Consider the following 144,179-nt stretch of genomic DNA (forward strand, 5'->3'; position numbering starts at 1 on the left):
TGTTGCACAGGAATTCAAGCAAAATGACAGTGAAATATCAAAATTTCAATTTTTTGGCAGATATTCCATTGTAATCCAATTTTACCTGCAACCCAGCAAGGGTTAACAGCAAACCCAAAATTGGTTACCCCAATTCCGCAGTTTATAGAAGCACCCCACATGTACACGTAAACTAAATTATGGGCGCGCAAGAGGGCTCAGCACAGAAGGAGAGCTAGGCGGTTTTTGGGATAATAGATTACACTGGAAGAAATCCAGTGGGCCATGTCGTATTGGAGACACCCTGAGGTACCCCCAGAGTGGAAACCCCCAAAAGGTTACCGCATTTTGGAAACTACACCCCCTAAGGAATGTTTTAGGGGGTATAGTAACCACTTTGACCCAACAAGCACTCCATTGGAGTTTCATGCACTTGGTTGAGGAAATTGAAAAGTACGTTTTTTACCGAAAAATGTCGCTTTAGGCCCACATTTTTCATTTTGAAAAGGGGGACCAGGAAAAAGTACACCCCACTTTTTATTCCCCATTGTCTCCCGAACACGGCAATACCACAAGTGTTGTCTAAAACCACAGTATTGGCGCACGGCAGGCTTCGTAAGCGAAGCTGTGGCAAAATTCACTGTAAGAAATCTATGGGGCCATGTCACATTTGGAGACACCCTGAGGTCCCGCACAGTGGAAACCCCAAAAAAGTGACCCCATTTTTGAAACTACACCCCCTGAGGAATGCTTTAGGAGGTACAGTAACCACTTTGCACCGGGAACCGGCTCCCGACCCGCGGCGATCGCCCGGCATTAAGGGGTTAATGGTATTTTTCACCTTTTGAATAGATCCTACCTATATTTCCAAAAAATAATGATTAAAGGTCGATTTAGGGGAAATGCCAAAATGTCAATACAATCCATGTAGTATTTGTAACAAAATTTAATCCAAGTTATGTAAATACACACTGAACATGTCATGGGCTTGTCCATACTAATGTGTGTGTGTGTGTGTGTGTGTGTGTGTGTGTATATATATATATATATATATATATATATATATTGTGTGTATGTATAATTATATAACGTTACTCCATAATATCTTCAACATCAGACTCTGAATCTCTGAATCTGACTGTTGTTCTACTGGCTCGTCTTCAATACCCTTGTTCTGGCATGTCTGTAACCTGCACATGTCCGTGCACTTAAGGCCATTGCTGAGGCAAGTACACTGAGGAAGTTCGCATGACCGCACACACTTGCAGGACAGTAGCTGGAAATAGCTTCTGGTGCTGGTGCCCCTCGCATACACTTGACAACAAGCTTTCCGTCATTATCTATCATCCAACCGCAGTCTGTTGGGTTTGCAACAAATGACTGGCTCTGCAGACTTCTCCTCCAGATCGCAGCCTGGTAGTTTGCACGCAGTGCATGCATGAAAAGGCAGTCTTGGCAAGGAGGGAGTTGACTTGACTCTACCACTCCATGTCTGGCACAGAACAGCTGATACCGGAGCCTGTTTACCTCAGTTGTTTGGGTAGTTGACAGGTACATGTGGCAGGTGATTTCCTGTAACGTCTCAAAGAGTTCGGGAGACACTTCCCATGAACGACCAACTTCCTGAAAGGCATCCTGGTATGTCTTGTTCATCTTCAACTGCTTGAGTGTCGTCATCTTCCCACGGCCAGCGAATGCACTGACTGTGTCACAGCCTGTAAATGCATGCATACCAATCAATGAATCACACACGCTGCCTCCCAATGTTCTGCTCAGAGTGGTGATATCCAGGAATCTTGTCCGGTTCTGTGTACCGCATTTCTGGAACAGGTGGGATGGGATTTTGTGGCACATGCCCAGACACAGGACCATGACATCAGTATCCTCTGAAGTGATGATGACAGACTTGTAACCAGATTCTGCTGCATGAAGAGCATGGAGAAAGAGGCGTGTGTCTGCTTCTTCTTGACTTGACTTAAGGTCAGCAGCCTCTTCCCACTGTTCTTTGGTGATCTTAAAGCAGAGCTGCTCACATGTGACATACATCTCCTTCTACTCAAGCTTCTCCCTGTGGTGTTTCGCCTTCCATTCTTCTACCAGAAACTTTATGAGACTTGCCTTGTTGGAGGAATTACTTAGTAGCTTTCTCCACTGCTGGATGTTGTGCCCATGTGGAATGTTCTTGAAATGGATCCCTGTGCCTTCTTATCTGTTGACTCTTTCTGTATCTTTGATGGATGTCTCCTTGTAGACGTCAAAGACAATATCAATGCGCTTGCTCTTAGCACCCTCATGGATAGCGTGACTCATTGCTGTGCCTGCTAGCTGGGCAAATGTTGCATCGTTTCCCTTCAGTTTCTGAACCAGGCTCATCCCATCAATGATGGTTGCAGAGGGCTCAGGGATCACCTCTGCAGGAGGAGCATTCTTCTCCAACTCCCTTGCTAGGGCAGCCTTGTTGGTCTTGCGGATAGACCCATCACCGTTGGCAAGTGCCCATGGCAATGGCCCCAGGGGATGAGTCAAGACATCACTCATTTGTAGCTTTCTGTTCTCAGCTACAAGTATCATCTGGCCAAATAGGTTCCTGTCAGCCTTCAAAATTACCTCCTTGCCAAGGCCTTGTCTGTGTGTCTTCATTCTGATGTTAGAGAACGTTTTAAGATTGTTCTTCGTCATCTTGTCATGAAACAGTGTAGTTGGCGTATCGGTACCCAAACGCTCATCCTTGAATGTGTGATATGCATCCTCTCCTATACTGTATGCCCCTAGAAGGTCTTTGGCTACATCTGGTGGTGCTGCAGTCGCTGTTGATAAACTGATAAGTTCACCATTATGCTCTTTGTTGAAGGGGTTCAACCAACCAGTCTCCAGCAGTTCAACAAAAGATCGGACATCGGCTTCATCTCTTCTAATCCTGGACACCTGTAGGTCTGAATGACTGAAGTCAGTATATTGTTGGCCTACTAGGGCCCTCAGCTGCCTCAAGTACATGCTGCGGTACTCCGATGTCAGGTAGGATCTGGCGACAGCTCCAACTTTGAGGCTGAAGCCTTTTGTGCCCCCTGGTGTCTGGGTGTCTTTGTTGATTGTTTCTTCGATGGTCTGGTCCACAGGAATCCGTCCAAAAGGATTCTTGCTACCGATCTGGACCGAAAAGCCACCTTTCATGAAGTATTCATGGACCTCTGGGTGGTCTATGGGCAGCTGAGACATCGTAGCATAGTAATAGGTTAGGTATCGGGCATAGTTGACCTTGTCATAGGCAAAACACCACGGTATCATCTGTCGGATTGCTCCTAGGTGAAGCATCCAGTTGCCTTCTCTTGAAGCTCGAACCAGGGCCAGCATGGTCTCGACCATGTCCAAGTATGACATTCAGAATGCTGAGAGTTGTTCATTTCTGAAGGTCTCAAGATAAACTTGAAAGAGCTTCAGGGTAAGTGTGCAAGATTCATTATCCAAGAACTTTTCGAAGGATCCCTGCGACACACTGATGCGAAAGTTTGTGATGTTCTTCAGTGTTTCATCCAGATGGTGAAGGTCCCTTGCATGGTTTTCTTCTAGCCATGAAAGGAAGTTTTTCCATGCAAGCCTCATAAGTGCTTCATAGTCCAGCTTGTGTAGTCTCATTGCTCTGTTGTACCTCCGGCCGTCCATCACTCCAGACACTGATCCTTCAGCGATGACACCGGATTCAACACACAGATCTCTAAGGCCTGCATCCTGAAATTTCTTACCTATGATGGAGAGGAGATTACAGATTGTGTGGAAGACACCCATTCTAATTATAATGTTCTTGAACTTCTCCTGTTTCCAGATAACCTCGGCAGCTTTGGCATAGAGTGCTTGAACAAACACGCACACATTTCTGTTAAGCTTCAGGGTCTGCATGATGGCATGTGTTTGCTCCAAGACTTCATTCACAGTGGACATGGCTGTTGCAGGAGTATTGATAGTGGGCAGGTAGCTTACAGTGTCCTGGGCCACTACAATGTCGCTACGGATTTGGATGTTGAACCCAGTCCAACTGCTAATGGTCTGATCCTCATGGTCTGACATTCTAGCCAGAAGCCAGATATGGTTCTTGGTTTTTGAATCCTGGACCTCCTCGGTAGTGTTAACATTCGCAGTCTCAATCCTGGGTGGCCATCCCCGCCGCCCAACATTGTATATTGGTAGCATTAATTCTGTCAGAATTATGCATCTTTTCTTCGACTTGGTTACATCTGGCAGGACTTTTGTCACAGAGCATGCAACATTGGACTGAACAGCGATGCCATTGACTCTATGAGATGTACCTGCTCCACTTAGTGTCTCCTCAAGTCTGTCAATGTTATCCCAGGCCAAGGTTGTGAACACACCAGGGTAGATATTTGCTGGCATTGGGATGTCATCCGTTGAACATTCCAACTTCTGGATACAAAGGGCTGTATCGATCTCCTCAGCCGTTGAATATGACACACAGTGGCCAAGACGATTCAGAGTTCGAACCAGTTCTGTATTGCCGGTCAAAGACTTAATTGCAAAGGACAGCAGTACGTGCTTGGGTGGCTTTGTCTTTCCATTGGTAACAGCAAAAACCAAGTCACTGCCGAAGGATGTGGCAAGACGTTGAGCTCTTTCAGAGGGAGTTTGGCACTCACAATCTCCTGTAAGCAGGGTTTGCAGGAATTGAGTGACTAATGCAGGAATGACATTCTGATCTGTATCGGGAGGCCATGGATGACTCACATCTTGCTTCTTGATCTCATTCCTCAGCTGCATTGCTGCTTTGGTTATGACATCTCCAGAGTTAGCGGCTCTTGCTTCTTGCAGATCTTTTGTCATGCTGTGTGCTTGCCGGGCAAGGTCGTCCATTGATAGGCTATATGGATAGACTAGAAGCTTACCTTTCTCATTGGAGAGAAAGCGGAGTGATTCACCAAACTCTGTTTCAAGTTTTCGGCGAACATGTTTCTTTGTCGATGGTTTCAGTTTGATGATACCACGGGACATCATGCATCTCTGAAGCCTAGATGTGAGGTTTATCATAGGCAGTACTTCTGGGTTTGGGAACAATTCAGTCCTTATATACAAGAAGAGTTCCTCAAGGGCTTCTCTCTCTGCCTCTCCGTAGCGTACTTCCTTGCTTTCTTCCTGATTTTCTGCTGCACCAGACCTACAGGCCACTTGGGAATCATCTTTTGTGAATAGTTTGTAGCACGACTTGTGGTAGTGCCCCTCTAAAGCAACAAGGTCTCTGCTAAGTAAACCAAGGATTCTCTGTGTGCCTTTCCTTATCGCTGCTCTGCGGATCGTCTCATCTGCTCGTAGCTCAACACACTGGACGATTGGCTCCCTTGTTTTTTCTCCTTTGAGATACTTGCTTGACTTCTCGCAGAACATACATACTTTGGCATACACCCTGCTATCACTGGGGGTACCCCTCGGTAGCCTCCTCCTGGGGATTTCGCTTGCTGTTTCGACATTGACACCCTTGGCAAGGATAGAATCCAGTGACTTCTTCATTGTAAAGAGACTACGACATTTACGGTGATATTGTATGTGTGGTATTTCTCGTTCTTCAAGGCCCTTAGCTGCTTCCAGGATGGATTCATGCTGTCTGATCTCTGCAGCCCTAAGCAATGTTTTCCAGGAGTCCAAATCCTGTAGGGACGCCAGATCATCACTGTCATCATTAGAGCAGTGTATGATACAGTCGATCCGTGATTTCTTCCTCGCTGGTACTTCCATCATGCCATTAGATATGTCAGTAAACACCTGCAAACACAAAGAAAAACATTAAAACCCTTGGCACACACACACACACACCTACACACACACACACACACACACATTAGTATGGACAAGCCCATGACATGTTCAGTGTGTATTTACATAACTTGGATTAAATTTTGTTACAAATACTACATGCATTGTATTGACATTTTGGCATTTCCCCTAAATCGACCTTTAATCATTATTTTTTGGAAATATAGGTAGGATCTATTCAAAAGGTGAAAAATACCATTAACCCCTTCGCGCCGGCCGCCATAGCGGTACGGCGAATCGTACCCGGATCATATGCCGGGCGATCGCCGCGGGTCGGGAGCCGGTTCCCGGTGCAAAGTGGTTACTGTACCTCCTAAAACATTCCTTAGGGGGTGTAGTTTCAAAAATGGGGTCACTTTTTTGGGGTTTCCACTGTGCGGGACCTCAGGGTGTCTCCAAATGTGACATGGCCCCATAGATTTCTTACAGTGAATTTTGCCGCAGCTTCGCTTACGAAGCCTGCCGTGCGCCAATACTGTGGTTTTAGACAACACTTGTGGTATTGCCATGTTCGGGAGACAATGGGGAATAAAAAGTGGGGTGTTCTTTTTCCTGGTCCCCCTTTTCAAAATGAAAAATGTGGGCCTAAAGCGACATTTTTCGGTAAAAAAAAGGTACTTTTCAATTTCCTCAACCAAGTGCATGAAACTCCAATGGAGCGCTTGTTGGGTCAAAGTGATTACTATACCCCCTAAAACATTCCTTAGGGGGTGTAGTTTCCAAAATGCGGTAACCTTTTGGGGGTTTCCACTCTGGGGGTACCTCAGGGTGTCTCCAATACGACATGGCCCACTGGATTTCTTCCAGTGTAATCTATTATCCCAAAAACCGCCTAGCTCTCCTTCTGTGCTGAGCCCTCTTGCGCGCCCATAATTTAGTTTACGTGTACATGTGGGGTGTTTCAATAAACTGCGGGATTGGGGTAACCAATTTTGGGTTTGGGTTTGCTGTTAACCCTTGCTGGGTTGTAGGTAAAATTGGATTACAATGGAATATCTGCCAAAAAATTGAAATTTTGATATTTCACTGTCATTTTGCTTGAATTCCTGTGCAACACCTAAGGGGTTAACAAAGTTTTGAAAATCCGTTTTGGACACCTTGAGGGGTGTAGTTTGCAAAATGGGGTAATGTATGGGTGGGTTCTGTTATGCAAGACCCATAAAGTGACGTCCGAACTGACTTGGTCCTTGGAAAAATGGGTTTTGGAAATTTAGTCGTAAACTTTAAAAATTGCGTATAAAACTATGAGCCTTATCACATCCGAAAAATATAAAATTTAATTTCCAAAATGATGCCAATGTGAAGTAGACATGTGGAGAATGTAAACTAATAACTGTTATGGGGGGTATCAGCATTTTTGTAAAAAGTAGAGAATTTCAAATTTCAAAAATAGCGAATTTTTCCCAAATTTTCGTGTATTTTGTAATTTTTTATGCAGAAAGGTAAAATCTATTGACTCACAATTAGCACTACCATGAAGTACAAAATGTCACAAGAAAACAATCTCAGAATGGCGTGGGTAGGTGATAGCGTCCCAAAGTTATTACCGCATGAAGTGACAGGTCAGATTTGCAAAAAATGGCCTAGGCATTTGGGTACAAATAGGCCTGAAGGGGTTAAGCTACTGATGTGCAAGGGCTATCATATCAAAACATAAACTACAGACATGCATCTACCTAAAAACACCAAAGAGAATTAGTCACTCCGGGTGGTACCGATATCGTCAAAATTGGCTCTTGGCTTATGGACTAATCCAACAAATTTGTTTATATTGTGAACTGTCCATATTTACAACTTTCTCTCCTTTGTCTAAAGACTTCACTACTGTATAATTGTTTGATCTTTTTCCAGACTCAGAAGGGTTTGCAATTCAAGGGCTGTTAGATTATTGTTCCCCTTCTCTCCCTTGACATTCCCTAAAGCTCTTGTGACCAATTCCTCAATGATATCGGTATGACTTGATTCAAACATAGGTGGCGCCTTAGTATTTGTGCTTTCAAATCTATGAAGGAATCTATCTAGCTAACTGACAAGTTCTCTTGCAGCACTATCAAGAGCAGCTTCTCTGCACTGTGACACCAAGAAAATGGCGCCAGCAAAACAAGATGTCTGCTTTTTATTTGGCCAGGTACATGTGACTTCAGCAGCCAATCACAGAAGACCTTGTGTCAAGACTTTGTGGATGGTTTCTGCGCAGTAGTTGGCTGCCTGAATCAACACTCATAAAGTTAAGAAAAAAAAAGAGCGTGCTGCTCCACACCCCCTCCCTTCATCAAAATCAAACATGTTGCCCCATCCCCCCACTCATCATAGAGCACCACTATGCTAGCCAAAGTAATACCAATAGCATTAGTGGAAGTACAATAATTTACCGAACTGTGACCGAATTTTGCAGACACTGAGTTAAAAATGCTCGTGAAAACGAACACGAATCTGAATGTGCTATGTTCGTTCTGAATTTGATATTGGTGAATATTTTCTGAACAACTTTGCTCATCTCTACGCAAGATACTTTCATCACCCCTGGCACATTTGTGATATTGACTAATTCTCACCAGTACTGTAGTTCCTGTATAGTCCGCAGTCTGATGATGACTGATAGCAATAGCTCCCAGTATCTCCTTACCACTGTTAAAGGGTACTGCCAGGTAATTTTTGCATGCCATACTAACAGTATCCTAAAAAAGGGCTTTGGCAACCCTTTCAGGATATGTAACTTTTATTGTTCTCTTGACCTGTGTGTTACAGCTGCATAGGAATACATGCTGTCACAGTCAGGTCTGGAGACTAGATGGCCAGGCTGAGGATCGCTATTCATTCTTTGATCTGTCCGTCTGCTCTCCTGACTTGAGCCTGACTACTGCATAAAAATACATTATGTCATGCTCAGCTAAATGTTTTTCTTATATGTAAATGAGCTGTTCAAGACTGTGGGCCAGACACTGATCTCTATGAAAATCTGTCTCCTGAGATTGTTTTTTTTAAAAAAGGGATTTTACCAGTGTGAGACATTTAACTAGCACAGTGCCGAAGAAGTTAATTTCTTCTCCTTACGTACATATTTGGTGTAGCTCTCACAGCTCTGTTTTATTACAACACAATTGCAACAATGGCTGCCTGTGAGAGGAACCTGCAGATGTGCCAGTTATAATTACACACAGCTCTGCAGCAAGATAAGAAAAGCAGAGAGCAACCATTACATATTACACTGATAGTGCCTCATTTTATTTAAAGCAAGCAAAGGAGACATATTCCCATGAATTTCGGTGCTGTGTTCATAGTTCTGAACAGCTCATTTACATATAAGAAAAATGTGGATTTCTCTGGAATAAGACATTGGATTGTAAATATCAAGGTATCGTTTTACTCAGATTCCTATGACCTAGTTGCCTGTATAGATGTCTTACAGTCAGAGGGTTGATCATACTGAAAGAGTCCAATGTCTAACCAATGTCTAAAGTAAACCAATGTCCTTTAGTTCACGTCATACTTTTCTCTCTTACTTGATAAGTAGGGATGAAAGCCCTGAAATGCATTATTCTTTGAGACGTGGTCAAATAAAGTTTTCCTTCTATCTCATCCTGCAGTAATTTTAACTGAATGGGGAATGCACACTGTTGTTGAAGAAAGAGGTAAGGGTGTAATTACAGCTTTGCGATATAGCATTATCTCTCTTCCTAAATGAAGCCTGGGAGTTACTACACTCGAAAAGTACTTTGGCAGTAGTTCTGTGCAGTTTCATATTCTCATTGGAGTTGTGCCCATTGCAGTGCCAGCATTAAAGCGGAGCACCTGACTTTACAATTTTGTTACTTCTACTCTAACTTACCCAAGGAGCGCATCTTCTCTCTGGTTTCTGTTTTCTTTGCAATTTATTTACTGGACCTTTAAGGAAGCTTTGATGAAATCACTGACAATTTATGAAGCTTCTGTGGATGATCACTGAGGGTCATTATAGTGATTGAGCAATAACATTAAAACTGTCAGAAGCATAGTGAACCTGAGATCTATAATGCCAGATCCAGTTTCACTCTGCCCGAGTCTTGTGACTTTCGAGTTATGTGCAGTTTCTAGTACCTAAAGTTTTCCCTGCTGATGTTCACTACTTTGGTAATGAGACTAAGTCAAGAATGGAATTAAAATAAATGGCTAATAGCCCAGATGCTGTAAAAGAAACAATTTTTGTGCAAGTGAAATCTACTCATTTTTACTTGAAATACTTGATTTAATTGAACAACTCTTCAGATTTTCATGTGCTACACTCTCTTAGTGTAGCTTTGCCCTGCTCTCCAGCCCAAACATTCAAAGTTTCCTCATATGCATAATTTTTGTTGCACCATTGGTTATCACAGCTCCCAAGGTTCCTTCAAGAACTTTCAAGTTGCTTGTCTTCTTCATGTTTCAAGCAGTTGTGGTTTTTTCACTTGAGTTTTGTTCCTCTCCCATAAGAGTGCAACTTCTGAAAGATACCTACCTGACTCTTTAAATAGGTATTTGAAGCATTTATATTTTTCAAGACCCAAAGTGTCTGCTCTTTCTGGATCAGAAACCTTATGATCATTTATAACCTACCTTAGAGACTTTTATCTAGCATTATACATTTTCCTGTTTCTGATCATACATGTCTTGAGATTTCCAAATAAAATTTGGGGTTTATTAAAAATATTTAGACTTTTACCTAGAAAAAGAGAATAGAAAGGAATAAGTAAAATTTCTGCTAAAACCACTTTGAATAATATAAAATTGTATAAAAAAACTGCTTGAAACCATCACATGCGCTACTAGGCTGAAGTTGAATTTTGCACATATTAGGCCTCTTTCACACATCAGTTTTTTGCCTTCAGGCGCGATCCGCCTTTTTTTTGTAAAACCGGATCCGGCAAAATGCAATGCCGGATCCAGTTTTTCCCCATTGACTTGCATTAGCGCCGGATCGTGCCGGATGGTATAGCGTTTCATACGTTTTTTGCCGGATCCGGCAACTTGTCTCATTCCGGCGTCTGGAAAAAACGGCTACTGTAACGTTTTTTGTCTCTGGCGAAAAAGCCGGAAGCGCCGGATCCGGCGCTTCCAGCTTTTTGCTACAATGAAAGTCTATGGGTGCCGGAATGCCCCGGATCCAGAAAAAGACGGATCCAGCCACCGGATCCGGTTTTTTTAAGTCTGCGCATGCTCAGATCCAATTGGCCAGCCCCCAGGAACAGAGACGGATCCAGCAAAAAAACGGATCCGTTTCTACAGTTCTCCAAAATTTATGCCGGATCCGTTTTTTCTAAAAAAAGCCGGATCCTGCCTGACGGCAAAAAACTGATGTGTGAAAGTAGCCTAAATCCACTCATTTTCAACATTAATGCCCAATATATTTATTTTCCTTAAGCAATTGTAATGATCTTCTTGATTTAACTTGATAGACACTTATCTTTTTTCATCTGTATTATACTGTATACAAGGTTACTTGGGATAAAAGCTATTTAGATCAATGCATCAACCCTAAGCATTCAGTAAAGGAATAAAAATCACTTTGTACTTTATCTTGCCCTTCTTCAAATTTGGAAACACCATTTAGATTTTAATGAAACTTGAAAAAAAATGTAGCAATCTTAAATTAGAGTTTCATTTAAGTCTAAGTCTAAGAAAGTTGTTGGGGATTGTATTAGTTAAATGACTGAATCTCTGAGCACTAAAACTGGCCAAATAAAGCTGGAAGACTTGTACTATGGCTGCCTGTTATGTATTAGGAAATGGCAGGCTTTTTATCTGAAAACAATAGTCTTAATAGAAATAAAACATGTCCTTTACAAATATGACATTTTCTTTGGAGAGTCACCAGTCATTTGAGGTCTTTGAATCCAATGTTTACAGCAGATATGAGCATGCCAATTATATATGAAGGTTAATGTTCGGGATCATCAAGCATTAGCACAGAAATAAGCAGCAATGTGGTAAGTGCATTAGGAAGCATCAGATTGGAACTCTCTAAAGGGAAACAATTGTATCAATGTTTTCTAGTTAAGGACTGATTCATAATTAATTTATCATGCAAATAGCCTCTTCAAAGAGGATGAGGACTAGAACTCTAGTGCCACCTATTGGAAGTAGTAATCCTAAAAGTCAATGTCGACCCTTTAATGAGCCTTGTTACATGACTAAGGCTGTAGTCACACATAGCGACTCACCAGCAATCCTGACACCGATATCAATGTGTCAGGATCGCTGGTGAATCGCTATGTGATCGCTGGTGAGCTGTCAAACAGACAGCTTCACCAGCGATCAGCACCAGCGACGCCCAGCACCCAGCGTCGCTGTGCACGTTAGTAACCAGCGCGCTGATGTAGGGAGCTGGTAATTAACGTACACATCGGGTATCCAAGGGACGTGCGTCCCTAGATACCCGATTTGTACGCTAGTTACCAGCTCCCTGCATCAGCGCGCTGGTAACTAACGTACACATCGGGTATCTAAGGGACGCACGTCCCTTGGATACCCGATGTGTACATTAGTTACCAGCAGATCGCTGGTCTCCTGCCTGTCACACGCAGCGATGCATGGTGGCCAGCGGGAGACCAGCGACCAAAAAAAAGTCCTGGCCTTTCCTGAAGCGATCAGCGATACTGGCAGGGGGGCCGGTCGCTTATCACTGTCACACACAGCGATCTCGCTGGTGAGAACGCTGTTGTGTCACAAAAATTGTGACTCAGCAGCGATCTCGCTACCGAGATCGCTATGTGTGACGGGGCCTTTAGGATAAAACCCAAACCAGAATCTCAATTTGCAGACACTGTGTTTCAGGGTACTGCCCCTCATCAGTGCAAAGTGTGAGATCTGGTTTATCCTGTCATGTGAAAAGGCTCGTTAAAGGGTCGACATTGTCTTTTAGGATTGTTACTTCCAATAGGTGGCACTAGAGTTCTAGTCCTCTTCCTTTCTGAAGAGACTATTTGCATGTTTGCAAGAGGAGCATTGTGGCTTTCTTGGCATGGGGATATTTTCACTGTTTAGAGCAGATTTTATTAGGGAATATTGCGGACTGCATTCTATTGTTTTACCTCTTTAATTCAAGTAGTTCTTCTTAGTACTCACATTTCCCTTCACATTCCAAGATTATATGTGTGAAATAACTGATGTAAGTAGGCGATTCCATTATGTGACCATGTGGTAGGAAAATTAAGTCTAATGAGATCAGTTATAATATGAATGAATATAATGCCTACACATTGTTGTGCAACTATGTTAGACTAATGTAGCATGATAATAGAGGAATAATTATAATAATTATATCTTGAACAATTAGCTATACAAGGTTACTTGGGATAAAAGCTATTTAGATCAATGCATCAACCCTAAGCATTCAATAAAGGAATAAAAATCACTTTGTACTTTATCTTGCCTTTCTTCAAATCTTAAAACACCGTTTGGATTTTAATGAAACTTGAAAAAAAACATCTTGTAAGATGATACAGGAAAGGAACATTAGAATTATTTTGAACATAAGACATTTGGAGCAGAGAAATGAAATGCAATTTGTATATTTGATAACAATTTAGCCAATTCAGCTAAGAAGAAACATTTAATTTTATAAATAAATATATTTTTTCATCTAAAACTCTAATTTAAGATTGCTTCATTTTTAAATCATGATTAGAAAACCGACCTTAAGCGGAATCTGGCTTCAGAGTTTTCGTATTTGAACCGTCAACATGATATACTATATAATTACAGATGGTGAGTTCTCCTTCAGTGGAAGTTTTCAAACAGAGGCTGGAGAGACATCTGTCTGAGATGGTTTAGTGAATCTTGCATTGATCAGGGGATTGGACATGATGACCCTTGAGGTCCCTTCCAACTCTAACTTTCTATGATTCTATGATATTAGAGTGGGATATTTACGTGCAGCTAACTAAGAGTCATCTGAACATTATTGTAGAGATGAAGAGTCACAGTATCTTAGTAGAGATAGACTCTTTTGAAATTCGAATTCACCAACTTCAGCAAATGTTTCCCAAAAATGTAGTTTACAGAGAATAAATTAGTTCTGAATAGCAATACTGTAATACTGGTTCGCAGTGCCCCAAAAACACATGTATAATGCTCTGTGGCATCCTAGGATTATATTGAAACCCCTTGTAGCTCTTTAATGTAAACACAACATTAATAGACCTTACATTATCTGGCAACCTGTAAATGATGGTAACTAGCAGCCTATATGTCATAGAAAACATTAAAATCCATAAGCTATTTCCATTGAGGGGACATTCACCCCCCTCTTCTCTCACACATAATCTCTCAAGGGGAAAAGAGTTGGCCATCTCCTTGAAATAGAATTTCAGAGTGAACATCAGGAAGTGAGGAAATTAAATATAGCTGAGTACTGACAAAACTAATTAAACTCGCTATACAGTACAGTTAATTAAACAGGAAAGATTTTTCTGAGGTCCAGATAACATAGGGACATGTGTTTACTGTCACAACTCTATTGTTGGGTGTCCCGGTACCAGGGGCTCCTTCCCTGTCCCAAACACTAGGCGTGCCATAGCTCGCCCTGTTCCCCAGGTTACTTTTGATGATGAAGTCGCCAGGGCCACTTACCTTGCCTTAGCTTCTGAATCCGCTCTCAGTCTGTACCCTTCCCCAACCTAGGGAAGAGGGGAGTATTACTGTACCATAATACACCAACCAGACAAGGTAAAAGGAACAGGGGTAATGAAAAATACCAAACATTCAAATATACTCATACATACAACAGAGGAATGCATCGGGTAGTGGAGGATGGTGTATACCAAAGTTGGAGAAGAAAGGGAATTATCACACACCCAAACTTCGCAACAGTCACAGATAAATTCACTAAACATCTTCTCCAATAACAAATACAAACAACCTCCAGCCATGAAGCATAAGCTGCTATGACAATGAGTGCTAGCCAGGACCCAGATTATATTGGAGATGGGAGTGGCTAACAGTGCACAGCTGAGCCTTAAGCAGGAAAGCTTCCAGGAGCTCTCAACTGAGCTGAGTAACCCCTGCACTTCTGAAAAAACATACACCAATTAATATGAAAGTGAAGTGCTTCTTATCAGTGCAAAAGTAGGAAAAATCAGATGCTGGGGTCTTCTGGCTCTACTGTCTCTGTAAACCCGTGACAGTAACACCCCTATCTACGAGGGACCTTCAGAAACTCAGAACCAGGTTTATCAGGGTGTTTCTCATGAAAAGACAGGATCAGCCTGGCCACATAGAAATCAGATGCTGGCACCCACATCTTCTCTTCAAGACCGTATCTCTTCCAGTGTACCAGATACTGAAGTGACCAATGAACTAAGCAAGAATAAGCGATCATAGCTATCAGAAATTCCAAATTTCCATCCACAATGACAGGATATGGCAGTAGCGGTAATAGTCCAGAGGACGCAAAGTATTTCTTGAGTAAAGATCGATAAAACACATTGTGGATCCTAAAAGTGGGCGGCAAAGCAGGGCGGAATGCTACGGGATTGATGATGGCCATAATGTTATAAGAACCAAAGAACCTGGGACTCAGTTTCTAAGACTGAACCTTCAACTTAAAGTTCCTTGAGGACGACCACAGCCAGTCACCAACATACAGGTCCAGACACATGAAACATCTACGATCAGCCACACTCTTATGTTTGGACCCCATCTTCCTCAAATTTGTCAAGAACCCCTTGCCACACAGACATAATTGGTTATGAAAATCTTTTCTCTTCAAGAATTCCAGAAGAATAATTCCTATTAAATGAGCTGAAATGAGGATGAAACCTATATGCCCCAAAAAACGGGGACTTACCAGTAGACTCATGACAACTAGAGATGAGTGGACTCCTGGATGATTGTGTTCAGCTGAACAGTTAAAAAAAAGTTCACTTGAATGGAGAACCCAAACATCCAGAATTTGCATGACAGTGCAGCAAACACTGCTTCTGATCGGGGGGTAAAATTATTATGGTCGGTCAGACAGCCACAGTTCACATGTTGTTAAATGACAGCATGAGCGCACAACTGTGATCGGAGGTAAAAAGTTTACCTCACTTTACTGACATAAGCTGATGGGACTACTTGTCACATCAAACTATGCCTGCTGCCATTAATAACAATGAGAGCAGGTGTTGACTGATGGGAGTATTCATCGGCTGGCGCTTGTGCTCTTTATTAAAAAAAAAACGGCATGGGTTCCCCTTTATGTTTAATAATCAGCCAGGCAAAACTGACAGCTGGGGCTGCAACCCTCAGCTAACTGAGACTCAGCGTTAACACGACTGGTTATCATGAATAGAGGGGTTTCCATGATTTATTTTTATTTTAAATAAATAACTTGTCAGTGACCCCACATTTTTGACAACCAGCTTTGCTAAAGCAGACAGCAGGGGGCTGGTGTTTTCAGGCTGGAAAGGGGCGATTGATATTGGTCCCCAGCCTAAAAATAGCATCCCACAGCTGCCCAGAAAAGGCACATTATATGCACCAATTCTGGTGCTTTGCCTAGCTCTTCCCAATTGCCATGTGACATTTAAATAGACCCCACATTATCACAATGTTAAAGACTGTGTTCATGACTAGAGATGAGCGAATTTATTTAGATTTTGACGCCAAATCTGATTTTGACATATTCGAGCCATATTCGAACAATATTTGTGGTGAATATATGTCTTATGATTGGTTCTGAATATATTTGGCAATTTCTACTCCCATTGACTCTAATGATGTTCAGCTGTGTTCAATGAGTGTTGCAAAAACAATATTTGATTCAGATCGTATTCGGAACCAAATCCAAACAAATTTGCTCATCTCTATTCAGGACTCCACAATAAGATAACTGGATAAAAGTATTTTATTGATGTCCCATAACTTTAATGTACTTACAAGAGGGTTATTTTTTATGTTCCATTAATTTTATTATCTTATTATCTTATTTGCATCTAGTAAAATGTTGGTGATTTAACTTATCTATTGTTTGGTATATTGACCCTTCCTGGGCCGCACTGGGACCAAAAAGCAGCTTTAAAACATAAACTCATCAAGCACAACTCCTCCCCACTTTTGCATCAAGGATTTGTAAGGATTGTATCATGCAGTTAATAAAGCTAAAACCTTTTTTTGCCATTTAATTTAAACCTTTGTTTGAATTTTTTTATCCATTAAAGTTTTTTAAAGGCTGCACTGCTAGAACATGTCAGGCTGGAAATTAATTAAAAGTTAAACTTCTGGTAAATCACTGGCTGTTTGTGGTCATGTGTCATTGATGTAGCATTGTAAACAAGACCAATGGCAGCCAGTGCTAAAGTGGAAACCTTTAATATTTTAAGCCATATACAGCCGATTGACAAATTAAGACCATCAGACTTGCATATTACCCCTAGTTATGGAATGTCAGATGTTAAAAAAAAATAAATAAATAATAGTCACCTATATCGCTCTCTATTTTGGCCTCCCTACTTTTCACCACCTGCCGTCTGGTTCTCTTCTCTTCATCATTGTGCATCACATCCCGAGGCCTATTTTTTTAACCAACCTCTCTAATCGCCCCCTTGATCCAGTCCTCTTATTTCTACTATTGCATGATGCATCATGTTGCCCAGGCCAGAGCTCACTGCTCATCATAAGGTTGCAATGTCAGCGTTGCGACCTGATGACGCGCGGTGGTCTCTGGGACCTGGAGGCAGAAGAAAGTTCAGGCCTTTAGTGAAAAGGCTGGAGAAACTGCATGCGATGGAGGGAAAAGGACAGAATATTGAGTAGTAGGAAGGCTGATTAAAAAAGAATATTCACCTCTCTGGCTGCCCAGCTGCTTGCCATCTTTCATCTTCTTTGTGCCATCACATTCTGTTAGGCATTGGATTCCTGCAGCTGCACCGCAGGAATCTAGAGCCATACTTCCAGCGGTCTCCCATTCCTTTCCGACCGCTCAGGGACCTGCACAGCAATCTCGGCGATTCAGGCGCCCTGCTCTGACCAGCTCTCTGGGTCTGGATGTTGCTGCCACCTCTGGGCCAGCAATGGTAGCGCAACCTGCTTTGCAGGAAACCACTCCAGAGGCTAAGTCCTCTCGCCGCGCTACTGGGCATGCCCACGAGATGATCTCCCAGTGGAGATCGGGGGTCACATGCTCAGGTCCTTGTCCTGATTGGATTGGCCCATCTCAGAGGTCTGGAAGGTCCCGGAAGCGTATGGCAATAAAAGGCCCGCACGGCTGCTCGCCCATGCGCTAGTTTAGGCTATACTTGCTATGTGCGAATGGTGACGGATGTATGATTCTGGTGACTGACTCATTTGAAACCCCTTCCCTCTGATATTACACATGTAGATAGGAAACTAGAGAGATAGTCAGCGCCAGTCAGAGGCAAGCTATAGGCCACAGTGCATACCGCACCTCTGCACTAGCGTCCAATGGGGTCACGCCTCATGGCACTATCGTATAGCGGCAGTAGTTACAGCCATGCTGCAGTTAGCAGCACTTACCAGCATCCTCGGTTGTGACGCCGCACGCACGGTAGGTCAAGACGGACACCGACCTCTGTCTTGGGCCGTGTCCTGTGACCATATACCGTGTGTGCACGCCAGCTGAGACCTGTGAAGCTAACAGGCTCGGCGTTTATGCTTTAGGGCCTCTGTGAGTTTAACAGAGTCCGCTCTGCGCACCCCAGGTGACGTTTAACCCCAGCGCAGTATGCCATCATATAAACGAGTCCGCCATTACTCAGCAGCGGTTGTTACACCTACTGAACGGTGGACCCCAGGCGTCGAACGCACTTCCTATTATTTATATTTAGTGCGTTCCGCCATCCCTAACACATGGGGCATCTTGAGCCTCCTCATTATAGGCCAGGAATTCAGTCCATATCCATGCCATAGCTCACAACATCATAAACTCGCGACATTGACATTTCTTTCTGTCATACAAGTTATGAATTGAACATGATTCAATGATTAAGGACAAACATACTGAACCTACCTAGATCATAACCAGAGGATTAGCTGTAAGGCATAAATAAAGATTTCTAAAAAGCCTCATATCAACTTTAAAAGGGGTATTCACAATGAGTACATTTATTGCCTATCCATGTAATTCCTAGTTGCCTGTCTCCGGGCAGTCACATGATCCTGAAAATGTGTCCAAAAGTATCGATTAACCTGTAGAGTGCATGCATGATCACTGTTTCATTCACTTCAATGGGAATGGATGGTAGATCAGTAAATCTCAGAGAAATGAATTGAGAAGTGGCCACTGTTATGAATGGGTCACCGAGGAGGATAGCAGTCCAGGCTAAGCCACAGAAAACAAGAGAGGTTGGTAACTAAGTGGATTGCAGACCCCGGATCCTGTCCACACAACTAGCAGTAGCCGTGGAGCGTACCTATGATGATCCTAGACGCCTCGGCACAGCCGGAGAGCTAACTAAGCCTAAAGCAAGAAAGGGGAAAAATAAGCTGCCCCGGAGCAGACCCCAAAGGAATAGATAGCCCACAAACATATATTGTCGGTGATACAAGATGAAAACATAAACACAGGCAGAAAAATAGACTGAGCAAACGATGGGGCCCACACTGACTAGACAGGACAGGAAAGGAAAGACACTGTCTGCAATCATGCAAAAAACCCTGCAAAAAGTCCAACACGTCTGACGCACAAAAAACAGTGAAGTCGCACGACTTCGCCCCCACTATATCAGCACTCTGGTATATTCTGAAAGCAAAGCAAAAAGACCAATATAACAGGGGACAAAACAAACTGGCACAAGCAGTAACATATGGGCGGTGATTCAGCACAGCCCCAGCCAGAGCTAGCTGACACGCACAAAGCAGAGATAGACAAAACCAGATCAAATGCAAACAGAATAGCAAATGAACCACGTAGCTGAACCATGCAGGGAAAGAGCAGGAGACATCAGACCTCAGAAGGTATAGGAAGAAAATCACCAGCAGAGATAGAGGGAGTAAGCTGTCTTAAATCCCAATCAGAAACCCTAGATCACCAATCGTCTTCCTCATTATCAGGTGGCAAGCCTCTGTCAATCAGATCAGCTCCACTACCTCCAGTAACCACCAGATGGAGCCCAGAAAGAGATCTCGCAACCCCTCTGTCAATCTGACCAGCTCCACTACCTTCAGTAATCACCAGAGGGAAGCCAAAGAGAGAATTCACAACAGGCCTCATATGCACACTAGTACTCGCACAGGATTTTTGAGCAAACCCATATTTAAGATCTTGGTGTCCCAACAGCACAGAACTCATTTAACATGCATTTTACCATGTTTTTTGTGGGGGGAAAAAAGCATTTAATAATAATTGATTGACATTCAATGTATGCTGCTCAAAAAAATAAAGATGTTAGGAACGGCGGAACGCAATAAATAAAAAAAATAATAAAGTGCGTTCACCGCTCGGGGTCCACCGTGCAGTAGTTGTTACACCGCTGCTAGGTAATGACAGATGAGGAATATGGCAGTATAATGCGCACAGGTTAGACTTTACCCGTAGTTCGCAAAGCGGGCTTTGTTCACACACAGAGGCGCCGCAACATAAACATAAGAAAACGCTGAGCCTGTTAGTGTCACAGACCACAGGGAAATGCACACATGGTATCTGGTCTCAGGAGCAGGACCCAAGGCAGAGGAGTTGCGTCCATCTAGACCTACCATGTGTGTGGCGTCGCTACTGCTGACGCCAAGGAGGGCTGCAACTGCAGCGCGGCGTAGGGCACGGCCGCTAGTCGACAGAGCTAGGAAGCAGGCGCAATATCAGAAGCTAGAGTAGAGGTGCGGTGAGCACAGTGACTGGCGCTGACTGCTGCACTAATTCCCTATCCACATGCGTAATATCAGAGGGATGGGGTTTCAAATGAGTCAGTCACCAGAGTCATACATCCATCACCATTCACACATTAGCTTGAAAAGCCTATACTAGCGCATGGCCGAATGGTCATGCGCGCTTTTTATAGCCGTGCGGGACCTTCCAGATCTCTGAGATGGACCAATGAGATCTGGAGCAGGACCTGGGCACATAACTCCCGATCTCGTGAGCATGCCCAGTAGGAGCACAGAGGAACTTAGTCTCTGGAGCGGTCTGTTGCAAAGTAATCTTCCCTGCAGTAGATCGACAGCAGGAGACCGCAGAATGTGAGGCTCTGGATTTCTGCAGAGCGGACGCAGAACCCAGACACCTAACAAAAGGGAACCCTAGACACTCTTACTGAGGAGACACATGGATGTTAGTGACCTTCCTATCAGTTCTACCTGTTGTTTATTCCATTGGCACAACAGCAGGAGAAATTGAATCACAATCAGTGTTGATTTCACAGAAGTATGATTGACTTGGAGTTACAATTTGTTGTTTAAGTGTTTATTTTTTTGAGCAGTATATATTGTTACTATTTAGAAATTATCAATTTGCAACATTATGTTGTTTTTTTATTATTTTAGATTTGTTTTATACCACAGCAATAGGTGCAGTTTTAAGTCATATCAGAATGAAAAGCTGCAAGGAGGGTTTCAGGCAAGCTAGGCCTTTACAAAACTATTAATGTTTTGTCAGATATTAAGTTGCATGTGTATTTGAAATTATTGTCTTGCTGAAAAGCCTGTCTGCTCTTGATTTGTTTGACATATGGCTTGAATTTCTTGCAAGTAGAAGAGTCCCTTGATAAATAGATATGTTTTGTGTTATGTTTTTTTCATAATAGTGAATGAACATTATTTACTGTCATACAATTATAGAATTATAAAGTTTCCCCAAACTTGAACTAAACTACTACAGTGCTTGCCCATTATTACAGTCAGCATATAAATATAGAAACATTAATTTTACTCATCCTTCATATTTTCTAGATAGATTGTATTTTATGAAGCAATATAACTAGGGGTAGTTTTTCAGTGCATGTGCTTTGGGTGCCAAGTTGGAGGGGCCCCAACAATTCAATGTAGCAATATTAATACAATATTTGCCCAAGGTGAAGGAAAGCTATGACAAGATTTGGTCTGGTTTATGAAATAATTTTTAGACATACGACATTACAGAAAAACAATAATAGCTGCTTACAGGTGAAGCAGAGTTGAGGTTAGAGGATATGAACACCATTATTCAGGGATTTTCATTTGCCTACAGTATGATTGTAATGGACTGCATTGCTATAACTCATCTATAGTCAGTTTTGTTTTCCTATGTGAGGCATCTTTGTATCAATGTAGTTAATTAGTGATGATACAGTTTATCTTGTTTTCCAATGTTTTTATGGTCTTTTCTGACATTTTTAAATTAACTGGTTATATATTAAATTAAATTATGTGCCTCAGATATTATATGTTCATATGATACTGTGGATATTATACATGTAATATAAAAAAGTATCCTTATCATTCAGATTAGTGGCATTATGCTATAATTTGTACAGTGCCTTGAAAAAGTATTCATACCCCATTAACTTTTCTACACATTATCACATTACACCCATAAACTTAAATGCATTTTATTGTGATTGTATGTGATACCCAATACTAAGAAGAAAGTATTTGTGAAGTGTAAAAAAAACAATTAGTGATGGGTAGTGTTGAGTGATACCTTCCGATATCGGGAAATATCGGATCGGATTGGATCGGACCGATATCCCAAAAATATCGGATATCGCCGATTCCGATACCGGAAACCAATGCAAGTCAATGGGACACAAATATCGGAATGAAAATAAACACTTACTTTCCTTGTAGGTTAATTCTACATGAAGGAAAACAACTAAGAATAATGTAGAATGTATTGGGGGAGGTGGAGGAGACATTAAAAGCATAGAGGTTTAGCCCAATCAAATGGAATAGCAGGAATTAATTTTTTTTTAAAGACGTTCGGAGTTACAAAGATATTGACTATGTTAAGCTTTTTTATATTTTGTCAGATATTTATGTTTCACTACTTCCATGCACTTCACCTCCTTTTTTACTTCTCCCACACTTTCTCCTTCATCATCCTCAGCAGCAGCATCTTTTTCATCAACTTCTTCACATTATTCATCTTCTTCTCCTTCACCTTCTTCCTTTTATTCTTTTTTTTACATTCTTCATATTCTTCTTATTCAACTATTATTCTTCTTCATATTCTACTTCTTCATCTTCTTCATATTCTTCTTCTTCATCATATTCTTATTTGTGACAGGCATTCCTGTAGTTGTTATCTATAAAAGTTTGAAGATTACACCTTCCGTTCTGCCTGTCACAAAAGATTTATAACAGGATTTGTCCGCGTTGAGTTTTGCCTGCAGCAGCAGGTATTTTCCAGGGGCACCACGAGGAGGAACGGACTCACCCCCATACACTGCTTAGCCTTCTTCTGCTTATAATTTAGATAATATCTTTTGCTCTGATTTTTAGTCTTATGCTTAATGTTCTTCTGCTTTTTGTTCTGCAGCTTCTTGTTCTTCTGCTTCTTGGTCTTCTGTCTCTTGTTCTTATGTATCTTGGTGGTTGTCTTCTTGTTCTTTGTCCTCTTCATTATCTTCTTCAGGTTCATCTTCTTCTGGGTGGTCTTCAGGGTCGTCGTCTTTGGGGTCGTCATCTTCTTCGGGGTTATCTTCAGGGTCGTCATCTTTAGGGTCGTCGTCAGGGAGATCCAGAGTGATTACCAAAAACCATTTCAAAAAGCTTGAACTTGGAAATGTAGCAGAAGGTACAAGAAAGCTGAGGAACTGCTGAGAACCAGCTGACGGTACTGGAACCTGGATGGGTAGCCGAAGGTACAAGAGCCAATGGAACTACAGAGGACCAGCTGATGGTACTGGAACCCGGTTACTAAGCAGGAGGTACCTGTGCCAGAAAGCATTACCAAGGACCAGCAGATGTTGGTGGAACTCGGATACCGAGAAGGAGGCACCTAAGCCAAAGGCTCTGCCTGGAACCAGCTGACTTTACTGGAACCCAGGGGGAAATATTCAAGATTGACTTCCAAGGAACCAGCTAATGGTACTGGAACTCAGATAGGCAGCAGAAGGTACACATGAAAAAAAGTTGCAATGCCGCGCGCCGGCCAGTGTTACCGAAACCCACAGTCCTATTGGGAGCTTGTCCTATTGGCACTACAGAACCAGCCTCCATTGCCAGATCCTGCAGCCCACATAGGAAGCACCTAAACAGCAGGCACCATAGAGTCGGCTAACCTGACCGCAACACGACAGGACAATGTATTGGAGGCAAAGTGACTTGACACTACCCGGAAACAACTGGTGTGCTGGAACCAGGCTGGACAGGAGGGAGTACCCGTGCAAAAAACACTTCTGAGCAGCAACTGGCGGTGTTGGAGCCCAGGGTAAATACTAGAAACAGAGTGGAGGCAGAAGCGTAATTGGAGCAAGTTTAAAATCTGCAGTAGTGTGAATGTGGACAGAGCAGGCTAAATTGCTGGACACACAGCAGGGGATCAGCTGACGTTACTGAACCCCAATAACACAGGAGCAAGTGTTGACAGTGCAGACGGCACTTCTGAGCAGCAATTGGCGATGTTGGGGCCCAGGGATTACAGGAGAAACAGGTGGTAGAAACATGAACATACCAGGAGACCTGGATACTGTTGCCAACCAATTATTTAATCTGGAAGAGGACTGGCAAATTCCGGCGAGTTCCAGGCCTTGTTCATTTTCAGAAAAGTAAGCCAGTCAACGTTATCGGAGGATGTTCACATGCTACAGTCTGTTAGTACACCACCTGCAGCACTAAAGACGCGTTCCGATAATACACTAGCAGCAGGGCAAGTCAGCACCTCCAATGCATACTGGCTAAGCTCTGGCCATGTATCCAGCTTAGAGACCCAAAACTTGAAGGTGTAAGAGCCGTCTGGGAGAACACTGAGAGGGCAAGACATGTAGTCTGTCACCATCTGACGGAAACGTTGCCTCCTGCTGACTGGAGCCATCTGTGATGGTGTAGATATTTGTGGCGGGGACAAAAAACTTTGCCACATTTGGGCCACACTGGTCTTGCCTTGTGCTGAGGCGCTGCTTCTGCTCCCTCTTTGTGCAGAGCTTCCTCCACTGCCTCGACGTACTGAGCTGCTTTGTAAAGCACTAGCAGCACTGCTCTCGGGTGGAATGGAGAACATGATGGAATGCACCAGTGTGTCTTGTTACTCCCGCATTTTACGCTCCCGGTTCAACGGTGTTATGAGGCTTTGTAAGTTGTCACGGTAGCGAGGATCTATTAGGGTGTACACCCAATAATCAGCCGTGTTGAGAATGTGGGTGATGCGGCGGTCGTTTCTCAGGCATTGCAGCATGAAATCAACCATGTGCTGCAGACTGACAACTGGCCAAGAAACGCTGTCCCCTGCTTGAGGCGTCATCTCTGCCTGCTCTGCATCATCCCACCCTCGCTCTACATACTGACTACTAGAGCATTGTGTACCTCCCTCCTCTGGACAAATGTCTTCCTCCTCCATTGACTCCTCCTTATCCTCCTCACAAAGTGTCCCCTGCCTAGGCCTTTGTGAGGAACCATGTTGCGCAGACTGTCCAGAAGCAGATGGCATTTGTGACTCCTCATCCTCCACCTCTTCCACAACCTCCTCCCTTAGTGCTTGCAGTGTTTTTTCAAGCAGGCAGATAAGGAGGAAAGTCATGCTGACTAGTGCATCATCTGCACTCGCCATCCACGTGAAATCATCGAAGGCACGCAAAACGTGGCATATGTCCTTCATAGAGGCCCACTCAGTGGTGGTGAAGTGTGAACGGCGAGCAGTGCGACTTGTTTGCGCCTGATGCAGTTGGTACTCCATTACTGCTGCCTGCTGCTCACACAACCTCTCCAACATATGTAACGTTGAGTTCCACCAGGTGGGTAGGTCACATATGATGCGATGTTCCGGAAGGCGGAATCGGCGCTGCAGAGCTGCAATGCACGATCTTGCCATACTAGAACACCGCAAGTGAGCGCACTCTATGCGGGCCTTGTGCAGCAGTGCATCAAGATCCGGATAGTCCCTCAAAAAACTCTGCATGACCAAGTTAAGCACATGTGTCAGACATGGCATGTGAGTGAGCTTGCCTAGGCCCAGAACTGCCACCAGAATTCGTCCATTGTCACATACTACCATGCCTGGCTGGAGATTTGCTGGCACAAACCACATGTCGCTCTCCTGCTTGATGGCATTCCAGAGCTCCTGCGCTGTGTGGCTTCGATTGCCCAAAGAAATGAATTTCAATATGGCCTGTTGACGTTTGGCCACGACTGTGCTCATATCAGTCGTAACAGGTAAGCATTCACGGGTCCATGTGGAGGTAGACTGTGACGGCTCCTGCAGCGCTGATTCAGAGGAACTGGAGTATGAGGAGGAGTCAATGTGTGCAGACTGGATTCCTGCAATCCTTGGAGTTGGCAGAACACATACAGCACTACTCTCAAGATCTGTACCCGGCTTCACAACATTTACCCAATGGGCAGTGAGGGAAAGATATCGTCCCTGTCCATGGTTACTGGTCCACGCATCGGTGGTCAGGTGGACCTTGCTACTGATGGCATTTAGTAGCGCATGTTTAATTTTTCCCTCCACATGCTTTTGAAGGGCAGGGACGGCTTGCCTGCTGAAATAAAAGTGTCTGGGCACATTGTATTGTGGGACTGCCAATGCCATGAAGTTACGGAAGGTGTCAGTCTCCACCAGCCTGAATGAGAGCATTTCAAGGGACGGTAGTTTTGCAATGCCAGCATTCAGAGCCTGTGCTCGGGGGTGGTTTGCCGAGTATGGGTGCCTTTTCTCCCATGCCTGTGCTACCGATGGCTGTAGACTGGCCTGGGAGTGTGAGTATGACAGGGAACGTGGTGCTGTGGGTGGAATGACACTGTGTCTCTGTACAACAGTGCCAGAGGTTCTTCCATGGCGATCCTGTGAGGAAGCCGAACCAGCTGTGTGTGAGCTGGAGGAAGAGGCTACAACATGAGCTGAAGAGGTGGTAGGTGGTGCTGTAGGTGGGCCTAGGTCTTCAGTGTGTCTTTGTAACTCCACCACGTGCTTGGTCCGCACATGTTTCCACATATTTGTGGTATTGAGGTTGCTGACACTTTTCCCTCTTTTCACTTTCTGATTATCATAGAATCATAGAATCATAGAATCGTAGAGTTGGAAGGGACCTCCTGGGCCATCTGGTCCAACCCCCTGCTCAAAGCAGGATTCGCTAAATCATCCCAGTCAGATGTCTGTCCAGCCTCTGTTTGAAGACTTCCATTGAAGGAGAACTCACCACTTCTCGTGGCAGCCTGTTCCACTCATTGATCACTCTAACTGTCAAAAAGTTTTTTCTAATATCTAATCTGTGTCTCCTCCCATTCAGTTTCATCCCATTGCTTCTAGTCTTTCCTTGTGCAAATGAGAATAAAGTTAATCCTTCTACAATGTGACAGCCCTTTAGATATTTGTAGACAGCAATTAAGTCTCCTCTCAGTCTTCTCTTTTGCAAACTAAACATTCCCAAATCCTGCAACCTTTCCTCATAAGACAGGGTTTGCAGACCGGTCACCATTCTGGTCGCTCTTTTCTGAACTTGCTCCAGTTTGTTGATGTCTTTTTTAAAATGTGGTGCCCAAAACTGGACACAATATTCCAGATGAGGTCTGACCAAAGAGGAGTAGAGGGAAATAATGACTTCACGTGATCTAGACTGTATGCTTCTGTTAATACATCCTAGAACTGCATTTGCCTTTTTTGCTGCTGCATCACACTGTTGACTCATATTCAGTCTGTGATCTATTAGTATACCCAAGTCTTTTTCACATGTGCTGTCACTTAGCCCTATTCCTCCCATTCTATATATGCTTTTTTCATTTTTATTGCCCAGATGTAGTACTTTGCATTTCTCCCTGTTAAAAACCATTCTGTTAGTTACTGCCCACTTCTCCAGTTTATTTAAATCTTTTTGAATCCTCTCTCTCTCTTCTCTAGTATTAGCTATCCCTCCTAGCTTTGTGTCATCAGCAAATTTAATCAGTTTACCCTCAATTCCTTCATCTAAATCGTTGATAAAGATGTTGAACAATACAGGGCCCAGGACAGAGCCCTGTGGTACCCCACTTGAGACATTCTTCCAACTGGATGTGCAGCCATTTACAACCACTCTTTGGGTCCGATCACTAAGCCAGCTATGAATCCACCTAACAGTTGCCTTGTCCATTCCATACTTAGTCATTTTTTCAATAAGGATTGTATGAGAGACTTTGTCAAATGCTTTGCTGAAGTCAAGATATACTATATCTACAGCATTTCCTTGATCCACCCAATCAGTGATACCGTCATAGAAGGAAATTAAGTTAGTCTGACATGACTTATTAGTTACAAACCCATGCTGACTCTGTTTGATCACTTCATTCTTATCCAGGTATTGACTTACATGTTGTTTAATAATTTGTTCAAAGATCTTTCCTGGTATAGAAGTCAGACTCACCGGCCTATAGTTGCCTGGGTCCACCTTCTTCCCCTTTTTGAAGATAGGAACAACATTTGCTCTTCTCCAGTCTTCTGGCACTTCTCCTGTTCTCCAAGAATTTTCAAAGATTATGGAGAGTGGTTCAGAAATTTCTTCTGCTATCTCCTTCAGTACTCTGGGGTGTAATTCATCTGGACCTGGAGACTTGAATTCATTTAGGTTAGCTAAGTGTTTCCTCACTATCTTTCTGTTTATAGATATCCTGGATTCTTCTATTCCCTTAATAGGACAGTGAATAACAGTTGGTGTTACATTTCCTTTCTGAGAGAAAACAGATGCAAAATAGGAATTTAAAAGTTCAGCCTTCTCAACATCCTGTCTTACCATTTCATCATTTTCATCCTGTAAAAATCCTATAGCATCTTTGACTTTTCTTTTACTTTTGACATATCCCCAAAATCCTTTATTATTGCTTTTGACATCTCTTGCAAGCCTCAATTCATTTTCAGCTTTAGCTAATCTGATTTGTGCCCTGCAGATTCTGCAGACAGCATTATATTCTTCTTTAGATATGCCTCCCTCTTTCCATTTTATAAACATTTTTTTCTTCCTTTTTAGCATGTGCTTAAGTTCTGTGTTCACCCATCCTGGTTTCCTTAAATGCTTCCTATTCTTCCCTCTTTTCGGAATTGTTAACAACTGTGCTATGAGAATTTCATTTTTCAAGATTTCCCATCCTTCCTGGACATTTTTGTCTTTAAGGATATCCAGCCATTGGATCCCTCCTATTATCTTTCTGAATCCCTTAAAATCTGCCTTTCTGAAATCTAACCTTGACGTCTGAGTCTTCACAGGTCTTCCGCCTCTAGTTATCCAAAATTCTAAAATAGCATGGTCGCTACCTCCTAGGGTTCCAGCCACTTTTACCTCCTCAACCATTTCCTCCCTGTTTATAAGGATTAGATCCAAGGTAGCAGTTCCCCTTGTTTTCTCCCCTACCTTTTGGAAGATAAAGTTGTCAGCAAGAGAGGATAAGAATTTCCTTGACCTGTTAGTTTTGCCTGAGAGAGATTCCCAACAAATGTCTGGATAGTTGAAATCTCCCATGACAACTATGTCATATTTTTTGGAGAACTTGGCCATTTGATGCATAAAGAGTTCATCCATATCTTCAGCTTGCACAGGCGGCCTGTAGTAAATGCCTACAATGGTGTCCTTTCCATTGTTCTGTCCTTGTATTCTTACCCAAACAGTTTCCACAGAACTCCCAGTCTCTGAAGCTTCAATCTCTGTGCAGATATATGCGTTTCTAACATACAATGCAACACCCCCTCCTCGTTTATCAAGTCTGTTTCTTGCAAATAAGTTGTATCCTTCTAGTCTTGTATTCCAATCATGTGTATCGTCCCACCAAGTTTCAGTGATTCCAATGACATCATATTTCTTTTCCTGTGTTAGTAGTTCCAATTCTCCTTGTTTGTTGCCCATGCTTTGTGCATTAGTATAGAAACATTTTAGTTTGTGATTGGTTTCTCTTTCTCCAATATTGTTATTAATTAGATTCTTTCGTCTTTGTTCTTCCTTTCCACTTCTATTAGCAGAGTTCTCAATAGCATCTGTCAGGTGTATGGCTTTTTCTGGTCTTTTGCTTCCCTTCCCATGTTGTTCTAGTTTAAAGCTCTCCTTACAAGTGTAGCAAGGCGACTTCCAAATACATGCTTTCCAGTCTTCGTAAGGTGCACCCCATCTCTAGCAAGTAGTCCATCGTATAAGTAGTTCACTCCGTGATCCAGAAATCCAAATCGCTGCTGACGGCACCATCGACGTAGCCAGTTGTTCACCTGCAGAATGTTATTCCACCTCCTTGTTCCATGGCCATCCACTGGGAGGATGGAAGAGAAGACCACCTGCGCTCCCAGTTCTTTCACTTTCTTGCCTAAGTCTTCAAAGTCTCTGCAGATGGTTTCCAGGTCGTTTCTTGCGGTGTCATTTGTCCCCACATGTAGTAGCAGGAATGGGTAGTCATCTGTAGGTCTGAAGAGTCCTGATATCCTGTCAGACACATCTTTAATTTTTGCACCTGGAAGACAGCACATTTCTCTTGAAGTTATATCCGGTCTGCAGATAGCGGCCTCTGTTCCTCTCAACAGGGAATCCCCAATGACCACCACTCTCCGTTTCTTCTTCACAACATTTTTCTTTCTCCATCCAGGAGGACTCTGAAGGCGTACAAGGTTGCTGTTTGTTGGCAAAGTCTTATCCTGATGTATTTCTTCATCATTTTCCTGCGTGAGAGCCTGGTACTGGTTTCTGAGCAGTATGGGTGCTGACTGCCTCCTGATCCTCCTGCTTCTCTGGGTCACATGTCTCCATTCCTCTGTTTCTTCAGGTGCACTTCGAATTTCTTCTCTTTCTGTAACATGAAGAGATAATTCTGCTCTGTCCAAGAACTCTTCACCTTCCTTAATGATCTTCAACGTAGTCAACCTCTCTTCGAGATTTTGCAACTTTTCCTCCAACAGGGACACAAGCTTGCATTTGTGGCATGTGAAGTTTGGCTTTTCCACTGGTAAGTCTGTGAACATGTAGCAAGAAATGCAGCTCACCAAATGGCTCCTGGCCTCTTCCATCTTGAGATTTCTTAAAAACGATGAAAGATGAGCCGAAATTCGCGCGCCGATAGGCGCGCGGTTTTTCCGATTTCCTCTTTTCAGCTGCAACGGCCAAAACCCAGTGATCGTTGAGCTCGCGGAGACTCTTCACTTATCCCAGAAGGCACTGGGAATATGCAAATGATCTCCTCAAGACTCTTCCCCTGGTTTTCCGATTTCCTCTTTTCAGCTGCAACGGCCAAAACCCAGTGATCGTTGAGCTCGCGGAGACTCTTCACTTATCCCAGAAGGCACTGGGAATATGCAAATGATCTCCTCAAGACTCTTCCCCTGGTTTTCCGATTTCCTCTTTTCAGCTGCAACGGCCAAAACCCAGTGATCGTTGAGCTCGCGGAGACTCTTCACTTATCCCAGAAGGCACTGGGAATATGCAAATGATCTCCTCAAGACTCTTCCCCTGGTTTTCCGATTTCCTCTTTTCAGCTGCAACGGCCAAAACCCAGTGATCGTTGAGCTCGCGGAGACTCTTCACTTATCCCAGAAGGCACTGGGAATATGCAAATGATCTCCTCAAGACTCTTCCCCTGGTTTTCCGATTTCCTCTTTTCAGCTGCAACGGCCAAAACCCAGTGATCGTTGAGCTCGCGGAGACTCTTCACTTATCCCAGAAGGCACTGGGAATATGCAAATGATCTCCTCAAGACTCTTCCCCTGGTTTTCCGATTTCCTCTTTTCAGCTGCAACGGCCAAAACCCAGTGATCGTTGAGCTCGCGGAGACTCTTCACTTATCCCAGAAGGCACTGGGAATATGCAAATGATCTCCTCAAGACTCTTCCCCTGGTTTTCCGATTTCCTCTTTTCAGCTGCAACGGCCAAAACCCAGTGATCGTTGAGCTCGCGGAGACTCTTCACTTATCCCAGAAGGCACTGGGAATATGCAAATGATCTCCTCAAGACTCTTCCCCTGGTTTTCCGATTTCCTCTTTTCAGCTGCAACGGCCAAAACCCAGTGATCGTTGAGCTCGCGGAGACTCTTCACTTATCCCAGAAGGCACTGGGAATATGCAAATGATCTCCTCAAGACTCTTCCCCTGGTTTTCCGATTTCCTCTTTTCAGCTGCAACGGCCAAAACCCAGTGATCGTTGAGCTCGCGGAGACTCTTCACTTATCCCAGAAGGCACTGGGAATATGCAAATGATCTCCTCAAGACTCTTCCCCTGGTTTTCCGATTTCCTCTTTTCAGCTGCAACGGCCAAAACCCAGTGATCGTTGAGCTCGCGGAGACTCTTCACTTATCCCAGAAGGCACTGGGAATATGCAAATGATCTCCTCAAGACTCTTCCCCTGGTTTTCCGATTTCCTCTTTTCAGCTGCAACGGCCAAAACCCAGTGATCGTTGAGCTCGCGGAGACTCTTCACTTATCCCAGAAGGCACTGGGAATATGCAAATGATCTCCTCAAGACTCTTCCCCTGGTTTTCCGATTTCCTCTTTTCAGCTGCAACGGCCAAAACCCAGTGATCGTTGAGCTCGCGGAGACTCTTCACTTATCCCAGAAGGCACTGGGAATATGCAAATGATCTCCTCAAGACTCTTCCCCTGGTTTTCCGATTTCCTCTTTTCAGCTGCAACGGCCAAAACCCAGTGATCGTTGAGCTCGCGGAGACTCTTCACTTATCCCAGAAGGCACTGGGAATATGCAAATGATCTCCTCAAGACTCTTCCCCTGGTTTTCCGATTTCCTCTTTTCAGCTGCAACGGCCAAAACCCAGTGATCGTTGAGCTCGCGGAGACTCTTCACTTATCCCAGAAGGCACTGGGAATATGCAAATGATCTCCTCAAGACTCTTCCCCTGGTTTTCCGATTTCCTCTTTTCAGCTGCAACGGCCAAAACCCAGTGATCGTTGAGCTCGCGGAGACTCTTCACTTATCCCAGAAGGCACTGGGAATATGCAAATGATCTCCTCAAGACTCTTCCCCTGGTTTTCCGATTTCCTCTTTTCAGCTGCAACGGCCAAAACCCAGTGATCGTTGAGCTCGCGGAGACTCTTCACTTATCCCAGAAGGCACTGGGAATATGCAAATGATCTCCTCAAGACTCTTCCCCTGGTTTTCCGATTTCCTCTTTTCAGCTGCAACGGCCAGAACCCAGTGATCGTTGAGCTCGCGGAGACTCTTCACTTATCCCAGAAGGCACTGGGAATATGCAAATGATCTCCTCAAGACTCTTCCCCTGGTTTTCCGATTTCCTCTTTTCAGCTGCAACGGCCAAAACCCAGTGATCGTTGAGCTCGCGGAGACTCTTCACTTATCCCAGAAGGCACTGGGAATATGCAAATGATCTCCTCAAGACTCTTCCCCTGGTTTTCCGATTTCCTCTTTTCAGCTGCAACGGCCAAAACCCAGTGATCGTTGAGCTCGCGGAGACTCTTCACTTATCCCAGAAGGCACTGGGAATATGCAAATGATCTCCTCAAGACTCTTCCCCTGGTTTTCCGATTTCCTCTTTTCAGCTGCAACGGCCAAAACCCAGTGATCGTTGAGCTCGCGGAGACTCTTCACTTATCCCAGAAGGCACTGGGAATATGCAAATGATCTCCTCAAGACTCTTCCCCTGGTTTTCCGATTTCCTCTTTTCAGCTGCAACGGCCAAAACCCAGTGATCGTTGAGCTCGCGGAGACTCTTCACTTATCCCAGAAGGCACTGGGAATATGCAAATGATCTCCTCAAGACTCTTCCCCTGGTTTTCCGATTTCCTCTTTTCAGCTGCAACGGCCAGAACCCAGTGATCGTTGAGCTCGCGGAGACTCTTCACTTATCCCAGAAGGCACTGGGAATATGCAAATGATCTCCTCAAGACTCTTCCCCTGGTTTTCCGATTTCCTCTTTTCAGCTGCAACGGCCAAAACCCAGTGATCGTTGAGCTCGCGGAGACTCTTCACTTATCCCAGAAGGCACTGGGAATATGCAAATGATCTCCTCAAGACTCTTCCCCTGGTTTTCCGATTTCCTCTTTTCAGCTGCAACGGCCAAAACCCAGTGATCGTTGAGCTCGCGGAGACTCTTCACTTATCCCAGAAGGCACTGGGAATATGCAAATGATCTCCTCAAGACTCTTCCCCTGGTTTTCCGATTTCCTCTTTTCAGCTGCAACGGCCAGAACCCAGTGATCGTTGAGCTCGCGGAGACTCTTCACTTATCCCAGAAGGCACTGGGAATATGCAAATGATCTCCTCAAGACTCTTCCCCTGGTTTTCCGATTTCCTCTTTTCAGCTGCAACGGCCAAAACCCAGTGATCGTTGAGCTCGCGGAGACTCTTCACTTATCCCAGAAGGCACTGGGAATATGCAAATGATCTCCTCAAGACTCTTCCCCTGGTTTTCCGATTTCCTCTTTTCAGCTGCAACGGCCAAAACCCAGTGATCGTTGAGCTCGCGGAGACTCTTCACTTATCCCAGAAGGCACTGGGAATATGCAAATGATCTCCTCAAGACTCTTCCCCTGGTTTTCCGATTTCCTCTTTTCAGCTGCAACGGCCAGAACCCAGTGATCGTTGAGCTCGCGGAGACTCTTCACTTATCCCAGAAGGCACTGGGAATATGCAAATGATCTCCTCAAGACTCTTCCCCTGGTTTTCCGATTTCCTCTTTTCAGCTGCAACGGCCAAAACCCAGTGATCGTTGAGCTCGCGGAGACTCTTCACTTATCCCAGAAGGCACTGGGAATATGCAAATGATCTCCTCAAGACTCTTCCCCTGGTTTTCCGATTTCCTCTTTTCAGCTGCAACGGCCAAAACCCAGTGATCGTTGAGCTCGCGGAGACTCTTCACTTATCCCAGAAGGCACTGGGAATATGCAAATGATCTCCTCAAGACTCTTCCCCTGGTTTTCCGATTTCCTCTTTTCAGCTGCAACGGCCAGAACCCAGTGATCGTTGAGCTCGCGGAGACTCTTCACTTATCCCAGAAGGCACTGGGAATATGCAAATGATCTCCTCAAGACTCTTCCCCTGGTTTTCCGATTTCCTCTTTTCAGCTGCAACGGCCAAAACCCAGTGATCGTTGAGCTCGCGGAGACTCTTCACTTATCCCAGAAGGCACTGGGAATATGCAAATGATCTCCTCAAGACTCTTCCCCTGGTTTTCCGATTTCCTCTTTTCAGCTGCAACGGCCAAAACCCAGTGATCGTTGAGCTCGCGGAGACTCTTCACTTATCCCAGAAGGCACTGGGAATATGCAAATGATCTCCTCAAGACTCTTCCCCTGGTTTTTCCCCTGGATTACACAGCTTGCATTTGACAAAGCAAATGTCATCTGCAACTGTGTCAAAAAAGGACCAGGCACTGCAAGTCTTGGGAGCGCCCGTTTTGGGTTTTGGTAGAGGCATGCTCCTAATGGGTGCCGAAGTGGAGGCTACAGGCAACCGAGTCTGCCCCTCCCTCTCCCTCCTTTTTTGGCCATTCGAGGAATCTCTTCCTCAGAGCTGCTCCCATCACCTTCCTGTACCTCACGCCATGATGGGTTAAGGACCTCATCATCTACACTACCCTCTTCAACCGACTGCTTCTCCTGGGTAGTCTCGACAGCACAGTATGCACCAGAAAGTGGCACCTGAGTCTCATCATCAGATGCGTACTGAGGTGTGCTGACCATAGGCACTGGCCCACCCGCCTCTTCAGATTCAGAGACAAAGCTGTTGCGCATCACTGCATACTACCTCTTCTTCAAATTCTCGAATGCTGCTTGGCTGGCCCCTCTTTCCAAGCCAACAGATTCAGAGAACAGAAGTAGAGATGGCTCCTGTCCAGGGCTCTCTGACTGCCTGGGCAATGTGGCAGGTGGTGAAGAGACAGATGGGTGCTCCTCAGTGCTCTGGACCTGAGAGGATCTGGAACTAATTGAAGTCGATGCGTTAGCTGCCATCCATCCGACAACGGCTTCAATTTGTTCGTCCTGCAGCAGTGGGGTACGGCGAGCTCCTACAAAGCTGTGCATAAAGGACTGTTCCCTGGTAAAACTGGGGGATGCTGAGTCACTGGTGCCCACAACAGGCACAGAATCCCCACGTCCTCTCCCTGCAGAAACTCCACACCCACGGCCACGTGCCTTACTCCCTGCCTTCTTCATCTTAGTAGACTGATAAAGATAGGTAGAAAAGTACTAAGGGCTTAGTGTGCTTATTCCTGAACAGCTGCTAACAGGTATAAGAAACACTAATTTTATAAAGTGTAGACTAGACTTTAATATGTGGCCTACACAACTGTAAAGTGGAATGTTTGGTGAACTTTATTAACTTTTTTTTTTCACAAAAAGACACTCGATGTGCCCAAAGATGTAAAACTGATAGTATCACAAACTTTTTGTAGCTATTACAATGCAGGAAGGTAACCTACAATGCAAAAGATGAGGCTTCAAAAAATAGGCTAATACTAATCTGGCTGGGGCTGCAGGGCACAAGCCAGCAGAAAGGCTCCTCTATCTACTCCTATATAGTGTTTGCAAATATTCTAGCTGGATACGGAAGGAAGCACACTAATAGGAGAAATCTGGAAAAATGAGCAGCACTAATGTAAAAAAGGACAATGTATGAGGCAGTGACACACACTGAGTGGACTACAACCGGAGGTGGCTGCAGAACACACTACAGCGTGAGCTGCACTCACACACAGAGACCTCGCAGACAGCCGTGAACAGCGCTGCAAGGCTGCGGAAAAGCTCCTCTATCTACTCCTATATAGTGTTTTCAAGCAATCTAGCTGGATACGGATGGAACCACACTAATAGGAGAAATCAGGAAAAATGAGCTGCACTAATGCAAAAAAGAACAATGTATGAGGCAGTGACACACGCTGAGCGGACTACAACCAGAGGTGGCTGCAGAACACGCTACAGCGTGAGCTGCACTCACACACAGAGACCTCGCAGACAGCCGTGAACAGCGCTGCAAGGCAAAAGAAAGCTTCTCACACAGCAGTTGCTAAAGTAGCCTGGGTAAAACACAATAAAGCAAATCGCTAGCTCAAACTGTCCCTCAGAGTCAGAACAGCAGCGTCCTGTCCCTAAGTAAATTCACAGCAGAGTGAACCCAAAATGGCGGCGGCGGCTTTTATAGTGCATCATCACATCATTTCAGCAGCCAATCACAGCCATGCCATTAGTTAACATGCCTAACATTAGGGATGGGCGAATCTACTCGTTAGGATTCGTTACTCTGCGAGTAGTAGGGGACTCGCAGGAGTCGGTACTCTGCGAGTTTCCAAGCGATTACTCGCACAGTAACGAGTCCAATACAAATCAATGGCAATCCTAGTTTTTTCAGAGTTTAATTCAAGCAATCCTAGTTTCTTAGCGATTTTGTGTCCCCCTGCTGACACAAAATCGCTAAGAAACTAGATTGCTTGTATTAAACTCTGAAAAAAAAAAAAAATAGGAGTCTTAGCGATTTTGTGTCCCCCTGCTGACTAGTGTTGAGCTTTCCGATTGGCTGCCGAAATGACGTCATCATGATGCGCTGTCTGTGCGCATCATGATGCGCCGTCAGTTCGGGCCTTCGGGGGGGCTGTGCCGACTGTCCGGGGGTCTGTACCGTACTGCCAGTGGTCTGTGCCGGCCTGCCGGTGGTCTGTGCAGGCTCCGGTGGTCTGTGCCGGCCTGCCGGGGGGCTGTGCCGGCCTGCCGGTGGTCTATGCAGGCTCCGGTGGTCTGTGCCGGCCTGCCGGGGGGCTGTGCCGGCCTGCCGGTGGTCTGTGCCGGCCTGCCAGGGGGCTGTGCCGGCCTGCCGGGGGGCTGTGCAGGCTCCGGGGGGCTGTGCCGGCCTGCCGGTGGGCTGTGCAGGCTCCGGTGGTCTGTGCAGGCATCGTCCGATGGGACTACAAGTCCCATCGGGCGATGCCTGCTACCATGACAGTGATTGACACATTAGCCAATGATGGGACAGTAGTAGTCCCATCATCCGGCTAATGTGTTGAATGTAAAAAAAAAAAAAAATTACATGCTACATACATGCTACATACATACAACATACATACTACATATATACTACATGCAACATACATACTACAAACTACATGCATACTACATACATACTACATACATACTACATATATACTACATATATACTACATGTAACATACATACTACATATATACTACATGCTACATACATGCAACATACATGCTACATACTACATACATACTACATACATACAACATACACTCACTGGCCACTTTATTAGGTACACCTGTCCAACTGTGTGTTAAGACTTAATTTCTAATCAGCCAATCACATGGCGGCAACTCAGTGCATTTAGGCATGTAGACATGGTCAAGACAATCTCCTGCAGTTCAAACCGAGCATCAGTATGGGGAAGAAAGGTGATTTGAGTGCCTTTGAACGTGGCATGATTGTTGGTGCCAGAAGGGCTGGTCTGAGAATTTCAGAAACTGCTGATCTACTGGGATTTTCACGCACAACCATCTCTAGGGTTTACAGAGAATGGTCCGAAAAAGAAAAAAAATCCAGTGAGCGGCAGTTCTGTGGCCGGAAATGCCATGTTGATGCCAGAGGTCAGAGGAGAATGGGCAGACTGGTTCGAGCTGATAGAAAGGCAACAGTGACTCAAATTGCCACCCGTTACAACCAAGGTAGGCAGAAGAGCATCTCTGAACGCACAGTGCGTCGAACTTTGAGGCAGATGGGCTACAGCAGCAGAAGACCACACTGGGTACCACTCCTCTCAGCTAAGAACAGGAAACTGAGGCTACAATTTGCACAAGCTCATCGAAATTGGACAGTAGAAGATTGGAAAAACGTTGCCTGGTCTGATGAGTCTCGATTTCTGCTGCGACATTCGGATGGTAGGGTCAGAATTTGGCGTAAACAACATGAAAGCATGGATCCATCCTGCCTTGTATCAACGGTTCAGGCTGGTGGTGGTGGTGTCATGGTGTGGGGAATTTTTTCTGGGCACTCTTTGGGCCCCTTGGTACCAATTGAGCATCGTTGCAACGCCACAGCCTACCTGAGTATTGTTGCTGACCATGTCCATCCCTTTATGACCACAATGTACCCAACATCTGATGGCTACTTTCAGCAGGATAATGCGCCATGTCATAAAGCTCGAATCATCTCAGATTGGTTTCTTGAACATGACAATGAGTTTACTGTACTCAAATGGCCTCCTCAGTCACCAGATCTCAATCCAATAGAGCATCTTTGGGATGTGGTGGAACGGGAGATTCGCATCAGGGATGTGCAGCCGACAAATCTGCGCCAACTGTGTGATGCCATCATGTCAATATGGTCCAAAATCTCTGAGGAATGCTTCCAGCACCTTGTTGAATCTCTGCCACGAAGAATTGAGGCAGTTCTGAAGGCAAAAGGGGGTCCAACCCCTTACTAGCATGGTGTACCTAATAAAGTGGCCAGTGAGTGTATATACTACATATATACTATATATACTACATGTAACATACATACTACATATATACTACATGCTACATACATGCTACATACATGCTACATACTACATGCATACTACATACATACTACATACATACAACATATATACTACATATATACTATATATACTACATGTAACATACATACTACATATATACTACATGCAACATACATACTACATATATACTACATGCAACATACATACTACATACATGCTACATGCATACTACATACATACACTACATGCATGCAACATGCATACTACATATATACTGCATATATACTACATGCATGCAACATACATATATACTACATACAATACATACATATAGACATACAGTACATATAACATAGAGTACATACTTACCGTCACTTGTCACTTTGATCCCCGAAGCCATTGTCACCTGAGGGTTAAACATCAAAATAAAAAAACACCAATATACTTACCCCGATCCGCAGAAGTCCACGAGGGTCCCACGTCGATCTTGCGTGGAGAACAGCAGCATCAGCTGATGCTACCGTTCTCTACCAGCTCCAGGAATACAATGACGGAAGGTAGGTATCCTTCCGCACTGTATTCCTCCACCACTGTAAAAAAAAGTCCCTAGTCTCACTTTATGCCATTGCTGCATGGGAATTTCCCACGCAGCAATGGCATAAAGTGAGACTAGGGACTTTTTTTTTTTTTTTAAAGTGGTGGAGGAATACAGTGTGGAAGGATACCTACCTTCCGTCATTGTATTCCTGGAGCTGGTAGAGAACGGTAGCATCAGCTGATGCTGCTGTTCTCCACGCAAGATGGACGTGGGACCCTCGTGGACTTCTGCGGATCGGGGTAAGTATATTGGTGTTTTTTTATTTTGATATTTAACCCTCAGGTGACAATGGCTTTGGGGATCAAAGTGACAAGTGACGGTAAGTATGTACTCTATGTTATATGTACTGTATGTCTATATGTATGTATTGTATGTAGTATATATGTATGTTGTATGCATGTAGTATATATGCAGTATATATGTAGTATGCATCTTGCATGCATGTGGTATGTATGTAGCATGTATGTAGTATGTATGTAGTATGTATGTAGCATGTAAGTAGTATGTATGTTACGTGTAGTATATATGTTGCATGCATGTAGTATATATGTAGTATATATGTGGTATATATGTAGCATGTATGTAGTATGTATGTTACATGTAGTATATATGTTGTATGTATGTAGTATGCATGTAGTATGTAGCATGTATGTTGCATGTATGTAGCATGTAGTATATATGTAGTATGTATGTTACATGTAGTATATATAGTATATATGTTGTATGTATGTAGTATGTATGTAGTATGCATATAGTATGTAGTATGTATGTAGTATGTATGTAGTATGTATGTTGCATGTATGTAGTATGTATGTTGCATGTATGTAGCATGTAGTGTGTATGTATGTAGCATGTAGTATATATAGTATATATGTAGTACATATGTTGTATGTATGTAGCATGTATGTAGTATGTATGTAGTATGTTGCATGTATGTAGCATGTAGAGTGTATGTATGTTACATGTAGTATATGTAGTATATATGTTGTATGTAGTATGTATGTAGTATGCATGTAGTATGCAGCATGTATGTAGTATGTATGTTGCATGTATGTAGCATGTAGTATATATGTAGTATGTATGTTACATGTAGTATATATAGTATATATGTAGTATGCATGTTGCATGCATGTAGTATATATGTCGTATGTTGCATGCATGTAGTATGTATGTAGTATGTAGCATGTATGTAGTATGTATGTTGCATGTAGTATATATGTAGTATGTATGTTACATGTAGTATATATGTAGTATGTATGTTGCATGTAGTATATATGTAGTATGCATGTTGTATGTATGTAGCATGTATGTAGCATGTAATTTTTTTTTTTTTTTTTACATTCAACACATTAGCCGGATGATGGGACTACTACTGTCCCATCATTGGCTAATGTGTCAATCACTGTCATGGTAGCAGGCATCGCCCGATGGGACTTGTAATCCCATCGGACGATGTCTGCACAGACCACCGGAGCCTGCACAGACCACCGGAGCCTGCACAGCCCCCCGGCAGGCCGGCACAGCCCCCCGGCAGGCCGGCACAGACCACCGGAGCCTGCACAACCCCCCGGCAGGCCGGCACAGCCCCCCGGCAGGCCGGCACAGACCACCGGAGCCTGCACAGCCCCCCGGCAGGCCGGCACAGCCCCCCGGCAGGCCGGCACAGACCACCGGCAGGCCGGCACAGACCACCGGAGCCTGCACAGCCCCCCGGCAGGCCGGCACAGACCACCGGCAGGCCGGTACAGACCCCCGGCACAGCCCCCTCGAAGGCCCGAACTGACGGCGCATCATGATGCGCACAGACAGCGCATCATGATGACGTCATTTCGGCAGCCAATCGGAAAGCTCAACACTAGTCAGCAGGGGGACACAAAATCGCTAAGACTCCTATTTTTTTTTTTTTCAGAGTTTAATACAAGCAATTCTAGTTTCTTAGCGATTTTGTGTCAGCAGGGGGACACAAAATGGCTAAGAAACTAGAATTGCTTGTAGTAATATCTCTCTCTCTCTCTCTCTCTCCCCAGCACAGGAATCGCTGCAATACTCGCATCCCCATTCATTAACATTGGACTCGCTAGACTCGCAACGAGTAGCGAGTTTCCGACTCGGACTCGTTACAGTCTAGCGATTCCGAGTATTTCAGGATTCGCCCATCCCTACCTAACATGCATAACAGGATGTGCCCACACTTCTTAGGATTCCTCATTGGCAGAATAAAATCAAACTGGCTCATTGCATTATGGGAACTTCCGGTTCCGGTATTCGATATTCTAAAAGTATCGGAACTCAGTATCGGAACTCCGATACCGTGAATATCGGCCAATACCCGATATTGCAGTATTGGAATGCTCAACACTAGTGATGGGCGAACTCGTGGATATTCTAGTCCAGTGGGTTCAGGTGAGCATTTTAAAAAAGATTGGTTCATGTACCAGAATAGTACCCAAACTGAAACCCAATCCCAGACCCCATTCAAATGTCAGATGAATGAATTGCCTGAGCATCATTTGCTTTCCATGTTGTCATCTACGTTACAGTGTGGCAAACACAGGCTGTGATCATTACCGCTGCTCAGAGAGCTGCTGTTCCCACGCTGTCATACAGATGATGGCATGTGAGCCAGCAGTTGTGACAGGCAGTAAAAAGGTTACCGATGGTCATAGGTGTTGACTGATGAGAGAGTACTACTTCAATAAGCACATACCTGCTCTCACTGAAAACAGCAAGAGCAGGCAAGGCTGATTTGAGTATTAATAAATTTATTTAAAAAATGACATGGGGTCTTCTGTATTTTTGATAACCAGTGTAGGCAAAAACGACAGCTGCGAGCTGCAAACTTTAGCTGTCAGCTTTATTATAGCTGGTTATCAAGAATAAAGAGGTCCCACACCGTTTTTAAAATTATTTCTATACATGATTTAAAAAAACAGCCTGGTGTCCCCCAAATTTTTGACAGCCAGCCAAGCTAAAGAAGACTGCTGGGGGTTAGTAGGAAAAATGAAAGCGGAACAGCATCCAATCCAGGTGAAGAAATAGTTTCTTTAATCAGCCATTAATACAAGGTTTCAACCATATTGTGGTCTTTTTCAAGTACCTGAAAAAGACCACGATGTGGTCGAAACGTTGTATTAATGGCTGATTAAAGAAACTATTTCTTCACCTGGATTAGGTGTTGTTCCGCTTTCATTTTTCCTGTAAGTTATGGTCCCTATTGGTCCTGGGACTCTTGGAACGTGCATCCTAGTGAACATTCTGTGTGCTGTTGGCTGAAATTGCTGTCTCTATGCTGGGGGTTAGTATTCTCAGAGTGGTAAGAGACCATGAATATTGCCCCCTCAGCCTAAAAATAGCATCTCGCAGCAGGTCCAGAAAAGGCGCATGTATTAGATGCACCATCTCTGGCACTTTGCCCTTCTCTTCCCACTTGCCCTGGTGTAGTGGAAAGTGGAGTAATATTTGTAAGGTGGATGTCAGCTGTTTTATGGCCGCTGACATTAAGCTCAGGGGTTAGTACTGGAGAAGCGTCACTTACTAAACCCATAGTTAGATTGTCAAAAAAACACAGTCAGAATAAAATCCTTTGTTTGAAATAAAGACACTGACACCTTTATTTGAACTAAAAATAAAAAAAGCAAAGTTTTACTCACCTTTACCCTGAAGCCCATGTCACCTGTAAAATGCAGAAAATAATAAACCACCATATTCCTCACCTGTCTGATGTGAATATAGTCCTCCGATTCCCATGTCTCCTTAAAACAAATTTGTGCCATAAAAATCCAGATGATTTAGAGAGCAGTCACATCAGTGACTACGCTCCACTCCTGCCAGCTCACACTGAGACAAAAGCATAATCATAATCATATCGCTAAGCTGCCGTGAGAAAGTTTCCACTCAGCCCTCGGAGTTATAAGTGAGGAGACCAGGGGTCACCAGCTATGAACTCCTGCGATCTTTCTCAAGGCAGCTCAGGGCCATCCCTATATTTCACTATAATCAAATCAAAACCGCCATACATGCCTGAATTAAACAGTTATCACCAAAATCTCAAGTAGCCGTGGTCAGTTGTCACTATTGTCACTACTGAAAGGGTTGTCTTCATGTGACGACAAACCTTTTAATGATATACCCATATAGGATCCAAAATTTGTGAAATGCGAGATATGGATCTCATTAGTTACAAGTGGCCAGATGAAATAATGTAAAAATGCAGTTATATAGTTAATAAGGCAAATATAAATTATTGTTTTGTGTATGTGATATGATAAGCCAGTGCACGGGATCATAATTACGTCTGAGATCTTTAGATTTTAACTTTTAAGGTAGATATGCTGTAGATTCATAAGTAAACTGAATATAATAAATCAAACTAGTCTTAGTTTAGCCTTCCTCAGAAAAAGTCAGTCCTTTCCATTCCTCAGGCACAATGCAGATATTATAGCATGACTGATGCAAAGATCAAGAGTCTGCAAGTAACATTAGTATATTTATTATGTATTAATTTCAAATCCTCCAGAGTAAAAGGGCACAATGTTCCTGATATTCTGTGTGTATTAAGATATATTATGTCGAGTATATCTGCTACCAGAAAAACGGTACATGTCTTCTTTTTACTTATTGCTTTTATTACATTGACAACTTGCCCAGCACGAAATGAGTTAGGAATACTTAAATCATTTCTGTATATTTTTCAGCTCGTACAGTAATTTGTGCAAGTGTTCAGACTCATTGGAAACCAATAAAGAGCTGTATATTTGTTCTTTTCTCTCCAAGCTGGCACTTCATCAGACAAGGCTTACAAGTCATCTTTCAGATAAGACAAAGAAAGTCATGCATCAACTGAATTCTATTAACACATTGGAAGGTTTGACTGATATCTTTTGCAGCTTCCATTTTCTTCTCAAAATTCAAGTTATGTTTTTTTTAGAGTATCCAATATATTTAAATTGAACATAGATGATAAAGTTAGCAAGTCCATGGTCCTGAAGATCATCATTTCTCAATCCAAGAAGGACAAAGGCAAAGAAGTGGAATTTAACATCACACTCAGGAAATTTAAATTAATATTTCAGTTTCATTGATCAGTGCAGAATTATGTATTTAACAGGCTGTAAAATATATGTATAGAATTGATTAAAAGCAATATGTAATTAAAAGTAGAAAGTATTTTGAAAGAAAAATGGAATGGAACAGAAAAATATTTCAATAGTCTAAAGTACAGCAATTCAATAATGAACAGAATTTTTTCCAAGGTTGAGAAACTTATAAAAAAAAGTTAAAATTTGCAGTTTTATCTGGTTTTAAAAATATTGTATACAGCTGACAATGGTTACATAGCGAGATAGGTTGAAAGAAGACCTAGGTCCATCATGTTCAACCTTCCTTTATCAAATGTACATTTTGATACTAATTTACATTCCTTTAAGGTTCAGCTTTGCAACCATACTGCCCCCGGAAACCAAATACTTTTCCTGACAGTGACATTCTGGTCAAAGAGCGTGATGACATCATGTCTGTACACCCTCTGCCTAAACAGTCCAAGTGCAGAGAGATGGAAGATGGGGATGACGAGGACTCCAGAGTACAGGGATTCCCTAGCGAGGAGACTTATTTAAATTGTTTTAAAGGTTGGGAGCAATTTTTGGGGAGCACGATACTCTGGAGAATGATATCTGGGGCCCACCATACACTGGAGCATTCCAAAGGTGGACATGAGTCACTGGAGCAGCATTTACAGGGCCCATTATACACTGGAGCATTAGAAATGGGGCCCATTATATATGGAGCATTATTTGGGCCCATAAGACACTGGAGCTTCATCCATGGTGAATAACATATACTGTAGCATTATGTGGAGCTCATCATATGCTGTATGGAACATTATATGGGACCAATGATTCTGTATGGTGAAATATATGGGCCTCATTACTTTATATGGTGCACTATGCGGTGGCCATAATACTGTATGGAGTAATATACTGTTCATTTTTGGAGCTATTGGAGAATTTAATGGATATCAGTCATGTGATGTAAGACGTGAAGTATTTTTCATTGTACTATACCACTATTTCTCTGCCGTATCATAGGATCATGAATTGTGGCATGCGTTAAAGGAGCCCAGTGACACTCTTTGGCCCTGGTCCCATGAAAATCTGGAGCCAGCACTCCCCCCCCACAACTTTAGCCAACTAACCCCCAGTTTTCAATCACTGCCTAACTATTATTATAAAGTAAATTAAGGTTGACAAGCTTAAGGAATAAGAATTGATGTTTTTGGCATTAAAATGGGCACTGTAGGTGTGTTTCCTGTCCTCCACTCACTGCCGACTTTTCTTCCCCATTGACTTACATTGGGTTTCGTGTTTCAGTCAGACTTCGACTTTTCACAATAGTCAGCCGATTTCTTTTGACCCGACTTTTGCGAACGTCGGGTTTCGTGAAACCCGACTCGACCCGAAAAAAGGCAAAGTCGCTCATCTCTAATGGTAGACAATGGGAACTGTCCTTTGCATTGCCACTGCTGTAAGGACAGTGCAGGCTATTTTGCCTCCTATGCGCTGCTTATCCACACCAAAAATCTTTGATGTCTTGCTCCATTTCTCTTAAGCTGTCCCCATGCCTCTAGGTCTGTCTGCTGCATTTTTCCGCAGCGTCGGCACTTCGGGTGTATAGTGCATTGCCCCAACTCCTTCGCCTCCTCTTCAGCCTCCAGCTCAAAAAGGTAGCACATCAGTCACAAGCTGGAAGCACTGCAGCACTGCCTAAACAAAGCGGGAATAGGCTGTGCTGAAGCTAATATGGTTCTGAGGAAAACGCCACAATGCTGAAGAGTTGTGGACAGCTATGACACAGCAGGCATATCAGTGGATGAGAACGGTGAACCCACAGTCAGGCATGTTTGTGTGTGACAATGGGTGCAACCTAGTGGCTGCTCTTTGGTGAGGTGAGCTCACACACATGCCATGGCTGGCTCATGCGCTTATCAGAATTGGTCAATGTTTTTTGAAAAGCGACACAGAGCTAGCAGATCTGCTTGTAAAAATACAACGCTCTAAATACCCAGTTTAGAAAGTCAGCTGCAGCTTCACCCGCCCTTGCCGTGATTCAGCAGCGCTTGCTGCTTCTGGCGCACTGACTGGTGTGTGATGCACCCAGGTCTTGGAACTATACACTGCAGATGTAGGAAAGGATTTCTGAGCAAAAGATTGCAGTTGGTAATTAATCTACCATCCAGCATCAACAGGGTTGTCGGTATTCAGTTCGGTCTTCACCCATAACATCTGAGGTGTGGACATGGATGTCTGACATGTGTACCATCCTCCAAAAATTTGAGAAATCCACCAAGAGGGTGAACGTCAATGACAACATACAGTGCCTTGTGAAAGTATTCTGCCCCCTGGCGCTTTTCAACCTTTTACAACATATCATGCTTCAAACATAAAGATACAAAATGTGAATTTTGGTGAAGAATCAACAACAAGTGGAACACAATTGTGAAGTTGAACAAAAATTTATTGGTTATTTTAAATTTTTGTGGAAATTCAAAAACTGAAAAGTAGGGCGAGCAATATTATTCGGCCCCTTTAACTTAATACTTTGTTGCACCACCTTTTGCTGCAATCACAGCTGCAAGTCACTTGGGGTATGTCTCTATCAGTTTTGTACATCAAGAGACTGAAATTCTTGCACATTCTTCCTTCACAAACAGCTCGAGCTCAGTGAGGTTTGATGGAGATCGCTTGTGAACAGCAGTTTTCAGCTCTTTCCATAGATTCTCGATTGGATTCAGGTCTAAACTTTGACTTGGCCATTCTAACACCTGGATATGTTTGTTTATTTGTGAACCATTCCATTGTAGATTTTGCTTTATGTTTGGGATCATTGTCTTGTCGGAAGACAAATCTCCGTCCCAGTCTCAGGTCTTTTGCAGAGTCCAACAAGTTTTCTTCAAGAATGGTCCTGTATTTTAGCTCCATCCATCTTCCCATCAATTTTAACCATCTTCCTTGTACCCTGCTGAAGAAAAGCAGGCCCAAACCATGATGCTGCCACCACCATGTTTGACAGTGGGGATGGTGTGTTCACATATCGTTTGGCATTGTTTCCAAAAAGTTTGATTTTGGTTTCATCTGACCAGAGCACCTTCTTCCACACATTTGGTGTGTCTCCCAGGTGGCTTGTTGCAAACTTTAAACGACATTTTTTATGGATATCTTTGAGAAATGGCTTTCTTCTTGCCACTCTTCCATAAAGACCAGATTTGTGCATTGTACGACTGATTGCTGTCCTATGAACAGAATGTCCCACCTCAGCTGTAGATCTCTGCAGTTCATCCAGAGTGACCATGGGCCTCTTGGCTGCATCTCTGGTCAGTCTTCTCCTTGTTTGAGATGAAAGTTTAGAGGCATGGCCGGATCTTGGTAGATTTGCAGTGGTATGATCCTCCTTCAATTTCCATGTGATTGTTTGCACAGTGCTCCTTGGGATGTTTAAAGTTTTGGAAATCATTCTGTATCTAAATCCGGCTTTAAACTTCTCCACAACAGTATCATGGACCTACCTGTTGTTGTGTTCCTTGGTCTTCATGATTTTCTCTGTGCATCAAACAGAACCCTGAGACTATCACAGAGCAGGTGCATTTATACGGAGACTTGATTACACACAGGTGGATTATAGTTATGATCATTAGTCCTTTAGGACAAAATTGTGATCATTCAGAGATCCACAATGAACTTCTGGAGTGAGTTTGCTGCACTGAAAGTAAAGGGACCGAATAATATTGCACACCCCACTTTTCAGTTTTTGAATTTCCACAAAAATGTAAAATAACCATTAACTTTCGTTCAACTTCACAATTGTGTCCCACTTGTTGTTGATTCTTCACCAAAAATTTATGTTTGGTATCTTTATGTTTGAAGCATGATATGTGCGAAAAGGTTGAAAAGTTCCAGGGGGCCAAATACTTTTGCAAGGCACTGTATGAATTTTTGGAACATTGTACCAATGTGGTCTGGTGGGAAACTCCGGCAGCAACATCTCAGATTTCTTCTGAGAGATAACATTCACATCCACATATTTCCTTAAAAAAGACCTCAATTCATTAACAAACTTATGGGTAGGATCTTTCTGCAATTTGGTATATGTGACAACATCAGACAATTGTGTTCTTGCTTCCGATAAATACATGGATTTGAGTAACAGCACAGTGTTGCCACCCTTATTCGCAGGTCTCACTACAGTATTGTCCAACTCGTGATCTCTTTTAATGCCTGTTTCTCAATGGCTGTCAAATTTGATGGAGCTTTCTGGTATATTTCCGCCTCCATATCCTTGATAACCTGCACCTCTAAGAGGTCTATCAGGTTACCAGGAGATGAGAGTGGCATATAGCTGGAGGGTACGCCTCCCGTGAAAGGAATATCCACTGTTTTGAATTCACTTTCTGGCCTACCTCTGGTTACTAGTGAGGGTAGTGGAGCTGGATATATTGATAGAGGGGTCGCGAGTTCTCTTTTTGGGCTCCCTCTGGTGGTTACGGGAGGTAATGGAGCTGATCTAACAGAGGCCTGCCATCTGATAATGAGGAGGACGATTGGACATCTGGAGTTTTTGACTGGATTTAAGACAGCCAACTCCCTCTATCCCTGCAGGTGATTTTTTTCTGCCTCCTGAGGTCTTAGTTTCCAGCTCAGTCCCTGCATACTCAAGCTAAGTGTTCTTTTGCTATTGTTCGCATTTGATTTGGTTTTGTCTATTTCAGTTTTGTGTGGTCAGCCAGCCCCGGCTGGGGCTGTGCTGAATTTTCATCCTTATGCTACTGTTTGTGCCAGTTTGTTTTTGTCCCTTATTAGATTGGCCTCTCTTTGCTCAGCTTTCAGAATATAGCAGAGTGCTGATATAGTGGGCGAAGTCTAGTGACTTCCGTATTTTTTCTATCAGACGTGTGGGGCATTTTTTTCAGGGTTTTTTGCGTGATTGCAGACAGTGTCTTTCCTTTCCTGTCCTGTCTAGATAGTGTGGGCCCCATTGTTTGCTTAGCCTATTTTCCTACCTGCGTTTGTGTTTTCATCTTGTCTCACCAACAATATATGTTTGGGGGCTATCTATTCCTTTGGGGTCTGCCTCTGGGGTAGTTTAGATTTCCCCTTTCTTGCTTTAGGCTTAGTTAGCTCTTCGATTGTGCCAAGGCGTCTACGATCATCGTAGGCACGCTCCACGGCTACTGCTAGTTGTGTGGATAGGATCAGGGGTCTGCAATCCGCTTAGTTACCAACCTCTCTGGCTTTCTGTGGCTTAGCTTGGGCTTTCTCTCCTCCTCGGTGACCCAATCATAACACAGCGAGCTCCTTTGCAGCCAATAATAACTAAACAGCCACTCGAGTTGTTAGCCCTGGACCACGTGAAGTTGGTCCCAAGCCGTTCAGGCTACGCTTATGCTCTTACCATCATTGACCACTACTCGAGATTCCTGGTAGTCGTGCCTGTCAAGGATCAAACAGCCAGGACAGCAGCCAGAGCATTCCAACAGCACTTTTGTCGACCACACGGATATCCCAAGCGAGTGTTTACAGATCAAGGTCCAGCCTTTGAGGCAGAAGTGTTCCAGGAATTATGTAACTTGTGCAGTTGCAAGAAGATCCGGACAACACCGTATCATCCACTGACCAATGGCATGTGTGAAAAGATGAATCAAGTGGTGATCGATCTACTGAAGACCTTGCCTTTTGAAGAGAGGAATCTGTGGCCAGAGAAGTTTCCAGATCTGGTAGATCTCTACAATCACATTCCTGTGAATTCCACCAACTGCACACCGGCCTACATAATGAGAGCGAGGCCTGGCAAGTTGCCTATTGATGTGGATATGGGAGTCCTGACACCTGAGGTGACATCACCAGATGCTGACTGGGACACAGAGAGGCAGCAGCAATACCGAAGAGTACAAGAGTGCGTAGAAAAGAGTCTAGCTCAGGCGAGACAAAAACAGGAAAGGAGCTACAATCAACATGCACCTGCAGTTCCCTTGTCACCAGGAGAACAAGTTCTAAAGAGGAAAAGGAGGATGCATAAATTGGATGACCAAAGGGAAGCTGAACCCTACACCATCCTACCATCAAACTTTGACAACACCAAAGTGTGCCTTATCAGTAAGGATGGAGGAGAAACATCATCAGCAGTATTGAGAGATCATCTGAAACTGTACCCTGACCAACTAAAGGAAAAGATGGGAGCACAAAACAACCTTCAACCCATAGAGGAAGAAGAGAAAAAGGTCAGCACTGTACTCAGAGAATTTCCTGCAAACTGGTCAAGAGTGGATCAAGCCATCGTAGTTCCTGTCCTAATCTTTCCCCAGCCCACTGCAACTGAAGTAGCAGAGACTCAAGAGAACTCTGAAAATCAGGAAGTTCAGGCAGCGGATGCCACACCAGCAGTGGAGCCAGAGAATCCTCGCCCTGCCAGTGGTGAATCTGTCATGCCCACAATGAGTCTAAGAGTTCGCAGACGGCTACTACCCAGTTTACCAACAGCAGTAACAGGCCCACTAAACCTATATAGGCCATTAGAAATACCCATGCTATGCAGATCTACCAGAGGAACAAAAGGTGAAATCCCAGCTAGGTATAGAAATTAAAGTGTGAATAGAAAATGTAAACTGTGCCTGTAAATATGCAACTTTTCAAGCTTATGTGCCTACAGAGACTGTAAGAACTTTTTTAATATCTTATTTTGTTTTGATGGACAATTGGGCCACAGGACTATGTGTGGCCAAAGCTATACTTGTACATAGTTTACCAACTTGCTCAGGAATTGGACCATGGACATTGACGCATGGACTAATCCTCACAAGGACTATTTTTGAGCTTTGGTTTTTGTAATTTCTCATTTTTGAAATCTTGTAACAGTTACAAATGTTCATTTGTTTATATGTTCGCATGTTTTCTCAGTCCGGGAGTACTGAATTGCACTAGGGGAGAATGTGGCACCCCCGGGAGTACGGTCGCCACAGTGGCATTACCTTCCTCCTAGGGAGTGTGATGTCATGCTTGGAAGCAATGAAGGATCTCTCTATCAGGTAAACCAGCACACAGCACAGTTCCCACTCCAGGTCAGCAGAGGGAGCTCTGAACCAAACTGGGGGGAGGAGCTGCTCTCTGTGGCCGGGAAAGGGAAGTTAGTTCAGTTCGTGTTAAAAGGGAAAAGAGTTCAGACATGGAGAGAGGAGCTGGAGGATTGAGCAGAATTCAGGCTCACTTCTAGCTGTAGCACATGGTCCGGAGTCCGGTATCCGAGGTTGTATGGATGCTGATGGTCCTGCAGCAGAAACCGGAGGAACAAGAGGCTGTAAATGCTCTGTTCCCAACTAAGACTCGGAGGCACAGCAGCAACTTGTGTGAGCCAGAAAAAGAAGGCTACGGCTGTCTGCCATACGAGGAGAGTTCTAAAGAGAGCAAGCAAGGGGAACTTCAGTGTAACTCAGTACTGCAAGTACCTCAGATAAGCGCTAGGAAGGAGACTACACAACCCATCTGCATAGAAAGATTCCTAAGTTGCTTTCAGGCTGATCAGCTCCTGTTCCATCTGTGATCTGGATCCTGGACTGCACTTACAAAGCAAAGTAAAAAGGTAAAGGAAACTGCACCATGTTGTGTCATTGCCTTCTTCCTGCAACCCCTTCAGCACTTCTGCATCTCTGTGCCTAACACTGCACCCTCTTCATCACCATCTATTACTACTGCACTGGGACTACAGCTCTACCTGTGGGGAGCTCTTACATCTTGCTGCCTTATACCTTCTGTCCCAGAGGATCGGCCTGCAGCTTCGGCTTAACCCCTTCAATGCTGAGCACCACAGGTGGTGTCACGAATAATTAACCTATAAACTTTATTCTGCTATGTTTCACCCCTTTTGCATGGATGCCCAGGGCCACGGACCGGGTCATCGCCACCGTGACACATCCCTCTGAGAGACTGGCCCGGTACCAAGTAACCCCACTGCCCTTGTGGGCGATCCATTTTGTTCCCATGAGTTGGAATATGCTGCCTGATAATAAAGAAACAAGGACTTAAAGAGACTGTGTACCCATTTTTCCTACCTCTCTGTGTCACCACGTGAGTGAACTACGACAGTATATACATGCTTTATATTATATATAAAGGCTGCAGCCTTTCTTGCACTCCTTATGTCACTCCCTCAACTTGACATGTTTATGATATGTCAATAAATCAGTGAAACTTTCATCTCGATGAGTGCGACCTTTTCTCTTTGCATGGATTCTCTGTATATAAGTAGTTTCACCAAGGAAAATTAAAGAAAAGCGCCGTAAACTGGCAAAAATTTGAGCACACACAAATGTGAGCTGCACGGAGATACCAATACAATAAATGTGTGGACATTATTTTTTGGCTAAATACTGCTGTATTTAACCAAAAGTGACAGCCAGCCCAAAAAAAAAAAACAGTCATAAACTGGCCAAACTTTGAGCACGCACAGATATGAGCTGACACGGAGATACTACACCAAAAAATGTGTGGTCTTTGTGGCTTTTTTGGTCTAAATGCTGCTTTATTTAACCAACACTGACAGCCAGGCAAAAAAGAGAAAAAAGCCGTAAACTGGCCAAAATTTCAGCACACGCAGATATGAGCTGGCACGGAAATTCCGCAGCAAAAAATGTGTGGCCTGTATGTTTTTTTTGGCTTAAATACTGCTTTATTTAACCAAAACTGACAGCCAGCCAAAAAAGAGAAAATAGCCGTAAACTGGCCAAATTTTGAGCACGCACAGATATGAGCGGGCACGGAGATACCACATCAAAAATGTGTGTCCAGTATTTCAATTACACCTGGAGCTAGCTATATACAGCTAATATATCCCACAGGTAGCAGCAGCAGCACCAGAACACAGGAAGGGAATGAACCCTCTTCATGTATGCAATGCTCCATATACACACATACAGTGCCTGCAGGTCTTGCACTGATGTGCACACAGCGATGTACAATCCCCTGCCTGCCTAACACTGAAACCTATATACTTCGGAATTAGTCCTTAGAAGGACTGTTGATTTAGCTGGATGTCAGTATTTAGGATGGTAGACCCCACACTAACTAATAAATCCCCAAATTCTGACCCTATCAGGGCAGCCGCTCTCCCTACTCTCTCTCAATCCAGAGCTGAATGCGCCGAGCAGGGCGGCGTCCGGTCCCTTGTACCCCTGATGATGCTGTGCGGCCAGCCAATCGCTGCACGACCACAACAAAGATGGCTGCGGCGTTTCATGGCCTGGCAGATAGTCCCTGCAGCGTGATTGGGTCTCTAAAGTCTGCCAAAAATGCTGGGTGGAGACCCGAGTTCCCTCCGAGTAATCCGGGAAATACTCGGTGCTCGCCGAGTACACTGAGCACAGTGATACTTGGGTGAGTACCGAGTAGTGGCGATCACATTCGCTCATCACTAATCACTGTCTTTTTGGTAAAATAGTTCGCAAATTACAAAATTTCACTTTAACACAACCATTTTTCATTGAAGCAATACCAACTTTATTTACTTACAAGAGTCAATTTACAATGCAAAAAAATCTTCCTCAATAAAGCCACTAACTACATACTTCAGCATACTTCACTAAGGAAGGGATCATAATTGCGAGAAACTCGCATGAGTCTCGCATCTCAATAGCCGGCACTGCCGCTGGCACTTGGGACCAGAGTGTGCGGTTGCATGTATTTCTATGCAGCTGCCGGGTATTGAGATGCGAGATTTCTGCAGGTTTCTTGCAAGTGTGACCCCGGCCTAACATAGACTTCTGAGCCAAAGTCCACCACTTGAGAAGAATGTTGGACAGCCTTCCTGCATGATTCACAGCCTAACATATGGACCCGTGTGTCCCTGCATCGGAAAAATGGAGTTTTATCTGATTTGCTTTGCATGTAAAATGCTGTCACTCAAAACCTATATGAATGTGCCTATGTGAAAGACAGAAAATAGCATGAAGTGTGTTGCCTGCTGAACTGTGTACTTAAGTGTGTTGCAAAGTGCCCTGTTTTTATAAACATGTCTGGTATCCTTGTCTTGAAGCCCAATGGACCTGTTAAGGGGAGGAACGAGACCAGCCTTAATGCTCAGTTTATTGTAGCATTCCAGGGTGCCGAATATACAACACTCGACACAGCCACCTCCACAGGCACAGTTAAACTCTGATTGCTCCTATTTAACCATTTAAATGTCAACTCAAGCACTGACAGCAACATTTAAGTTACGTGATCCAATATAGTCATGTCTTTTGGTGCCCATTGCATAATTCGATAGCAGGATGTCAATAGTTTCACTGTGAACGTTGGGGTGCTATGATGCGCATGGGACTTAATAGGAAATCAATCAAGTGATCAAGCAAGTGCAAATTCATGTCCCAGGGGGATCTAAGAAAAATAGTAATAAACATTAAAAAAAAAAAGCATAATGATGATGACGGAAAAAAGATATCACAACTCTTGTAAGCAGTAGGTGGAGAAGAAAACACAAAAGCACAAAATCAAAACTTGAACTCAGCAAGAAAAAGGTTAATTTTTTTTTAGTAAAATGATGCTAAAGAACTAGTACTGCATATCAGAACTTTACAACTGAAAGTGTTTAATGTGCAGGAGAAATGCCTCATACAATAAGCACCTTGACACCTTAGGAAGCAGCATACAGTTCCTGTCACCTCCATGGATAATCAGTGCAAGGCATTGGAACTGTCAGCTGCATGGCTGGATGGCTCTGTGGATTGATAAGGAATACAGAATCTTTCACACTTGGCTGCCATTTCAAATCTTCTTTAAGAAAGGCTTTCAGGGTGACGATGACTTACTGTCCGAAAATCAGAACGATAAAAGCATACATTTGTAGACAAAATTTTCCTTCTTAGTTTGGAAAAACATTACAAAGAAAATTTACTGTAAAACATTATGAGAAAAATAAACATTTGCTGGGCTCACCACGTACCGTATTTGACTGTCCTGCGTTGCTTCACTGCTGACTTGAGGTATACGACAAAATAGAAAAAGGCTGGCACAACCAAATAAAATCATAATCTTCTGTCTTGATTTAATCCATTCAAATGTTTCTCATGTTGTCCAAAAGTTAACATATGACACGTTTCCATCGTTAATTGACGTTATGTTTATGTATGTCTACAAAATGCTTCAAAGCACCAGCTCAAAGTATTGTTGTTTTTGCTTATATAACAAATATGCTTCTTTATGCGTTTTACATGTTAATTAGGCTGTACGACAAGAATTTTTTTTTGTAAAAAAAAAAGCATAGTGGAGCATATTTATAATATGAACAAAGGCAGCAATAGATATTCTGATGCAACAAAGTTCTTTGTAAATATATAAATAACATTTGTTATTTGTAATGGAATTGAGAACTTGTGAGCTGTCCTGAAAGAAGAGGAAATTAGAAAAATAAGATTTTATAAAGAGACGTATTGGATTCTAATTATGAACACCAAACAACCAAATGTAAGAATTGCAGAAATAATAATAATAATAATAATAATAATTTATATTTTAGATGGAACTTGTACAGACAATAAAGACATTACAGAGTAACATATACATTTGGGAAATAAATATTTAATACACTGCCAATTTTGCAAGTTTTCCCACCTGCAAAAATGGAGAGGTTTGTAATTTTTATCATGGTTCTAATTCTACTGTGAGAGACAGAATCTAAAAATAAAAAAATAAAAATCACATTGTAGTATTTTTTTAATAATTACGGTAAATTGCATTTTATTGCATGAAATAAGTATTTGATGACCTACCAACCAGTAAGAATTCTGTTTCACAGAGCTGTTAGTTTTTTTGTAAGGCCGGGGTCACACTAATCGACGCAAAATAAGGTCCGCAGTTTACATTCGTAATACGGATGAATGACCCCTAAATAGTGATCCGTATGTCATCCGTAAGCAAGGTGTGGTCGCGTATTTTGCGCATGTCAGCATCCGTATGTAATCCGTATGGAATCCGTATGCTGAGATTTTCTCGCCGGCTTGCAAAATGGACATATAATGGAGCCCTATGACAGGGTTTCTAACAGAAATGAAGGAATAGATATAGACACATAGAATGTATATATATATATATATATATATATATATATATATATATATATACATACATGTCATTGAGACACATATATATTTATATATTTATATTTCTCAGAGTTCTTCGTAGCAGAATAGCCGCTAATTCTGTTGCCGGCTTCTGTCAAATCATTCCCCAACCCGACATGAAATGACACATGGTTTACATTCAGTAAACCATTTAATTTCATGTTTTTTTTTATATGTCCCTGACTAATAATTAGATGAGGGCTTGTGTGCAAAATTTGGGAGGTGTAGTTGTTATTTTAAGGCGTTAATTAGTTGTACAAAAATGTGTGTGCTTCCGCTGTAATTTGTCAACCAGAGAGGTTAAGCAGGTGAGTGAGAGCAGATTTTAATAGCCATAAAAGGGACCATTGTTTTTGGCCCCCGCTACAAAAATCTGCCCCCAGACACCCCAGAAATGGCGCATCTATAAGATGTGCCAATTCTGGCACTTATCCTCTCTATTCCCATTGCTCTGTAGCGGTGGCGAATGGGTTAATATAACAAAGGGTTAATGTCAACATTCGATTGTAAGGTGACTTTAAGCCGATTAATAATGGAGAGGTGTCAATAAGACACCAATCCATTATTAACCCTATACTAAGAAAGGGTTAAAAACCACACACAGACATTAATTAAAAAGTCATTTAATGAAATAAAAACCCCAAGTTTTTGACAAATTTTTATTAGTCTGGTAATCCCAAAAAACCATGACCTGCAAAAATAAAACATAAAAAATCACCAATATCTTTACCTCTCCGCCGTACAGTCATGTCCCATGCTGCAATCCATCAGAAGGGGTTAAATAGTTTACAATGAGGACCAGTGCTAATGCGACCAGCCCCTCTGTAAACTACTACTAAATGAATTGATTCCGCTCTGCGCAGCCTCAATGGCTGCCTGTAGATGATCTAATTACCGTGGGAAAGTTTCTGAATTTTTTCCCTGGTCATTAGTTTATTCACAGATCAGCCGGGGACTCCCCGCAGCCTCAGTGACGTCAGTGACATGTAAACCATATGTCATTTCATGCCGGGTTGGGGAATGATTTGACAGAAGCCGGCAATTGAATTAGCGGCTATTCTGCTATGAAGAACTCTGTGAAATATAAATAAATATATATACATATATATGTTTGTCACAATGACATGTATGTATATATATATATATATATATATATATATATATGTATTCTATGTGTATATATCTATTCTTTCATTTCTTTATTGAACCTGTCAGTGTGAGTTTACTGTATAGCGCACTGAATTGCCGGCTTTTCTAAAAGACACCGGGTGCGTATTTCTCGCAAGTCACATGTGTGGTCCGTGTGTAATGCATATTTTTAGCGCACTCATAGACTTTCATTAGCGTACTACGGGCGTAGTACTCTGACAATCGCAGCATGCTGCGATTGGCACAGACCGTAGGATACGGACGAGAAATATACGACTGTTGGGAGCTGCCCCATAGAGAATCATTTGTCCGTGTGTAATACGTGCTTTTAACGCCTCATACTCGTCCGTATTCCTCTCTAGTGTGACCCCGGCCTAAGAAGCCTCCTACTCTGCACTCATTACCTGTACTACTTACGCCTGTGTGAATTCATTACCTATATAAAAGACACCTGGCCACACACTCAATAAATCATACTCCAACTTCTCCACCATAGCCAAGAACAAAGAGCTGTCTAAGGCTACTTTCACAGTAGCGTTTGGAGGTGCAGCAGATGCTGGCTGCGAAGCTTCGCCCCTGCCGCGCCTCCTCCGGTAAGCTCTGCCTATGGGCGCATGGGTACGCAGGCTGTGCACAGGTATGCTTTTGCCACCGTATGCGCCCTTTTGACGGTGCGCCGGCCGCAACAAAATGCAACACGTTGCGTTTGGCACAGGTAGGCGCACGGTCAAAAGGGCGCATGCAGCGGCAAAAGCATACCTGCGGACGGCCTGCGTACCCAATGCTAAAGGGTACACAGGCCGCATGCAGCGGCATGTGCCCATAGGTGGAGCTGACTGGAGGAGGCGTGGCAGGGGGAGAAGCTTCACAGCAAGTGTCCGCTGCGCCTCCAAACACTAGTGTACAAGTAGCCTAAGGACTCCAGGGACAAAATTGTTGCCCTGCACAAGGCTGGGATGGGTTGGAAGATGTCAGTCTGCAGCGTGCATCACATACAGTGGGGAAAAAACATAATTAACCCCTTCATGACCCAGCCTATTTTGACCTTAATAACCTGGCCATTTTTTGCAATTCTGACCAGTGTCCCTTTGTGAGATAATAACTCAGGAATGCTTCAACGGATCCTAGCGATTCTGAGAATATTTTTTCATGACATATTGGTCTTCATGTTAGTGGTAAATTTAGGTCGATAATTTTTGCATTTATTTTTGGAAAAAAGCAGAAATTTGGTGAAAATTTAGAAAATTTCACAATTTTTAAATTTTGAATTTTTACTCTGTTAAACCAGAGAGTTATGTGACACAAAATAGTTAATAAATAACATTTCCCACATGTCTACTTTACATCAGCGCAATTTGGGAAACAAATTTTTTTTGTTAGGAAGTTATAAGAGTCAAAAGTTGACCAGCGATTTCTCATTTTTACAACAAAATTTACAAAACCATTTTCTTTAGGGACCACCTCACATTTGAAGTCACTTTGAGGGGTCTAAATGGCAGAAAATACCCAAAAGTGACACCATCCTAAAAACTGCACCCCTCAAGCTACTCAAAACTACATTCAAGAAGATTACTAAGCCTTCAGGTGCTTCACAGGAACTAAAGCAACATGGAAGGCAAAAATGGACATTCAAACTTTTCCAACAAAAATTTTTTTTAGCATCAATTTTTTCATTTTCACATGGGCAACAGGATAAAATGGATCCTAAAATTTGTTGTGCAAATTCTCCTGAGTACAACAATACCTCATATGTGGTCATAAACCACTGTTTGGGCGCACGGCAGGGCTCAGAAGGGAAGGAGCGCCATTTGACTTTTTGAATGGAAAATTAACTCCAATTGTTAGCGAACACCATGTTGCGTTTGGAGAGCCCCTGTGTACCAAAACAGTGAAAATTCCCCACAAGTGACCCCATTTTGGAAACTATACCCCCCAAGGAACTTATCTAGATGTGTGGTGAGCACTTTGAAAACCCAAGTGCTTCACAGAAGTTTATAATGCAGAGCAGTGAAAAAAAATCATTTTTTTCCTCAAAAATGATTTTTAGCCAGCTATTTTTTATTTTCACAAGGCTAATAGGAGAATTTGGACCACAAAAGTTGTTATGCAATTTGTCCTGAGTACACCAATACCCCATATGTGGGGGGGGGAACCACTGTATGGGCGCATGGGAGACCTCGGAAGGGAAGGAGCGCCATTTTGGAAAGCAGTCTTTGATGGAATGTTCTGCGGGCATCATGTTACATTTGCAGAGCCCCTGATGTGCCTGAACAGTAGAAACACCTCAACAGTGACCCCATTTTGGAAACTAGACCCCCCAAGGAGCTTATCTAGATGTGTAGTGAGCACTTTGAAACCCCAAGTGCTTCACAGAAGTTTATTAACGTAGAGCCGTAAAAATAAAAAATCATTTTTTAGCCCACTATTTATTATTTTCCCAAGGGTAACAGGAGAAATTGGACCCCAAAAGTTGTTGTCCAGTTTGTCCTGAGTACGATGAAACTTCATATGTGGGAGGAACAACTGTTTGCGGGCACCGCAGGGCTAAGATGGGAAGGAGCGCCATTTGACTTTTTGAATGGAAAATTAGCTCCAATTGTTAGCGGACATCATGTCGTGTTTGGAGAGCCCCTGTGTGCCTAAACTTTGGAGCTCCCCCACAAATGACCCAATTTTGGAAACTAGACCCCCCCAAGGATCTTATCTAGATGTGTGGTGAGCACTTTCAACCCCTAAGTGCTTCAGAGAATTTTATAACGCAGAGCCGTGAAAATAAAAAATAATTTTTTTTCATCAAAAAATGATTTTTTTAGCCCGCAATTTTTTATTTTCACAAGAGTAACAGGAGAATTTGAACCAAAAGTTGTTGTCCAGTTTGTCCTGAGTATGCTGGCACCCGATATGTGGGGGGAAACCACTGTTCGGGCACACGTCGGGGCTCGAAAGGGAAGTAGTGAAGTTTTGAAATGCCGACTTTGCTAGAATGGTCTGCGGGCGTCATGTTACGTTTGCAGAGACCCTGATGTGCTTAAACAGTAGAATCTGTCCACAAGTGACCCCATTTTGGAAACTAGACCCCCCAAGGAATTTATATAGATGTGTTGTGAGCACTTTAAACACCCAAGTGCTTCACAGAAGTTTGTAATGCAGAGGACAGGACCTGGGAACCTGTTGAACACATTTGTGCTCCTCAGCTCATCACAACTTTTGAGCAAAGCGAGGCCCAAGGGGGGCCCTAGGAGGGGGGTAATGTTAGGCACCGAGGCTCTCCCACAGCACAGCGGGAATCTCAAGCCATGTCCTCTGCGGTCTCCCATTCTTCTGTGGCCGCAGAGGATCCGGCTCAGCAGAGACGTCGGTCCCGGTGTCTTGCCCAGGCTAATGCTATGCACCTGGTTGCTACTCCTGCTCCAGGCTCAGCTATAGCGTCAGACATTAGTCAGCAGCGAGCAGACGCTCCTGGGACTAAGTCCTGCTTTTCTCCCACTGAGCATGCCCATGGGACGACCTATCATTGGACGTTGGAGGTCACATGCTCATGTCCTATTGCAGCTCGGATTGGGCCATCAGGAAGGTCCCGGAAGGCTGTGTATATAAAAGGATCGCACGGCCGTGCGCTAATATAGACTGCATTATCTGACTATGTGGAGTGAGTGTTGTATGCAAATATGTATGTCTCAGGTGAATGACTCATTATGAAACCCCTACCCTTGGTACGCATGTGTTGTGTAGCCTAGCCTGTTAAGCACCCAGGCTGAGGTGCAGGTAGGAGACAGAGTCGGAGACTAGCATCAGCGCCAACTGGTGGCTTTGTCTGTACGCCACGGTGCTCGTGCTCGGCACTCCACGTTAGCAAGCGTCTATTAGTGGCGTCCGCAGGTGCAAAGCCGCATGCTTAGTAGATCTAGAGGGACAATGACCCTGTGTCCTTGGGGCTGAGTTTTGTGACCGTTTACTGAGCGCTCCCTTTGCCGAGCTCTTTGAGCTTAAACAGGCTCTGGCATTTATGTTCTGCAGTAGTGAGGTAACAGAGTTTGCCCTGCACACATCGGGTGATGTTAACCCACGTGTGTTCTTCCTTTATACCGCCACATAGCGTCCGCCATTACCGGGCAGCAGTTTACCATCTCTGCACGGTGGACCCCAGGCTGCAAACGCACCTTATTACCATCCTTTTATTATGTGGTGAGTTCAACCAGCCTTAACACCATGTTGCCCAGCGACAGGCCCAAAACATCACTGCTCTAGAGGAGATCTGCATGGAGGAATGGGCCAACATACCACCAAAAAAATTATCAAAAATTGTTCCAAAAAGGGTATCCAACGGTTAAATCATATATATATGATTTAACCAACATACCACCAACAGTGTGTGCCAACCTTGTGAAGTCTTAAAGAAAACGTTTGACCTCTGTCACTGCCAACAAAGGATATATAACTAGTGTTGAGCATTCCGATACTGCAAATATCGGGTATCGCCCGATATTTGCGTTATCGGAATTCCGATACTGAGTTCCGATACTTTTTGCATATCGAATACCGGAATCGGAAGTTCCCATAATGCTATGAGCCAGTTTGATTTGATTCAGCCAATGAGGAATCCTAAGAAATGTGGGCACATCCTGCTAGGCATGTAGGCATGTTAACTAATGGCATGGCTGTGATTGGCTGCGAACAGACCACCCAGCTGCTCCTCCCCCAGACACACACTGAATAGTGATCTATGGAAAGTGAAACTAGGGAGGGAGGAGGAAACAACATGTTCTCATTTCAATGCCAGAACACCCCCCCCCTGGACGTTTATCTTAGAAGCAAGAGATGATATCTTGGAAACCGTGCAGACTAGCCACAGAAGGTAAATTACTTATTGTCAGCATTCTGCAGCCTAGATATGCACTGAGATTATGTGAAAAGCCCGGACAACATGTTCTGTTATGTATTTCCGCCAAGTTGGATCACCCGCCAGGGCTGGTGGGGTACTCGGTATCGGGCCCGTTGGTTTCAATGGTAGATGTCACAGTAGCTGTGACCCGGTCCATGGCCCTGGGCGTCCATTGTAAAAGGGAAATGTTGAACGTGTGGATGATGATTAAAGTTTATGAGTGAATGATTCGTGACGCCACCTGTGGTGTTCATCAATGAAGATGTTAAGCTGACGCTGCAGACCGATCCTCTGGGACATATGGTGTGGTGCAGCAATGATGTTGTGGCCCTCCACAGGTAGGGCTGTAGTCCCAGGGCAGTGAAGATGGAGAGGTAGTGAAGAGACGTAGATGGTGCAGTGCCAGGCACAGAGATGTATATATATATTTATATATTATATAAATATATAATATTTATATATATAAATATATACTCATATATATTTAGCTCTGGTTGGGATAGCACGCTTGCGGGCTCACGCGTGCAACAGATATTAAGTGCAACGGGATCAAGTGTTTTGCAGTTAGACAATGCATTGAAGCTGATGTTCCTCTCTTCTCTTCTTCACACAGGTATTTCATTCCATCATCCATGTATTTCATTCCATCATCCATGTATGCTGTCTGACAAGTGTGAACTGCATCATATATTGCCAGATATTTTTATGGTATTTCATTCCATCATCCATGTATTTCATTCCATCATCCATGTATGCTGTCTGACAAGTGTGAACTGCATCATATATTGCCAGATATTTTTATTGTATTTCATTCCATCATCCATGTATTTCATTCCATCATCCATGTATGCTGTCTGGCAAGTGTGAACTGCATCATATATTGCCAGATATTTTTATGGTATTTCATTCCATCACTCCTGTGGTGGGTTTTTTTTTTTTTTTTTTTTTTTTTAAAACTATTTGGTTTCTGCTTTGAAGTGTAGAAAGTTTTTTTTCCCTTTCTCTGTTTGATGGCCTTGTCCAGCGTTAGTTATTTACCCTGCATAGTAATGCCTGCTCTGGCCTTGTGCTAATTGGTTAATTACTGATTGTGGCCTTTTGGTGGCTGAAGCTAGCAGACATTTCATTTCATATATATTTAGCTCTGGCTGGGATAGCACGCGTGCAACAGATATTAAGTGCAACAGGATAAAGTGTTTTACAGTTAGACAATGCAGTTGGACAGGGCAGGAGACAGGTAAGGTGCATAAGTTTTTCATGCACGCATGCTTCTTGGTCAGTCGTACTACATTTGCATTGATCATATCAACCTGCTGCTTTTTTGTCTTCACCTCTGCTTTCTAACAACTCGCCTGCCCTTTTACACATTCTGTGCACTCTCTGCATATCCACCCCTCTCTTTTCCCCTCTCCCATGTATAACTCTGAGGCTCTATTGACATTTCTTACCCACACCAAACCATCCAAAACCACCATGCAGCACTCAAAACGTTCATACAAATCATCCCACCACCTGCTTTTTCTGTTTTTTCTCCTTTTAATAGTTGCAGGTGACATCTCCCCCAACCCTGGGCCTCCCTCCACCAGCATACGTTACTCTCCTCCATCTGCATATAGAAACCCTGCTAATCTTATTAACATTCAGTGCATGCCTTCTCCTCTCACTTTCCAATGTGCTCTCTGGAATGCACGGTCTATGTGTAACAAACTGACTTACATTCACGATCTTTTTCTCTCTAATTCCCTTAACCTTCTGGCTATTACAGAAACCTGGATCCAGCATTCAGACACCACCGCTGCTGCCGCTCTCTCGTTTGGTGGGCTAAAATTTTCACATACCCCCAGACCTGAGAACAGACAGGGTGGAGGTGTTGGTTTGCTCCTTTCATCACAATGTGCTTTCCAGGTCATCCCCCCGGTTCCCTCACTTACATTTCCTTCCTTTGAAGTCCACGCCGTCAGACTCTTTAAGCCCTTCCCCTTACGAGTGGCGGTCGTTTATTGCCCTCCAGGCTCCTCCCGCCAGTTTCTAGACCACTTCACCACCTGGCTTACTCACTTTCTATCCTGTGACATCCCCACCCTCATCATGGGAGACTTTAACATCCCCATCAATGATCCGCTCTCCCAGTCTGCCTCTCATCTTCTTTCTCTAACTTCTTCATTCGGCCTCTCACAGTTTACTAATTCTCCTACACATGAGGACGGGAATACTCTGGACCTGGTTTTCTCCCGTCCCGGCTCGCTGCACGACTTTACTAATTCACCCCTCCCGCTCTCGGACCACAACCTTCTTTCCTTCTCTGTCAAGAATTGTCTCCTCACCCGGAACACCCCCACTTACCACACTTATCGGAATACACGTACCATTAATACCCAACAGCTTAGGGACAATCTCCACACATCTTTAGCCCCCATCTCCACCCTCTCCTGTCCAGACATAGCATTGTCACACTTCAATAATACACTGAAGAATGCCCTAGATGAAGCAGCACCTTCTATACGCAGAAAGACCCGACACAGACAACGGCAGCCCTGGCACACAACGCAAACACGCTTTCTTCAGCGCTGCTCGAGGTGTGCAGAGCGGCAGTGGAGAAAATCTCTCTTAGCAGAAGACTTCATCCACTATAAGTTCATGCTCAAAACCTATAACTCTGCCCTTCATCTGGCCAAACAATCCTACTTCACCACCCTCATCACCTCACTATCCAACAACCCAAGACGACTTTTTGAAACCTTAAACTCCCTCCTGAAACCTAAAGTACAGGCCCCCATCACCAACCTCAGCGGTGAGGATCTGGCCACTTATTTCCTAGAAAAAATCAACCACATCCATCAGGATATCTCAGCCCTATCTCCTCAGTGCCTGGATCCCCTTCCCTGCCGCACCTCAAGCTCATTAGACATCTTTGAGCCTGTTTCAGAAGAAGAAGTTTCCAAGCTCCTCGCTTCTGCTCGGCCTACAACCTGCAACAGTGACCCTATTCCTTCACAGCTCCTGCAGTTTCTCTCACCAGTGGTCACCACTCACCTGACTAAAATATTTAACCTCTCTCTTTCTTCAGGTATATTTCCCTCCTCATTTAAACATGCCATCATAACCCCTTTACTTAAAAAGCCATCCCTGGACCAGAACTGCACTGCTAACTACAGACCTGTCTCTAACCTTCCCTTCATCTCTAAACTCCTGGAACGCCTGGTCCACTCCCGTCTAATCCGCTATCTCTCGGATAACTCTCTTCTCGACCCCTTACAATCTGGTTTCCGCTCTTTACACTCTACTGAAACTGCCCTCACTAAAGTCTCTAATGATTTAATAACAGCTAAATCGAAAGGTCATTGCTCCCTGCTGATTCTCCTGGATCTCTCTGCCGCATTTGACACTGTGGATCACCAGCTCCTCCTCACTATGCTCCGCTCTATAGGCCTCAAGGACACAGCCCTCTCCTGGTTCTCCTCCTACCTCTCTGACCGCTCCTTCACTGTATCTTTTTCCGGCTCCTCTTCCTCTTCTCGTCCCCTTACTATCGGGGTCCCGCAGGGCTCAGTCCTAGGCCCCCTCCTCTTCTCTTTATACACTGCCCCTATTGGACAAACAATCAGCAGATTTGGGTTCCAGTATCATCTCTATGCTGATGACACCCAATTATACACTTCTTCCCCTGACATCACCCCTACCCTAATTCAAAATACCAAGGATTGTCTGTCTGCTGTCTCTAGCATCATGTCCTCCCTCTATCTGAAACTAAATCTCTCTAAAACTGAACTTCTTGTGTTTCTCCCCTCTACTAACCTCACTCTACCTAACATCGAAATAACCCTGGAGGGTTCAACCATAACTCCCAAGCAGCATGCCCGCTGTCTTGGGGTCATATTCGACACTGAACTTTCCTTTACTCCGTACATCCGATCACTCAGTCGCTCTTGTCACCTGCATCTTAAAAACATCTCCAGAATCCGACCTTTTCTCACCTTTGAAACTGCTAAGACTCTTACTGTCGCTCTCATTCATTCTCGCCTGGACTACTGCAACTCTCTTCTGATCGGTCTCCCTCTTACCAAACTTTCTCCTCTCCAATCCATCTTGAATGCGGCAGCCAGGGTCATATTTCTGTCCAGCCGCTTCACCGATGCCTCCATCTTGTGCCAGTCATTACACTGGCTACCTATTCGCTACAGGGTCCAGTATAAACTCATCTCTCTCACCCACAAAGCTCTCCACTGTTCTGCACCGCCTTATATCTCCTCTCTCATCTCTGTCTATCGCCCTACACGTGCCCTCCGTTCTACAAATGACCTAAGACTAACATCCCCCGTAATCCGAACCTCGCACCTCCGCCTCCAAGACTTCTCTCGTGCTGCTCCAGCTCTCTGGAATGCACTTCCCCAGGCGATCAGACTGATACCTAGCCCTGACCTATTCAAGCGCGCTTTGAAAACCCATCTCTTCAAACAAGCCTACCACATCAACTACCCAGCAAGCTAACCTTGCCCTGTTCCCTCCTTCCAAATATTACTCTGAATCTGCACCCTACTATTCATCTGTCTCCACACCCTTCATGCACATGATAACTGCACTTGATACTTGTCTATTGCACTTAAACACACGGGCTGATGACCGGATCATGCAGCTTTATATGAAAATCCCTATTATAATTGCCAGACCTGAATTAACAAGCATTTTTCACCTACTGTGTCCCCCCATTTCCTTGTAGATTGTAAGCTTGCGAGCAGGGACCTCACTCCTAATGTCACTGTTTGAATTGTCTTAACTTGTATTGAATTTATTGTCTGTACATGTCCCCGCTTAATTGTAAAGTGCTGCGGAATATGTTGGCGCTATATAAATAAAAATTATTATTATTATTATGTAGCAGTGCTGAGTGTGTTGGCGCAGGAATAACTGGAGGACACCAGGGCATGTAGTTGCAAAGCTTTACTCACAGTCTGTTGTGCGTACAGGTGCCCGCATTCATGCCGTGTCCTCCGGGTCAGGGGCTCAGTCAATCTCCAAGCTAGATGAAGCACTCCGTTCCAACACTCCGCCAACATGTGCCTTTTCTGAACGTCTCCCTCTATTGCTGCACAACCCCTTTAACATAGTCAATATCTTTGTAACTCCGAACGTCTTTAAAAAAATGAATTCCTGCTATTCCATTTGATTGGGCTAAACCTCTATGCCTTTATTGTCCCCTCCACCTCCCCCAATACATTCTACATTATTCTTAGTTGTTTTCCTTCCTAGAATTAACCTACAAGGCAAGAAAGGGTTTATTTTAATTCCGATATTTCTGTCCCGTTGACTTGCATTGGTTTCCGGTATCGGAATCGGCGATATCTGATACTTTTTGGGTATCGGTCCGATCCAATCCGATCCGATATTTCCTGATATCGAAAGGTATCGCTCAACACTACTCACAACCCTAAATGCCTATTCAACACTTTCAATTCACTTCTTCGTCCCCCCAGCACTTCCTCCCTCTCCACTCATCTCAGCTGAAGACTTTGCCTCATTCCTCAAGCTGAAGATGGATAACATAAGAGAATGCTTTGGCCCTCAACCCCCACAACCTCTCTTCCTAACTGCTCAGCCCTCCTCCTCCAAAACCAACTTCTCCACCATCACAGAAGATTGACTCTTTAATCTACTCTCAAGATCACATCTCACCACCTGTGCACTTGCCCCATTCCATCTCACTTCATTCCAAACCTCACCACAGTCTTCATCCCAACCCTAACCAATCTCTTCAACCTATCACTAACAACTGATATTTTCGCTTCATGCTTTAAACATGCCTCAATCACACCCAACCTCAAAAAGCCATCTCTTGACTCATCCTCTGTATCTAGCTTTTGCCCCATATCACTTCTCCCCTATGCCTCAAAACTACTGGAACAACACGTCCATCTTGAACTGTCCTTCCACCACTCTTGCTTCTCCCTCTTTGACTGCTTACAATCTGGCTTCCTTCCTCATCCCTCCACTGAAACTGCCCTAAGTCAAGTCACCAATGACCTACTAATCACTAAAGCCATGCAACACTACTCTGTCCTCTTCCTCCTGGACTTGTCCTCTGCCTTTGACACAGTGGACAACTCCCTATTACTACAGACTCTGTCTTCTCTTGGCATCACAGATTTGGCCCTATCTTGGATCTCATCATACCTAACAGACCGCACATTCAGTGTCTCTCACTTGCACGCCACCTCCTCACCTATCTGTTTCTATCACTTGCATGCTATCTGTCAGAGTCCTGCAAGGTTCAGTCGTAGAGCCCCTGATCTTCTCTATTTACATGTTCGGTCTGGGACCACTCATAGAGTCCCACTGTTTTCAGTATAATCTCTATGCTGACAACATACAGGTCTACATCTCTGAACCAGATATCACCTCCCTACTAACAGAATCGCACAATGTCTGTCTGCTATTTCATCCTTCTTCTCTGCTAGATTTTTAAAACTTAATATGGACAAAACAGATTTTATCATCTTTCCCCCATCTCACTCAACCCCCCAATGGGCCTATTCAATATAGTAAATGGCTGCTAATTCTCCCCAGGCCCACAAGCTTGCTGCCTTAGGGTATTCCTTGACTCTGATCTCTCCTTCAAACTACATATCCAAGCCCTCTCCACATCCTGCCAACTTCAACTCAAAAATATTTCCGGAGTTCATACATTCCTCAACCAAGAATCTGCATAAACCCTAATTCATGCCCTCATCATCGCCTGCCTTGACTACTGCAACCTCCTTCTGTGTGGCCTCCCATCTAACACTCTCACACCCCTCCAATCTATTGTAAACTCTGCTGCGCAACTAATCGACCTATCCTCCCGCTATTCCCCAGCCTCCCCCCTCTGTCAATCCTGGCACTGGCTCCCAATCACCCAAAGAATCCAGCTCAAAACCCTAACTATGACATATAAAACCATCCACAACCTGTGCCTTCCATAAATCTGTGACCTCGTCACCCAGTACTTACATGCATGCAACCTCTGATCCTCACAATATCTCCTTCTCGACTACCCTCTTATCTTCTCTTCACACAATCACATACAATGTTTCTCCCACGCATCCCCCCTACTCTGGAACTCTCTACCACAAGATATCAGACACTCACCTACTGTGGAAACCTTCAAAAGGATCCTGAAGATCTACCTCTTCTGAAAAGCCTACAACCTGCAGTAACCACCGATCCACCAAACTGCTGCATGACCAGCTCTGCCCTCACCTATTGTATCCTAACCCATCCCTTGTAGATTGTGAGTCTCGTGAGCAGGATTTTCTCTCCTCCTGTACTACTGTACTTTTTTTTATTATGTATATCCCTCCTCACATGTAAAGCGCCATGGCATAAATGGTGCTATAATAATAAATAATAATAATAGGCAAGCAGTGTCAGGATTCGTACCGGGGTCTAGTCTGGGTTCCACAGCAAGTTTCGCTGCCTTACTGGCTGTGCCACACAGCCAGGCAGAATATTCAGTTTCTGATCAACTAGTTCTTTTTCGTTCATCATTCTTCCCCGTTCTGGTGATTGGCTGCTTCACTGTTTCCTGTTCATATGTCCCGCCTTCTTCCTATTTAGCACTCCTCAGGGCTTTCACTCCTTGCCGGTGATTCTTTTGTGGTACGGATTCCTGCCTTCTCCACTGCGCTGCCCGGTACAACCTCTGACAGCCTCCCGGTCTCTCTTTCGTCTGAGTACCTCTGGACTCTAGCTTTCCGCTTTGTCTTTGCTGCAAGTTTAGTACTGTTTGGTGTGTTAGTTTTGGGTTTCGTGGATTAACCCTTCAGGTTCGTTCTCTCTTTAGTATCACTCTTGTAGTCCACCTTGCTGCTGCTTGTCTCCCTTAGGTTGTCCAGCATTAATTCCACCCTCGGTTTACCCTCACTGTAGCTCCCTGCACTTACGCCGAGGAAGGGACCGCCGCCCAGTTGTCGCCCACCGGCTAGGGTGGGACCGGCAAGTAGGTAGGGTCAGCGGGGGGGGTGGAGCTCAGTGGCACCTTCTTTCCCCGCCGTGTGGTGGAATCATAACATAATCACCGGCCCCCCAAATGGACGCTATGACCTCCTTAGTCAATCAGATGCAGGGTCTTACTCAGCTGGTGCAAGATCTTGCTGCGCAGATACAGCGTCAGGAGCAAATTCAAGCAGCTGCCGTGGCAGGGACAACTAATTCTGAGCCTAGAGTTTACTTACCCGAGCCATTTTTCGGAGATAGAAGCCAATTTGTTTCTTTTAGAGAAAATTGTAAATTATATTTTCAATTACGACCTCTTTCTTCTGGTCCTCCAGCTCAAAGAGTCCGTATCATAATCTCTCGCTTACGGGAGGGGCCCCAAGAGTGGGCCTTCTCTCTGCCACCAGATTCAAATCTCCGTGTTTCAGTAGACGACTTCTTTCAAGCCTTAGGGAATATTTATGATGAGCCTGACCAAGTAGCCCTGGCCGAGGCAAATCTCACCTCCCTGTTCCAGGGTGATCAGGAGGTAGAGATTTATTGCACCCAGTTTCGTAGATGGAGCTTAGCTACCCGTTGGAATGATCCCGCCCTACGGAATCAATTTCAGCGGGGCCTTTCTCCAGCCCTAAAGGATGAACTAGTACATTACACCCTGCCCCAGTCTCTAGAGGAGCTGATGGCCTTAATGGTCAGAATTGATCACAGGTTAAGGGCGAGGAGATTGGAGCAGGCAGCAGCGCAGGTTTCCGTTTTCTCTAGGGTCATTCCGGCTGTTCCGAGTCTGCCAGCTGCCGAACCCATGGAAGTGGGAGCCATGCAAACTACCACAGAACCTAGTCCTTGCCGTCCACGCCACGCACTTGGAACCTGTTTTTACTGCGGGGATTAGAGTTGAGCGATACCGTCCGATACTTCAAAGTATCGTATCGGATGGTATCGGCCGATCTTTAAAAAAAGTATCGGTATCGCCGATTCCGATACCGGAAGTCCCATTCAAGTCTATGGGACTTCCGGTATCGGAATAAGAAAAACCCTTTCCTGCCCTTGTACAGCCTCTCTGGGGTCTGTACGGGCCTTTCGGGGGGCTGTGCCGGCCTGCCAGGGGGTCTGTGCAGGCTCCGGTGGTCTGTGCCGGCCTGCCGGTGGTCTGTGCAGGCTCCGGGGGGCTGTGCCGGCCTGCCGGTGGTCTGTGCAGGCTCCGGGGGGCTGTGCCGGCCTGCCGGGGGGCTGTGCCGGCCTGCCGGTGGTCTGTGCAGGCATCGTCCGATGGGACTACAAGTCCCATCGGGCGATGCCTGCTACCATGACAGTGATTGACACATTAGCCAATGATGGGACAGTAGTAGTCCCATCATCCGGCTAATGTGTTAAATGTAAAAAAAAAAAAAAAAAAAAATTACATGCTACATACATACAACATGCATACTACATACATGCTACATTCATACTACATACTACATACATGCTACATACATACTACATATATACTACATGCATGCTACATACATACTGCATGCTACATACATACCACATACATACTACATACATACTACATGCTACATACATACCACATACATGCTACATATATACTACATGCATGCTACATACATACTACATGCTACATACATACCACATACATACTACATATATACTACATGCATGCTACATACATACTACATGCTACATACATACCACATATATACTACATACATACTACATATATACTGCATGCTACATACATACTACATGCATGCTACATACATACTACATGCTACATACATACCACATACATACTACATACATACTACATGCTACATACATACTACATGCTACATACATACTACATGCTACATACATACTACATATATACTACATGCATGCTACATACATACTACATATATACTACATGCATGCTACATACATACTACATGCTACATGCATGCTACATACATACTACATACATACTACATGCTACATACATACCACATATATACTACATACATACAATACATTCATACAATACATACATAGACATACAGTACATATAACATAGAGTAACATACTTACCAATACTTGTCACATTGTTCCCCGAAGCCATTGTCGTCTACGGAATAAATATTAACATAACAAACCACAAAAATACTCACCCACGATCCGAAGCAGTCCACGAGTGTGTCCCACGACGATCTTGGGTAGAGAACTGCAGCATCAGATGATGCTGCCGTTCTCTACGGGCTGCAGGAATCCAATGACGGAAGGTAGGTATCCTTCCGCACTGTATTCCTCCGCCACTTAAAAAAAAAAAGTCCCTAGTCTCACTTTATGCCATTGCTGCGTGGGAATTTCCCACACAGCAATGGCATAAAGTGAGACTAGGGACTTTTTTTTTTTAAGTGGCGGAGGAATACAGTGCGGAAGGATACCTACCTTCCGTCATTGGATTCCTGCAGCCCGTAGAGAACGGCAGCATCATCTGATGCTGCAGTTCTCTACCCAAGATCGTCGTGGGACACACTCGTGGACTGCTTCGGATCGTGGGTGAGTATTTTTGTGGTTTGTTATGTTAATATTTATTCCGTAGACGACAATGGCTTCGGGGAACAATGTGACAAGTATTGGTAAGTATGTTACTCTATGTTATATGTACTGTATGTCTATGTATGTATTGTATGAATGTATTGTATGTATGTAGTATATATGTGGTATGTATGTAGCATGTAGTATGTATGTAGTATGTATGTAGCATGCATGTAGCATGTAGTATGTATGTAGCATGCATGTAGTATATATGTAGTATGTATGTAGCATGCATGTAGTATATATGTAGTATGTATGTAGCATGTAGTATGTATGTAGCATGTAGTATGTATGTAGTATGTATGTAGTATATATGTGTTATGTATGTAGCATGTAGTATGTATGTAGCATGCATGTAGTATATATGTAGTATGTATGTAGCATGCAGTATATATGTAGTATGTATGTAGTATATATGTGGTATGTATGTAGCATGTAGTATGTATGTAGCATGCATGTAGTATATATGTAGTATGTATGTGGTATGTATGTAGCATGTAGTATGTATGTAGTATGTATGTAGTATGTATGTAGCATGTATGTAGCATGTATGTAGCATGTATGTAGCATGTATGTAGCATGTATGTAGCATGTAGTATGTATGTAGCATGCATGTAGTATGTATGTAGTATTTTTTTTTTTTTTTTAACATTTAACACATTAGCCGGATGATGGGACTACTACTGTCCCATCATTGGCTAATGTGTCAATCACTGTCATGGTAGCAGGCATCGCCAGATGGGACTTGTAGTCCCATCGGACGATGCTTGCACAGACCCCCGGACATCAGCACAGCCCCCCGGCAGGCCGGCACAGCCCCCCGGCAGGCCGGTACAGACCCCCACAGGGTGCACAGACCACCGGCAGGCCGGCACAGCCCCCCAGCAGGCCGGTACAGACCCCGGGCAGTCCACACAGCCCCCCGGCAGGCCGGCACAGCCCCCCGGCAGGCCGGCAGAGACCCCCGGAAGGCCCGAAATGACGGCGCATCATGATGCGCACACACCGCGCATCATGATGACGTCAGGCCGTCAATCAACTGAACTTCCGATTCCGATGCCGAATTCCGATATTGAAAAAATATCGGAAGTCGGTATCGGAATTCCGATACAGCAAGTATCGGCCGATACCCGATACTTGCGGTATCGGAATGCTCAACACTAGCGGGGATCCTCGGCACTGGATAAAGGATTGCTCGCGGCGCCCTTGCACTCCACAAGAATCTTCTCGGAATACACCACCTAGGCCTGTGGGTGGACAGGTAATTCCTTTAAGTTCTAAGAGACTCTTAGTGCCAATTTCTATCGCTTTCTCCTCCTCTAAGGGAGAAGGAGTGGCCATGATTGATTCAGGGGCTACTGCTAATTTTATGTGTTATGAGTTTGCTGTCTCTTTGGGTATTTCTTTAATTCCACTCGCTCACCCCACTAAATTAGTTGGTATTGATAACACCCCACTAGCTAATGGGGAGATTTGTCTCTGTACTCCATTACTATCATTTCAGGTTGGTGTACTGCATGTGGAACAACTGTCATTTTTGGTTATGCATGACCTCCCAACTAGTGTCATACTGGGGCTTCCATGGCTCCAGCTCCATAATCCCAACATTAACTGGGTTTCTGGTGAATTAGAGAAGTGGGGTGCAGATTGTTCACAGAAATGCCTGTTAACACACGTTTGTGGTATCGTCTCCGTACAAGCTTCTCTTCAGGGTCTTTTGGGCCAATTCGCAGATGTCTTTTCTATGAAGGAGTCTGAGCGGTTGCCACCTCATCGCTCTTATGACTGTACTATCAATTTGGTTCCCAATTGTAAATTTCCTAAGGGACGCTTATACAATTTATCTCCTCCTGAAAGAGAAGCTTTACGTGAGTATGTACAAGAGGCTCTAAGAAAGGGGCATATTCGTCCGTCCACCTCACCCCTGGCCGCAGGTTTCTTTTTTGTCAGTAAAAAGGATGGAGGACTCAGGCCGTGTGTAGATTACCGAGGTCTTAATGAGATAACTGTCCGTAACCAATATCCACTACCGTTGATTCCGGACCTGTTTAACCAGGCTCAGGGGGCTCGATGGTTCTCGAAGTTGGACCTGAGAGGGGCGTATAATCTCATTCGTGTAAAGGCTGGCGACGAGTGGAAAACCGCCTTCAATACCCCCGAGGGCCACTTCGAGTGTCTGGTTATGCCCTTTGGGCTGTGCAATGCTCCGGCGATTTTTCAAAATTTCACCAATGATATTTTCCAACATGCTATTGGCCGCTATGTAATTGTCTATCTGGATGATATTTTGGTGTTCTCTCCTGACTGGGACTCACATTTGAATCATGTAAGGGATGTACTCCGCAATAACCAACTTTTTGCCAAGCAAGAAAAGTGTATTTTCAGGGTCCAAAGTCTATCTTTTTTGAGTCATATTTTGACACCCCAGGCCATCACAATGGAGCCGGAGAAGGTAAAAGCGGTTTTTAATTGGGCTCGTCCTGCATCTTTGAAAGCTCTTCAAAGATTTCTGGGGTTTGCCAACTTTTACCGCAAGTTTATAAAAAACTTCTCTATTGTGGTGAAACCTCTCACAGATCTTACTGTGAAAGGTTCCGACTTGGTAAACTGGAGTAAGGATGCAGTGGACGCCTTCACGTTTCTTAAAGCGAGCTTTGCCACTGCTCCTGTTCTTACCCAGCCCGATCAGGAGAGACCCTTTGTTGTTGAGGTTGACGCCTCGGAAGCGGGGGTGGGGGCAGTTCCTTCACAGGGGACTTCGTCTTTGACTCATTTGAAACCCTGTGCATTCTTCTCAAAGAAGTTTTCCCCAGCGGAAAAAAACTATGATATTGGGAACAGGGAACTGCTCGCTATAAAGTTGGCCTTTGAGGAATGGCGGCATTTCCTGGAGGGGGCCAAAAATCCTGTTACTGTCCTCACCGACCATAAGAATCTTGAATATCTCAAAACGGCCAAACGGCTAAATCCAAGACAGGCAAGGTGGGCGTTGTTCTTTTCACGTTTTAATTTTGTGATTTCTTTCAGACCCGGCTCCAAAAACGCCAGAGCAGACGCGCTATCTAGAATCTTTTTGCCTGAACAACCGTCAAACATCCCACCTGTTCCCATTTTACCTGAGAAAGTGTTTTTGGCTGCTAATACCTCTGATTTGTTTGCTGAAGTTAAACAATTTTAACATTTGTCTCCGTCCGGCTCTCCTGATAATAAATGGTTCGTTCCCTGTCATTTGCGTTTGAGACTGCTGAATGAATACCACAACTCTCCTCTTTCAGGTCACCCTGGTATTTCGGGTAATATGGAGTCAATCTCCAGAAATTTTTAGTGGCCGACTTTACGCCGGGATGCCACTGCCTATGTCAAGGCGTGTGACATTTGTGCCCGGTCTAAGGTTAACCGCTCACGGCCTTTGGGAGAACTATGTCCTCTACCTGTTCCCTCCAAGCCATGGACCCATCTGTCCATGGACTTTGTTACTGATTTACCTCCCTCCCTGGGAATGACTACCTTGTGGGTTGTGGTAGATCGCTTTAGTAAGATGGCACACTTTATTCCTTTACCCAAATTACCATCCGCCAAGCAATTGGTCCCCTTGTTTCTAAATCATGTGGTGCGGCTGCATGGAATTCCTTCTAATATTGTCTCAGATAGGGGTACCCAATTTGTCTCCAAATTCTGGAGAGCTTTCTGTAGTAAAATTGGCGTTTCCCTTGCTTTCTCATCGGCCTTTCACCCGGAGACCAATGGGCAGACAGAACGGGCCAATCAAGCCCTTGAACAATTCTTACGTTGCTATGTGGCTGATAAGCAAGAGACCTGGGCATCTTTTATTGCCTTGGCAGAGTTTGCCATAAATAATAGGGTGAACTCTTCCACAGGGAGGTCTCCCTTCTTCTGCAACATGGGATTTCACCCTAAATCCAGCTCTTTCTCTGAGGACCCCTCGGACAGTCCTGAGGTAGAGATTGTTGCCTCTGATCTGCGGTCGGTTTGGGAGCAGGTCCAAAGCAACATCAAAAAGGCTCATGAATCACAGTGCCGCTTTGCTAATAGGAAGCGGAGGAGAAGTCCTTCCTTTGAAGTTGGGCAGAAAGTGTGGCTTTCTACTAAAAATCTGAAACTGAGAGTCCCCTCTGGTAAACTGGCTCCCCGGTACATTGGGCCCTTTAAAATATCTCAGATAATCAACTCTGTTTCTGTCAAATTGGACCTCCCCCAGGCGATGAGAGTGCATAGGGTATTCCATGTTTCTCTCCTAAAACCTTATGTACCTCCAGTTTGTCCTGCTGACACACCTCCTGCTCCTGTTGTTGTACTTGGTCACCCCGAGTTTGAGGTAAGAAAGATCTTGGACTCCAGGAAAGTTCGTGGGGTCCTGCAGTACCTGGTGGACTGGAAGGGGTATGGCCCTGAGGAGAGGTCGTGGGTGTCTCATTCCGAGGTTCATGCCCCCAGGTTGTGTAGGAGGTTCCATGTCGATTTTCCTGAGAAGCCTTCCCCGGGTGAGGGTCCGGAGGCCCCTCATAAAGGAGGGGGTAATGTCAGGATTCGTACCGGGGTCTAGTCTGGGTTCCACAGCAAGTTTCGCTGCCTTACGGGCTGTGCCACACAGCCAGTCGGAATATTCAGTTTCTGATCAACTAGTTCTTTTTCGTTCATCATTCTTCCCCGTTCTGGTGATTGGCTGCTTCACTGTTTCCTGTTCTTATGTCCCGCCTTCTTCCTATTTAGCACTCCTCAGGGCTTTCACTCCTTGCCGGTGATTCTTTTGTGGTACGGATTCCTGCCTTCTCCACTGCGCTGCCCGGTACAACCTCTGACAGCCTCCCGGTCTCTCTTTCGTCTGAGTACCTCTAGACTCTAGCTTTCCGCTTTGTCTTTGCTGAAAGTTTAGTACTGTTTGGTGTGTTAGTTTTGGGTTTCGTGGATTAACCCTTCAGGTTCGTTCTCTCTTTAGTATCACTCTTGTAGTCCACCTTGCTGCTGCTTGTCTCCCTTAGGTTGTCCAGCATTAATTCCACCCTCGGTTTACCCTCACTGTAGCTCCCTGCACTTACGCCGAGGAAGGGACCGCCGCCCAGTTGTCGCCCACCGGCTAGGGTGGGACCGGCAAGTAGGTAGGGTCAGCGGGGGGGTGGAGCTCAGTGGCACCTTCTTTCCCCGCCGTGTGGTGGAATCATAACAAGCAGCTTGGTGAGAAAGCAACAACAATTATTAGAAAATGGAAGAAACACAAGATGACTGTCAATCTACCTTGGATGATTTGTAAGGAGGAGTGGGCCAAAATCCCTGGTGCACTGTTTTCAATCTTGGTCAAGAACTACAGAAAATGTTTGACCTATATAATTGCAAACAAAGATCTCTGTACCAAATTTTAAGTTCTGTTTTTCTATTGTATCAAATACTTATTTCATGCAATAAAATGCAAATTAATTATGTAAATATCATACAATGTGATTTTCTGGATTTTTTTAGATTCTGTCTCTCATAGTTGAAATGTACCTACAATAAAAATTACACACCTCTCCATTCTTTGTAGGTGGGAAAACATGCAAACTTGGCAGTGTATCAAATACTTATTTTCCTCACTGTAAATCATAATGTCTGGGGTGCATGCGCTTGTGAGGATCAAATTGCAAATTGTTCAAATTCGCTGGGACTTGAGAATTTCAAGAAATTCAACATGAAGTCGATTTGCATCAAAATTATTGCCATTGAAATTGAAATCTGACAGTGAGCTTTTCTGAAGGCTTAGGTCTGTAACACTTATCTTTCTTAGCTTTACTTGAATATTTTACAAATTGATTTAAGACCACATCAAAGTTGAATTCCAAGGAGAATTTCAATTTATTATTCTCCTTTTTGTTCACATTTGAAAAGGTAAAATTGTCTACCAGAGATAGCACTGAGCACACTAGAGGCAGACTTATTAATATAATATTGCCAGAAGACTGGCTGATCTGCATTGCAAAATGGCATTAATCATGAACCTCATTTTGGTAAAGTCTTCATGCCACATATCCATACTGATTACTCTGTTTTAGATATTGGGAAATAAAGAAACTTGTCTTTCAAGTCACAAAATAAATTAAAAAAAAATGTCTATAGGAGTAATAATCAGGGATTATTTAGCTCTTTAGTGTACTTGGACTACTTTTTCGTGTATAATATGCTGCACTGTACTTACATGCTGTATTACTTTTTAGTATGTGCTATCAATATCTGCTATAATGTCTTCACAAGACTGAAATGCAAAAAGTATGTGAATTTTTCAGTATTTTATCTGATGTTACTAAATTCCTGCTGCTTACATTTTCTTCCTAAGGACAAGTAAAAGTTCAAAGCTGTTACTGATATCTTCTGCTGTTTGGGCTGCCTTGCAAGGTAGTAACATGCATTTAAAGGGTAGTTTTTTGTTTTGAAATGCCAACGAGGAAATACAGTCCTTTATAGAGATAGTTCTATAATGTTGATGAAGGTTGTGTGACTCAAGGACAAGCTGATTTTTACAGGCCATCAGAGACTTGCTCAGGCAATCAAAGCTCTATATCTCCCACTATTTTGTGAACATGAAATAGCACTCAGTTACTTCCAGCTGAATGGCAATGAGAATTGTAAAGCCAAAGATTTCTAATATTCTCCCAGGTGAAGGGAAACCATCTGGTGACCATAGTCGCTCCTTGGGAGGGTAAGGTAATCCTGTTTTCTTTATAGATATAATAAAAAATATCTATAATGATGCACAACTAGTAAAGGTCATTATTCAATTTACTGCACTTATTCAAGGATTTATCTTTAGATTTTAAAGGGAACCTATCATGTTTAAAATAGTATCTGATCTTCAGGCATGATGTTGCAAAGCAGGAGGAACTGATCAGATTGATATACATTTTTTGTGGGAAAAGTTTCAGTATCATTTATTGAAGTCCTTATTGCTTGTATGTATTCCAGTATGAATGTATTCCAATGGGTGGGATATTTGACAGTCTTCACTACATAACTGTGCATGCAGATATATCTGTCAGTCTTTAAGTAGAACCATTCACTAGACTGAAATGTGTAATAAGAAGCTGTGATAACTCTGCAGAACCCTTGCAGGATGTGACATTAAAAAGTAGAGACTGCAATCTGCTGGGCAGCCAAAATCAAGTGGAAACAGATTGTGCTAGAAGATTTGAAGGGGGAGTAGCCTTGTGTGGTGGACTGGATCAGGTGACCCACCGGGAGGACTTCTCTGATATAAAAGCCCCAAGAAAGAGAGTGGAGCAGATGTGCTCCAGAGACACTACTGATACCAACATGACAAGCTTCAGTGGGAAGTCTGTGCCACCCAGGTGCCGGTCACTGCCTGACAGGGACTGGATTCCTCTCAGGAGACCTCCACGTATTGCCTGCGCCAGGATCTGCTCCCTGCTTTGGTCACACCTCCAAAGCCCGACGTCACCTGTTAAGAGCCGAGACGAGCATAAGAGACTTCCGCCAACAGTCAAGCTGAGAAAATCCGTGAGGAGACTGCAACACACGAGGCCCGACATCAATTGTGGAGAAACAAAGCATGTGAACAGGGACGTCACTTCCAGCTATCATCCACGGTACCAGGGTTGGCTGGGATTAGGGCCTCAGGTTGGAAGGGGGTCTGGGTGGTGCATGGGAGACACAATGGGCTTTGGCAGGCTACTTCAGAAATAGTGATGAGCGAATTTGTTCGGAAATTGATCGCCAAACATAAATTTGGCATGAATGTGGCACATTCGGATTCGTGATTGGAAAGAAAAGCAAATTTTTTTTAAATCGGAAAAAAATCGGTAACATTTGGTAAAAGTTCAGGAAAATATTTGCGCTGCCACAAAAGTATTTTCAGCACTTTAGCAACGATAATGGTGGTGTATCATGAGCATTTGGCACGTGTGATGAGGAGAGGGGGTTTGCAGAGCTCAGAGGGTCGGCGTTCTTCTAAAAAATTTTTTTTTCCTAACTATGTGTGCACATGGTGGCTAATCAGGGTGCTGGAAATACCCACAATATGCTGACACAAAGGCTTGTGTCATTGGCTGCTGAAATCACATGTCCCTCTCCATATAAATAGCGGATATCTTGTTTTAGTGCTATTTTGACACTGTAACAGCATAGAGAGGCTGCTCCTGATGCTTGCACTTTTAGCAGCAAGATTGAACTAGTTAGCTAGGCAGTTGTATATAAGTCAGATAAAGTAGCTAGCTAGTGTTCAGTGTGGCTGTTAAATTTGCCTTCCAGCATTTTTTGCCATTACTGAGGTCCACAGGCAAAGCCAGCAGGTCAAAAGTCCTACAAGTGTGTTGTGCATTGCTTCTATTGTTCTCCATGTATGAGTATAGCATTCTAAATAATATTTTTCACTAGCTAAATGTGACAAAGCCTGCTGTATCCCAGAGTTTAACAACTTAGCTAGGTGATTGTACATCAGTCAGATAGTGTAGCTAACTTGTGTTTAGTGTGACTGTTAAATCTACCTTCCAGCACTGTTGGAAACAGCCTGCTGTACCCCACTTTGTCATTTTGTGTCAGTGATATGAACCTGTCTGCAAGCAGATCTAACCCGTATAAAAAAAATAATGTTTTCTGTTGCTGATTGTGATACAGCTTGCCAAATCCCACATTATTTTGTGGCAGTGATGTGAACCTGTCTGCAGTAGTGATGAGCGAGTATACTCATTGCTCGGGTTTTCCCGAGCATGCTCGGGTGTCCTCCGGGTATTTTGGCGTGCTCGGAGATTTAGTTTTCATCATCTCAGCTGCACGATTTACGGCGGCTGGACAAGCTGAATACATGTGGGAATTCCCTAACAAACATTAATTCCTCACATGTAATCAGCCTGTCTAACAGTCACAAATCATGCAGCTGAGATGACGAAAACTAAATCTCCGAACACGCCAAAATACTTGGATGACACCTGAGCATGCTCGGGAAAACCCGAGCATCAATGCTATTCACTCATCACTAGTCTGCAGACCTAACGCGCAATAAAAAAAATTATAATTTTTTCTGTTGCTGAATGTGATACAGCCTGCCATAATCCACGTTGTCATTTTGTGGCAGTGATATGAATATGTCTGCAGACCTGACACACATTAAAACCAAAAACTATATTTTTTCTGTTGCTAAATGTTATACAGCCTGCTGTAGCCCACGTTGTAATTTTATGGCGGTGATATGAAGCTGTCTGCAGACCTCAAGCACATTAAAATATTTATTTTTTAATGTTGTTAAATGTGATACAGCCCGTGTTAAGGCTCGCAGAACGCACCATATATTAAATGATGGTAATAAGGTGCGTTCACAGCCCGGGGTCCACCGTGCAGGGGTGGTAAATTGCTGCTCAGTAATGCAGTCTATACTAGCGTATGGCCGAGCGACCATGCGAACCTTTTATAGCAGCGTCCTTCTGGGACATTCCTGACCATTTCTGATGGTCCAATCCAAGCTGGAGAAGGACCTGAGCATGTGACCTCCGATCTCCAATGAGAGATCGTCCCACGGGTATGCTTAGTGGACCGAAAGGAGGACTTAGTCCCTGGAGTAGCTTGCTGCTGACCAGCATGCGTTGCTATTGCTGAACCAGAGGTGGCAGCAGCAACCAAACCCACAGAACTGGATATAGCAGAGCGCCGGGATTGGGGAGTCTGCTGAGCAGCCTCCTCTGCAGCTGGAGAGGAATGGGAGACTGCTGAATGCAAGGCTCGGGATTCCTGCTGTGCAGCAACAGGAACCCAACGCCTAACATTGCCCCCCCTTCTAGGGCCCCCTCCTCTCTGAGCCTCGCTACACTCAAATACTGCAATGAGAAGTGGAGCGCGGATGTTCTCCTCTGGCTCCCAGGTCTGAGCCTCTGGACCATGACCCTTCCAGTCCAACTAATAAAAGTTTTTACCACGCACCACCCTGCATCCCATGATGGCATTAACCTCAAACTCGTCCGAAGACAGGTCAGATGTCCCAGCAGATGACTCGGAGAACCGGGACATGAGGACAGGCTCAAGGAGGGACACGTGGAAGGTGTCAGAGATATCCAAATGTGGTGGAAGGGTCAGACGGTAGACCACTTGGTTGATCTGCTCAAGGACCTTGAAGGGGCCAATGTAACGAGGTGCGAATTTTGTGGACTCGACCTGCAGCCTGATGTTATGGACGGAGAGCCACACCAAGTCGCCAGGAGCAAAGGTCGGAGTGGGGCTCCGGTGCGTGTTGGCGGAGACCCTCATTCTCTCCTTGGAAGCTCGGATAGCATCCTGAGTGTGATCCCAAATGTCACATGCCTCCACCACCCAGTCTGCCTCCCTGGAATCGGTGGACAACACGGGCATGGGCACAGGGACGTGCGGATGCTGGCCGTAATTTAGGAGGAATGGGGTCTGGCTGGTGGAGTCGGCCACAGTGTTGTTCAAAGTGAACTCCGCCCACGGCAGCAAGGATGCCCATTCATCCTGCCTGGCCGAGGCAAAATGTCGTAGATGTGCGACCAGGGTCTGGTTGGCTCTCTCTACCAATTAGTTAATCTCGGGATGATAGGCCGAGGAGAGATTTAGCTCAATGCTGAGCAGGCTACAGAGCTCTCTCCAGAACAGAGATGCAAACTGGGACCCCAGTCGCTGACAATCTTGTCCGAACAACGTTGTCAGACCCGTGCAGAAGGTAACTGGGAGAGGTACCAGGTGCACCATCTTGGATCGGTGACAACCCAAATGACCATGCTGCCACTGGACTTGGGTAGCCCCATCACAAAGTCCATACCGACCATCTCCCAGGGCCTGTCCGCTACTGGCAGGGGGTAAAGTAGCCCAGCGGACCGCTGCCGAGAGGACCTATTCTGGGTGCAAAAGGCGCACGCCTGAATATAGTCCCTGACATCACGGGCCATATGCGGCCACCAGTACGTCCTCGCCTGAAGTTCAGACATCCATTTTGTCCCAAAATGTACACCCACCCTGGACAAATGAGCCCAAGAGAGGACCTCCACTCACAGACGAGCAGGGACAAATGTCTTGCCCGGAGGTACTGGCTCCAGGGCGACCGGAGCAACAGTCCTCAGGCTCTCGGATGGGACGATCAGCCGAGGCTCCTCCTCCTCTTCCTCCGATGACACTACGGAGTGGGAGAGAGCATCGACCCGGATTTTCTTCTCCCGGAGAGAAAATGGAAGGTGAAGTGGAACCGGGAGAAGAACAAGGACCATCTGGCCTGGCGAGAATTTAGGCGCTGGGCTGTTTGCAAATACACCAAGTTCTTGTGGTCGGTGAACACCTGGAAAGGGTGGCGAGCCCCCACCAAGAGGTGTCTCCACTCCGAGAAGGCCAACTTCATCACTAGCAACTCCCTGTCCCCGATGGAATAATTCCTCTCCGCCAGTGTGAAGGTCTTAGAGAAAAAGAAGCATGGGAGCGTCCAACCTTGCGTGTCCTTCTGAAACAGGACCGCTCCAGCACCAACGGAAGAGGCATCCACTTCCAGAATGAAGGGTTTATCTACATCGGGGCGATGTAGAATGGGAGCGCTAGCGAAATGGGACTTAATGAAGGAGAAGGCCTTGGAGACAGGTTCTGACCACAACTTGGGATTTACACTCTTCTTGGTGAGGGCCACTAAGGGGGCTACCAACGTCGAGAAGTGGGGGATGAATTGGTGGTAATTTATGAACCCCATAAAGCGCTGCACCGCTTTGAGAGAATGGGGCTTCTGCCAATCCATCACCGCCTGTAGCTTGGCAGGATCCATGGCCAATCCCTGGGCGGAGATGATATAGCCCAAGAAAGGCAAGGACTCCTGCTCAAACACACACTTCTCCAACTTGACGTAGATGGAGTTTGCCCTTAGGAGGTCAAAAACTTTGCAAGCATCTCTCCAGTGAGAGTCAATATCTGGAGAGTAGATGAGGATATCATCCAGTTAGACTACAACTGAGGTGGTGAGCATACCCCGGAAGATGTTGTTTATAAAGTCTTGGAAGACAGCTGGAGCGTTACAGCACAGCTCAGGATGATACCGTATCTACAAGAGAAGACACACTATCAACAAAAGAAGTTACTGTGTCAACAAAAGCGGTAACAAATGACACTCAAAAACACTCACGAGCAACAAGCAGTGCGTCTGGAAAGAAAAGAAGAGTGGTAGTTATGGGCGACTCACTACTAAGAGGCACGGAGGCAACTATCTGCAGGCCGGACATAACCGCACGAGAAGTATGCTGCCTCCCAGGAGCAAAAATCAAGGATGTGGCCAACAACATACCAACTATCCTCAAATCCAAGGACGACTACCCTTTCCTACTGATACATGTAGGCACATACGACACGGCAAGAAATGACCTACCAACTATCTGTGAAGACTTTGAAATTCTGGGGAAGAAAATAAAGGAACGGAACGTACAGGTTGTTTTCTCATCAATCCTCCCAGTCGATGGTCATGGCATCAGAAGATGGAATAGGATACTAGAGGTGAACAACTGGCTACGACGGTGGTGCAGGCAGCAAGGATTTGGATTCTTGGACCATGGTATGAATTACCTCTACGATGGACTTCTCGCAAAAGATGGGATACACCTCACAAAACCTGGGAAACACACATTCGCCAGAAGACTTGCCACACTCATCAGGAGGGCTTTATACTAGAAGAAGAGGGGATGGGAGGAAAAACAGCAGACAAGAACATGCAGCAGAAGGACAAACTAATCAAGGATACTAGATGTGGTACAGAGGACCCAAGACAGGGTACTCAGAAGGAAGCTAAGAAAAAGGAAGCAAAACTTCTTTCCTGCATACTGGCCAATGCAAGGAGCCTGACCAATAAGATTGAAGATCTGGAGTTGGTAATGTATGAGGAAAAATACAACAGAGTAGGAATAACTGAGACATGGTTAGACGACAGCTATGACTGGGCAGCTAACTTGCAAGGATATGATTTGTTTAGGAGGGATCGTAAAAAAAGGAAAGAGGGTGGAGTCTGTTTATATATAAAGTCCACTTTAAAGCCCACACTAAGAGAAGATATACAAGAAGGAAGAGGTGGAAGCTCTATGGGTGGAGATAAACGGAGGGAAAAGTAATAAAATCCTCATAGGGGTTTGTTATAAGCCACCAAATATAACAGAAACCACTGAAAATGTATTATTGAAACAAATAGACAAAGCAGCAAATCACAATGAGGTGATTATTATGGGGGACTTCAACTACCTCGACATAGACTGGGAAACTGAAACCTGCGTATCTCAGAAAGGAAACCAATTTCTGTCAGTGACCAAGGATAATTATCTGTCACAACTTGTGCAGGGCCCAACTAGAGGGACAGCCCTTCTGGACTTAATTTTAAGCAACAGGCCAGGTAGAATAACAGAAGTACGAGTCGATGGGCACCTATGGAACAGTGACCACAATATAATACAATTCCACTTGTCCTTCAGTAAGGTGCTATGGAAGGGGGTTACAAAAACGCTGAATTTCAGGAAAGCAAAGTTTGATCAGCTTAGCAAGGACCTTCGCCGAATTGATTGGGAAAATGTCCTCAAAAATAGGAGCACAGAAAATAAATGGGAAATATTTCAATCAGTTTTACACACCCACTGCGAGCTAGCCATACCGTACAGAAATAAAAGGGCTAGGAACAGGAGAACACCAATGTGGCTAAATAAGGATGTAAAAAGGGCAATAAATAACAAGAACAAGGCATTTAAGAAGCTAAAACAAGAAGGCAATGAAGAAGCATTAAAAGGTTATAGAGAAAAAAATAAAATGTGTAAAAAACAAATACATTTAGCAAAAGTGGAAACTGAGAGACTCATTGCTAAGGAAAGTAAAACAAACCCCAAACTATTCTTTAATTATATAAACAGTAACATGATTAAAATAGATGGTGTTGGCCCTTTAAAGAACAATGAGGGTGAAATCATAGAGAGCGATGAGGGAAAAGCAAATGTTTTAAATACTTTTTTCTCAACAGTGTTCACACAGAAAAAGGATTTGCCAGGGGAAATGCAGAGTGATAATGTAAACTCCCCATTAAGTATTACCTGCCTAACACAGGAAGAAGTGCAGAACCATCTTAGTAAGATTAAAATTGACACATCACCAGACCCTGATGGCATTCACCCTCTGGTATTAAGGGAGTTAAGTAATGTGATAGACAGGCCTCTATTCCTTATATTTAAAGACTCTATAGAAACAGGGTCTGTTCCTTTTGATTGGCGGCAAGCAAATGTGGTACCAATATTCAGAAAGGGGTGTAAAAGGGAACCTGGAAACTATAGACTGGTAAGCTTAACATCTGTTGTGGGTAAAATTTTTGAAGGGTTTCTAAGGGATACCATTATGGAATATCTCAATGTTAATAAATGTTTAACTCCATATCAACATGGATTTATGAAGGATCGCTCCTGTCAAACTAACCTGATCAGCTTCTATGAGGATGTAAGCTCTCAAATGGGCCAAGGAGAATCATTGGATGTCATTTATCTCGACTTCTCTAAAGCATTTGACACTGTCCCACATAAAAGATTGGTAAGTAAGATGAGAAAGATTGGCTTAGGGGAAAATGTGTGTAGATGGGTAGGTAGCTGGCTTAGTGATAGAAAACAAAGAGTGGTTATTAATGGGGCATACTCAGATTGGGCCAGGGTTACTAGTGGGGTACCACAGGGTTCTGTATTGGGCCCCCTACTATTTAATATATTTATTAATGATCTAGGGGATGGCTTACACAGTAAAATATCAGTATTTGCAGATGATGCAAAACTATGTAAGGTAGTTAACACAAAGGAGGACAGTATGCAACTACAGACAGATTTGAGAAAATTGGAGAATTGGGCTGAAAAATGGCAAATGAGGTTTAACACAGATAAGTGTAAGGTTATGCACATGGGAAGGAGAAACAGATGCTACAATTACTTACTAAATGGGAAACTGCTGGGGAAATCAGACATGAAAAAAGACATAGGCATCTTAGTCAATAAGAAGCTAAATTGGAGTGCCCAGTGTCAGGCAGCTGCCACCAAAGCAAATAGGGTCATGGGATGCATTCGAAGAGGTCTGGGGACACGAGATTGAAACATAATTCTCCCTCTGTACATATCACTCGTCAGACCACACTTGGAGTATTGTGTGCAATTTTGGACGCCAATGCCTAAGAAAGACATTACTGAACTTGAAAGGGTTCAAAGGCAGCTACTAAAATGATAAATGGAGTTGGTTCACTACAATACCCAGAAAGGTTATCAAAATTAGGTCTATGTACTCTAGAAAAGAGAAGACTTAGGGGAGACCTAATATATATGTACAAGTATATCAGAGGGCAATACAGAGATCTCTCCAATGAACTGTTTGTACCAAGGACTGTGACAAGAACAAGGGGGCATTCTCTTCGTTTGGAGGAAAGACAATTTCTGCACCAGCATAGAAGAGGGTTCTTCACGGTAAGAGCAGTGAGGCTCTGGAATTCTCTTCCTGAGGAAGTGGCGATCGCCAACTCACTGAATGAATTTAAGAAAGGAATGGATGCTTTTCTTGTGAGTAACAGTATAGAAAGTTACGAATAACATAATATTATAGGTAGATGATTGACCCAGCTTAGGGGAAGGAATTTTTTTCCCTATGGAGAAAATTGGCTTCTACTCTGTGTTTTTTTTTTTGCCTTCCCCAGGATCAACAATGCAGAACAGCTGCACTAAAAATAGGCTGAACTAGATGGACATAAGGTCTTCTTTCAGCCTTCAAAACTATGTTACTATGTTACTATGTTACAGAGCCCGAAAGGCATCACTAGGTATTCATAGTGCCCATCCCTGGTGTTAAAAGCTGTCTTCCATTCGTCCCCCTCACGGATGCGAATCAAGTTGTAAGCTCCCCGCAGATCAAGCTTAGTAAACACTCTCGCTCCCCGTAGCCTTTCGAACAGTTATGAAATCAGAGGCAGAGGATACTTATTCTTAACGGTGATGGTGTTAAGACCCCTGTAATCAATGCAGGGACGTAATTCTCCATTCTTCTTCTGGAGGAAGAAGAATCCCGCCCCTGCTGGTGACACTGACTTCCTAATGAATCCTCTTACCAGATTCTCCCTGATATACTGAGACATGGCCTCTGTCTACGGGAGAGATAGGGAATAGACTCGACCACGGGTAGGCTCAGCACCAGGCAAGAGGTCAATAGGACAGTCATAGGGGCGGTGAGGCGGAAGGATCTCCGCCGCCTTCTTGGAAAATACATCTGCATACTGTCAATAGCATTTGGGGAGAGAGTAAAGATCTGTGGGGACTTCAGTGGAGGCAACCTGAACGCATTCCCTCTGACATCTACCCTCACAGGATTTACTCCACCCGAGAATTCTCCCTGAGGACCACTGTACAGTTGTGGCCAAAAGTATTGACACCCCTGCAATTCTGTCAGATAATACTCAGTTTCTTCCAGAAAATGATTGCAAACACAAATTCTTTGGCATTATTATCTTCATTTAATTTGTCTTAAATGAAAAAACACAAAAGAGAATGAAGCAAGAAGCAAAACATTGATCATTTCACACAAAACTCCAAAAATGGGCCAGACAAAAGTATGGGCACCTTCAGCCTAATACTTGGTTGCACAACCTTTAGCCAAAATAACTGCAACCATCCACTTTCGGTAACCATCAATGAGTTTCTCACAATGCTCTGCTGGAATTTTAGACCATTCTTCTTTGGCAAACTGCTCCAGGTCCCTGATATTTGAAGGGTGCCTTCTCCAAACTGCCATTTTTAGATCTCTCCACAGGTGTTCTATGGGATTCAGGTCTGGACTCATTGCTGACCACCTTAGAAGCCTCCAGTGCTTTCTCTCAAACCATTTTCTAGTGCTTTTTGAAGTGTGTTTTGGGTCATTGTCCTGCTGGAAGACCCATGACCTCTGAGGGAGACCCAGCTTTCTCACACTGGGCCCTACATTATGCTGCAAAATTTGTTGGTAGTCTTATGACTTCATAATGCCATGCACACTGTCAAGCAGTCCAGTGCCAGAGGCAGCAAAGCAACCCCAAAACATCAGGGAACCTCCGCCATGTTTGACTATAGGGACGGTATTCTTTTCTTTGAATGCCTCTTTTTTTCTCCTGTAAACTCTCTGTCGATGCCTTTGCCCAAAAAGCTCTACTTTTGTCTCATCTGACCAGAGAACATTCTTCCAAAACGTTTTAGGCTTTTTCAGGTAGGTTTTGGCAAACTCCAGCCTGGCTTTTTTATGTCTCCGTGTAAGAAGTGGGGTCTTCCTGGGTCTCCTACCATACAGTCCCTTTTCATTCAGATGCCGACGGATAGTACTAGTTGACACTGTTGTACCCTTGGACTGCAGGGCAGCTTGAACTTGTTTGGATGTTAGTCGAGGTTCTTTATCCAACATCCGCATCTAGGGAGGTTAGCCACAGTGCCATGGGCTTTAAACTTCTTGATGACACTGCGCACGGTAGACACAGGAACATTCAGGTCTTTGGAGATGGACTTGTAGCCTTGAGATTGCGCATGCTTCCTCACAATTTGGTTTCTCAAGTCCTCAGACAGTTCTTTGGTCTTCTTTCTTTTCTCCATGCTCAAAGTGGTACACACAAGGACAAAGGACAGAGGTTGAGTCAACTTTAATCCATGTCAACTGGCTGCAAGTGTGATTTAGTTATTGCCAACACCTGTTAGGTGCCACAGGTAAGGTACAGGTGCTGTTAATTACACAAATTAGAGAAGCATCACATGATTTTTCGAATAGTGCCAATACTTTTGTCCACCCTCTTTTTTATGTTTGGTGTGGAATTATATCCAATTTGGCTTTAGGACAATTCTTTTTGTGTTTTTTCATTTAAGACAAATTAAATGAAGATAATAATACCAAAGAATTTGTGTTTGCAATAATTTTCAGGAAGAAACTGAGTATTATCTGACTGAATTGCAGGGGTGTCAATACTTTTGGCCACAAGTGTATATGGGGAGAGCGATGACGCAAACAGGGGACCCCTAAAAGGACCTGGCTGATACCCTCAGGCATGACAAGGAGAGATAGCGTCTCCTGATGGGAAGGAGACAGCGAGAGTATCAGTGGGGTGGTCTGGTGGGTGATCCGAGAGGGTAGTGTCACTCCATTCACCACTCTGATGGTGACTGGCTGAGGTAGTAAAATCAGAGGAATTGCATGCCACTGAGCAAAGACAGATGACATGAAATTGCCCTCCGCCCCAGAATCTACACAAACCTCCACCGTCAGAGTGGAAGAGCCAAACTCAAGCGTGCACTCAAAGGACAGCTTGGAGTAAAATGTTGCAGTATCTAGTAGGCCTCCTCCAGCAGCCACTAGATGTGAGCATTTTCCTGGCCGCAGTGGGCACCTGTTGGCAGGGTGACCAAACTGCCGGCAAATGTGACAGACCACACTCGCGTCGACGGGACCTGGATCCCGCGGAAGAATTCCCCATGACCTCTTGGGGCTTGGACGCCCAATCAGGAGGTTCCAGAGGTTTAGTAAAACTAGGTGCCAACCTAAACCTCTGCCTACACTGCGATTGCTCCAACCTTCGCTCTGAAAAACGAAGGTCTATGTGGGTGGAGATGGTGATAAGCTTCTCCAGTGTGGCGGGAATCTCCCTGGTGGCCAGGGTGTCCTTTACATGGTCAGCCAGACCTCTCCAGAACACCGGAATGAGGGTCTTATCTGACCACTCCAGTTCTGAAGCCAACGTCCGGAACTGTATGGCATAATGGCTGACCAGAGCCGAGCCCTGCGATAACGCCAGCAGCTGGAGCACGGCATCAAATCGTGGTCCCAAAAAGACCTGCTTCAGAGTGCACAAGAACCGCAAGGCACTCTGCACCACATGATCACCACGCTCCCACAGCGGTGTGGCCCACTCCAGAGCCCTGCCCGACAAAAGGGAAAAAACAAATCCCACTTTTTCCCGCTCGGAGGGGAATCGTGCAGCCAGCAGCTCCAGCTGTATGGTACACTGGCTCACGAAACCCCTAGAAGAAGCACTATTGCCCAAGAACTTCTCGGGCAATGGGAGGTGGGACAAAGTCAGGGCAGGGATCGCAGGGGACACACGGGAGACAGCCACTGTGGCTGCCTGAACAGCGACTGCGGTAACATCCACAGCTGAGGCTGAGCACTCAAGAGTCGCCAGCCTACCCTCCAGCTGCTGGATGTACCGCTGCAGTCGTTATTCGTCCACCATTACTAGCCAGACCCTGGCGCTAGTATAATGTTAGGCTGGCTTAACGCACCAAATATTAAAAAATGGTAATAAGGTGCTAAATGTTATACAGCCTGCTGTAGCCCACGTAATTTTATGGCGGTGATATGAAGCTGTCTGCAGACCTCAAGCACATTAAAATATTTATTTTTTAATGTTGATAAATGTGTTAGGGCTGGCAGAACGCACCAAATATTAAAAGATGGTAATAAAGGTGCGTTCACAGCCCGGGGTCCACCGTGCAGGGGTGGTAAACTGCTGCTCAGTAATGGCGGACGCTATATGGGGGTATAAAAAACACACGTGGGTTAGCGTCACCCGGTGTGTACAGGGGCAGACTCTGTTGATTCACAGAGCCGCACTACCGCAGAACATAATTGCCGGAGCCTGTTTAAAGCTCACAGAGCTCACCAAGGGAGCGCACAGAATGTGGTCACAGAACTCCGCCCCAAGGACACGGGGTCGGAGCCCCTCTAGACCTTCTGGGCGCGTGGCATCGCACCTGCGGACGCCACTATAGACGCTGATTATGGTGAAGTGTCGAGCACGTGCACCGTGGCGTGCAGAGCCAGCGGTGGACACTGATGCCATGCTCAGACTCTGTCTCTTCCTTCACCTAAGCCGGGGCTAGGCTGCACAACACATGCGTACAAAGGGTAGGGGTTTCTTAATGAGTCATTCACCAGAGACAATCATGCATGCATGCAACACTCACTCCTCATAGTCTGGTAATGCAGTCTATACAAGCGCATGGCCGAACGGCCATGTGAACCATTTATAGCAGCGTCCTTTCGGGACTTTCCTGACCTTTCTGATGGTCCAATCCGAGCTGGAGAAGGACCTGAGCATGTGACCTCCGATCTTCAATTAGAGATCGTCCCACGGGCATGCTCAGTGGACCAAAAGGAGGACTTAGTCCCTGGAGTAGCTCGCTGCTGACTAGCATGCGTTGCTATAGCTGGACCAGAGGTGGCAGCAGCAACCAAACCCACAGAACTGGTCTGAGCAGAGCACCGGAATTGATGAGTCTGCTGAGCAGCCTCCTCTGTGGCTGGAGAGGAAAGGGAGACTGCCGAATGCAAGGATTCAATACAAAAAATGGTGGGGGGAACAAGAGGCGCGATAGTGCCCTATCACTAGTGACACTTGAAGTATGAGCGGTATAATACAGTTCCACTCACCTATTCCAGTTGTGTAACCTACAACTGGCTTGAGAGCATATCACAGAATCAGCTACTGCAGGACCTCCACCAACCACTCGCACATGGAAAAACCTTCAGAAAGTTGTGGGAAGCAGGGTGTGTTGCAGTCCGCGCTGCCGAGATTAACAAATCACCTGGGATGCAAGATGTTGTAGCAGTGTACTCCTTTATTTCCTCCAAGGATTTGGATTCCTGCTGTTCAGCGACAGGAACCCATTGCCTAACAGCCCGCTATATCCAACCTTTTCATTTAGTGACGTTGAAATTCTGTGTGCAGAGCTGTTGCACATTAAAATTAGTTAATTTTATTTTTTTTACAAACGTGATACAGCAGTCGAGATCTGAGTTTGAAATTGTTTTGAGCCTGTCTTCTAGATTATGTGCATCTTTGTCATTCAATTTCTCACTGGCATCTTTTATACCTAGCTTGAGACGCCCATCTGTTACACCTATCTTCTGACGAGCATCAAACGCAATTGGTTTTGGGTAAATGAGTAATCGTTGTAGGCTGGATCCTTGATTTCATACCTCCCATATCCACCATGTTATTGATCCTGTTGTCTGATCCCATTTTTGCCATTGTCATGTCCCTTTTCCGGATTAGTTCAGATAATGACACATCGACCATATTTCTGCAGCAACCCTGCACCTTACCAGCAGCAAATGTAGGAAAGAGGACGTTTCAACTAGTGATGAGCAAATGTGCTCGCCACTATTCGATACTTGCCCGAGTATCACTGTGCTCGGGGTACTCGGCGAGCACCGAGTATTTCCAAGACTACTCGGTGGGAACTCGGGTCTCCACCCAGCAATTTTGGCAGGCTTTAGAGACCCAATCACGGTGCAGGGATTGTCTGCCAGGCCATGAAACGCCGCAGCCATCTTTCTTGTGGTTGTGCAGTGATTGGCTGGCTGCACAGCATCATCAGGAGTGTAAGGGACCAGACACCACCCTGGCCGGCGCATTCAGCTCCGGACTGAGAGAATGTATGGAGAGCGGCTGCCTTGATAGAGTCAGAATTAGGCATTTCTCAGTTAGTGTGGGGTCTACCATCCTAAATACTCACATCCAGCTAAACCAACAGTCCTTCTAAGGACTAATTCTGAAGTATATAGGTCCCAGTGTTAGGCAGGCAGGGGAGTGTATGTTGCTGTATACACATCAGTGCAAGGCCTGCAGGCACTGTATGTGCGTTTATAGAGCATTTCATATATCATATCTGTTCATGCTGAAATTTTGGCCAGTTTATGGCTTTTTTCTATTTTTTGCCTGGCTGTTAGTTTTGCTTAAATAAAGCAGTATTTAGGCCAAAACAAAGGCCACCCATTGTTTGGTGCGGTATCTTCGTGTCAGATCTTATCTGTGTATGGTTAAATTTGGCCAGTTTACAGCTTTTTATTCTTTTTTGCCAGGCTGTTAGTTTTGCTTAAATAAAGCTGTATTTATGCCCCCCAAAAAAGCCACCCATTTTTTGGTGCGGTATCTTGGTGCCAGCTCCTATCTGTGAGCAGTGAAAGTTTGGCCAGTTTACGCTGGTTTCCTTTTTTTGACTGGCTGTCACAGTCGTTATATCCAGCAGTCTTTTGTATCCAAAAAATTATAAAAAATTAATTCAGTCTGTTATCTCAAGCTGAGACCTGGTGTATCTATGGTGGAAAAATGTTTGCTTTGCAGGCACACTTATCACTTCTAATTTTTCTCACAAGAAATCCATTTGTATTGAGGTTTTGAAATCTTTCAGTAGTCCATTTAAAGTGGGCAAAGCTAGGGGCAAGTGGACGTGATGCTGATGGTGCATGCAGAGGCCGAGGCCGAGGCCATAGTCAAGCAGAAAGTGGGCCACAGCAAAGACCCACATTTGCCACTCGACCTTCCTGTCCCAGTTTCTAGGGGACCGCACCACACCACTCTTGAATCCAGAGTAGTGTGATACGTTTGTTGGTTGGATATCGGATAATGCTTCCAGTCACTTAGCCACCACCGCCACCATGTCTTCTACAAGGTTAAATCTGAGTAGCCGTGAGTGTGGACCGGATATTACTCACCCTGATCCTCCTTCCTCCCACCATGCCGAGTGCCCTGAGACCACTGATACCACACTCGGACACTCCGAAGAGCTGTTCAGTTATCCATTTAGAGATTCGTGCCTCTCGCCCGCTCCACTTTAAGTGAGGCAAGATGATATTCCATGTAGCGATGCACAAATCTTTGAGCAGCCACGGTCACCTGAGGTGGATGATGATGATGAGACACAATTGCTGGAAAGTCAGGAGGAGGAGCAGGGTGCGGATGTGGAAGAGGAGGTGGTGGATGACATAGTGACTTACCCAACCTGGCAGGAGGACATGCACAGCGAGGAAAGCAGCACACATAGGGAAGAAGGCAGGAAGGAAGGAAGGCAGGAAGAAACAGTGTGCTGGCCACAGACAGAAGGCTTGCATCCATTCCCCAAAACACCAGCAGGACGGTAGTGGCCATTCCTTTGGTTAGATCTTCCAGAGTCTGGTTATTTTTAAAGACTCTGCTGATAACCCAAAACATGCCCTTTGCAGCACTTGCCATGCCCGCATCAGCAAGGGTAGCAAAACTACCAGCCTGACCACCACCAGCATAATTAGGCACATGGCAGCAAAGCACCCGACTTTCTGGGCTGAACCCCAGGCTCCAGGAACACTGTCTGCAGGTGAAAACACTGCTTCTTCCACTGTTTTGTGAACAAGCCAATCCCCAGTTCACCGTGCCTGTGAAGATGCCTCGAGCCCTGCACCTCATGTTGCCTACAGTCAACCAGCACTATCATCAAGCCCGTGCACGTCCTTGTCCCAGCCTAGTCTTCACTTGTCTATACCCCAGTCATTGGAACGCAGGCAGAAATACGCAGCCAATGCCCCGCAGGCCACAGTACTTAATTCCCACATTTCTCGCCTGCTTGCGCTCGAAATGTTGCCTTTTAGGCTCCTTGAGATGGAAGCTTTTTGCAACCTGATGGCGGCGGCCATCCCAAGGTACTCGGTCCCCAGTCGCCACTGTTTCTCCCATTGTGCCATACCTGCATTACACCAGCATGTGTCCTACAACATTACCCATGAGTTTAACAATGCTGTTACTGGGAAAGTCCACCTAACCACGGACATGTGGACAAGTGCCTGTGGGCAGGGATCGTACATCTCACTGACGGCACACAGGGTTAATATAGTGGAAGCTGGGACCCTGTCAGATCTGGGGATGGAACACATCCTCCCCACACCGAGGATTGCAGGACCTACGTCAATTAGGGTTGCCCCCACATTCTACAGCTCCTGCACCTCCTCCTCATCTTCTTCAGCCTCTATCTCTGAACTGAACACATTAGTCAGAAGCTGGAAGCACTGCAGCACTGCCTTAGCCCAGTGGCAACAGGCTGTGCTAAAGCTAATCTGCATAGGTGACAAACTGCACAATGCTGAAGAGTTGTGGACAGCGCTTAAAGAGCAGTCAGATATTTGGCAGACACCACAGAATCTACAGCCAGGCACGGTTGTGTGTGACAATGGCTGGAATCTGGTGGTGGCTCTGAGGCAAGGTGAGCTCACACACGTACCTTGCCTGGCTCATGTGCTTAACCTCATGGTTCAACGTTTTCTCAAAAGCTACCCGGAGCTGCCAGATCTGCTAGTGTAAGTACACCATCTGTCTGCCCATTTTAGAAAGTCAGCTAAAGCTTCAGCTGCACTTGCTGGACTTCAGCAGCGTTTGCATCTTACGGCTCACCGACTGGTGTGTGAAGTCCCCATGCGTTGGAAATCTACACTACATATGTTGGAAAGGATTTGTGAGCAGAAAAGGGCAGTTGTTGACTACCAGCATCAACAAGGCCTTCTTTATTCAGTTGCGACTCCACACATAACACTTCAGGAGTGGACATGGATGTCAGACATATGTACCATTCTCCAGAACTTTGAGGACTGCACCAAGATGGTGAGCGGCGAGGACGCCATCATTAGCGTGACCATCCCGCTTCTCAGCATTCTGAAACCTTTCTGCTCACAATTAAAGATGATGCATTGCAAGCAGAGCATGAGGACATGGAGCAAGGAACCATACAGGGTGATTACACTCAGCCCAGCCTCATGTCATCGCAACGTGGATTGGTAGAAAATGAGGAGGAGGAGGAGAAAGAACAGGAGCTACATTCTTGCGCTATAGACGGTATTACAAGCACAGCGGTCATATCGTCTATTCAGCGGGGATAGCCTGAGGACAGGGAGGAGGAGGATGAGGAGTAGGAGGACACCACGGTCAGTCATCCTGTTGGTGAGGACACGCAAGTCTTGCCTGTTAGTAATCTGCCACACATGGCTGACTTTATGTTGCTCTGCATTTCCCGTGACACTCGCATTATAAAAATTTTCGGGGACACTCATTACTAGTTGGTGAGCACTTTTAGACCCATGCTACAAGGAAAACTTTCAATCTCTTCTTCCAGAGGCAGAGAGGTGTACAAAAATGTTGCTTTACCAGAGGGCTCTTGTAGCAGAATTACTGAAAAAATTCCCATGTGAGAATGCTGGCAGCAGACGTCAGAGTTTGTTGTACAGCCAAGGAGTTCAAGCGAGAGAGACACAAGTCCAATCCAGCTCAGGCAGATGAACAATGGCAAAGTTCTGGAACAGTTTTCTCAGACCCTTACATCGTGCTGCCACAGAGGCAAGGGGTGGTGTCCCAAGAAGTGCAATGTTCATGAAGATGGTGAGGGACTACCTTGCAGATAGTACAAACATCCACTGGGATTCCTCTGTGCCTTTTAATTATTGGGTATCCAAGCTTGACACGTGGTATGAAATGGCTCTCTACGCCTTGAAGGTCCTGGCCTGCCCTGCTGCTAATGGTCTTTCAGAGCGGGTTTTTAGCGCTACTGGAGGAATTATAACAGATAAGCGCATCCGCCTGTCAACTTACAATGCTGACAGGCTGACACTTATAAAAATGAACAAGGGCTGGATTGGCCAAGATTTCTGTACACCACCAAATGAAAACATAACCTCAAATTAATTTTTTGATTGGTTGGGGAGGTGTATTCTCATGAACCTCTTCACAATCCCAAATGGTTATCTGCTTCCTGATTGGGTCTGTTTGGTGTTATCCTCCTCCTTATCCTCCTCCTCATCTTCCACAACCAGTAGAATACCAGGGTCAACATATTCCATAATGCCAAAGTCACTATATTTTTATTTATATCCCTGTCTCTGAGCTGTTGCTAATGACAAACATATCTTGTTGGACACATTCTGGCTTCATATCTATGAACCTGTGTTTGCTCCGACCATTTGTTATTTTCTTTCATAGGTGGATTCACATTTTTAATTTATTTGTTTGATCTCAGTATCATTTCTAATTATGACTCCTCATTCTCCGCCACAAGTGTTAAATATTAATAATTGGATATGTATTTATATTTATTATTACACTCAGTTCTGTACTGAACACATGGTCTTATGCTGACACTACATATGTAAGTTTAGCTCATGGTAAATGTCAACTCCATATATATAGAGATCACGTGCTTTGAGAGACATATATAATTCATGGCTTACTCTAGGGGTCGCTCTCTCCTTCCCTACCACCATGAGACACACACTCGAGGAGTCATCTGTGCTGGGCCACTACATTGAATGGACAGCTGGTATGTATCTTAATCACCATGTGTGACTTCAAGAGAAGCTCTTAACAGAGACAGATGCCATTTACCATTCAGAGTTCCAGGAAAAGAGGGATACAAGCTTAGCTATGAACAAATGGACAATCTCTTTATAATCATTTAACTTATTTTTTTGTTTTTCTGTAATAATCTTTTCTTTGATGGAAGAATCCAATTAAACCACTACATTTTTTTATAAGAACATTGTCATATTTTAGAGTATCACATCTGGTAACAAGTCCTGAATGATACACAAGAATATGTATGTTTAACAACAAGATCACTAGGGTTAACATCTTCTGTGCTGCCAAAGGCAGTCCAATTTTTGGCACTGGTGTCTATGATGCCCATAGTATACTTTTAAAAAATGTGTACACCCCATGGGGAAATGTTTGTCAGCCCATAAACTGCATTACAAGTCTAGAAGACCCGCTCCTTTACATTGGGCCTAGGTTTCGATGAGGCCTTCATCAATGTCTCCTCATTCTCCGCCAGTAGATCACCAGGGTTAACGTTTTCTGTGCTGCTATAGGCAGTCCAATTTTTGGCAAGGGTGTCTCTGATGCCCATATTATACTTTTAAAAAATGTGCACCAAACATGGGGAAATGTTTGTCAGCCCATGCAGTGCGTGAATGGGCTTTCCATGTCTAGGAGACCTGCTTCTTTACATTGGCCCTAGGTTTTACTAAGGCCTTCATCAATGTCTCCTCATTCTTCGCCACAAGATCACCAGGGTTAACGTGTTCTGTGCTGCTACAGGCGTCCAATTTTTTAGCAAGGATGTTTTTATTATGCCCGTTACTAATTTTAAACCAAAACAAATGTTACTCCCCCAGGGGAAATCTCATATAAAAAAGATGTACGTATATTCTTCCCATTTATTGTCATATTTTTCCGATCTGTGAAACATCCTCTTATGACCTAGTGTATACCTCTCCAATATAAAAATAGTGAAATCCTATTATATTATATTTTAATTTAAATCCTTGCCTCTGAGCTGTTGCTAGGGACAAACATATCTCGTTGAACACACTCTGGAGAACCTATGAACCTGTGTTCGCCCCTCCCTTTTGTTAGTTTCTTTCATAGGTGGATTCACATTTTTAATTTATTTGTTTGATTTCAGTATGATTTATCATTAGGTCTCCTCCTTGTCTGCCACTAGATGACCAGGGTTAACGTGTTCTGTGCTACTACAGCCAGTCCAATTTTTTGCAAGGGTGTCTCTGATGCCCATAGTATATTTAAAAAAAAAATGTACCCCCCATGGTGAAATATTTGACAGCCCATACACTTACTGTATGGGCATGACGAGTCTAGGAGACCCGCTCCTTTGTAATGGGACTTTTTTTTAGGAGGCCCTCCTCCATGTTTCGTCCAAAGGGGGATTAGGGTGCATGCAAATTTGGGTCAAGGCGGCCCTTGCAGTCAATGCATAAGGAAACTGTACGGCAGGACCAACTGAAGACTGTGAAGTGCATTTTCATGTGGCCTTCCAGTATCTGGGTTCAAAGGCATATTTGGGGGCATATGACTTGATATCAGGGCAGACCTTCCATTCAAAGCAACATTTTTTCAGGAGGCCCTCCTGTACCTCTCGTGAAAGGGGCATTGGGGTGCGTTGTAATTCTTGGCAGCCCAGCCACTCACTGCATAGGCAATAACAGCATAGGAGACACACTGTTTAATAATGGCCCTTTAAGCAGATTAATGCCGCTGGATGCCCCTCTAAAAATAGCCTTTGTGACTTTAACAGTCCCTCCTTCAGAAATGAAACAAAAAGTGTCTCCTTATGCGTCACACAACACATGGCCAGCTAGGGTTGTTAAAGGTTACAATGACATTTCACAGTGAATGCATTAGCATTGGTTGAAAGCAATGTTAAAGTTGAAAAACGCTTCAGAAGCACTGCGTCTAAACATAGCCCAAGTGGTGGAGGAAAATTTTGGTTTGGGGTTAATTATTTTTCCTTATATACAAGTCATTAACCTGGAAAGGATGTTCCTTAACATATTTCCAAGCAAAATACGCTTTGGTCTCGTTTTGGAATGTTTTTTTGTGCACCGGTAAAAAATGGCATGAAACTCTGAAAAAATTGTTTAAAGCTGTGAACTAGGAGTCAAGAATGCTTCCAGGGGCGATCCCCGTGATGTCCCCATGTCATTTGAGCAATGTTTCTGTAAGGGCTGGTGGAACGCACCAAATAATAAAGATGATAATATGGTGCGTTCGCAGCCCAGGGTCCACCGTGCAGGGGTGGTAAACTGCTGCTCAGTAATGTTAGAAGCTATATGGCGGTATAATAGAGGAACACATGTGGGTTAACGTCACCCGATGTGTACAGGGGAGGACTCTGTTGCTTCACAGAGCCGCACTACCGCTGAGCATAAATGCCAGTGCCTGTTAAAGCTCACAGAGCTCGGCAAGGTAAACGCTCACTATCAGGTCACAGAACTCAGCCCCAAGGCCACAGGGTCAGAGTCCCTCTAGACCTACTAAGCGTGCGGCATCGCAACTGCAGACGCCACTATGTGACGCTGGCGACCGTGGAGTGTCGACCAAGTGAACCGTGGTGTACAGACCAAGCCACCACTTGGCGTTGATGCCAGTCTCTGACTCTGTCTCCTACTTGCTCCTCAGCCTGGGCGCTAACAGGCTAGGCTACACAACACATGAGTACCAAGGGTAGGGGTTTCCAAAGAGTCATTCACCAGACATTCATACATGCATACAACTCTCACTCCACATGGTCTAAATCTTTCTCTATATTAGCACATGGCCGAGCGGCCATGCGAACCTTTTATAGCCGCGTCCTTCCGGGACCTTCCTGACCTTCCTGATGGTCCAATCCAAGCTGGAGAAGGACCTGAGCATGTGACTTCCAATCTCCAATGAGAGATCGTCCCAAGGGCATGCTCAGTGGACCAAAAGGAGGACTTAGTCCCTGGAGTAGCTCGCTGCTGACCAGCAAGCGTTGCTATAGCTGGACCAGAGATGGCAGCAGCAATCAAACCTACAGAGCTGGTCTGAGCAGAGCGCCTGGATCGACAAGTCTGCTGAGCAGCCTCCTCTGTGGCCGGAGAGGAATAGGAGACTGCTGAAAGCAAGGCTCAGGATTCCAGCTGTGCAGTGACAGGAACCCGACGCCTAACATTACCCCCCCTTCTAGGGCCCCCTCCCCTCTGAGCCTCTCTATGCTCAAATGCCACAATGAGAAGCGGAGCACGGATGTTCTCCACTGGCTTCCAGGTCAGAGCTTCTGGACCATGACCCTTCCAGTCCACCAAATAAAACTTTTTTCCATGTACCACCCTGCATCCCATGATGGCATTAACCTCAAACTCGTCTGAGGACAGGTCAGATGACTCAGAGAACCGAGACATGTGGACCGGCTTAAGAAGGGAAACGTGGAAGATGTCAGAGATAGCCAAGTGTGGTGGAAGGGCCAGCCGATAGACCACAGAACTGATCTGCTCGAGGACCTTAAAGGGACCAATGTAGTGAGGAGTGAACTTAGTGGACTCGACTCGCAGCCTGATGTTATGGACGGAGAGCCACACTAAGTCGCCAGGGGAGAAGGTTGGAGCAGGATGCCAGTGTGCGTCCGCGGAGGCCCTCATTCTCTCCTTAGAGGCCCGAATAGCATCCTGGGTGCGGTCCCAAATATCACATGCCTCCACCGCCCAGTCTGCCACCCTAGAGTCGTTGGAAGACACGGGCATGGGCACCTGAACATGAGGATGTTGGCCGTAGTTAAGGAGGAATGGGGTTTGGCCGGTGGAATCGGCCACAGTGTTGTTCAAGGCGAACTCTGCCCACGGCAACAAGGATGTCCAGTCATCTTGCCTGGCCAAGAAAAAATGTTGGAGATATGTGACTAGGGTCTGGTTAGCCCTCTCTACCAACCCGTTCATCTTAGGATGATAGGCCGAGGAGAGATTCAGCTCAATACTGAGCAAGCGACAGAGCTCTCTCCAGAACCAAGACGCGAACTGGGGACCCTGGTCACTGAAATCTTGTCTGGCATGCTGTGTAACCAGAAAACGTGTTTAACGAACAACGCTGCTAGGCCCCGTACAGAAGGTAGCTGAGAGAGAGGCACCAAGTGCACCATTTTAGAAAAATGGTCGGTGACGACCCAAAAAATTGTGCTGCCACTGGACTTGGGTAGACCCACCACAAGTCCAAGCCAGCCATCTCCCAGGGCCTGTCCGCCACGGGTAAGGGGTAAAGTTACCTAGCGGGTCATTGCCGGGAAGACTTATTCTTGGCGAAGGAGACGCTTGCCTGAATATAGTGCCTGACATCACGGGCCATATGCGGCCACTAGTACGTCCTCGCCAAAAGCTCAACTGTCCGCTTTGTACCAAAGTGTCCATCCACCTTGGACGCGTGAGCCCAAGAGAGGATCTCCGAACGCAAACGGGCAGGGACAAAAGTCTTGCCCGGGGTTGCAGAGTCAAGTGCGACCGGAGCCACTGTCCTCAGGCTCTCTGATGGTACAATTAACTGAGGAGCCTCCTCCTCTGCTGACACCACAGAGCAAGAGAGCTCATCGGCCCAGATATTCTTCTCACCGGAAAGAAAAAGTAGGGTGAAGTGGAAACGGGAGAAAGAGAGACCATTGGGCTTGGCAAGAATTTAGCCGCTGGGCGGTTTGTAAATACACTACATTTTTGTGGTCAGGGAAGACTTGGACGGGGTAACGGGCCCCCTCCAGGAGATGTCTCCATTCACAAAAGGCCAATTTCATGGCCAGCAACTCCCTGTCCCCAATGGAATAGTTCCTTTCTGCCGGTGAGAAGGTCTTAGAAAAGAAGAAGCAAGGGTGCTTCCGACCTTGATCGTCGTTCTGGAACAGGACCGCTCTAGCACCGACGGACGAGGCATCTACCTCTAAAATAAACGGTTTATCTACATCGGGGCGATGTAAAATGGGAGCGCTGGCAAAATGAGACTTAATAGAGAGGAAGGCCTTGGAGACCTCCTCTGACCACAATTTAGGATTTGCTCCCTTCTTGGTGAGGGCCACCAAGGGAGCTACCAAGGTTGGGAAGTGAGGAATGAATTGGCGGTAATAGTTAATAAATCCCATAAAGTGCTGCACCGCCTTGAGAGAATGTGGTTCCTGCCAATCCATCACCACCTGTAGCTTGGCAGGATCCATGGCCAATCCCTGGGCGGAGATGATATAGGCCAGAAATGGCAAGGACTCCTGCTCAAACACACATTTCTCCAACTTGGCATAGAGTGAGTTTGCCCGTAGGAGGTCGAAGAGTTTGCAAACATCTCTCCGGTGGGAGTCTATATCTGTAGAGTACATGAGGATATCATCCAGATAGACTACAACCAAGGTGGTGAGCATATCCCGGAAGATGTCATTCACAAAGTCTTGGAAGATGGCCAGAGCATTGCAGAACCTGAAGGGCATCACCAGATATTCATAGTGCCCATCCCTGGTGTTAAATGCTGTCTTCCATTCGTCCCCCTCATGGATGTGAATCAGGTTGTAAGCACCCCACAGGTCTAGTTTGGTAAAGACCCTAGCTCCCCGCAGCCTATCAAAAAGCTCCGATATCAGGGGCAAAGGGTACTTGTTCTTAATGGTGATGGTGTTAAGACCCCTGTAATCTATGCATGGACATAGTTCTCCGTTCTTCTGCACAAAGAAAAACCCTGTACGTGACACTGACTTCCTAATAACGCCTCTTGCCAGATTATCCCTGATACACTGAGACATTGCCTCCGTCTCCGGGTGAGAGTGTGGATAAACTCGACCCCGAGGAGGCTCAGCACCGGGCAAGAGATCGATAGGACAGTCATAGGGGCGATGAGACGGAAGGGTCTCCGTCGCCTTCTTGGAGAACACATCCGCAAAGGGCCAATAGAGTTTGGGGAGGGAGGAGAAATCTACGAGTACCTCGGTAGTAGCAACCTGAACACACTCCCTTTGACATCTACCAACACAAGATTTACTCCATCCCAGAATTCTCCCTGAGGACCACTCTATATGACACTCTATATGAGGGGAATGATACCGTAGCCATGGCATCTCTAAGAGGACCTCGTCAATTCCTTTGGGAATGACTAGCAGGGAGATGATCTGATGGGAAGGAGACATGGATAATGTAAAAGGGATGGTCTGATGGGTTATCTGTGACGGTAGTGTGGACCCATTTATAACCCGTATGGTCACTGGCTTGGCGAGCATAACTAGTGGAATTGCGTGCTGTTGGGTGAAGGCAGATGACATGAAGTTGCCAACTGCCCCAGAATTCACGCAAAGCTCTACCACATGGGTGGATGGGCCAATAGAAACTGTCACCTTAAAGGTCAACTTAGAAGAAGACACCGCTGCATTTAGTGAGTCAGCTCCCAAGGTCACCAAGCGGGGAAGCTCTCCCAGTTGCCGAGAACATCTGGAGGTGAGACGTCCTGACTGCCAGCAGACATGACAGACCATGTGTGCCCAAGCAGTCCAGGACTTGGATCCCGCTGGGCTCGTTTTTCTGTCCGAGTACCTGAGTATTCCAATTTGCTCGACCCGAATAATGAGCACCCGAGCATTTTAATGCTCGCCCATCACTATCCCTCACTAATAATATTTGTAGTGTGTGTGTAAAAATTTGGAGCTGTAGGTGTTAAATTCAAAAATTAATTTATGGAAATAACTTGCGTGGGCTCCCACGCAATTTTCTCAGCCAGAAAGGGCAAGCCAATGACTGAGAGAAGAAATTAATAGCCTAGAGAGGGACCATTGTCTTTGCCCCCCCCCCGGCTAAAAAAAATCTGCCCCAGCCACCCCAGAAAAGGCACATCTGTAAGAATTCGCCAATTTTGGCACTAGCCCTCTTTATTCCCATTGCCATGTAACGGGTGGCATATGAGGTAATAAGGGGTTGATTTCATCTTTCTATTGTAACGTGACATTAAGCCTGGTAAATAATGGAGAGGTGTCAATAAGACACCTCTCCATTATTAATCCACTATTCTGAAAGGGTTAAAAAAACACAGACATTAAGAATAAAGACCTTTAATGAAATAAATAAACACACATTTTTTCCATCTTTATTTAACTTCCAATCCAATCGAAGCCATTGTTCTCCTGTAAAAAAGCCAAAATAAAAAAGCAACAGTATCCCATACCTGTCCGCCGTACAGTCAAGTCCCATGCTGCAATCCATCTCAAGGGGTTAAATAGTTTTCAACCGGGAGCGGTGCTAATGCGACTGACCCAGCTGTTAACCACAGAGGAATGAAGGAAAAGCTGCCCGAGCAGCCTCCTTGCCTGACCGTAGATGAACTCATTAGCGTCGGAAACTTTCTGAACATTTCCCATGCTGTCAGTTCACCGCAGGTCAGGCAGGGAGACTGCACAGCCGAAGTCATGTCAGCTCCTGACCCGCCTAAGTTGTATAATAATTGTTGCTAGTCAAGTCTGACATTAATATTTAGTATCAGACTTCAGTAGAGGTGTAGGAGTCCCCCTAATATTTTGGAGGAATCTTCCCCATTACAGAAAGAATTGAATATTTTCACCAGTTCATCCTAGTTGAAATTTTTTTCAATTTTTTCAGTACATCATATGGTAAAGTTAATAGATTCATTCAAAACTACAATTTGTTATGTAAAAAATATGCATATGGTTATATTGCTGGAAAACGTAAAAAGTTATAGCGTTTTGAAGGAAGTGATGAAAAAAATGAAGGCACAAAAATAGGAAAATTGGTCAGTCTGTAAAGATTTTAAAGATATACAGGTGCTTCTCATGAAATTAGAATATCATCAAAAAATTAATTTATTTCAGTTCTTCAATACAAAAAGTGAAACTCATATTATATTGAGTCATTACAAACAGAGTGATCTATTTCAAGTGTTTATTTCTGTTAGTGTTGATGATTATGGCTTACAGCCAATGAAAACCCAAAAAGTCATTATTTCAGTAAATTAGGATACATTATAACACCAGCTTGAAAAATTATTTTAAAATCCGAAATGTTGACCTACTCTCAGTGAATAAGTGCTTTTGCCAGAAACGCGTTGAGATGTATCCCCAACCTGTATGATCTTTTAAAATATTTGAAATAAATTTGAGGATTTTATCTATTTTTGGGACTTGCCAAAATTTATTTTCCTATGAAAAGCCGCAGGTTCACGACTATTGGCTGAAGACCCACTACATTGCAAGAGGAACTGAATCATAATATAGGACACGGTGAGGCTATCTTTTTATTCGTTTTATCAGGGGACCTACACCAGCAGATGACATGGCTCCCCAAACCATCACTGATTGTGGAAACTTCACACTAGACCTCAAGCAGCTTGTATTGTGTTCCTCTCCACTCCTCCTCCCAACTCTGGGACCTTGATTTCCAAATGAAGTGCAAAATTTACTTTCCTTGTGGAGTGTGCCAATGACTGCCTTGTGGACATCTGTCAAGTCAGCAGTCTTCCCCATGATTGTGAAGCCTACTGAAACAGACTGAGGGACCTTTTCAAATGCTTAGGAAGCCTTTGCATGTGTTTTTTGTTTATTATTCTAATTTACTGAGATAATGACTTTTGGGTTTTCATTGGCTGCAAGCCATAATCATCAACATTAACAGAAATAAACACGTTAAATAGATCACTCTGTTTGTAATGACTCTATATATTATATGACTTTCACTTTTTGTGTTGAAGAACTGAAATAAATTAACTTTTTGATATTACAATTTTGTGAGAAGCACCTGTAGATAAAATTAATAGATAAAGTGCAAAATATAAAAGGTTATAGATAAAGAACAAATACAACCTGAAGAAATATAAAACTACTGTATTGTTCATTGGTGAAAAACATAAAAAATCAGCGGAAAAAATTAAAGCAGCATTCTTAGCATGATTATTATGCATTAATTTTCTTTAGTTTCCTACAAATTAATAACACAATATCTCAAAATGCTTACATTTTCTCTTTGAGATTTATTTTTCATGGAAATATCACTGATAATTTGTTCAAAGCTGGTAGGAATTTGGATTAATTTCTGCATCCTTTGAAGCAGTGATCATGAATTCCTGTGCAATCTTCTTGTGCTACTGTGTGATTTTAAAATCTTAATAGTTGAAATGTAAATAAAATTGTTCAAAATAACATGTATAAAGGACATTTCTAAATATATTACATATAAAATATCAATATGTCACATAAAGAGATAGTAGATTATCATTCTTCATCATGACTGCTTTTCTTTCTTAAAGGGAACCTGTCACCACAAAAAACTGGGGTTAATCTGCAGGCAGCATTCTTTTTTCAGTCACGCAGGTGGCGCAGGCACTGGTTCAGTCACCACTCTGGAGTATACACAGCGGCGCCTAAAAAACCTCCTTCAGTTCTGCCTGACAGCTGGTCCCAGTGCAGAGACAGTGCCAGTCAGAACCATGAGAATGGCTACCGACGGCACTCTGCATATTCCAGAGCGGTGACTGAAGCAGCCGACGACACCCCAATAACTGAAACCAGAACACTGCTATGGGAATTAAGTTCATTTTCTCCTCTGCAACATTCGGCAAAGGGCTATTACCCTGCAGATGAAGCCCATAGCTTCAGGTTAAGAGTTTTTTGTGGTGACTGGTTCCCTGTAAGAAGAATGAAAAAAACAGTCATGAGTAATGTTTTGGGGGAAAGTTCAGTAAAACCCCTTGAATTTGAAGTTCTAAAGACATGCTGATCTCTAATGACAATGCTCAAGAGATAGGTGGTTAGGAAATTACAACAAAATCATTGTTATATTAACCCCTTAAGGACCAAGCCACCTTGTAGGTAAATGACCAGGCCTTAATTTTGAAATCTGACCACTGTCAATATATGTGGCTATAACTCTGGAATGCTTCAACAGATCCCACTAATTCTGAGAATGTTTTTCGTGACATATTGTACCCTATGATAGTGGTAAATCTTCTTTCAAATGACTTTCATTTATTTGTGAAAGAAAACTTAAATTTGGCAAAACTTTTGAAAATTTTACAATTTTCAAACTTTTAATTTTTTTGCCCCTGAATCAAAGAGATATGTCACACAAAATAGTTAATTTTTGAAACATTGTTTTTGTTGTTAGGAAGTTTAAGGTTTTAGTAGTTGACCAGCGATTTCTTATTTTTCCAAAAAAATTCCAAAACCATTTGTTTAGGGACCACATCGCATTTGAAATGACTTTGGTAGTATATATGATAGAAAATACCAATATTCTAAACTTTGCATTCGTCAGGCTGTTCAACATCACATTTAGGAAGTGTCATGGTCACGTGTGTCTGGACGCAGCGAGTACCGCAAGGCGAACCCATATGGCACACGTGACCCTGGATACACCGCCTCCAGTGGGGCGAATTTAAATAATAAACACGTGCAGCTGGATACACCGCCTCCAACTGGCGAATTTAGACATTACACGTATATACAAGTCTGAAGACCCCGCCTCCAGTAAGGTGAATTTAAACAGTATAGGAAACCTGGGAAACATTAACAATGGTGGGCCCTGCGATAGGGAATAGGGAAGTGGAGACCTCCTGAGCTCCCCTGAGCCAGTGTCCCTGCACTCCAAACGTTCCCTATGCCGGTTCCGCACCGGGCGCGCACAGGAACCTAAAAACCCTAGCTTGCCCTGACCTAAACCCTCACTAGGGAATTGGTCGGTGCGGAAACTAATTCCACCACTGCACTAAAACACACATGAGGAAAGATGACAAAACAGGGGAAACACCACTTAGCTTTGCTCTGCTACGTACGCTCCTAGCAGCAGAGCCCACCACCTGCGTGCATCTTCTCCTCCACCCGGATCCATCATCATAACTGGATCCTTCACCATAGTGCAGCCTTGGAGCAGAGTCCACCACCAATTGCAGAAGTCCAGTAACAGAGTCCCAAAGATGAGTTCAGCTCCTGCCCAAAAAGTCAAGCATGCTTGAGTCCAGCTCTCAGCAACCAAGTCCCGCATGCTGAATGCAACTCTCTTCATAGTCGCCACTCCACCAAGCCATGCAAGCACTTCTTGCTGACACCATAAGCTGTGACTCCACCACGACATGCCAGCCCTTCTTGCAGACCACATTGCTGCCTCTCGTCCCCTCTGGCTGGGCTGCGCAGGACTCATGTTCAGCTCCTTCCTCACCCCAGGCTTACTTGCCAAATGAACACACAATCAATATCACCCACCGTGATCAAATACACCTGGCACTCTTTTATAGAGCCTAAGACCTGTTTTATAATTACGTGCACATTAAACCAAGCAAACTAAAGTGCACTACCGCTCACCACCACCGGGGCAACCCAGAATGAACGACACCATGTGTAATAACTCTAATCGCCCCTGGGGGGCAATCACACCACTTTGGCACCAAGCCAAAGGAAAAAAAGTTCACTTTGTGCATTTAAACTGTCAGATCCACCTTGGATCATGACAAGAAGTTTATTAACATCTTCAGATGCTTCACAGGAACTGAAGCAATGTGGAAGAAAAAAATTAACATTTAACTTTTTTTCACCAAAATTTTACTTCAGACCCAATCTTTTTTATTTTCTAAAGGGTATCAGTAGAAAATGAACCACAATATTTGTTATGCAATTTCTCCTGTGTATACCGATACCCTATGTGTGTAGGAAGACCATTCTTTAGGCGCACAGCATGGCTTGGAAGGGAAGGAGCACCGCTTGACGTTTTGAACACAATATTGGCTGTAATCGAGAGTGCATGCCATGTCGCATTTGGAGAGCCCCTGATGTGCCTAAACAGCGTAAACTCCCCTCAAGTGACCTCATTTTGGAAACTAGACCCCTCAAGGGACTAATCTAGATGCTTAGTGAGAGTTTTGAACCCCCAGGTGCTTTACAGAAGTTCATAACACACAGCTAAGAAAACAAAAATCACATTTTTCTGCAAAATTTTTCTTTTAGCCCCAAATTTTTTATTTTCTCAAGGGTAACATGACAAAACAGACCACAATATTTTTTGTGCCAATACCCCATGTGTGGGTGAAAACTACTTTTGAGGCACAGTGCATAACTCAGAAATTAAAATCGCCGTATTGGAGTTCAGATTTTGCTGGAATGGTTTGAAGGTGCCATGTCACATTAGCAGAGCCCCTGACGTGCCAGAACAGCAGAATGCCCCCTTAAGTTATGTCATATTACAAACTACTCCTCTCAATAAATTCACCTAAGGGTTTAGTGATCATGTTGACAACACAGATGTGTAACAGAAATGTATACTATTGGGCAGTGACAAAAGAATAATTACATTTCTTCCACTAAAATGTTGTTTTAGCCCCAAATTTGTAATTTTTATAAGGGCTAATAGGAAAAATGGACAACTCAGTTTGCTCAGAAATTTTTTCCTGAGTGTGCAAATACCCTGCATGTAATCAGTAACTACTTTTGAGGCACAGTGCAAAGCTCCAAAGGGAAGGAGCGCCATATTATTGTGTAGATTTTACTATTATGGTTTGAGGGTGCCAGGACCCACTGAGGTGCCAGAACAGCAGAACTCATAAGTGACCCCATTTTACAAAATACACCTTACTGCGATCTTTGGGAGGCAGAATGAGCAAATCCACAGCAGGTAACAAGATTTTTTGTGCCGTTCCTCATGCAGTATAAATGATTAGACGACTTAAGTTTTCAAGTCGGTGCGATTACAACAATACCAGATTTATATCCTTTTTTATGCTTGGCTACTGTTACACACTAAAAAATGCCTTATTTGCATGAAGAAGTTTTTGCATAGCCATATTTTGAGAGCTATAATTTTTCCATATTTCGGCTGACATAGCAATGTTAGTACTTGTTTTTTGTGGGACAAGTTGCAGTTTCCATTGGTACCATTTTTAGTCACATGACTTTTTTGATAGCTTTCTATTCCAATTTTTGTGGAGGCAGAATGAACAAAAACCATCAATTCAGGAATTGTTTTTTTCCCCTGTCCAGTGTGTGGTAAAATTGATAAGGCCGTTTTATTCTTCAGGTCAGTACAATTACAACGATGCCCCATCTGCATAGTTTTTTTTATGTTTTGGCGCTTTTACACAATAAAAACTTTTATGAAAAAAATAATTATTTTTGCATTGCTTTATTATGAGAGCTTTAACTTTTTTATTTGTCCGCTGATGGAGCAGTATGGCAGCTTGTTATTTGCAAGACAAGATGGCGTTTTCAGTGATACCATTTTTATTTACGGTTGCCTTTTTGATCGCGTTTTATTCCTCTTTTATTCCACTTTTTCCAAGTGGTAAGATGATAAAGCATACTTTGCTACTTTTTTTTGCTTTTTTTATGGTGTTCGCTAAAGAAGTTAACGAGTGTGACACTTTTATAGATCAGGTTGTTCCGGATGTGGTGATGCCAAACATGAGGACATTTTTTAATTAATTTTTTTATATAAAAATGTGTTTTTATTAGTGGAATTATTTATTATTATTTTGGTTTTTTTACATATTATATTTTTTTTTACCTAGTCCCTTTATGGGACTTTCACTTTTTTACTTTGATTGGAGGTATAATGCATTGCAATACACCAGCATTGAATGCATTATGCCTATGCTGAAAGCTTCTGACACCATGCTGTGAGCATGGTCTTAGAAGCGATACTGGGTCACCATGGCACTGATTCTAATCGCCCCTGGGGGGCAATCACACCACTTTGGCACCAAGCCAAAGGAAAAAAAGTTCACTTTGTGCATTTAAACTGTCAGATCCACCTTGGATCATGACAAGAAGTTTATTAACATCTTCAGATGCTTCACAGGAACTGAAGCAATGTGGAAGAAAAAAATTAACATTTAACTTTTTTTCACCAAAATTTTAATTCAGACCCAATCTTTTTTATTTTCTAAAGGGTATCAGTAGAAAATGAACCACAATATTTGTTGTGCAATTTCTCCTGTGTATACCGATACCCTATGTGTGTAGGAAGACCATTCTTTAGGCACACAGCATGGCTTGGAAGGGAAGGAGCACCGCTTGACGTTTTGAACACAATATTGGCTGTAATCGAGAGTGGATGCCATGTCGCATTTGGAGAGCCCCTGATGTGCCTAAACAGCGTAAACTCCCCTCAAGTGACCTCATTTTGGAAACTAGACCCCTCAAGGGACTAATCTAGATGCTTAGTGAGCGTTTTGAACCCCCAGGTGCTTTACAGAAGTTCATAACACACAGCTAAGAAAACAAAAATCACATTTTTCTGCAAAATTTTTCTTTTAGCCCCAAATTTTTTATTTTCTCAAGGGTAACATGACAAAACAGACCACAATATTTTTTGTGCCAATACCCCATGTGTGGGTGAAAACTACTTTTGAGGCACAGTGCATAACTCAGAAATTAAAATCGCCGTATTGGAGTTCAGATTTTGCTGGAATGGTTTGAGGGTGCCATGTCACATTAGCAGAGCCCCTGACGTGCCAGAACAGCAGATTGCCCCCTTAAGTTATGTCATATTACAAACTACTCCTCTCAATAAATTCACCTAAGGGTTTAGTGATCATATTGACAACACAGATGTGTAACAGAAATGTATACTATTGGGCAGTGACAAATGAATAATTACATTTCTTCCACTAAAATGTTGTTTTAGCCCCAAATTTGTAATTTTTATAAGGGCTAATAGGAAAAATGGACAACTCAGTTTGCTCAGAAATTTTTCCTGAGTGTGCAAATACCCTGCATGTAATCAGTAACTACTTTTGAGGCACAGTGCAAAGCTCCAAAGGGAAGGAGCGCCATATTATTGTGTAGATTTTACTATTATGGTTTGAGGGTGCCAGGACCCACTGAGGTGCCAGAACAGCAGAACTCATAAGTGACCCCATTTTACAAAATACACCTTACTGCGATCTTTGGGAGGCAGAATGAGCAAATCCACAGCAGGTAACAAGATTTTTTTGTGCCGTTCCTCATGCAGTATAAATAATTAGACGACTTAATTTTTCAAGTCGGTGCGATTACAACAATACCAGATTTATATCCTTTTTTATGCTTGGCTACTGTTACACACTAAAAAATGCCTTATTTGCATGAATATGCAAATTGCCTCTTCAGAAAGAAAGAGGACTTTTACTCTACAGCGCCACCTATTGGTAGTAGCGATCCTACAAGTCACAATCAACCCTTTAACGAGTCTTGTAGTATGACTTAGGATACAAGCCAAATCAGAATCTCAATTTGCAGACACGGTGTTTCGAGCTGTTGGCTCTCGTCAGTGCAAAGTATGAGATCTGATTTGGCAAGGTGAGAGGCTCTGGACTAGGGTCTAAGAAGTAAGGTTTCTCCTTGCGGAGAGTGACATGCCAGCTGTGGCTTGTCAAGGTAAGGAGACTTATTCGCCGTGCAATGCTCCTCTGGGAAAATAATATGCAAATTGCCTCTTCAGAAAGAAAGAGGACTTTTACTCTACAGCGCCACCTATTGGTAGTAGCGATCCTACAAGTCACAATCAACCCTTTAACGAGTCTTGTAGTATGACTTAGGATACAAGCCAAATCAGAATCTCAATTTGCAGACACGGTGTTTCGAGCTGTTGGCTCTCGTCAGTGCAAAGTATGAGATCTGATTTGGCAAGGTGAGAGGCTCTGGACTAGGGTCTAAGAAGTAAGGTTTCTCCTTGCGGAGAGTGACATGCCAGCTGTGGCTTGTCAAGGTAAGGAGACTTATTCGCCGTGCAATGCTCCTCTGGGAAAATAATATGCAAATTGCCTCTTCAGAAAGAAAGAGGACTTTTACTCTACAGCGCCACCTATTGGTAGTAGCGATCCTACAAGTCACAATCAACCCTTTAACGAGTCTTGTAGTATGACTTAGGATACAAGCCAAATCAGAATCTCAATTTGCAGACACGGTGTTTCGAGCTGTTGGCTCTCGTCAGTGCAAAGTATGAGATCTGATTTGGCAAGGTGAGAGGCTCTGGACTAGGGTCTAAGAAGTAAGGTTTCTCCTTGCGGAGAGTGACATGCCAGCTGTGGCTTGTCAAGGTAAGGAGACTTATTCGGTAAGGTAAGGTAAGGTAAGGAAAGGTATAAGGTAAGGAAACTTATTTGCATGAAGAAGTTTTTGCATAGCCATATTTTGAGAGCTATAATTTTTCCATATTTCGGCTGACATAGCAATGTTAGTACTTGTTTTTTGTGGGACAAGTTGCAGTTTCCATTGGTACCATTTTTAGTCACATGACTTTTTTGATAGCTTTCTATTCCAATTTTTGTGGAGGCAGAATGAACAAAAACCATCAATTCAGGAATTGTTTTTTTCCCCTGTCCAGTGTGTGGTAAAATTGATAAGGCCGTTTTATTCTTCAGGTCAGTACAATTACAACGATGCCCCATCTGCATAGTTTTTTTTATGTTTTGGCGCTTTTACACAATAAAAACTTTTATGGAAAAAATAATTATTTTTGCATTGCTTTATTATGAGAGCTTTAACTTTTTTATTTGTCCGCTGATGGAGCAGTATGGCAGCTTGTTATTTGCAAGACAAGATGGCGTTTTCAGTGATACCATTTTTATTTACGGTTGCCTTTTTGATCGCGTTTTATTCCTCTTTTATTCCACTTTTTCCAAGTGGTAAGATGATAAAGCATACTTTGCTACTTTTTTTTTGCTTTTTTTATGGTGTTCGCTAAAGAAGTTAACGAGTGTGACACTTTTATAGATCAGGTTGTTCCGGATGTGGTGATGCCAAACATGAGGACATTTTTTAATTAATTTTTTTATATAAAAATGTGTTTTTATTAGTGGAATTATTTATTATTATTTTGGTTTTTTTACATATTATATTTTTTTTTACCTAGTCCCTTTATGGGACTTTCACTTTTTTACTTTGATTGGAGGTATAATGCATTGCAATACACCAGCATTGAATGCATTATGCCTATGCTGAAAGCTTCTGACACCATGCTGTGAGCATGGTCTTAGAAGCGATACTGGGTCACCATGGCACTGATTCTAATCGCCCCTGGGGGGCAATCACACCACTTTGGCACCAAGCCAAAGGAAAAAAAGTTCACTTTGTGCATTTAAACTGTCAGATCCACCTTGGATCATGACAAGAAGTTTATTAACATCTTCAGATGCTTCACAGGAACTGAAGCAATGTGGAAGAAAAAAATTAACATTTAACTTTTTTTTCACCAAAATTTTACTTCAGACCCAATCTTTTTTATTTTCTAAAGGGTATCAGTAGAAAATTAACCACAATATTTGTTGTGCAATTTCTCCTGTGTATACCGATACCCTATGTGTGTAGTAAGACCATTCTTTAGGCACACAGCATGGCTTGGAAGGGAAGGAGCACCGCTTGACGTTTTGAACACAATATTGGCTGTAATCGAGAGTGGATGCCATGTCGCATTTGGAGAGCCCCTGATGTGCCTAAACAGCGTAAACTCCCCTCAAGTGACCTCATTTTGGAAACTAGACCCCTCAAGGGACTAATCTAGATACTTAGTGAGCGTTTTGAACCCCCAGGTGCTTTACAGAAGTTCATAACACACAGCTAAGAAAACAAAAATCACATTTTTCTGCAAAATTTTTCTTTTAACCCCAAATTTTTTATTTTCTCAAGGGTAACATGACAAAACAGACCACAATATTTTTTGTGCCAATACCCCATGTGTGGGTGAAAACTACTTTTGAGGCACAGTGCATAACTCAGAAATTAAAATCGCCGTATTGGAGTTCAGATTTTGCTGGAATGGTTTGAGGGTGCCATGTCACATTAGCAGAGCCCCTGACGTGCCAGAACAGCAGAATGCCCCCTTAAGTTATGTCATATTACAAACTACTCCTCTCAATAAATTCACCTAAGGGTTTAGTGATCATGTTGACAACACAGATGTGTAACAGAAATGTATACTATTGGGCAGTGACAAAAGAATAATTACATTTCTTCCACTAAAATGTTGTTTTAGCCCCAAATTTGTAATTTTTATAAGGGCTAATAGGAAAAATGGACAACTCAGTTTGCTCAGAAATTTTTCCTGAGTGTGCAAATACCCTGCATGTAATCAGTAACTACTTTTGAGGCACAGTGCAAAGCTCCAAAGGGAAGGAGCGCCATTTTATTGTGTAGATTTTACTATTATGGTTTGAGGGTGCCAGGACCCACTGAGGTGCCAGAACAGCAGAACTCATAAGTGACCCCATTTTACAAAATACACCTTACTGCGATCTTTGGGAGGCAGAATGAGCAAATCCACAGCAGGTAACAAGATTTTTTTGTGCCGTTCCTCATGCAGTATAAATGATTAGACGACTTAATTTTTCAAGTCGGTGCGATTACAACAATACCAGATTTATATCCTTTTTTATGCTTGGCTACTGTTACACACTAAAAAATGCCTTATTTGCATGAAGAAGTTTTTGCATAGCCATATTTTGAGAGCTATAATTTTTCCATATTTCGGCTGACATAGCAATGTTAGTACTTGTTTTTTGTGGGACAAGTTGCAGTTTCCATTGGTACCATTTTTAGTCACATGACTTTTTTGATAGCTTTCTATTCCAATTTTTGTGGAGGCAGAATGAACAAAAACCATCAATTCAGGAATTGTTTTTTTCCCCTGTCCAGTGTGTGGTAAAATTGATAAGGCCGTTTTATTCTTTAGGTCAGTACAATTACATCGATGCCCCATCTGCATAGTTTTTTTTTATGTTTTGGCGCTTTTACACAATAAAAACTTTTATGAAAAAAATAATTATTTTTGCATTGCTTTATTATGAGAGCTTTAACTTTTTTATTTGTCCGCTGATGGAGCAGTATGGCAGCTTGTTATTTGCAAGACAAGATGGCGTTTTCAGTGATACCATTTTTATTTACGGTTGCCTTTTTGATCGCGTTTTATTCCTCTTTTATTCCACTTTTTCCAAGTGGTAAGATGATAAAGCATACTTTGCTACTTTTTTTTTGCTTTTTTTATGGTGTTCGCTAAAGAAGTTAACGAGTGTGACACTTTTATAGATCAGGTTGTTCCGGATGTGGTGATGCCAAACATGAGGACATTTTTTAATTAATTTTTTTATATAAAAATGTGTTTTTATTAGTGGAATTATTTATTATTATTTTGGTTTTTTTACATATTATATTTTTTTTTACCTAGTCCCTTTATGGGACTTTCACTTTTTTACTTTGATTGGAGGTATAATGCATTGCAATACACCAGCATTGAATGCATTATGCCTATGCTGAAAGCTTCTGACACCATGCTGTGAGCATGGTCTTAGAAGCGATACTGGGTCACCATGGCACTGATTGGGCCTCTGTGATGATGTCGCGGGGACACCAATCTGAAGGCAGAGGGAGCTCTCATCCCTCTGTCTTTCTCTTGAATGTTGTGATCGTGCTTGATCGCAGCATTTAGGGAGTTAACAGTCAGGGGCGGCTGAGTGCAGATGCTCGGCCACTGGCAGAGCTGAGCTGCTGCACTATTTACTAAAAATGGAATGGAATGAGGCCTACAAATAAAAGAATACAGTCGTTACAGTCAAATATGGTGCAGGTTCAAAGATATTTTTTGGTTGTTTTGCTGCCTCTCTCACTGGGTGCAATGCGTTATGAAATGTGAAGATTACCAAAGGATTTAGGGTCGCAATGTAGTGTCCTGTGTCAGAAAGCTGGGTTTGCATCCTAGGTCATGGATCTTTCAGCAGGACAATGATCCCAAAACAAACTTAAAGAAACAGCCAGAAATAGATGAAAACAAAATCTCTGGAGAGTTCAGAAGTGGTAATTTCAGCTCCAGTAGCTTAAAGTCTCACCTCTACCTCTTATATACAGCAGCGCCAGTGAAAGTGCGAATGGGCACATTAAATCAGTTAATTTTGCCTGCTTTGATTATTAAGGAGTGGGTATCCTAGACTGGTAATACGCATGCATTAAGTGTGTGGGATGAAAAACATTTATCCCTGGGAGGTATACACATATTCATGAGTGGGCATATAATTTTTTAATAATAATAATAATAATCTTTATTTATATAGTGCCAACATATTCCGCAGCGCTTTACAGTTGAACAGTTTCAAACACAACAGTCATAAGTAACAACGTTAACAATACAATAATTAAAGCGAAATAAGACGACCCTGCTCGTGGAGCTTACAATCTACAATGAGGTGGGGGAGATACAAAGCACAGGTTTGTATTTACAATGATGTATTTACAATGACGGTTCAGCCATCTTCAGGGGATGGGGGTTAGATAGAGATAGTGAATGGGCTACACACACACAAACATAACATGACTTTGATTACTGAATGTGATAGGCCGCTCTGAACAAATGTGCTTTGAGCAAGCGCCTAAAACTATGCAAATTGTGGATGGTCCTAATATCTTGGGGTAGAGCATTCCAGAGGATTGGCGCAGCACGGGAGAAGTCTTGGAGTCGGGAGTGGGAGGTACGGATCAGGGCAGAGGTTAGTCGAAAGTCATTTGCAGAGCGCAGCGGTCGGTTAGGCCGATAGACAGAAATGAGGGAGGAGATGTAAGGGGGTGCCGCACTGTGGAGAGCTTTGTGGGTGAGAACAAGTACTTTGAATTGTACCCTGTAATGAATTGGCAGCCAGTGTAACGACTGGCGAAGAGCGGACGCGTCTGAGTAACGATTAGCCAGATGGACAACCCTGGCTGCTGCATTAAGGATAGACTGGAGAGGGGAGAGTCGAGTGAGAGGGAGGCCAATTAATAGAGCATTACAGTAGTCCAGGCGGGAGTGGATCAGGGCGACAGTGAGAGTTTTTGTTGTTTCCATGGTGAGAAAAGGGCGGATTCTAGAGATGTTCTTTAGGTGTAAGCGGCATGAGCGGGCAAGAGATTGTATATGGGAGGTGAAGGAGAGATCGGAGTCGAACATAACACCCAGACAGCGCGCCTGCTGTCGGGGTGTTATTATGGTGCCACCCACAGAGAGGGAAATGTCAGATTTAGGGAGGTTAGTAGATGGTGGGAGCAGAAGAAGTTCAGTTTTGGAGAGGTTGAGTTTCAGATAGAGAGCAGACATGATGTTGGGCATTTATTATTATAATGTAACACTGCTATAACTTGGACAACCCAGTCCTGAAAAAGTGCTAATAGTGCAAAATATAGGTCTACTGTCACAGCTGTAACATTAAATGAACGTGCAAAAAGAATTGGCCAGAATGTTCAATAATTATAATTGCGCTGTTTTGGGCAATTATGGATGCCAAATGGAGATTTCATAAGGTAGTGTGTACCCACATAGTCATGTCACAGGCATGGGTATAACGAATGACACAAATGTGTGCATAGCATATAAGTCCCCATAGAAATGCTAATGAGCCCCCTTAACTGAAAAGCACATATGACCTGAGATACCGCAGTCCCCTGGGTATCTTTTGTGTCATTCGTTATACCCATGCCTTTGACATGACTATGTGGGTACACACTACCTTATGAAATCTCCATTTGGCATCCATAATTGCCCAAAACAGCGCAATTATAATTATTGAACATTCTGGCCAATTCTTTTTGCACGTTCATTTAATGTTACAGCTGTGACAGTAGACCTATATTTTGCACTATTAGCACTTTTTCAGGACTGGGTTGTCCAAGTTATAGCAGTGTTACATTATAATAATAAATGTGTCCATGTAATGTCATAGCTGTGACAGTGGGTGAACATATATATCATTACCCCTCTGTTAGGACATGAATTTTTGTCCAAATTAGTATAGCTATGTCGTGCACTCTATTTGGCCATATTACTGCATTAGCTGCTGAGAGCTTTTTTCTTGCCATTTGGGTCATATATTTTGGGTGGTGGCCATATCACTACTATGGATGCTTATAACTCTTTTTCTTGATAGCAATACTACTATAGCATCTTATTATTCAGTCGCCTAGGAATGCACATACATTGTATACCTCTTACCTCTTACTGATACACTTTGTTATGATATTTTTGACATCTGATTATTAAGTATACTATTTTCTGTGTATCTGCATATGTTCAGCACATTTGTACCAGTGATATCCATCGGTATATCCATCTCTTTTTATGTCTATCTTTTTATGTCTACCTTTTTTGTACGTCATTTAATAAAGTATATCACATTTTATGGCATTATGCTTCCTTGATCTTTTTGGTATATACAGTAGCTGGGGAGTGCCATGTGTTCTCAGGCCCGAGTTGTGGATATTGGTGTATAATATTTGTTTGCTGAAAAATATTTGCAAGAAAATTTGCCCACCTCAAATGGTTGTGTTACAGTGCCGAAGCCATATGGTGATGAAATTTATAACCAACTAAGTCTGTCTTTTTTATTTTGATGCACAACTGGACAAGTATAAATGACATATAATAGTTCACTGCTGAAAAAAATTTGTAGGCTTACTATAGCAGGAAAATTTGCCCACCATGGACTTCTTACACTGCAGGAGCAATATTGCATTGCTATTGATAACCAACCGAGTCTGGCTGTATGTTTTTGACACACAACTGCCGCAGTTTAAATGGCATATAATATTTCCCTGCTCAGAACAATTTTAGAGGACTAAGAACAAAATGAATATTATTAGCCCTGAGAAGGACTTTTGGAATGAGTTGCAGCAGAAAGAAAGTGAAATTAACCTTATCCTGTCCTACACCATCCCTTCAGCACAATATCTCCTTAAGTGCTGCAAACAGCAGTGTGAATATTGTTTAGATATAGCAATACTGTAATAAGGGTTATTGTTGCAGTTGAAAGACATATAACTGTGGTGTAATCTGTGCCTACATGCAAATAAAATTCTCTCCCTAATTTACCAGCACCTCTCTCTGCCCTTCCTGTTTCTGGTTTACGGAGTGCTGAGCATGGCGTCACTGGTCTTATATAGACCCAATGATGCTATTCGGCGTCATTGGGTCTATATAACTCTACATACCAGCACATTAGGTATGTAGACTTATATGGGTCTATATACCAGAGCAGTGGCACATATCTCTACCATCAGGTTTTCTAACAGAGAAATCTCTTTATAAGATACAGTTTGATCCACCTCTGGGATTGTTTTTCTCCTCACACATTTGATCTCATTTTATATCATTAACAGGAACTTCCCAACCTTCCATTTTAATCTTTTTCCTTAAGGTTTTAATTAATTAATTTATAGTTTTAATAAAATGTATATAAATGTACTAACAATCTGTATTGGAAGAATTATATGTTACATATGCCTTATTTAAGAATTATATGTTTTACAACACCCAAATGATTCGGGATTAACTGTTTGAACTCTATTAGGTCATGTGCGAGTTTTTTCAGCAAAATGACCACTTATTAGATGAACTTTCCTGACTGCTATCCTTTTTGTTTTGTTTTTTTCCTGATGAAGAGGTCATATTGAACCTTAAAACGCATTGACTTTTAAAAACCTGTAACATTAAACTCTTTTGATTTTACCTCTGCCTTGAGTGTTATCAGCAAGGCAGATTAATTACACCACCAGCTTGCACATCAATTTTTCTGGCATGTGCTCACACGTCACATCAACAGCCGGCTGCTCACCTGTCCACCGTTACTCTAACCAACTTCTTCCCCTGATCTATTTATACCGGCTCTTTTTCACATTGCACACTCACACAGTAAGGGTACCGTAACACGTAGAGATGCACCAAAGATTCCGACAATGATACGATCTGGCTAAGATCGTTTGTGCATCGCTAGTAAGCAGTCATACAGGCCGATCTTCATAACGACGCATCAGCGATCAGCGATGTCACTAACGACCACGGTGATCGTTAGTACCGTGTCACACACTGTCTATAATAGCGATTCAGACTTTGAATAGGCGTCCTTCAGCGCTATCTATATGAGTTCAGAGTCGCCAACGAGGTCGCTCGTCGTTAATATGGGGCGTCAAACACAGCAATGCATGCTTGTCAGCGTGATGCCAGCGATCAAAAAATGATCCTGAACGTACGCGCTCGATCAGCGACATCGCAGCAGGGAGCCGGTCGTTTCCGCATGTCACACTTAGCGAGATCGCTAGCGATGTCGCTGTTGCGTCACAAAATCGTTGTCGCTTCAGCGATATCGCTAGCGATCTCGCCGTGTGTAACGAGGGCTTTAGTCCTCACGTTATGCCCCTGCTCTTTTTTGCATGTTTATCTTTCTTATATATAGTCAGTCAATAGATCTATCATGCTATCATAAATGATGCAAGTTTTTTCTGAAGAAATAACTAAAATTGTTATTAAAGGGGAACTCTCCCTGCACCTCTACTGAGGTCTGATATTAACTATTAATGCCAAACTCGACTATTAATAATTAATATCCACTTAGTAATGCCATAACGTTATTTTTTCCTATATTATATACTAGCTTATACAAAACAGTGTATCAATAAAAGATATTTATTACACACATAAGTCTACAGTCTATTAGATACATATATAATTATACACAAGCTGGTGGCTACAAATATATATAAAGTATATATTTATATATATATATATATACTGATACTACAGCGCTAGCAGAGTAATATCAAAACAACATCACACAGTAAAAACCCACAATTAACTACCCAAACTGCCAAAATCATGCAAGAAATATATATCCCTCCCACCTATGGCTTGCTATTCCTAAGGTCTAGTAAGTAAAAGGTTACAGATACTCAGCCATGTGGTCCTCATGGATCCCGGCAGCAAGAAAGCGAGCCAAAAGCACATGTCATGTCTATTTATGTCTAGCTAAAAAGAGGTGTGTCCAGCCCCACATGTAGGGAATGATGTTGCCAGTATATTGGGGAGCAGCACGGTGGCTCAGTGGTTAGCACTGCAGGCTTGTAGCACTATGGTCCTGGGTTCAAATCCTACCAAGAACAACATCTGCAAGGAGTTTGTATGTTCTCCCTGTGTTTGCATGGGTTTCCTCTCACATTCCAAAGACATAACTGATAGGGAACTTAGATTGTGACAGTGATGATATGTGTAAAGCTCTGCGGAATATGTTAGCACTAGTGTTGAGCTTTCTGATACCGCAAGTATCGGGTATCGGCCGATATTAGCTGTATCGGAATTCTGATACTTTTTTCATACCGGAATCGGAAGTTCCCATAATGCTATCAGCCCGCTCGCTTTGATTCAGCCAATGGGAATCCTCAGAAGTGTGGGCACATCCTGTTAGGCATGTAGGCATGTTAACTATTGGCATGGCTGTGATTGGCTGCTGAAATGATGTCATGATGCACTATAAAAGCCACCGCCGCCATTTCTGGTCACTCTGCTGTGAATTCAGTTAGGGACAGGCTGCTGTTGAAGACTGTGAGGGACAGTTAGAAATAGCGATTCCACCAAACATCTAGTGCTTTACCCAGGCTACATAAACCACCACTATAGCTTTCTTTTCCCTAGCAGCAGTGTTCACAGCTGTCTGCAAGGGCTGTGTGAGTGAAGCTCACGCTGTGGAGTGGGTCATGCAGCCACGTCTGGTTGTAGGCCGCCCAGCGTGCCTCGCTGCTGCCTCATACATATTTTTCTTTTTGAGCTGCTTATTTTTAAAAAATTCTATCTAGTGTGCTTCCATCCGTATCCATATACGTTGGTTGCAAACACTAGTAGTAGACAGCAGAGCCTTTCTGCAGCCTTTCAGTGCTAGTGCCCACTTAGCTGCACTGTTCACGGCTGTCTGAGAGGTCTCTGACTGTGTGTGAGTGCAGCTCATGCTGAGTAGTGTGTCCTGCAGCTACGTCTGGTTGTAGGCCGCTCAGCGTGTCACTGCCTCACACATTTTTCTTTTATTGCAGCTCATTTTTTCTCCTATTAGTGTGCATCCATCCGTATCAATATACGGTGGTTGCAAATACTCTAGGAGTACACAGCGGAGCCTTTCTGCAGCCTGTCAGTGCTAGTGCCCACTTAGCTGCACTGTTCACGGCTGTCTGAGAGGTCTCTGACTGGGTGTGAGTGCAGCTCATGCTGAGTAGTGTGTCCTGCAGCTACGTCTGGTTGTAGGCCGCTCAGCGTGCTTCACTGCCTCACACATATTTTTCTTTAATTGCAGCTCATTTTTTCTTCTCCTATTAGTGTGCATTCATCCGTATCCATCTACATTGGTTGGTTGCAAACACTATATAGGAGTAGATAGAGGAGCCTTTTTTCTGGCTTGTGCCCTTCAGCTGCAGCCAGATTAGTATTGCCCAATTTTTTTGGAGCCTCATCTTTTGCATTGTAGGTTTCCTGCCTGCATTGTAATAGCTCGAGAAAGTTGGTGATACTCTGACTTTCAAATCTTTGGTCACATCCTTTTAGTTTTTTTTCCCCCAAAAAAAACAACAAAGTTCACCAAACACTACATTTGAAAGTGGTGTAGGCCACATTAGCTCCCATTAAAGTGTAGTCGACACACACACTTCATAAAATTAGTGTTTCTTATACCTGTAACCAGCTGTTCAGAAATAAGCACACTAAGGCCCCCCTTTGTACTTTTCTGCCTATCTTTCTCAGTCTAGCAAGATGAAGAAGGCAGGGAGTAAGGCACGCGGGCGTGGAGTTTCAGCAGGGAGAGGACGTGGGGATTCTGCAGGGAGAGGACGTGGGGATTCTGTGCCTGCTGTTGGCACCAGTGAGTCAGCATCTCCCAGTTTTAGCAGGCAACAGTCCTTTATGCACAGCTTTGTAGGACCTCACCGTACCCCACTGCTGCGAGAGGAACAAATTGAAGCCGTTGTCGGATGGATGGCAACGAACGCATCGACTTCAATTACTTCCACATCCTCTCAGGGCCAGAGCACTGAAGAGCAACCATCTGTCTCTTCACCACCTGCCAAAGTGCCCAGGCAGTCTGAGAGCCCTGGACAGGAGCCATCACAGTCTCTACTTCTGTTCTCAGAATCTGTTGGTTTGGAAAGAGGGGGCCAGCCAAGCAGCATTCCAGAATGTGAAGAAGAGGGAGTATGCAGTGATGCGCAACTTCTTTGTCCCTCTGAATCTGAAGAGGCGGGTGGGCCAGTGCCTATGGTCAGCACACCTCAGTACGCATCAGATGATGACGAGACTCAGTTACCACTTTCTGGTGCGTACGGTGCTGGCGAGACAACCCAGGAGAAGCAGGTGTTTGAAGAGGGGAGTGTAGATGATGAGGTCCTTCACCCATCATGGCATGAGGAACAGGAAGGTGGTGGGAGCAGCTCGGAGGAAGAGATTCCCCGAACGGCCAAAACCGGAGGGAGAGGGAGGTGGCAGACTTGGTTGCCTGTAGCCTCCACTTCGGCACCCGTTAGGAGCATTCCACTTTCAAAAGGCAAAACGGGCACTCCCAAGACTTGCAGTGCGTGGTCCTTTTTTGACACAGTTGCAGATGACATTTACTTTGTCAAATGCAAGCTGTGTCATCAGAGAGTCAAAAGAGGGAAAAATGTCAGCAACCTCAATACCACTAATATGTGGAAACATGTGCGGACCAAGCACGAGCTGGAGTTACACAGACACACTGACGACGTAGGCCAACGTACAGCACCACCTACCACCTCTTCAGCTTGTGTTGGGGCCTCTTCCTCCAGCTCACACACAGCTGGTTCGGCTTCCTCACAGGATCGCCAAGGAAGAACCTCTGGCACTGTTGTCCGGAGACCCTGTGACATTCCACCCACAGCACCATGTTCCAAGTCATCCTCACACTCACAGGCCACTCGGCAGCCATCGGTAGCACAGGCATGGGAGAAAAGGCGGCCATACTTGGCAAACCATCCCCGAGCACAGGCTCTGAATGCTGGCATTGCCAAGCTACTGGCACTTGAAATGCTGTCATTCAGGCTGGTGGAGACTGACACCTTCCGGGACTTCATGGCATTGGCAGTCCCACAATACACCGTGCCCAGCCGCTTTTATTTCAGCAGGCGAGCAGTCCCTGCCCTGCAGAAACATGTGGAGGCAAACATAAAACATGCGCTACTAAACGCCGTCAGTAGCAAGGTCCACCTGACCACTGATGCGTGGACCAGTAACCATGGACAGGGACGATACCTTTCCCTCACTGCCCATTGGGTCAATGTTGTGGAGCCGGGTACAGATCTGGAGAGTGGCGCTCTACGTGTTCTGCCAACTCCACGGATTGCAGGAATCCAGTCTGTACATATTGACTCCTCCTCCTACTCCAGTTCCTCTGAAACAGCGCAGCAGGAGCCTGTTACGACCGATATGAGCACAGCCATGGCCAAACGTCAACAGGCCGTACTGAAATTAATTTCTTTGGGGAATCGAAGCCACACAGCGCAGGAGCTCTGGAATGCCATTAAGCAGGAGAGTGACGTGTGATTTGTGCCAGCGAATCTCCAGCCGGGCTTGGTAGTGTGTGACAATGGCCGAAATCTGGTGGCAGCTCTTGGTCTAGGCAACCTCACTCACATCCCATGTCTGGCACATGTGCTCAACTTGGTCATGCAGAGCTTTCTGAGGGACTATCCGGATCTTGATGCACTGCTGCACAAGGTCCGCATAGAGTGCGCTCACTTGCGGCGTTCCAGCACGGCAAGATCGCGCCTTGCTGCTCTGCAGCGCCGATTCCGCCTTCCGCATCATATGTGACCTACCCACCAGGTGGAATTCTATGTTACATATGTTGGAGCGGTTGTGTGAGCAGCAGGTAGCAGTCATGGAGTACCAGCTGCATCAGGCGCAAACAAGTCGCAATGTGCGCCGGTCACACTTCAGCACCACTGAGTGGGTCTCTATGAAGGACATCTGCCTTGTTTTACGTGCCTTCGATGATTCCACGTGGATGGCGAGTGCAGATGATGCACTAGTCAGCATGACTGTCCCCCTTGTCTGCCTGCTTCAAAAAACACTGCAAGCACTAAGGGATGAGGTTTTGGAAGAGGTGGAGGATGAGGAGTCCCAAATGCCATCTGCTTCTGGACAGTCATGCTTCCTCACAAAGGCCTAGGCAGGGGACACTTTGTGAGGAGGATGAGGAGGAGTCGATGGAGGAGGAAGACATCTCTCCAGAGGAGGGAGGTACACAAAGCTCTAGTCAGTATGTACAGCGAGGGTGGGGTGATGCAGAGCAGGCAGAGATCACGCCTCAAGCAGGGGACAGCGGTTCTTTGGCAGTTGGGAGCCTGCAGCACATGGTTGACTTCATGCTGCAGTGCCTGAGAAACGACCGCCGCATCGCCCACATTCTCTACACGGCTGATTATTGGGTGTACACCCTCCTAGATCCTCGCTACCGGGACAACTTGCAAACCCTCATACCACCGTTGAACCGGGAGTGTAAACTGCGGGAGTACCAAGACACACTGGTGCAGTCCATCATGTTTTCCATTCCACCCGACAGCAGTGGTGCTAGTGCTTTACAAAGCATCTCTGTGCATCAAGCCATTGGAGGAAACTCGGCACAAAGAGGGAGCAGAGGCAGCACCTCAGCACAAGGCAAGACCACTATGTTAGTTTTGTGTGTCCGCCACAATTGTCTACACCATCACTGACGGCTCCAGTCAGCAGGAGGCAACGTTTCCGTCAGATGGTGACAGACTACATGTCTTGCCCTGTGACTGTACTCCCAGATGGCTCTTCCCCCTTCAAGTTTTGGGTCTCTAAGCTGGATACATGGCCAGAGCTTAGCCAGTATGCATTGGAGGTGCTGGCTTGCCCTGCTGCCAGTGTATTATCGGAACGCGTCTTTAGTGCCACAGGTGGTGTACTAACAGACCGTCGCATGCGACTTTCTTCCGATAACGTAGACCGGCTTACTTTTCTGAAAATGAACAAGGCCTGGATCACCCCAGAATTTGCCAGTCCTCTTCCCAACTAAATAATTGTTTGGCAACTGTATACAGGTCTCCTGTTGTGTTCATGTTTCTACCACCTGAACTATAATCCCTGGGCTTCAACACAGCCAGTTGTCGCTCAGATGTGTCGTCTGCACAGAGAAAACCACTAGCTCCTGTGTAAGTGGGGTTCAGTAACGCCAGCTGCTCCCCTGCGGTGTGGACGGCAAAGTCTCCTGCTCCATCCACATTCAAACTACTACTGATTTTTAACCCTGCTCCACTTAGGCCTCTGGCTCCACTGTCTCTAGTATTTCCCCTGGCCTCCAACCCCGCCAGTGACAGCTCTTAAGTGGCGTCTGCATAATCCACACTTGTTCCAGTGTTACTTGGCCTCAGTCACGTCAGTTGATCCCCTGATGTGTGTCCGGCAAGGTCTCCTGCTCTGTCCACATTCCCATTACTAGTAGTGTGAATAAGGACAGAGCAGGAGACCTTGCCGGACACACATCAGGGGATCAACTGATGGGACTGAGCCCAAGTAACACAGAACAAGTGTGGATTGTGCTGGCGCCACTTCAGAGCTGTCACTGGTGGGGTTGGAGGCCAGGGGAAATACTAGAGACAGTGGAGCCGGAGGCCATAGTGGAGCACGGTTACAATTAGTAGTAGTCTACTACCTCTATAAAACGTGCTGCAAGTTGGCCTCAGCCAGCTCCATGCCTCATCCTGGGCTCCAACAACGTCAGTTGGTGTTCAGAAGTGCCGTCTTCGCAGAGAAAAACACACTCGCTACTGTATCTGTGGGGTTCAGTAATGCCAGCTGTTACCCTGCTGTGTAGACGGCAAAGTCTCCTTCTGTCTCCACATGCCAACACCATCAGGCCTCAGCCTTCTCCATGCCTCATCCTGGTTTCCAACAATGCCAGTTGGTGTTCAGAAGTGCCGTCTTCACAGAGAAAAACACACTCGCTACTGTATCTGTGGGGTTCAGTAATGACAGCTGTTCCCCTGCTGTGTAGATGGCAAAGTCTCCTGCTGCCTCCACATGCCAACCCTATCAGGCCTCATCCTGCTCCATGCCTCATCCTGGTCTCCAACAATGCCAGTTGGTGTTCAGAAGTGCCGTCTTCACAGAGAAAAACACACTCGCTACTGTGTCTGTGGGGTTCAGTAATGCCAGCTGTTCCCCTGCTGTGTAGATGGCAAAGTCTCCTGCTGCCACCACATGCCAACCCTATCAGGTCTCAGCCTGCTCCATACCTCATCCTGGTCTCCAACAATGCCAGTTGGTGTTCAGAAGTGCCGTCTTCACAGAGAAACACACACTAGCTCCTGTGTTAGTGGGGTTCAGTAATACCTGCTGTTCCCCTGCTGTGCGGATGGCAAAATCTCCTGCTGCCTCCACATGCCAACCCTATCAGGCCTCAGCCTGCTCCATGCCTCATCCTGGTCTCCAACAATGCCAGTTGGTGTTCAGAATTGCCGTCTTCACAGAGAAACACACACTAGCTCCTGTGTTAGTGGGGTTCAGAAATGCCTGCTGTTCCCCTGCTGTGCACATGGCAAAGTCTACTGCTGCCTCCAACATCACACTACTACTTACTTTTAACTGTGGTCCACTTAGGCCTCTGGCTGTACTGTCTCTAGTATTTCCCCTGGCCTCCAAACCCGCCAGTCGCTGCTCTGACGTGCCGTCTGCACAATCCACACTTGTTCCTGTGTTACTGGGGCTCAGTCACGTCAGTTGATCCCCTGATGTGTGTCCGGCAATGTCTCCTGTTCTGTCCCCATTCCCATTAATAGTTGTGGGAATATGGACAGAGCAGGACACCTTGCCGGACACACATCAGGGGATCAACGGACGTGACTGAGCCCCAGTAACTCAGGAACAAGTGTGGATTGTGCAGACAATACTGCAGAGCAGCAACTGGCGTGGTTGGAGGCCAGGTGAAATACTAGAGACAGTAGAGCCAGAGGCCAAAGTGGAGCAGGGTTACAATCAGTAGTTGTGTACAACCAATATAAAACTCGCTCCAAGTTGGCCTCAGCCTGCTGCATGATTGACCCCTGGGCTTCAACATCACATGTTGCTGCTCAGAAGTGTGTTTGCCACGGGTACTCCCTCCTGCCCAGCCGGGTTCCAGCACCGTCAGCTGTTTCTTGGCAGAGCCTTTGGCCTAGGTGCCTCCTTCTTGGTATCCGAGTTCCAGTAACGTCTGCTGGTCCAAGGTAGTGCTTTGGAGCACAGGTAACTCTTGCTTTGAAAATGTGTTCCAGCACCATCAGCTGGTCCACGGTTGTGCCATTGGCTCTTGTTCCTTTTGCTGCCCCTCCGGGTTCCAGCACCGTCAGCTGGTTCTCGGCAGTGTCTTTGGCATGGGTACTCCCTCCTGCCCAGCCTGGTTACAGCACGCCTGCTGTTTCCGGGTAGTGTCAACGTCACTTTGCCACTGATACGTTGTCCTGTCGTGTTGCGGTCGGGTTAGCCGAGTCTATGGTGCCTGCAGTTTCGGTGCTTCCTATGTGGGCTGCGGGTTCTGGTAATAAAGGCTGGTTCCGTAGTGCCAATAGGACAAGCACCCCCTGTAGGACTGTGGGTTTCGGTAACTGCGGCCGGCTCACGGCCTTGCAACTTTGTTTTTTTCCTGGGTACCTTCTGCTACCCATCCGGGTTCCAGCACCGTCAGCTGGTTCTCGGCAGAGCCTTTGGCCGAGGTGCCTCCTTGTTGGCATCCGAAGTCCAGCAACGTCTGCTGGTCCTTGGTAGTGCTTTGGAGCACAGGTACCTCCTGCTTAGTAACCGTGTTCCAGCAACGTCAGCTGTTCCACGGTTGTCCCATTGGCTCTTGTTCCTTCTGCTTCCCCTCCGGGTTCCAGCACCGTCAGCTGGTCCTCGCTAGTGTCATTTGCTCTTGCAGCTTCTGCTACCCATCCGGGTTCCAGCACCGTCAGCTGGCTCTTGGCAGAGCCTTTGGCCTAGGTGCCTCCTTCTTGGTATCAGAGTTCCAGCAACGTCTGCTGGTCCTTGGTAGTGCTTTGTAGCACAGGTACCTCCTGCTTAGTAACCGTGTTCCAGCACCGTCAGCTGGTCCATGGTTGTGCCATTGGCTGTTGTTCCTTCTGCTGCCACTCTGGGTTCCAGCACCGTCAGCTGGTTCTCGGTAGTTCCATTTACTCTTGAAGCTAATGCTACCCCTCCGGGTTCCAGCACCATCAGCTGGTTCTCGGAAGTGTCTTTGGCATGGGCACTCCCTCCTGCCCAGCCTGGTTACAGCACGCCTGCTGTTTCCGGGTAGTGTCAACGTCACTTTGCCACTGATACGTTGTCCTGTCGTGTTGTGGTCGGATTAGCCGAGTCTATGGTGACTGCAGTTTCGGTGCTTCCTATGTGGACTGCGGGTTCTGGTAACAAAGGCTGGCTCCATAGTGCCAATAGGAAAAGCACCCCCTGTAGGACTGTGGGTTTTGGTAACTGCGGCCTGCTCGCGGACGCGACACTTTGTTAATCATGGTAGAAAAGAAAAAAAGAAAACATTCCAGCGCCAGAAATGGAAAATTAAAAATCCATTTTATTGTGCCAATACATATTAAAATTCCAGCAGGTACAGCATATCAGTCGGATGACTGCAGAACAACGCGTTTCGACTCCTTAATCATGTTTTCTTCCTTTTTTGTTAATCATGGGTACCTTCTGCTACCCATCCGGGTTCCAGCAACGTCAGCTGGTTCCCGGCAGAGCCTTTGGCCTAGGTGCCTCCTTGTCGGTATCCGAGTTCCAGCAACGTCTGCTGGTCCTTGGTAGTGCTTTGGAGCACAGGTACCTCCTGCTTAGTAACCGTGTTCCAGCACCATCAGCTGTTCCACAGTTGTCCCATTGGCTCTTGTTCCTTCTGCTGCCCCTCCGGGTTCCAGCACCGTCAGCTGGTCCTCGCTAGTTTCATATGCTCTTGCTGCTTCTGCTACCCATCCGGGTTCCTGCACCATCAGCTGGTTCTCGGCAGTGCCTTTGGCCTAGGGGCCTCCTTGTCGGTATCCGAGTTCCAGCAACGTCTTCTGGTCCTTGGTAGTGCTTTGGAGCACAGGTACTTCCTGCTTAGTAACCGTGTTCCAGCACCGTCAGCTGGTCCACGGTTGTGCCATTGGCTCTTGTTCATTCTGCTGCCACTCCGGGTTCCAGTACCATTAGCTGGTTCTCGCCAGTTCCTCAGCCTTCTTGTAACTTCTGCTACTTTTCCAAGTTCACGCTTGTGGAAATGGTTTTTGATTCTCACTCTGGATCTCCCTGACAATGACCCTGAAGACGACGACCCTGAAGACCACACAGAAGAATACCTAAAAGATGACCATGAAGAAGATGACCAAGAGGACAAAGAACAGGAAGACAACCACCAAGATGCAGAACAACAAGAGACAGAAGACCAAGAAGCATAAAAACCAAAAGCAGAAGAACATTAATCATAAGACTAAAAATCTGAGCAAATGAGATTATCAAATTTATAAGCAGAAGAAGACTAAGCAGTGTATGGGGGTGAGTCCGTTCCTCCTCGTGGTGCCCCTGGAAAAGGCCTGCTGCTGCAGGCCAAACTGAACGCGGACAAATCCTGTTGTAAATCTTTTGTAACAGGCTGAACGGAAGGTGTAATCTTCAAACTTTTATAGATAACAACTACAGGAATGCCTGACACAAATAAGAATATGATGAAGAAGAATAGGAAGAAGAAGAAGAAGAAGAATAGGAAGAAGAAGAATAGGAAGAAGAAGAAGAATAGGAAGAAGAAGAATAGGAAGAAGAAGAAGAAGAATAGGAAGAAGAGGAATAGGAAGAAGAAGAAGAAGAAGAAGATACTGCTGCTGCTGAAGATGATGAAGGAGAAAGTGTGGGAGAAGTAAAAAAGAAGGTGAAGAGCTTGGAAGTAGTGAAACATTCATGTCTGACAAAAAATTAAAGACTTTAACATAGTCAATATCTTTGTAACTACGAACGTCTTTAAAAAAAACAACAAATTCCTGCTATTCCATTTGATTGGGCTAAACCTCTATGGCTTTAATGTCTCCTACACCTCCCACAATACATTCTACATTATTATTAGTTGTTTTTCTTCATGTAGAATTAACCGACAGGGAAAGAAAGGGTTTTTTTTAATTCCGATATTTCTGTTCCAGTGACTTGAATGGGACTTCCGGGTTCGGAATCGACGATGCCCGTACTTTTTTTAGATAGGCAGATCCATTCCGATCCGATATTTTTCAGTATCGGGTGGTATCGCTCAACACTAGCTAGTACTAAATAAAAATAAAGATTATTATTAGTTTATTATTTATTATATTGTCCACTGGATAAGATACACTCCCTCAATCCTGAATGAAACCTGTTTTCTAGCACATGGCTGGACTTTTCTTTGTCTTTTGGCAGTTAATACAGCAAGCTGGAAGAGAGGCTTTTGCTCCATGTGGAATACTTGTGGGGGAATTATATATAGAAATGTATATACACAAAACATGCACTATACACATCTCTATGCTCTAAATTTATTTATTCACTAGCTGAAGAGCCCGGCGTTGCCTGGGCATAGTAACTAACTGTGGTTAGTTATAACTAATTATAATGATTATATTACACATAAAAGCCGTGCATCTAATCCTATCCTGTGTGATACTGACTGCTGAGCCGTGTATCTAATCCTATCCTGTGTGATACTGACTGCTGGGCCGTGCATCTAATCCTATCCTTTGTGATACTGACTGCTGAGCCGTTTCTCTAATCCTATTCTGTGTGATACTGTCTGCTGAGCCGTGTATCTAATACTATTCTGTGTGATACTGTGTGCTGAGCTGCGTATCTAATCCTATCCTGTGTGATACTGCCTGCTGAGCTGTGTATCTAATCCTATCCTCTGTGATACTGACTGCTGGGCTGTGTATCTAATCCTATCCTGTGTGATACTGACTGCTGAGCTGTGTATCTAATCCTATCCTGTGTAATACTGACTGCTGAGCTGTGTATCTAATCCTATCCTGTGTGATACTGGGCTCCCCCTGCAGTCTGTGTCAGAGGGTGGTCTGTGTTGGCACAGTAATAAATTGTGTTATTTCCAGCTTTACAGAAGGACAATAACACCATAGAAATGATAAGAATAATAGGCCTCAGTTACCACAACTGTTTACAAAGAAAACTGTTGCTGATAGCAGCCAATCACAGATCATTTTTCATCTTTTAGGCTGGTTTCACACTTGCGTTTTTTTGCACTGTATTTTAGCACTAAAAAACGCATGCGCTTTTTTTTCCTATATTTTGCATAGGATGCGCTTATGTGCGCATACACATGCGTTTGTATGCGTTTTTACGCGCATGCGTTTTTTTGTGGTGTGTGCTTGGGCACACAAAATGCATCCTGTTGCATTTTTTGGGCGTCCGACTTGCCTCAAAAAAACGCATGCGCACGCAATGCGCTTTTTTACAGCAAGACACCCATTATAAGTCTATGGGTGCGCATATGTGCGCTTTGGCATGCTCATGTATGCGTTTTTTTACGCAAGCGTTTTTTTGTTGACCATTGGTTAGACAATGGAAATTAGGGGTTTGGGTTAGAGTTAGGGTTAGTTAAGGGGGTTTAGGGTTAGGGTTTGGGTTAGGGTTAGTATGGTTTGGTTAAGGGTTAGGGTTAGGGTTAGTATGGTTTGGTTAAGGGTTAGGGTTAGGGTCAGGGTTAGGGTTAGGGTATGGTTTGGTTAAGGGTCAGGGTTAGGGTATGGTTTGGTTAAGGGTTAGGGTTAGTTAGGGTTAGGGTTTGGGTTAGGGTTAGTAGGGTTTGGTTAAGGGTTAGGGTTAGTATGGTTTGGTTAAGGGTTAGGGTCAGAGTTAGGGCTTGGGTATGGTTTGGTAAAGGGTCAGGGTTAGGGTATGGTTTGGTTAAGGGTTAGGGTTAGTAAAGTCATGGTTTGAGTTAGTGTGAGGGGCCAACTAATGTTGGAAAAAACCGCAAACGCGGTATAAACGCACTAAAAATGCATACAAACGCATAAAAACGCTGCGTTTTTTTCATGTATGCTCATAAAAATGCTTGAAAAAAGCGCAGCATTTGTATGGGTTTGTATGCGTTTTTTCCATGCGTTTTTTTGCTGGAAAAACGCGCTGCAAAACAAAGCAAGTGTGAAAGTAGCCTTAAACAGCTCTGGGACAGCGTGGCGAGCTTTGAGTGGCGACTTTTGTGTTTCGACTTTTATGTGGCAAGGTTGGTGTATGTGTGGTGATTTGTGTGCTGAGGGTGGTATATGTGTTGAAGCACATGGTAGTAGGTGGCGCATTTTGTGTGTGTGTTCATATCCCCGTGTGTGGTGAGTATCCCATGTCAGGGCCCCACTTTAGCAACTGTATATACTGTTTGGCGCCATCGCTCTCATTCTTTAAGTCCCGCTTGTTCACATCAGGCAGCTGTCAATTTGCCTCCAACACTTTTCCTTTCACTTTTTCCCCATTATGTAGATAGGAGCAAAATTGTTTGGTGAATTGGAACGTGCGGGGTTAAAATTTTGCCTCACAACATAGCCTATGACGCTCTCGGGGTCCAGACGTGTGACCGTGCAAAATTTTGTGGCTGTAGCTACGACGGTGCAGATGACAATACATACACTTTTTCCCCATTATGTAGATAGGGGCAAAATTGTTTGGTGAATTGGAATGCGTGGGGTTAAAATTTTGCCTCACAACATAGCCTATGACGCTTTCGGGGTCCAGACGTGTGACTGTGCCAAATTTTGCGGCTGTAGCTGCGACGGTGCGGATGCCAATCCCAGACATACATATGCACACACACACATACATACATACATAAATACATACACACCCACATTGAGCTTTATATATTAGATTTCACAGACCACTGACATGGTCTATTATTATGGACAGGTAAAACATGTGTTTTTTACCCTTAGGCCGGAGTCACACTAGAGAGGAATACGGACGAGCGGCGTTAAAAGAACGCATTACACACGGACCAATGGTTTTCTATGGGTTTGCTCCCAACAGCCGTATATTTCTCGTCCGTATTCTATGGTCCCTTCCAATCGCAGCATGCTGTGATTGTCAGCGTACTACGCCCGTAATATGCCAATGCAAGTCTATGGGTGCGCAAAAAATACAGATTACACACGGACCACACGTGTGACTTGCGAGAAATACGCAGGACTTTTGGCTGGTGACAGGAAATGGGCCAATCCATCATCAGGAAGCCTAGACATGCAAATGAGCTCAAAAAGCGCTCCAGTCATCCAGGAAGTACGCCTCCACAGAGTACAGCAGCGTCATGGCGCCGTATTTCCTAAATGTGGAGATGCTCATTGTACTGGTGCAGGAGCGGCCAGAACTCTGGGACCAACGTGATGCCCATTATGTGAACCGGGCAAGAATGATTATAATTACCTCACATCAAAAAATGCATACAGAATCAGCCCCCCACCTTCCTGTGCTTGTACTTTTTTCCTCATGAGGCGGGTAGATTTTGATGTGACACATGGTTTGACACTGCCATAATTTGGCCCAGGCCACAAGCTCCTCATCCTCTTAGCCAACCAAGTTATTAAGTGTAGTTACTTGATACATGAACTATTGTGACCCTGTGTATCTGGCCTGGATGCCCCAATTAGATATGTCACCCTGGGTAGAAAGCACACCCCAGAAGGCCACATGCCTAGACAACTGGTAGCAAATTTGACCGATCAAATATGTTAAATTGAGAATATTTCCCGTCACATTGCAGTGGAAGATGTGATGAAACGCTGGCGCTGCATCCGCGATCAGTACAGGCAGGAACGTCAGCAGCGGTCCAGGAGTGGTGATGCGGGCTACGTCAAACGGAAATACATCTATTATGACCGCCTCTCCTTCCTCACCCCTATTCTGGATCTGAGACCGTAAGTAGATACCTCACACCACATTACACCGATACTTTACAGGGCCAAAAATATTAATGTATTTTTGGCTCTGTTCTATTTTATAACAGAACTCAGTCCAACCTTACGGATATAGGAACGGGCTCAGATACAGAGCCCATCATTGATCCTGTAGGGGATGAGGTGGCTGGCCCATCTTCTCCCCCTACAATAAGCATGGGTGAAGAATCCTCTCAGGAGAACCCATTGCCTGCGCCACAAACCGCACCACCAGGACCGTCTGCTGCTGCACCATCAGCCATACTGGAGGAGCAGGGCAACATGAGCAGCAGCCCAACTGCCCAGATCCGGGGCTCCCCACAGCCTGCTGTAACATCCCGGTGAGGACGAAGAAGGCGCCAGATCCCTGCCCAAGATACCCGGACCAATGTGGACACAGGGGTCCTCAACTATCTGGCTAGAGTGAATACAGATGATGGGGAGGAGGCATACTCACATAGCCTGGCCCTTTATCTACGTGCCCTTTCCCGTGAGGTGAGGCTCCGTATTCGAAGATGTTTTCAGATCCTGCTTGAAGCAAGCACACCCCCCAATACCCCATATGAGCTGTTTGAATATCTGGAGAGGTGGCAGCTTTCCCCCCGAAATCTAATGCGCATGAGACCACCCACACAGATACTTGCTCAAGCAGGCTCTGAGGATCCTCAAATACGTGGGCCTACACCTCACCCCCTTCCTCCCCCTACCCAATCTTTACAACAGCAGCAACATATGTCTGCCTCAAGCCAACCCCACCAGTATGGCCACTTTTTCCCACCCAGTGTTGGAGGCTGGTCCCAACCTGGTTGGGGACGACATGGCTATATTGGTGGGTATGAGACACGGGCCTACCCGAGGCAACAAGATGCCCCTCATCATTATTACTCTGGCCAGTACCCCCAACAATCCCAGGAGGAAGGATACTACCCACATCATGGGCCACAGTATGCCCCCACACAGGGCGATGTTGGGCAAAGAAGCCAGCAGCAACCACAGGCTGCTCTTCCGCCTTCTCCTTCCCCAACTTTCCACAATTTATAAGAGTATAAAAACATGCAAATTCTTTATGCAAACCGTACATCAGTGTCCATAAGCGGTCTGATGCCAGGAGATGTCCAGTGTGGTTCAACTGGTGCTCTAAATCCCAATCCAAAGGAAAAAAGAGGTGGTCTCCATCATCAAAATTATATAAAAAAGATAAAACACACATTTATTAGGAAGGTTTGCAAATCATTAGAGACAGGTCTATAGTTAGCGGCACAGTTTTGGTCGAGGGATGGTTTTTTAAGTAGTGGATGTATGATGGCATGCTTAAATGAGGAGGGAAAAATACCAGAAGAGAGAGAGAGGTTAAATATTTTAGTTAGGTGAGGGGTGACAGCAGGGGAAAGGGACTGGAGGAGATGTGACGGAAATGGGTCACTGGTGCAAGTAGTTGGGCGAGAAGATGCAAGGAGCCTGCTTACTTCTTCTTCTGTGACTGGTTCAAAATCAGAGAGTGAGTTAGATGCAGTGGGGGAGGGAGGACAGTGCATGGTATGAGGGGATTTGGAGATAATTTCCTGTCGGATCTGGTCAATTTTTTCTTTGAAGTAATTGGCCAGATCGTCAGCTCGGAGCTCCGTGGTTGGGGCCTGTACTCTTGGATTGAGTAGAGAATGAAAAGTGTCAAAGAGACGTTTCGGGTTATTGGACAGTGAGATGATGAGGGTGTTGAAATAGGTTTGTTTGGAGAGGTGAAGGGCAGTGTTGTATGTTCTAAGCATAAACTTAAAATGGATGAAATCTTCGTGTAGATTGGATTTTCTCCACAGACGTTCGGCGCACCTGGAGCACCGCTGCAGGAAACGTGTTTGCACCGTGTGCCAGGGTTGTCGCCGTCTGCGTTGTGGTGTTCTATTTATAGGCGGTGCAAATTCATCCAGGGCACTTTGAAGTGTTTCATTGTAATGCTTCAATGCAGAATCAGGACATGAGAGGGAGGAGATAGGGGCCAATGAAGACTGCAAGTTCTTCAGAAGTTTCTGGGTGTTAATGGCCTGTATGTTTCTATAAGTCTGGACAGTGGGGGTGACCTGAGCAGCCTGGCAGTTCTTTATAGAGAATGAAAGAAGATTGTGGTCAGAGAGCGGGAGAGGGGAGTTTGCAAAATCATCCACTGCACAAAGCCGAGAGAAGACCAAGTCGAGGGAGTTTCCGTCTTCATGCGTTGGAGAATTAGTAATCTGCGAAAGGCCAAATGAGGAGGTTAGAGATAAAAGGGGAGTAGCAGATGGGGAGAGGGGAAGAGCAATGGGGATGTAGAAATCTCCCATGATGAGGGTAGTGATGTCACAGGAGAGAAAATGTGGAAGCCAAGTGGCAAAATGATCCAGGAACTGATGGGAGGGGCCGGGAGGACGATACACCACCGCCACTCGCATGGAGAAGGGGGTGTAGAGTCTGACGGCATGGACCTCAAAAGAAGGGAAGACAAGTGAGGGTACACCCTACGCACATTGTCCGGCCTACGCACAACACCAGCAGAGGAGGAACAATCATGTATCCTGGTGAAGTTATGAAGAACCACACAGGCTTTATCTACTTCATTAACATTTTGTTCACTCAGCTGAATGGCAGACTGGAGTACCCGCCATTTGGCACAAAGAATGCCAAAGGAACACTCCACCAGTCGCCGAGCACGTGATAGGCGAAAGTTAAAAATTCTGCGCCTGTGGTCAAGGTTGCGCCGGGGATATGGCCTCATGACATTGCGTGTTAACTGAACGCCTCATCTGCCACAAGGACATAAGGGACTGATTCTTGAGTGGAGCCTGGTAGCTCGCGTGGTGGTGGTAGATCCAACTGGTTGGTGCGTAGCCGCCGAGCCATAATGGAAGTATTGAAGACTCGAGAGTCTCCCGTCCTTCCATAGGCCCCAATGTCAACAATTATAAACTTGTATTGAGGGTCGGCCAGAGCCAACAATACAACAGAAAAGTATTGTTGAAGAATTGGGAGCCAGAGTTCGGCGTCTTACGCACCAGGATATGTTTGCCATCAAGTGCCCCAATACAATTTGGAAACTGACATTCCTCCTCAAAGTCCCTTGATATCCTCAACCAGTCTTCCATCCTGGGCTCGGGCATGACGACTTGATGTAGTCTTGTCCAGATTTCAATACATGTTGACCTGACTATGCCAGAAATGGTAGATCTTCCAATGAGAAACTCATGGTGGAGGGCGGCATAAGACAGGCCAGTGGACAGGAAGCTGAAGAACAACAGAAAAGGAAGATTTTAGAATGCAAAAATTCCCAAAAAAGCAGGTACATACATACCAAACTTGTTTGGAATTCAGAGCGACTAACAAACACATATTTGGTTGCACAATTACTAAGTGAGATTCAGTACATATTACACATAACATTCTGGTCTGTAAGTTGAAACATATGTGGACTAAGGTGAGGGCATTAAACTTAGTCCAATAAGCCAAAAATACATACTTTGGCCAACACATTAAGTCGCTCACACAAGTCGTTCCTCTGCAGATATAGCTTTGCGCATCCTTATGTCCTGAAAGGTTATCCCAGGGCGCACTGTCTCCAAGAGTAGATCAAATGTTGCAAGGCTGATGCGACAGTATTGGTAGAATTTTACAGGATGCTCCTGCATAGAAGAATAGAGGCGGTGAAAATGACCTCTTGTGAGTCGTTGCCTCAAAAGTGGATGGACCCACATGCGTCTCCTCCTCCGCGGATCCACTATCACTGGGTATGGTTGGCCAAAGCGGCGTGACAAAAGCCAGTTGAGAACCTGCTTAGTTGTGTTGAAACTCAGACTGTTTGCCATGTTGCACATACAACAGCAACACACCTAGTGAAGGCAAGGTGACAAATGGACAGAATGGAGGCAGCCACCTGTTCCTGAGGCAATAAATAGGGTGCAGGCTAATGATTTAAATATTTAGCAGGCCTCAAAACCGTTAAATGTCCATTTTGCTAGGCTGCGAGAAAATCTCGCCATACGGATTGCATACGGATGCCATACAGATTACATACGGATGCAGACATGCGTAAAATACGCAACAACACCTTGCTTAGGGATGACATACGGAGCACTATTTAGGGGTCATTCATCCATATTACGCATGTAAACTACAGACCGTATTTTGCGTCGGTTAGTGTGACCCCGGCCTTATACGTTTCCTCTCTACCTTTTACTCTACAGACATCATGAGTCAGATCCTTTGCTAAATCATTTTTCTGTACCCCCTCTCTTCCCCTTTAGCTCTTTTGTAATTATTTTTAAACTTTTATTTTTCATTTCCACACCAGACCATGTCCTGTCTTTGTGTATTTATCTTGGTACCTGTAATTGACATTAACTCTCAGTTAAGGAACTTGGCTGCTTTAACCCCTTAACCCCCCTGGAGATTTGCTTTTTCGCTTTTTGCTCCCCTCTTCCCAGAGCCATAACTTTTTTATTTTTCCGTCAATATGGCCATGTGATGGCTTATTTTTTGCAGGACGAGTTGTACTTTTGAAAGACAGCATTGGTTTTACCATTTGTTGCACTAGAAAACTGGAAAAAAAATTCCAAGTGCGGTGAAATTGCAAAATAGTGCAATCCCAAGCTTGTTTTTTGCTTGGCTTTTTTGCTAGGTTCTCTAAATAAAACTGACCTGCCATTATGATTCTCCAGGAAATTACAATTTCATAGCCACCAAACATGTCTAGGTTTTTTTTATCTAAGTGGTGAAAAAAATTCCTAACTTTGCTAAAAAAAAATTAACCCAATTTCAGATAACTGTAGCGTCTCCATTTTTCATGATATTGGGTTAAGTGAGAGTTTATTTTTGTGCACCGAGTTGATGTTTGTAATGATACCATTTTGGTGCAGATATGATGTTTTTATTGCCCGTTATTACATTTTAATGCAATGTCGCGGCGACCAAAAACCCATAATTCTGGCGTTTTGAATTTTTTTTTATTGCTTCTCCGTTTAGCGATCAGGTTAATCCTTTTTTTATTGATAGATCGGGTGATTCTGAACATGGCAATACCAACTATATGTGTGTTTGACTTTATTTTTGTTGTTTTATTCTGAATGGGGCGAACGGGGGGTGGTTTGAACTGTTATATTTTTTTTATTTTTTTATATTTTTAAACACTTTTTTTTAGTTTTGCCATGCTTCAATAGTCTCCATAGGAGACTAGGAGATGGCACAACTCGATCGGCTCAGTTACATAGAGGTGATGATCAGATCGCCTCTATGTAGTTCAATTACTGACTTGCTATGAGTGACGACCACTGGGTGGCGCTCATAGCAATCTGGCACTGACAACCATAGAGGTCACCAGGAGACCTCGGGTTGTCATGCTGACACACCGGTGACCCACGATCACGTGACACGGGTCACCGGTGTGCGTATTTCCGGCCTGATGGCTGGAAGCACCATTTAAATGCAGCTGTCGGCGTTTGACAGCGGCATTTAAATAGTTAATAGCTGTAGGTGGATCGCAATTCAAAACAGCTGACATGTCCCAGGAAGGATGTGGGCTCCGGCAGTGAGCTAGGTGAGGGGTACCGACATTCGCGTAATTATACGTTCGATGTGGGTAAGGGGTTAAAATTAATAATAAAAAGAAGAAACCTTTTTTCTGTCATCTTTAGCTTCCTCTTTGGGATTCCCATTAATATTTCCATTCTTTTACATAATACTATGTTATTTTTTATATATTGTCTTTCCCACAGTGCTTGTTCACTTCAAGCTAGAAAATGGCTCCATTTCACTATATCCCTATGAATCAAATATAGTTCTTGCATCCATATATTATTTATA

This window comes from Dendrobates tinctorius, unplaced genomic scaffold (genome assembly GCF_039654945.1).
Source record: "Dendrobates tinctorius isolate UK_male_01 unplaced genomic scaffold, ASM3965494v1 ptg000263l, whole genome shotgun sequence".
NCBI lineage: Eukaryota > Metazoa > Chordata > Amphibia > Anura > Dendrobatidae > Dendrobates > Dendrobates tinctorius.